Source organism: Microtus oregoni, unplaced genomic scaffold (assembly GCF_018167655.1).
Source record: "Microtus oregoni isolate MIOR12 unplaced genomic scaffold, Mior012 000069F_ref0000032, whole genome shotgun sequence".
NCBI classification, from domain to species: domain Eukaryota; kingdom Metazoa; phylum Chordata; class Mammalia; order Rodentia; family Cricetidae; genus Microtus; species Microtus oregoni.
Window position 1 is genome coordinate 4,474,874 of NW_024543976.1, and position 103,406 is coordinate 4,578,279.

Consider the following 103,406-nt stretch of genomic DNA (forward strand, 5'->3'; position numbering starts at 1 on the left):
TGGGAATTGAACTCAGGATCCTCTGGAAGAGCGTTCAGAGCTCCTAACCTCTGAGCCATCTCTCCAGCCCCTTAATATAGTTTTTAAAATTAAGTTGTTTTTTTTATTTGTTTGTTTTGTTTTGCCAGGCATGGTAGCACATGTCTTTATTCCCAGCACTTGGAAGGCAGAGTGAGGAGATGTCTTCTTTATTTCCTCCCGCCCCCCCCCTTTTTTTTTGTTTGTTCTTGAGACAGGATTTTTCTGTGTACCAGCCCTGGTTGTCCTGGCTACGCTCTTTGTAGACCAGGCTAGCTTCGAACTCACAGAGATCCACCTGCCTCTGCCTGTCGCGTGCTGGGATCAAAAGCACGCACCACCACTGCCCGGCTGGTGTTGTTTTTCTAGTTGGCTGCTGCATCAGTGCTGCGGAGATCTGAGCGCAAGCCTGCGACTGAAAGCCCTTCCGGTGTCAGCTTTGGAGGGGTCGCTGGGACAGGTAATTCTGTGCTTACGCTCTGAGGAACTGCCACGCTCCTTCCGTATCAACCACACGTGCCATGCATAAGCGTAAGGATTCCCTCTCTGCTGCAGTCTTATCAAAATTATTTTCCTTTGTGAGCTCCAGCTACCCTCATGGGATGAAATGGACTCTCATTGCAGTTCGGATTTGCATATCCCCACTAATCAATGCTCAAAATTCCATTCTTGTGTGCATGTGTGTACTCATTCAAGGATGCCATAGCCCCTTGTGAGGTCAGAGAAAACTCCTGGGAGTCGTCAGTTCTTCCACCCTTTGGGTCTCTGGGATTGAACTCAGATTGTTGGGTTTGGCTGCAAGTGCCCGGCTTTGCTGTTCTGATAATCTCATAGAGCATAACAAAGAGCATGCGTAGGAATAGCAGCTAGCTTGGCGAGGTGTTGACCCGGGTCAAGAATGGCATGGCCTCAGGCCCACCTGGAAAAGGAGGTTTTGATCTTGGAGGCAAGATTGGAATGTGCCACTCACTCCTGCCTGTACCTGCCCGGTAGGAGTCAAATGAAACTGGGAAGTCACTGGTCACAAGAGAGGGGGATGTCCACAGGCATGTCAGGGGAGTTTAGGTCTGGACTCTGCTGCTGTCTGTGATGTGGGCAGCAGGGAGGGCTCCTGACACACACAGGGCCAGAGAAAGGTTCCACTTGGACGATTCCTGGCCTGTTCACCGACCTCAGGGTACCTTCTCTGCAAAGCCTCCTGGGTGAGTTTTTGTTGTTGTTGATGCTATTTGATTTTACTGCTGAGGAGGGAATGCGGGACTTTCTGCTTCTGGGCAGACACTGCGTCTTTGAGCTCTACCCGGGCCCCTAGCTGCGCTGCTCTGAGTGCCCATGAACCCACCCTTGGGCTGCGCTGCTGAGGAGCTTCCAGCCTCCACCACTGAACTCAGAAGGCGGGGGTGGGGGGTGGGGAGGCTGTCCTGGATCCCTGACTACCTAATGAGTGTCCTGAGGGCTCCCAGCTAACATCAGGCTGCAAACATGGGATGGTGCCCAGTGGAGACTCAGACACAGGCGTGAATCCTCTACTCCACAAGCCACCCACAGATCAGAGGTTCCCAAATGCCCACTACGCCAGAAATCTCTTCTCAGAGGCCACCAGGCAATCGTTCCACAGTCAGAAGCTCAGAGGTGGCCTGGGCTCGAGCGTTCCAGGTTGCATGCAGTGAGCTGGGTTTGACCTCGCTCCCCAAGGGTTCTGTGGTGTAGACAGCATTAGGAGCTCCCAGGCAGGGCTGGTGAAGCTTGGTCATTTTAGTTCAGGGTGCTTGATGAACCTCCTGCAAACAGTGCTAGGAAACCTCTAGCCCTCAGCGCTCTCTGTTACCCGACACGAGGAGCTTTTGGAGGTTTCATCTGCTTCTGACTCATAGGTCTTGTATCTCCCTTCTTACAGGAACGCCCCCTGACTTGTCTCTACATACCTTCCTATCACATACCTGGAGAAAAAATAATAATAAGAGTAAGTCAGGGTGCGATGCTGCATGCCTGTAATTGCAGCACGCGGGAGGTAGAGATGGTGTCTCAAAAAATTTTTCAATTTATTATAGCTTATAATTCTCATATATACCTAGTATAGTATAGACAAAGAAATTGTGAGCAGATTCATGCCTAGGGCGTTGACTTAATGAATTATTTGCAGTGTACTAGAACTCATGGCTGTCTAGTCAATTGCGTCTTTGCTTCCCCATTTTACAGACAGATAAATTGTGACCCCAGTACATAGGTAATGTGGCTCAAATGAATGAGAAACTCTGGCCCCCATACCTCCTCTCTATTGGATGTGATTTCACCTAGGATAGCCCTCCCTGCAAGTCTGTATGACTCTTGGTAGTTCATGGTCCAAGGAGGAGGCAGAGGACTTTCCTCGTGACTAGCCAGTCCCCTCTGGTCCCAGTGTGAATGAAGGCCAGGGCCCATCTGCACAGCTGGAGTCACTTACCCAGATGTTTATGGGCCTCTGCCTGTGGTGTTTATAGTTCTGTCTTTGGATCTGCTTTGAGTCTCCAGTAATTGGAACAGTATCCCAGGAGGCCATGTGGGGTGGTGGGCGCCCACTGGATAGGAACAGTGGAGTGGGCCCAAGCCCTGGTTGTCTGGTTCCAACACGGACTTCAGATCTTTTATAAGGACTTGGGAAGGACAGCAAGATGGTGCAAATTGGAAGCAGGTGTGAACGTATGTGAGGGAGAACGTGGAGGCAAGGAGAAGCCTGGAGACGCAGTCTGCCGTAGCTGAGGCACTTTTAGCACAGGCGAGAACTTGAGCCAACTCTTTCCTTTAAGAATATACATGCTTGCATATGTACATGTTAATCCCCTAAGTTATAAATATCCATTGTGGAAAATGAAGAACACAGACAAATAAGACAGCGTTAATGTCCAGATCCTACTGTCCTGAGGTGACCACTTAACTCTCTGCCTTTTGTTCATGGGCACAGAGTAGTTTCTGTAAGAGAACATACACTATTTTTTTTTTTGTGTGTGTGTTTTTTTAAATAAAGCTTTTAAAAACATTGTTTATCATTATTTATTTCTATGTGTGTGCACGTACTCATATGTGTGCTGGTGCCCGAGGAGGCCAGAAAGGGGCATTGGATCCCCTGGAGCTGGAGTTACGGGTGGTTGTGAGCCACCTGACACGGTTGCTGGGAACCACACTTGGATCCTCGGCAAGAGCAGTATGTGCTCTTAACCATTGAGCCATCCCTCCAGCCTCTAAATAAAGCTTTTTAAGATGACACATTGGTTCGTTTCTTGGTGTTGCGTGTGTGAATGAGTGTGCTGTAGCGTGCAAGTGGAGGTTATCGGGCAGCTTGCAGGAGTTCGTTCTGCCTTCTGTCGCGTGGGTTCCTGGCACGGAACTTGGATTGTCAGGCATGGCAGCAAGTCCTTTTATTTACCTGCCGAGCCTTCTCCCTGGCCCCATCTACTGCGTTCTGCAAGCTTCTTTTCAATCAGAATACGTCTCAAAATCTTTACGGAGTATTAAACATTTTCTACCCCATCAGTGTTATTCCCATTTCATTGTAATCCAAGCTCGTAAAAGAACGATGTTGATTCTAAATCTGAAGCCTCAGAGGGCTGGAGAGATGTCTCAGTGGGCAAAGTGCTTGCTACACAGCATAAGGCCTGTTTGGATCCCCAGCACCCAAGGAAAAGCTAGGCCTGACTGTTTGCACCTGGAATCCCAGTGAAGACCGAGGGATTCCTGGGGCTTGCTGACCTGCCAGGGTAGCTGAACTGGTGAATCCCAGAACCCGTGAGAGACTAGTTTCCAAAAAATCACCACAAACAAAAGCAGAAGGTGGTGAGTGATTGAGGAGGACACCTGTTGTCCACCTGCAGTCTGCACACACACACGTTCCCATGCAGGCACACGTGCACATGAAGCCATACGCATTCATTGCAGATAATTCTGGAAGTACAAGCACACACACATAAGGAGATTAAAAGGACCGACCATGTGGGATCAGAGCTGCTCACATTGGTGTGCAAATTGGGTTCGTTCCTGCCTCCCATACTGCTCCTTGTGGCTGGTGTGCCCGCACCAACAGGCATTTGTACCCTTCCCATTTGCAGGTGGTCCCTTAACTTCTGTGTCTGGTAGATCTCCCAGAGTCCCTGGCCAAGAGGTAGTGTACCCCCAGCCACCCCCCCAACCCCTCTCTTCATCCTTTGCTTCCTTTACAGAATTGCCTGGAGTCAGCTTTCCCATGAACTTTCTTGCGTTCTACCCCCCTCACTTGGAGATGCATTGGGACCATCTCTGGGTGTCATGTAACACCCACTTTGTGGGATTAGGTTTTGTGAAGGCACCAGACTTTAACCATTGACCGTGTGGGTTACTTTAGAGTTTTCTGGATTGTAAACAAAGGCATGCTGAACATTCTTGTGGTCAAGCCCTCGAGTGTGTCCACAGTTATTTCCAGAGATGTTTTCTTTCCTGGCTTTCACTGGCCCATTGCATCAAGAGCCAGGCAAGTTGGGGGTGACTGGGGCCACTGAAGATCCGTATGTGCCCCATTATTACAGGGATACCGCAACTAGAGGGATATCCAAGTCATGCAAACATGACTAACATGTTTTATTCCTTTTTTTTTTTTTTGGTTTTTCGAAACAGGGTTTCTCAGTAGCTATAGAACCAGTCCTAGAACTTGCTCTGTAGACCAGGCTGGCCTCGAATTCACAGAGATCTGCCTGCTTCTGCCTCCTGAGTGCTGGGATTGATTAAAGGCATGGGCACCACCACTGCCTGGGTACAGTTTATTCTTTAAATGGTTTCTCGTTGAGCTTGGAGCCCCCTGAGAGCCTAAGACCTAGTTGACACCCAGGGGAGATGCTTGTCACCCACAGCTTGGCTGCTACTGGGTTAGAATAGAATAGATAGGAGATACCAGTCCATAAAGACGGCTTCTCACTGCTGGATAGAAGGATAGTTCCTGCTTCTGCAGAAATGAATTCTGGATTTGGGGAACTCCTAGGATCCTCAGGCTCTGCTAACAGAAAGAAACCTCTGGAACACAGAGGGACTTCACCCAGTCAGACCATTGTAGTTGGTTATTTTACTTTGTTCTTTTTTTAAAAAAAATATTTATTTATTCATTTATTTATTATGTATACAGTGTTCTGCCTGCATGTATGCCTTCAGGCCAGAAGAGGACACCAGAACTCATTACAGATGGCTGTGAGCCACCATGTGGCTGCTGGGAATTGAACTCAGGAACTCTGGAAGAGCAACCAGGCTCTAAACCCCTGAGCCATCTCTCCAGCCCTATTCTTTGTTCTTTACTCTTGGGGAGGGGGTGCACTACTCAGCTCTCAAATAACACATTGAGGCTTATTCTTACTTATGAATGCCTGGCCTTAGCTTGGCTTGTTTCTAGGTAGGTTTTCTTAAATTATCCCATCTGCCTTTTGCCTCTGTGCCTTTACCTATGTATGTATATCTTTTCTTTCCTTCTCATTCTGGCTTGTGTAGCTAGGTGTCTGGGCCCTGATGTCCTTTCTCCTTCTCTCGCTCTTGTTCCTCCATCACCCTTTTTCTCCTTCTATTTACTGTCTCTGCCGGCCAACCCCACTTACCCTTCCTCCTGCCTTGCTATTGGCCATTCAGCTCTTTATTAGACCAATCGGGTGTTTTAGACAGGCAAAGCAACACAGCTTCACAGAGTTAAACAAACACAACAAACAAGAATGCAACACATCTTTGTATCCTTAAAACAAATGTTCCACAGCATAAACAAGTATAACACATCTTCAACTAATATTCCACAACAATGACCGTCAGGTATCACATTGTATGAGGTGCCTGGCTGGGCCTCAAAGGACAGTTAGCCAGGGCGGGAGGGGGAGTTAGTGGAGCTCACTGAGCCAAGCTGGAGGTGTGAGCTAGGCCTCACAGCTTAGGCAGTACAGTGGTCACGATGGGAAGGCAGAGAGGGAAATGAGGAACTGGGGACTTGTGCAGCCTGTGGGGTATGAGAACCATGGAGCCTGTACTTTCCCTCCTCACTCTCCTACTCCCCTTTCAAATCCCCGGGACTCCCTTCTCTACCAGGCTGTGGGGTGCTCGGGTGAGGTGGGAATAGAGATACAAGTTTGTGGCCCTTGTCCTGGCCATGAGAAGTCTGTGCACAGAAAGACGGTTGGGCAGGGGTCTCTGTGAGTAAACAGCCTGCCCCTGGAGGGCCATAGAAAAGGCCTCCTCAGCTCTCTCAAGAACACTCCCCCGTGAGGGGAGGGGTGCAGACTTGATGCTCCCAGGCAGGTGGGTGGTGCTAAGGAGCTATCTTCCAGTTGCTTACCTGTTTCTGCTTTGTCATAGGAAAGAAGAATCAATGGTCAAAGATTTAAGATGATCCGAGTCAAGGGTAAAGCACAGGTCTTTGTTAGCTTTCCAGTGTGATAAAACGTCACGACCCAAATGCAACACAGGGAAGAAAGGGTTCGTTTCATGTAGATATGTAGATATCCCAGGTCACAGGCCACTGAAGGATGCCAAGAGGCAGGAACTCAGGGCAGGGACTTGGAAGCAGGAACTGAAGAAGAAGCCTCATAGGAAGATAAAGGAAAGATTACTCACTGGCTTGATCCCCATGGTTTGCTCGGTTTGCCTTCTTATATAACCTAGGACCACCTGCCTAGAGGTGGCACTGCCCATGGTGGGCTGGGCCCTTCCACATCAATCAGTAATCAAGAAAATGCCTCACGGGCCTGCCTACAACCCAATCTGATTAAAGCGTGCGCGGTCTCTCTCTCTCTCTCTCTCTCTCTCTCTCTCTCTCTCTCTCTCTCTCTCTCTCTGATTTATTTATTATGCATGTATTCTGCCTGCATGTATGCCTCCAGGCCAGAAGAGGGCGCCAGATCTCATTACAGATCACTGTGAGCCACCATGTGTTTGCTGGGAATTGAACTCAGGACTTCTAGAAGATTAGCCAGTGCTCTTAACCCCTGAGCCATCTCTCCAGCCCTGAAGTGCTTTCTTAATCAAAGCTTCTCTTCTCAGATAACTCCAGCTGTGTCAAGCTGACTAAAGGCTTAACCAGAGCAGCGTGAGTGAAGGTATTTGCAGATATTAGATCCGGTCATCTAAACTGGCTGCAGCAAAGGAGGAAGGTAGCTGGCCTGTCACTGACTGAGGTCTCTTCTCACTAGGCTTCCGAAGTGAGCAGGGAGCTTCAGGGGTGAGGGCCAACGGAACCATAGAAGTAACTGGAGCCCTTCTGCTCACAGATGCTGTTCTACCTCTAAGCGCCACTCCCCATAGAGAAGCAAGTTGGTGGGTCCCCTGCCCTGTCCCCCAGCAGGTTGGGCTGGACTCTGGGCACAAAGTGCTTGCTATGTGCCAAGTGTCATTTCTTGCGTTCTCACGGCTCTGCCAGGAGCTCTCTTCAGTCCTGTGTGCCAGGGTGGGGCTGACGTTCAGAGGTTTCCTGAGAAGCCTAGACACAGACTGTGGGTGGCAGGGCCAGAACTTCACCCCTCTGTCTGAACACAGGCTCTGGCTCGTAACTCTTGTTACCGTGACATTGCCTCAAACGCCACCCCCCTTCCTCAGCTGAGGTCTTTTTGCACTCCACCCTCTTTGAGGCTGCCTACCTGGCCTGCCCTGCCATGGAGGTGAGCCCTGTGGCGTGTGCACAAGGCACTATTCATTCAGGCGGGCTACTGATTAAAACCATGTGTGGTGTGGCTGGCCCTGCTGGCGGCAGTTCCGGAAACCAGGCCTGGCCTGGGGCCTGTGGCTATAAGGGCTGGGGGAAGGAGCTGGCGACCCACAGGTCTATCAGGCTGAGAGAGCACGGGGACGGGACTGGAACTCCTACCCCCTAACACATACCAATGGTACCCTGAGCTGGGCTCTTGGGGTCAGGCTGAGTTGTAGGAGACAGCGGTTCTCTCCAGGTGAAGGTGGAGACCCGGGCTTAGAATACCTCAGGACCTTGCAGGGGCCTCTCCAAAGCCGTCTGGAAAAGGCAGACTGTGGGCAGGCTTTGGTTCCCAGGGATGGGTGTGTATGTGTTTGTTGAGATCGCCACAAAGCACCCCTGGAGCCCTTGACCTTAAGATTTCTTCAGAACTTTAAAGGGGCATTTGGATGCAGCGTTTAATACCGGGAGCTCTGGGTGCACGCGGATCTGGCCTTGTTTCTGCTTGGGTTGCTCCCAGGTTGTTTGACAAGAGGCAAGCTGCTCATCTCCTCAGAGCCCTCTCTCATCGTTCACCACGATGACTGGGCCCTGTTCAAAGTGGTTGGACAAAGGAGGAACTATCCGGGTTGAGGGGAAGGATGGATGGATGGATGGATGGATGGATGGATGAGTTGGATGGATGCTTGCGTCCAGCTTTGCTGATATGCCCGCCCTCATCTCCAGATCCTGGACCCCTGTCCTGACCTCAATATTGTGTCAGGAAACTCAGAGGTTGTTTGGGGGCAGAAGCTGTGCTTTGTGGGGGTGAGTCGGGAGTGGTCTAAGGTGTAGCTGAATTAGCCAAGAACACAGTGAGACATTGTTCACGGGACTGCCTCTCCTGGTGCTGAGGCCCCCCACCGGAAGGGGTGGGTGGTTAAGTCAGATCACAGCCTGCCCTGACCACAGGCCTGGCTGCACTGAGATCCTTCCAGCTGAGTGCTTAGCCTCAGAAGCTGCCCTGGTTTCCCAGGAAGGCAAATCCTACTATGTGACCCACAGCCTGGTAGCCTAACACTAGGCTCACAAAGTGACTGTGGATCCTGACCAACAAGTATCAGCACCTCCCGTGGGTGGGACTAGCCCACCCTAGGAGTTCCCTGGGACAAGGGATCCTGCATGCTACCCTGTGTCTCCAAGCCAGGCCCTTCAGTGTGAAAGCCAGCAAAGAGTGCCCTTCCTTCCACAGGGCAAGGCTGAGGCTGGGTGGAAGGTTGTGCTGTGTCATCCGAGGGAGAGACCTTGGGTGGTGTTTTCCTGTGTGATGAGCTGCTGAGGTGAGGTAGAGGGCAGATGGCTCTGGGGAGGCAGGAAGAGGGGTGGACGGGACTCTTTCTCCCTGCTGAGTAACCGGTGCAGCCACCTACCCTCTATAAAGCCAGCAAAAGCATCCTGGCACCGAGGGTGGTATGATTAGAAAATGAGTCAGTGGCCCAGGGCCAGCTGTGATTTCATAGGTGGCCCTGGAGGACCCGGGTTCTTCTTCAGCTCTTTTCCACAATAGCAGTGTGACCATGGACAAGTCAGATTCTTGTAGAACAAAGAGCAGGATAAGCCTTCCTTGTGGGGTTGTTGGGAAAACAGAGCAGTTGCTATGGGCTCGGCACCGTGCTCACACGCACTGTGTGAGAGTATACGTCTGACTAGGTGGTAGACCCAGGTGTTGGGCCAGATGGTGATGCGGATGATGCTTTCGGGGTACACCGTGGATGTGACTCAAATCCAAATCTGGAAGGTGTTTGCGTGAGGTGAGAGAGATGGGTCCAGATGATAGGCGCAGGCCTGTCTTCATCTGTGTGCAAAGCTGAGGGTTCCTTCAAGAAGAACGTTTGCTTGTGTGTGCCAGCTTAGGCCTGCGTCGTACCCCAGCTTGTCCTTCCTCAAGGCCCGTCCCTCTGTTAGCCTTCTCCAGAGGCAGAGCCAGCAGGATTTGTAGGAGCGTTTCTGCCGACGTGTGAGTGTGTTCATGTGTGCTTGTGTATTTGTTTACATAGGAAAGGATTTGTTACAAGGGCCTGGTTCATGTGCTTATGGAGGCTAAACATTCCCCCAGATCAGCAAGCTGGAAACCTAGACAATGTTATAGCTCAAACCTGAAGGTATGAAAAAAGCAGATAACGTAGTTTAGTTCCAAGGCAGCTGGACAGAAAAAAACTTTCCCTTACTCCTGGGAGGGAGTCTTTTTCCTCTTTTTGTATCTATCTGGCTGGTTGGATGAAGAGTCCGTGTCCCCCCCCCCCCCCCCCCGCAATGGTGAGGCCATGTGCCTTAGCCATCCCATTGGTTCAAATGCAAATCCCATCCTCATGTAGAAGAGGACTGCTTAGCAAAGTATCTGGGCACTCCTTAGCCCACTCAAGTTGACCCATAAATTAGCTGTACAGTTTTCAGCCGATCTGTGCAGATCTGGACTGCTAGACCTGGGATCTGAGGAGCCGAAAGAACGGGGCAGGCTACAGTCTAATGCTGTTAGGCAGCCTTACTTTCTTCTCAATTACTTTAAATACACAAATGTAACAAAGAAGGCAATGACCCAAGGAAGGTTGCTTGAGTTCCGAAAAACATGATCAGAAAAATAAACATCAACAAACACATACTAAATACCAATGGAGCAGCCCTTTCTCAGGTCAGACCAATTTAAAAACACAATTGGGGGCTGGAGAGATGGCTCAGTGGTTAAGAGCATTGACTGCTCTTCCACAGGTCCTGAGTTCAGTTCCCAGCAACCATATGGTGGTGCACAAGCACTGGTAATAAGATCTGGTGCCAACTTCTGTCTGCAGGAACACATCCAGGCAGACCATCGTATACATAATAAATAAATCTTTTTTTTTTTTTTTAGTTTTTCGAGACAGGGTTTCTCTGTGATTTTGGAGCCTGTACTGGAACTAGCTCTTGTAGACCAGGCTGGTCTCGAACTCACAAAGATCCGCCTGCCTCTGCCTCCCAAGTGCTGGGATTAAAGGCGTGCGCCACCACCGCCCGGCAATAAATAAATCTTTAAAAAAATAATAAAAAGGGGGCTGGAGAGATGGCTCAGAGGTTAAGAGCATTGCCTGCTCTTCCAAAGGTCCTGAGTTCAATTCCCAGCAACCACATGGTGGCTCACAACCATCTGTAATGGGGTCTGGTGCCCTCTTCTGGCCTTCAGGCATACACACAGACAGAATATTGTATGCATAATAAATAAATAAATAAATAATATTAAAAAACCATTCTGTTAAAATAATAGTAATAAAAACAAACACACAATTGCCTGGCACGTATATACCTGGGAAAGCCTGAAAGCAAGGCAGAAGGCCATGCCCAGGTTCAGGGTACACTGACCAGATGAGGTTCTATAGCCTCTGACAACCAACAAGAATAAACGTCTTATACGTGGCGTGTAAATGTTCAACACAGAGGTACAAAATCATATTCAAGAGCAACCCAGGGAACAGAGTGCCCGGAGGTAAAAGGCCTCTGCCTTTTTTCCTGGAGCCTCTCTCACAGTTCCCTGAGGCACTGTTCACCATGCGTCATTCTTTTGACGAGGTGCCACAGTAACCATCACACTTGTGGATATCAGACTGGCCTAGTGTGATGGTTTTGTCGTAAACCTAGACATACCTGGGAAGAGGAAATCATAATTGGGAAAGTGCCTCTGTAAAACTGGCCTTAGGTAAGTTTGGAAGGCATTTTCTTGACTAATGACTGATGTAGATGAGCCCTACCCACTGTGGAGGGTGCCATCCCTGGGCGGGTGGTCCTGGGTGGTATAGGAAAGTAGTAAATAGCGTTTCTCCATGGCCGCCATGTTCCCATCCTTACCTCCTTCGGCGATGAGCTGTGATTTGGGAGTGTAAGCAAAATAAACCCTTTCCTCCCTGAGTTGTTTTTGGTCATGGCATTTTATCACAGCAATAGAGACCGGAAGATACCCAGCTCATCCCTACAACCAAGGCCAAGTCCTAGCATTAAGTATCCTAGAAGATGTCTCTTGCTGGTTGGGTTTCTCTGGCTGAGCTCTGATCTACACATAGTAAGCCACAGCAAGAATAACCATTAGTTAGACTGTTATGTTTGTGAGTTTCCAGCCCTGGGTCTGCACACAGCTCACCATTGGCGGACACCAAAGAGATCTGTCTTTTTTTTTTTTTTTTTGGTTTTTTTCGAGACAGGGTTTCTCTGTGGCTTTGGAGCCTGTCCTGGAACTAGCTCTGTAGACCAGGCTGGTCTCGAACTCACTGAGATCCGCCTGCCTCTGCCTCCCGAGAGCTAGGATTAAAGGCGTGAGCCACCACCGCCTGGCCAAAGAGATCTGTCTTATAAGGAACATAAGTCATGGCAAATTTTCCGCAACTCCATGGGGTCCAAGCAGCCATCCGCCTCCAAGATGCTACACAACCAGACTCACTACAGGCAGGTGGGCTTCTCTGGGTACCACATGTGCAGAGGAGGAAGCACTCACATAGCTCCATTGCATGCAAGCCTTCTACTAAGTATTTTACCAATGAACTAACTTGGTTTTCACAATATTTTCCCCCTTCTGAGGTTGCTACCGTGTTTCTTCATTTCACGGAAGGACAAAGTTACAGGGACAATGTTAAGCCCATAACTAGGAACTGCAGACTCCATCTGAACCAGGTTGCACAACTCTGGGTCTGTTGCTGGTAGACTCTGGAGAATTTTGAATGGCAATGATGGGCTCAGTATAGATTTTGCCTCTTTACAAAATGAAATATGGGCCACTGAAGGATGTAACTCAGTGGTAGAGCACTTAACCAGCGTGTGCAGGATCCTAGGTTCAAGCCTGATAGTGGGAATAAAAAAGAAAAGATTGTGGGTCTACCCAAGCTTTGATCTCAGTTTGAATTCCAGCTTTGACTCTTTTTAAGAGATTTGATTTTTATTTTTAAGTAAGTAAGTAAGTATGTATGTATGTGGATCTGTCTATGTTTGGACACACGCACATTAGTGTGAACAGCCAAGAAGACCAGGAACAATGAGATGGAGTCACCGACAGCTGTGAGCCACCTGATGTGGGCCTTGGGAACTGAACCGAACTGAACCTGGGTCCTGTGCAGGAACAGCATGTACTTTCAACTGCCGAGCCATCTCTCCAGCCCACAGCTTTGACTCGTTATATCTGGTTCATCTTTGTATTCTCATGGGAGCACATGGGAGTAGGTGAGTGGCAGATATCAGTCATCATGTTCTTCTTAGGCTTCCACTTTCTATGTTATGAGTATCTTAAAACTAATTCTTAATTAAAAAAATACCTTTTTGTTTTGTATGTATAAGTGTTTGCCTGCATGTATAGACATGTAGTATATGCATGCTTGATACTCCCAGGGGGCAGAGGAGGGCACCGGGCACTGGAATTACAGTTATGAACTACCATGTGGGTGCTGGGAACAGAAGCAGGTCCTCTTCAAGAGCAACCAGTGCAAGTATCTGACCGGTGGACTCTGAGGACCTTTCTGTCTCCATCTCCCATATTGCCATTGCTGGGACTACAAGCAGGTACCACTACACCTGACATTTCCATGGGTTCTGGGGATCAAACTCAGGGCTTCATAGTTACAAGGGCAACACTGACCAGACCACCTCACTAGTCCTGTTTGTTTGCTTGCTTGTTTGCTTGTTTGAAAGTCTTTCTATGTAGCTCTAGTTGGCTTGGAATTTCCTATGGAGATCTGGCTAGCTAGAAGCTTGTGGGAGTCCTTCTGCCTCTGTCTGCTAAGTGTTTGGATTATAGGCATGCATCATCATTCAGTGTTTCTTCTTTTCTTTATCACCCACTGTGCGATAGCACTCCTCTCTTCTAACACTTCCCACACCCGTCCTGGTGGGCAGGATCAGGGAAGAAAGACCCGAAGCTTAAGGAAGTGAGGGGGAAGATGTAGGGCAGGAAGAGAAGGGCAGAGACCAAGATGTGCATGCTCGACCCTTCCACCCATCATGTTCTAGAGGTGATTCTCCTCGGGGTGATTAAGCAAGGAGGGGGAAAAGCATTGAGATGGAGGGCCTCTACCTTTGTACAAAAGTATATGCCTTATCCTTTCCATGGAGTGTTGAGGATTGAACCCAAGATTTTGTTTTTCATCTTTGTTTGTTTGTTTGTTTTTGGTTTTTCAAGACAGGGTTTCTCTGTAGCTTTGGATCCTGTCCTGGAACTAGCTCTTGTAGACCATGCTGGCTTCAAACTCACAGAGATCTGCCTTCCTATTGGGGGATGGGAGCCATGACCCTTCTATGGTGGGATAGGAACCACAGCCCTCCTATGGCAGGACGGGAGACAGATACAGGACAATTGACCAAAGTGCACATACACTGTGTAATGCTGGAAGCTTTCAAAAAACTGCACCTCATAAACGAGGTGGAAGGCGAGAACCTACCCCTCAAAAGTTGTCTCCTGATCTCTGCACACATAATATGGCACCCATGCACCCACAGTCTGTCTGTCGTCTGTCCCTCTCATAAACAAATAAACCTTTAAAGGAATTAGTTTAAGATAAACAGTAGAGGGGCACACCTTTAGTTCCAGCATTTGGCAGGCAGAGGCAGAGGATCTCCAAGTTCAAGACCAGCGTGGTCTACAGAGCTAGTTCCAGGACAACCAGGGCTACACAGAAAAACCCTGACTCGACAAACCAAAAACAAACAAACAAAAAGAATATGTTTAATATGGTACAAGATAAACATAGAGAATATGAGTTGTATTTTCTGCATAGTCACAAAGAACAATCCAAGATTAAGAAAACAACTATAGTCACATTGAAATGAAAGAACAAAATACCGGGCGGTGGTGGCGCACGTCTTTAATCCCAGCACTCGGGAGGCAGAAGCAGGCAGATCTCTGTGAGTTAGAGACCATCCTGGTCTACAAGAGCTAGTTCCAGGACAGGTTCCAAAAAACCACAGAGAAACCCTGTCTCGAAAAACCAAAAAAAAAAAAGAAAGAAAGAAAGAAAGAACAAAATACATAGATATAACTTAACAGAAAAGGCACAATACTTATAAAGCTATAATATAAAGCTTTGGAAAGAAATACCTATATTTAGGTGGAAAATACCATCTGTCCATGGGCTGGAAGACACATTACCCCAGTTGAAATGACAGTACTTCCCAGACCAGTGACCTAGTGTCTCTGAGTGGAGTTTCTCATCTGTTAGCAGTCACAGGCAGTAAGAGGACATTCAGTTCATGAGCGGGGACATGCAAGATGCCTATGTAAACTGTTTAACAGAGCTGGCCCCTGGAGCAGGACTGTGGGTAGGGCAGGAGAGCATGGTCAGTATGTGCGAGTGAGCACTAGGGTCCGATGCTCTTCCTGGTCTCCCTGGGGAAGGCAGGCTTGATAGAGCTGGAGTCTGCAGACTGGGTTTGACGGAGCTCTGTGGGCTGGTAATAAATGAACAGGAAAGGAGAGTCCATTACATCGGAATGTCTAGGGAGGGGGTGGGAAAGGAGCTGGCTTCTCTTCCAGCACCAGCTAGCTCTGCAGCCTTTGATAGATGTGCCTTACACCACGGCAGCCTCCGGGCCTGGTGGAAGGAAGCCCCTTGCTCACCCCTCCTGGAGTAAGGCCAGCAGCCAGATGTTCCCAGCCTTTGGAGAACTAAGGTGGGGGTAGGGCAGGCCAACAGTGAGGCAAAGGGCAGCTGCCCAGATGTTGGGCTTCTCTGTGTTTTCTGCAACTGGGCTGAGGGAGCTTTGGTTCTGTGGCTGGTGTTGGTCTGTTGCTGTGTCACCCTGGGGCTGGCAGTCCTTACTTGCCCTGTCCTGGTCAAGGCACACTTCCTAGGAAAAAGCTCTCAGCACCAGAGGGAATCTGACTGCCCCAAACAGTGACCACTATCCAGAATGTTCCCCTCTTCTCCCATCCTATCCACGTCCTACTCACTTCTAGCCACTTGCCAAAATCCACCTCAAACAAGGCAGCACAGCCTAGAGGAAGAGTTTGGGTTTGGTAGCACACACTCAAGTCTCAGTGGCTGATGGTGAACCTTTTGTAGCTACAAAGTAGCAGAAGAGAATAATAGTATCGCAGCAGCTTATTGGGTTATTGGAGCAATAAGTGAGAGGATGCATAGAAAGTGCTGGAGGCTTCAGAACCTTGACCAATGTCAGAGCTGCTTTGAACTCAGCCTCCAGTATCTCTGCCTGGATCTAGAGGGCAGCAGATGCCACCTTGGGTCACTATTTCTCCTGCTGAGCTCCCAGATACAGCACTGACCCGGGCAGAGGGTGCTTTCACTGTTTTATCTGGCTCTGTCACTTGGTCTTTGTATGAGCTTGAGCAAACCCCTTTCTCCTGCACCTCCTACGACTGGATTGAGTTCCTGGGACCAGGAGACTGGGTTCCCATCCTTTCCACAGCCTAGTGCCAAGCCTAGTGCCAGGCACAGAGAAGACAAGTCTTCGAGGTTGGCTGAGAGGGCAAAGGAGGACAGGGGAGAGAGTCGGGAAGAGAAAGGATTCAGCAGCCTGTGGTGGTGGCCTCTGCCTCATTCCAGTTAAGTTCCGAGCTGGGAAATAAAATAATAAACAAGCAAACAAACAAACTGTGTCTACACAAGAAACTAAGGAGGTTTATAGCCTGGATTTACTGGGTCTCTAACTGCCTGCATGTGGACAAGTCAGGTCTGTTCAGTTGTGTACCAAGGGCTGGGTGAGGCATGAGGGGCGGTGTGTGGTAAGTACTCAGCCTGAACGGGATAGGAAGGGGCCAAGTAAGGAGACCAAGGGGGGTGGGAGTGTCTGAGTGGGCGAGAGGCCGCGTGTGTGTATAGGGTGGGGCGCCCTTGTTCCATACCTCTGTGACCTTAGCCAAGTGAGTTCACCCCCTTTGCGCGAAGGAGCCAACAATGGGAGGAGTAAACAAAGCCCAGGAAAGGTCGGCTCTCAGCAAGTGCACGATAAATCAAGGAATGTGCCACTCAAAGTGTTATTCTCATTGTGCTGTCTGAGTGCAGTGACGTGTGCGGTGAGGCAATGGAAATGCGTGTGTGCGCACGTGTGCGCGTATGTAGGGCAGAGAAGCTGCTGACAATGGTTGATTTGTGTGCAGATAAAGGAGAGTGTGTGCGGGCAAATGCCATCATGGAGGCACTGGCTCTGCACAGCTCTTAGGATTCTTGAGTTCCAAAGAGCTTCGAACCATCATCTCCCAGTCCAAGTCCTACCTCCAACTTCCTCTCAGTGGCAAAACTCATGCTGTTTTGTCTACATCCATCTCCCCAAAGAGGGACATCCCGTCTTCCTTGGTCCCTTTAACCTAGGCTAAGCTGGGTTGCTCTCACCTTGGCCAAATCTTCCTGGCTCTATGGCAGAAAGCTGGCCTCTCCTTGCATAAGCCTGTGCCTAGGGTGAGTGTTTGTGATATGAACATTTTTGCCTCGTGCCCACCACAGTCCTTAAATGTCCCTGAAGATCAGGCCAGTTTGTCAAGGAACCCCTGTCATTCAGGCTGTGTGAACAGAAGGGTACAACGACATCGGCTCCCCAGGTCCCCAAAAAGAAAGTGTAAACCAAAATGACTCATAGTGTCTTCAGTCCCCAGGAATCCTGTGGGTTCCTATAGAACAATGGGAGGTATTATTTCTGGGCCCCCAGGTAGGTTTTTGCCGCCTCAGCCACCAGCCACCCTCCTCCAGAGGTGGGGCTGGGACATGGTGGGTACTGAACTGAGAAGCAACAGAGCTGAGGATGGAGGGCTGCACCCATGAGCTTGGCTGGCTGAGTTGGGCAGTTTTGTTTCAGGGGATCTATCCTAAGGGAGCAAAGCAGGTATGTTCAAAGACGCATGCTCAGGGACGGTGTTGTCTATCTAGATCGGCACGGCTTGAAGGCACAGGCACACACACACACACACACACACACACACACACACACACACACACAAGGAAAGCCTTGAGCTGGTGTAGATTTGCATCTCTTACACCAGCAGACGTTCACAACATACTCTGAGTAGGCAGGAAGTTTACAAGGATAGGCAGCAATGATGAACCCATTTTTTACGCACACCTAACTTTTTACACGTGTAAACCTGAATATAAGAATTTGTACTGGGGGGCTGGAGAGATGGCTCAGTGGTTAAGAGCATTGCCTGCTTCCAAAGGCCATGAGTTCAATTCCCGGCAACCACATGGTGGCTCACAACCATCTGTAACAAGGTCTGCTGTCCTCTTCTGGTCTGCAAACACACACAGATTGAATATTGTATACAGAATAAATAAATAAATAAAAAAAGAATTTGTACTGGCCTGCTGGCAGTAAATTATGCCATACGGTCATTTCATTGCTGTTTTGGTTTTGTGGTTGTTGGTTTGTTTATTTGATTTATTTTGAGAAAGAGTCTCATAGAGCTCAGTTGACCTTGCACTTACTAGGTAGCCAGGGATGACCTTGAATGCCTGATTTTTCTGTCTCTCAAATGCTGGGGTTACGGAAGTGAGGTATTACATCTGGTTTATGTGGCGCTGAGCATTCTGAACATTCTAGACAATCACTTTACCTACTAAGCCACATCCGCAGTCCTGAATTTTGCTTTTAGTTGAGTTTCCTGGAAGTTGAATCTAAGTCTTCAAAATTGCTAGGCACGTTACTGCTGTGCTATATCCCCAGCTGTGTATGATAACTCTGGGTGATGCTTTGTTCTTTGGTTTCTCTGTCTCTCTCACTCTGTCTCTCTGTCTCTGTTTCTCTGCGTGTCTGCCTCTCTCTGTCTCTCTTTCTCTCTCTACATGTCTGTCTGTGTGTCTTTGTGTAGCAAGGCCAAAAAAAAAAATGCCTGGCGAATTCTGGTACCAACTAAGGGACAGGGCATCCCCATAGCCCTTCCTTCTCCAAAGAGGTTCCAGCAAGTCAGTCTGGTTCCATGTCCCCAGGTCTGGGAGCTCATTAGACTCTTGTCGGTGGCCCCAGAGGCTCTAAGCCGGGCAAAGGTCTCTTTGGCATCATAAACCAGCCCACGTGGAAGGAGGAGCCATGAGCGCCCCAGTGGCTATACCACCCTAGAGGTCCTCTGTGCGCATCAGCATCACCGCCCCTGGCATGTGCGATGGCTGCTGGCCAGTGCTGCAGGTCTGCTGAGGTGAGTTCAGGCAAGACTGCCCTTGGAAATGGTGGGCTGAGGGGATTGTGGGCTGGAAAATGATATGGGAGGCGGGAAACCCCATCATTACCAGGTGTCTTCTTCGTGGGGTGGAGCCTGAGAGTTCAGTACTGTGATGTGCTCACTTAAACCCCCAAAGCACAGAGGCCGCCCCCAGGAACCAGTAGATGATTACGGCAGAAGAATCCTGAACCTCTACCTTAAAGTGTCCAATCCATGACAGCCTGCTTTGACCAGCCTTCTGCCATGCATTCTCCTTCTGCAGAGACACAGGCCCTCTCCTCGACAGCCCTTCCACAGTTGGGCTTCCTATGCCTCAACTAGACTATACTCCGAGCTGGGGTATGCTTAGATTGATTTATGTCCCTTGTGGTTAAAAGTTCTGAGGAGGCAGATGTGCCTGTTGTGTTCCCCAGAGTATCCTCGGGCCTTGGAGAGTGATGAGAACCGAAGCAATACTTGATGAGCAAAGGGCCCGTTCAGCATAGATGCATGTGGGCAGATGGGTGAACAAACGAGGGGGAAGCGGAGTGAGCAGGAAGATGGTGGCTGGTTAAGTAAAGAGATGGACCTACGCAGTGGATGCTGGGAAGGTAACAGACAGTTGAGAGAGGAACCTCGAGGACATTAGACTAAGCATGTAGTTCTAAACTGTGAAAATCAGATTTTTTTTTCTGCCTTGCTGAAATACAGCATGGGTCAGCACTGTTATCAGGAAGGATGTTTGCAGACCTAAGCTCCCACATGCTCTGAGAAATGAAGTAGATTAGCCCAGGATCACACAGCAAATGACGTGATACTAATGCCTCCTCACCACCTGCAACAAGATCAAAGTTCTAGTGACAGCGGGTCTCTTCTGAGCATCTGGGTGACCTGGGACAAGATATTGGAATTACGCTTTTCAACCTTTGAAAGAAAAGGTTGGAGCTCCACCGGGACCCAAATCTAGCATCTCCTTTGACTCTTCAGAAGTCCTACCTTGTTGGGGGTGTTAGACCTGTTTCAGCTACCCTTTCCCACTCCGTCCACAAAGATCCCCGGATCTAACAAGGTGACTCCAAACCCGGGGGTGAAGTTTAGGGTAGGAGGACGAGCCTCAGTCTCTCTCTGGAGCCAGCCTGGCTACCTCCCATTATCACTATCTTAGGAGCCCCATAGATGCTGTGCTGTGAAAAGCCCCTTAGTGGATTTCTGACTCCTCATGCCAGGTTTATGACATGCTCAGAGTCCTAGACGACTCCTGCAGCCCTCCAGCTCCTGAGGCTGGGGGATGCCTCTCCTGGTCGGGGTAGGGGAAAGGCTTGAGTGTAAGGAAGGGATCTCTGTCATGGCTGTGGAACACAAGTAGGCCTTAAGATGTTTCTAAGTGGATTGTGGTGGCATATGTCTTTAATTGCAGCACTTGGGAGGCAGAGGCAGGCAGATCTCTGTGAGTTTGAGGCCAGCCTGGTCGACAAGAGTTAGTTCCAGGACAGCTAGGGCTGTGACACAGAGAAATTCTGTCTTGAAAAACTAAAAGGGGAAAAAAAAGATGTTTCTAACCCCACAAACAGAGGACTGTAGAGTCTGGATAGAAGGAGGGGGTTTTCTGCTGACCATGCTGGGGAGCCACATGACAGCTGTGCTGAACTGGGGTGCAGGCAGGGAAAGAAGGAGAGGTAGGGTGGGTCTCGCAAGGCTATAAAGCCAGGCTGACCTCTGGACTTTCTCCTCTATAAAGGAGAGAATGATGTTTCTATAAAAAGCTTTCATGTGCTTCTGACATTAACAAATTCATATTGCATAACCGCTGTCAGAGGAAAATAAACCCAAACGGCCCAACAGAGTGCATGAAGGCAACCCCGCTGGCACGGACTGCAGGTGCCGGGTGGAAATAATCGCTAAGAGCCCTCATTAGACAAAGTGGTGTGTATAATATGCTACCGCTTGTCAAATGGAGGGGTGGAGCTCAGTGGTTAGGGTGCTTGCCTTAGCATAAGCAAGGAACAAGTGAACTGATAATATTCTTGGTCTCATTCCTTCCGCAAATGGTCCTGCAATGGAAACCTGCTGGTGCAACTATCTCTGAGCATATGGTTCAGGCCATGTGCCAGATAACTTCCTCGAAGTGCTATTGCAGACCAGGGGGCCCCATGCATCGGCTTCAGTAGACATCAGCAGATTGTCGCTTGCATGGGCTAGTTCATTGCTGCTGCTACCTTTGGCAGGGAGCGTAAGTTATGAGCCGTAGAGTTTCAACAGGCTCAAGGATCTTCAGGTGGGTTTATTCTGAGTCCCCATTAACCCTTTTCCAAGTCCTGAGCTCTGTAATGCCTGCCGCAGCAACAAAAGAGGAGTCCGGCGCTAGGCGCTAGAGATCCTCTCCTGTGTGGCGAAGTCCCCGCCCCTGGGCAATGCAAGGACCCACAACCAGGGAGAGAGGACAGACTGCCAGCAGCTGCGAGGGGCTGAGTTCAGCCAAAGCCCACACGGAGGGCTGCCAGAAGTTCCTTCGTTTCATTTTTCCAAGTCTTGCGCTTTGGGCTGGGTCACAGTGTCATCCTCATGTTTCCTATTACTCTTCAAGGCTCCCTTCAAAGAGCCAGCCGCGCAGGCCCTTTGATGTCTGGGCCGAGCCTGCCTCCGCCTGGGGAGACACATCTTGCCGAGGATCAAGAGGGGTTTGCAGATCGAGATGGTCCCCAGGCCTTTCCCCCAATGTCTTCTCCAGGAGCCACCCCAGCTACAACTGTGGGTCTATGGCTGAGTTGGAAAGCCTACAATGGGAAGTGGAGTCCGGGAATGGCAAGGAGCTGTTCCGCGCCCCAGTTTGAATGGGAAGAGCACAAAACTGCCAGTATCATAGGAGTCGGGCAGCTTTTGTTACCGTCAACCTCTCAGTTCCCTTCTATCACTTCCTGAGACTCCAAGCATGAATACCCTGTAGCTGAGGGTAGTGGTCCTTTGTAGACCTCGATGGTCACCCTACCTAGGTCCAAACCCTCAGTTCTGTCCCTTGTATATAGCTAGATGGTATAGTGAAAATAATTAGCACAGTAAATCAGCCCCAAACTTTTTTTTAAATGGTAATCGCCACCTTGAGCATTTCTGTCATGGAGAAATAGGGAGATGGTGAGGTATACGGCACAAGTGTCTGGTGTGTGAAGAGACTCACAAAAGAACAGCTGGCGACCGAGGATGATGACCAAGGTGTGGCGAAGGGGTTTCTGAGAAAAAGCGGTCTAAGGGCTTCCTCACTGACATGGCCTGAGGATTACAGGGACCTTTGGTGTAAAGGAAAATTAACCCCTACTTTGGCTCTTCCCTACCTCCTGCCTCTAATTCCACAGCTCTCTGTTCAGAGTCCCAGGCTTAGAGGGGGTCGGGAGGATAAGGAGAAGGTGCCAGGCAGGGATGGGTGGGGGAGGCTCTGTCTGGGCCGGAAGGGGCCTGGTAGGTGGGGGCAGCATCTGGAAGCCTGCAGCCCCGACTTTTGGAGGCAGACAGAGTAGAAAGGGGGTGGGGTGGGGTGGTTTCCTGGCAAAACTGAAAAGGTTTGGATTTGACTTGGAAACAGTGTGCGAAGGGCCTGGCGGCTGCCTCCCCCCTCAAACAGTCTCTGAAGTCAAGCTGGCCAGGGAGGGCTGTTTTGTGTACAGGGGCGCCGGGGACTTGGTGATGGAGAGTAGGCTGTGACCTCGCCCCTGCAATCACAGAGTGCAGGCTCTGGTACTTCCTGCAGGCCTCCCAGACCTGAAGGCTGAGTGTTCACTGGAGCCAGAGGACCAGGGCTCCTGCCTCCCTGAGGAGCAAACAATAGAAGCACCTTTACAGACGAGCCCATGCCTTGATCTCTTGGGCTACATTGTTCTGCTTTGCTTTATCCTTGTTTAGCCTGTGAGGTTCCTTATGTAACATTTCCCTTTAGACTGAGTTATTTAAAACACCTTGAATACACTTATGTCAAAAGGAAAGTTACATTGCTGCTGTCAATGGAAGACTCTAGGCTCCCAGTACCTAGCAACAATATAGGTAGTTATAATAAAAACGAAACAGTGTTGTTAATTGTGACTTTTAGTGGCCGAGGTTCCTCCGATTTAAAACAGGGAGATCAACACATAGGAGGACTGTTATAGAACAAGACTCCTTTCCATTCCAGCTGGCAGGTATAATGTAAGATAGGTAGTTAAACGTAGATAGTAGAACATGATTATTTTTTATTAACCATGCAAGGAGAAACCCGCAGAGATGGTGAGCACCATTGCTGGAGACAAGACCCCATTCTTTATAGATATTGATTAACTTTCACTGTTGGTGGCGCTGGGGATCAAACTTCACCCAGGCCTCTTACCTTCTAGGCAAGTCATTCTACTACTGAGCTATACTCCAAGCCCAATAACAAATAATTATTGTATAAGTACATTTCAGATAATGCATAATCATACATACACTGATTTGTCTCAGTGCAGAGTTAGTGGGGCAGCCGCCTTTTTACTTGCTAAATCTGGCGACTCTACCCTCAGTGAACGCAATAAAGTTTTAAAAATTATTTTTTTTTAGATTTATTTGTTTTACGTGTATGAGTGTTCTGCCTGCATATGTGTATGTGCGCCATATGTGTGCCTGGTGCCTGCAGAAGTCAGCAGAGGGTGTTGGATCTCCTGGAACTGGAGTTAGAGATGGTTATGGACCACCATGTGGGAATCAAACCAGCGTGCTCTGGAAGAGCAGCGCACACTCTAAAGCACTGAACCATCTTTCCAGCCCTGATTTAATATAGCATTCGAAGGAGCAACTTTCCCACGGCTGAGAAGTTAGATGTTTCCTTGTGCTGTTTCTATGCTATCAAAAAGAATTTTGAGGAAGCTCGTTCTGAGTCAAGGTTGCGTTGGGCCACTGTGTGCAGCTGATGAGGAAATGCAGGAAAGAGCGTTCTAGCTGGGGAATTTCTGAAAGGCATGTGGGGGACAAGGCGACACTGGGGCTGGCTCCGGAGGTCAGCTGGCCTGTGGGTAGAGGACAGCCTCGGGGAAGATGGCTTGACCCAGCTTTTGGAGGACAGAGGGCTTATGTCTGAGTGTCCAGTTTGAAAGCATGTGTGTTAAACATTTGTCCCCCACACAGCCTCCCAAGACAGAAAAGACCTTTGAGATGGTCTCCTTGAACATCTTCACCCTCCCCTGTGTATCCCTTTGGGGTTGGGGTCTATCTCTAGCAATGGAGCTCACCGTCTCCTGAGGCTTCTGTTCGCATGGGGCACCTTTACTGTTTGAAAGGTCTTCTTGGACTGGGTAAAGTCACTTACTGCAGACTCGTCAGTCTACAGTAGAGCACTGTATGCCTTCAACCCCAGTACCAACTGTCCTTAGCTGCTGCCATCTGGCCTGGAGGCCTGCTGGGGTCTGAAGAGACTAAGTTCTTTGAGCTGTCCTTATAGTTTGGTCTTGGGTTGGGTGTCGGGGCATTACCTGGAGCAGCACCACAGTGTGCAATGTGGGGAGCGGGAAGAGGTGGGTGTGCTCCTAGAGGAGGCCATTGCCAGGGAGGGAGCCACTTTTCTTGTGATGCTCAGGCTGTGGCATTTGCAGGCAGAGCCGTGGCATCCTGGTCTCTGTTGTTGTTCAGTCCCTGGTTTCTCTTTGCTGCATCTTTTTACTGTTCTCCTAGTGTCCTGGCTGATCTCTCTGAATGGGTCAGTTCTAACTAGTTAGTGCTGTTTGGAATTCAGGGATTGGAAAGCATCCTAGGCTTTGTCTGAGTTCAGAGAGAAAGCAGGCAGGGTGACTAGGGAACGGTGACTTGGGGCTACATAGGCGGCAGGTGAGAAGGGCAGGGAGCTCCGGCATTGGCAGGATGGGGAGTTGTTCTCAAGTCAGAGGCAAGGCGGAATCTGCCTCTGCTGCTTCTGGCCTGGCCTTCCACCATCCTGCACACGGTCACACGTGTGCCACTCAGACAGCTGGAAGACAGGGGCGCTCTGTAGAGTCCTGTGCACAGGCTGAGATTTGTGGCCTGCAGCAGACGGTTGGCTGGCAGGGCTAGGGGAACGAGGACAGAAAGGTGTTTATCATGGCTCAGGGCAGGGCCTAGCTGCCACATAAAGGGGGCTTTCTCCTCACTCCTGTGTCTCAGGGCTAGGAGCCTAGCCTGGGTAGGGAGAGCCGAGACTCTAAATATCTCAAGAGGGTCATATTGAACCTCCAAATTGTGTGTGTGGAATTCCTAAATGTTAGCCAGCCCTTCCCCCACTTGTGGATAGGCTTTTCTGACAGACGGCTTGTGCCCTGACTCTGCTTCTGCTGTTGACCTTGGCCAAGCACTCCGCCCTCACCTCCAGCCCGAGTTTTCCTAATTGTGTGAGGAAGAATTTGACAGTTGGCCAGTAGAGACCCTCCTTGGTCCCATGTTTACAGTCTCCAAGCTCTCCGTAAACACCACCATGGCGCTCTTAAGATTGCGGAGTACTTTGTTATTTTCCCCCTTTAATTGACACAATAATTACACGTATTTATAAGGTAAAGGACAACATTTCAGTGGGTGGATAGGATCAGACAGGGTAATTAGCTTATCCATGTCTCAAACGTTTATCATTGCGTTGTATTAGGCGCCTTCCCAAGCCTCCCTTCCAGCTATGTGGAGTTTGAAGTTCATTGCTATCACAGCCCTACCCTCGAAGGATGTCCCTGGAGATTTTCCTACTGATTCCTCAGCAACTTGGGGCAGAGGGAGCCTGGCAAGCTTAGCCCTCGGGTGACGGCATCATAGCTCAGAGAAAAAGGTACCATCCTGTTTGTAGATGCCTTCTGGCCTCGTCTCTGTCCACTGCGCCTGAAGACTTCAAGAGACATCGGTGGGTCCCTGGAGGCTATAGAGAAGAGACAGGGGCCCAGAAGACAGAATGTACTGAGGAGGGGCTAGGCAGAGCAGGCACTGTGTTCCAGTTGCTTGCTTTCTGTATGGATTTTCATGGGAATCTTCAGAAAAACATACTTGTGCTTAAACAGTGTTGCTGGCCTTTTGCTGCCGCAGGAATTCTCACAGAAGCTCAGAAGGACCCTCTGGTGAGTCTCACCAGCTCAGGGCTTGACTGCAGCTTTAAAAAAGTGCTACAAGGGTCTCCTGGGAAAGATAGGACTTGAGAGTGTTAGATTGTAGACATTTAGTCCATCGGGATTAGGGTGGAGACTGGAAAACTTCAGAAACACACAGAATGACAAACTACAAAAATGTCAGAGCTGCAAAGTGTTAATGCTGGAAAGGTCTCTAGACACCAGCTGCTCCAGCCCTCCCTTCCTGACTTTTAATGAAGAAAAACTGAGACCCAGACAGAGGAAAGAATTTGGCCTGGGTCATATAGCGTCAAGGACAGTGGCAGGACGAGAAGGTGAGTCTCGGCTCTGCTGACAGTCTCTACACAGGCGGCTTGCTGGGGAGACATGATGTAGGGGCTGGGGGTGGGGCAGAGTGAGGGTGGGAGCCTTGGGACAGGCAGGCAGACAGAGGTATGTGGGGCCCAGCTGCCTGCTGATAAGAGACCCCCAGTGCCATTCCAACGGGATGTTTAATCAAGATGTATTTTTTCCCCTGCTGCAGACACTATTTTCTTTCTTGTGCAGGCTGTGCAGGCCTTCACGATAAGGCGCCTAGACATGTTCACACTAAGGCAGCCAAAACATGAGGCAGGAGGCAAAAAATTCCCTTCTCGATTCCCCCTTACCCACTCCCCCTTGTTTCCTTTCATTCTCTCCAAGTTCTCATGCTCCCCCCAAGCTGACTGGCTTCTTCCTGTCTTCCAGTAAGTCAGCCCAAAGGAGTCAGGAAGGTATGTGGCCCAGCGGAAGTCCAAGGAGAGACATGTAGAGAGTCCTCCCTGAAGAAAGAGGCCTAGGCCACAGGCTCTCCTTAACTAGCCAAGGCGGGATATAAAGAGAGAGGGCATGGCGCTTGCAGCCTTACTTACCCCTGCAGCCTGCTCCTTCATGCTATCCTCATAACCCCTGCAAACGGAATGCGGAACATTCTCTGGTTTGGAGGTTCAAGCTGGAGGTTATTAGAGCTCCCCTAACCACAGAGTCTCCACTTCCTGCCCCCCACTCCTGCCCTCCTAATCCAAGGCTCCTCAGGGACTTTGCAGGGAGGTGGAGGCTCCTCAGCCAGCTTCCATCTAAAATTCCCCAGACATAAGAGCTCCTGCCAGAGAGATCTGGGGTCATGACCCACCAAATCCACCAGTCACCTGGATCAGTTCCTCGCCTCTCTGGGCCCCAGTTTCCTCTGCCCACCAAGGTTAGACACAGAGAACCTGGCCTTGAAATTCCTCCTTTGGCTTTTGCAGAAAGCAGTGTGCTCCCTTGTGCTTCCTGGGTACTGGCGAGCTGGCTGTGTAGTCCCCACATATCAGCACACACCACCCCATTCTGCTCAGGAAGTCACCCCACCCTCCAAACATCTGGATGGAATTTACCCCCAATGCAACTCCATTGCTGTGATGCGATCAGGACAGCTCATGTGTCAGAGGGGCCCCGGAGCAGGCTGTTCTGCGGGGGTGAGGGTGCCTGACTGCTCTCACAGCTCTAGTGCTTTTTGGAGGTCTCTGGGGAGACGAGATGTGCAGAGCCATGTCCACTGGGCGAAGAACAAAGACCTGGTAAGGTCTACCCCATCCCCAAGCCGGGTAAGCGTGTAGAAGCTGGAGGGAAATGGAAGTTGGCTCGTGGATCGTGCCCACACACCAGTGCAAAGGGGATTCTCCTTGTCTCTATTCACACTCTGACCCCTGCTAGGGGACCTTGATGGTTAAGATGGTGTTTGCAAAGCTTTGACAGTTAGGATTTAAGGATGTTAGACTATGTCTTCTTTGAGAAATCAAGATAAGTCCTGCCATCTTCTGATGTCTTTTTTTTTTTTGCCAAGTTTAGTGGGGTCATTGGTCTCTGGAGCTTCTGTTGCTCAGACTCTCCGATGGGGACCCTTGTTAGGAGCCTATGGCTCAAGGCTACTTTCCTGGCCATCCTGCCCCTCCCACCCCCTTTCTCCATTTCTACCAACACATCCAACAAGATCTGCACTTAGGAGTTCTGGGCACAGTGTGCCATGCAAATCAGGTGCTCTATTGAGTTTGTCATCATGCCTGCAACCTCCTAGTGAGGGATCACCAGGTAGCCTAAGGAAAGATGAACAGGCTTGGATAAGAAACAGCAGGTGGATCTGGAGAGATGGCTTAGTCGTTAAGGAGCACTGGCTACTCTTCCAGAGGTCCTGAGTTCTATTTCCAGCAACCACATAGTGGCTCAACAACCATCTAATGGTGAGATCAGATGCCCTCTTCTGACATAAAGTTGTACATGCAAATAGAGTACTCATAAACATAAAATACATCTTTTTTTTTAAAGTTTTTGAAAAGACAGAAAGAAGCAGCAGGTAAGCTCACACATGCTCATCAGTAGCGGCATCATGCCTGTGAAGGTCACAGCCCTCTGGGTGAGCGAGGCCCCAAGCATATGCTCCATACAGGCCACACAGACTGAACTATGCGTTGCCTCTGAGGAGCTACTCAACACAAGTCGAGTGGAGAGCTAGGCATGTGCCCATGATGCCAGTTCAGATCAGAGTCCTGTGCTCACGTCTGCTGCCTAGGGAAAGACAAGTCTGAGGCCACACCTCCCTCCCCAGGGGTTTGCACGTCAGAGGAGCCAGAGGAAGCTGACCCTCAAGCCGGTGGTGTAACAGTGAAGAGAGCGGAAGCTGGTGGCCGTGCTTGTATGCTTGCCCTGAAAGGGACAAGCTGGGACCATGAGGCTTGCTTCAAACAATTGCCAGGAAAGGGACAGTCTTACAAAACGCTTCCCACAGTGGCAGCAGTCGGTGCTCTGCTCTTGGCAGGATTATTATTATGGTGTGAAATGACTATAATCAAGACAACCGCACCTCACCTAGAAAAGATCCTAATGCAGAATACAGCACAGGACACACAAGAAACCTCCTTCAAAACGGCCCTGACCTCCAACAGAGTTCTGTGCCTGTGTCCAGAGGTTGTGTACGCCTCTCACCAGAACGCTGTCAACGGAAGTGGAAGGGATAGTGGGATGGTTAGCATCCTGGAGACCAAAGGTGCAGTCAGCATGGGAAAGAAGGAGAAAACCGCGTGGAGTCTCACATGCGCCTACCCTCATGCATCCGTCCATCCTGGTGATGGGAGCTGCTGTCTGCTCACTGCTGGGGTGTAGAGGTGGACCCGCTCCTTCAGTAGACTGCCTCTGTGATAGCTGAAGGTTACAGTAGGACCTCCCAGGTGCAGAGAGACCAGTTAGGGCCTGTTGGAATCCAGACAGAACTTAATGCCAGGATCCAGGCTCAGCATGAAATTCCAGAGAGGGAAACCACCATGTAGGTGAGAGTCCTTCTCACCCTCTATCCTATCATCTTTGTCACTCAGTGAGGTGGCTCCATCTACTTTGTCCATGAGAAAAGGAACATGTCCTCAGAGGGACCCTTGCAGGGCACGGATGGCAGGATGAGGCTAAGAGGTCCTATCTTCTGCTCTGAGGCCAGTGCCATTTTTCCACAGACACCTTAGAGTGCTCCCTAACAACAGGTTAGGCAGGCAGGCCTGTAACAGACTTTATTAAATAAAGAGGTTCTCGTTAGTGTGGTGATGGTTCTGCAGTCCCAGGACTAGAGTTGGGGATAAATGATGAGCGAGTGACAGGGTCACAGAAGTCACATCTGGAGTCTAGAGACCCGGGCTTGCACTGACCACCTATGTGACCCAGGGAAGGAGCCCAATCCCTGAGCCTGAATACCAACAGAGATGGATAGTGGAGTCTACTGCAAAACTTGTCTTGGAGGGTCTTTGAGCAAATGGAGGCTGAGACCCCTCTCGTACTGAGTGTGTATGACTGCTGCAGAGGCGTGGCTGTGGTTAGAGCCCACTGAAGGATTGAGGCAACCTCATAGTTGTGTGTGTTCATTATGGGCTCTTAGTGTGGTGCCCTCTGCTAACTGAGTAGATGGCTGGTAAGAAGAGAATGGGCTTCAACAGGGAGAGAGGCAACTGACACTGGGGGCTCCCTGTGGCACCGTGCAAGGGTTTGCCGGAAGGGGGCTGAAGGCCTATTCAATCACGGTCGTGCAGCAAACACAGGCTCCAGAAGTCAAGCTTCTGTTTCCTGGCCACCATCTTGCTTTGCCTCCTTCAAGGCCTGCCCCTCTCTGGGCCCGTTTCTCTTTCTGGAGGACAGAAAGAAGGTCCGTGAGGAGTAAGAGTTGAGCTTCCACGGAGGGAAACTTTCTCGCACCTGAAGCCTCCAGGCCTGTTGGGATCTGCTGGCCTGAAGGGGATTTCCTGGGGCGGGCCCTGTTCCTAGCGTTGCTGACGGTGCCCTTGGATGGGTGCCCAGAATTGGGGGGCAGTGCTCAGAGCGGCGTTCCAGTGGGAAAAAGAGGCGGGCACACTCCCAGTACACACACTGCTGGCCCTGCCTCCGGGTCCTGGGGTCTCCCCACCTTTATCCCTGAGGTGAGGAAATAGGGCATCTCGCTTGTTGAAGGAAGCAACACTGCCCCTTGGCCCAGGATCCTGATGTCTTTGCTGTGTGACCCCAGGCAAGTCCCTGCCCATTTCTGGGCCTTGGTCCCGGTTTGTACAGTGAGGAAGGCAGAGATTTCCAAGTTCTTTTGGAACTCTGACACTTGAGATCTGGTTGGGGGCTGGGGGTCCTGGGAAAGGGGGTAGGATGGGGCTGGATTCCAGAGACTCGCCTCCCCCTATAGAATAGGAGGTATGGAGGCACAGGGTAGATGGTGCAGGGGAAAAGGTGCCCCAAGGCTTCAGGTGGCTCCAAGAGGGGGCCAGGCAAGCCCTAAGGCTTGGAAACATGTTTATTCTGAAGTGTCTGGTGTCACTAGGGCTGTTTCTTTGGGGTTTGAAATGCCCCAGAAGTCAGCACTCTGCATGTGTGTTTGTTGAGTAGAACATGGGCTGTATTTATTCATCCTTTCGCCTGAGCCCTTAAAAATATAGACGGCTAATGTCTTCAGTATGTATGAAATATCCCATATGCTCGGAAACAAAAGGGGCTCTGTTATTAAAGTTTCATTTCCACACGCCCCCTCCCCTCCCTCCCGCCCGCCCCCTGACACCCTGCCCTCCTCCCATCCCTTTCAGCCTGCTAGAGACAGCAGAGAGAGGAGGCAGGCGGGCAGGCGGTGGGCAGCGAGCTGCCGTGGACAGAGGTTGGGCACAGCCGGCTTCCTCTCCAGTGTGTGCAAAGTCCAGCTCCAGGTGAGGGGGTGATAGTGGGCAAGGGCCCGTCGAGTTTTCCTGAGGAGAAAGGGCCCTGGGATGTCCAGTGGGGAGTGGGAGCTGAGATGGCCCTTCTCGTGGGCTCTTATGGAGCTGGGGCCCTGGCAGGGTCCCACTGTCTGGGACGGAAATGCCCGCTCTGCAGCTAACTGAAACCACATGTGCCTCCCATGCAGCGGGACAAGGACGCTGCCTGGCCTGAGGCTTGGGACTAGGAGAGAAAAGATGTAGGCTGGTCTGCAGTGTGCTCCAGGGTAGGTGAAGGGCTAGGCAGGAAGGCGTGTGTGCGTGTGTGTGTACGTGCATGTGTGTGTGCGTGTGCGTGTGCATGTGTGTAAGTGCGTGTGCGCGTTGTGTGCGCATGGGTGTATATGTACGTGTATTGGGGCTATCAGAGTGCTAGAGATGTAAGGTTGTGTGTGTGTGTGTGTGTGTGTGTGTGTGTGATGTGCATGCATGAATGGGTGTGTGCCCATCTCCAAGCTGAGGTGTGTCGACTCACAGGGCTCACACAGCCTCCCTCCTGGCCCAGTGGGCTCTGGACTTTACCAGGCTCCATCCTGCCCACTGCTGTCTTTTATGCATTTCCTGCAGCTACATTTCATCTTCTCTTACTTGTGGAACTTCTTCTCATTTGCCAGATGAAATAGCAGAAGACAGGGAGGGAAATAGCAGCCCCCTTTCCCATCTGTTTCCTGTTCTTCATAGTGTTCCCTCACCTTTGGGAACTTGACATTGTCACCATAGCCCTGGAAGGTAAGGACACTAAGCTTGAGTCAGGGGGCAGCTTGTCCCTGGCCACTGGGAGGATTGGGGGAAGGGCTGCGTACACTCAGGCAGGCAGCATTGGTTGGCAGGGGTGAGGACTTAGGCTCCAGGAAAGACAGGTCCTTCCTTCTCCATTCTTTGGCCAGTGGGATCATTTCTGAGGGCCAGGTAACCCGAGTCCAAGGCCATTTCTTCCTGAAGAATGAGCCTTGCAGGGAACTAGCTTTCTATTCAGGTGGTGGCCCTGCCAGGCCTTGCTGCACAGGGCCCCGCCCATCACCTGGCTTCGTCTTCTTGCCTACATTGACATGGTTGGGTCAGGGCGGTGCTTCCAAAGCCCAGCATGCCTACCACTGGCAGCTCATGTCACAGTGCCCTGTGCACTGCCGGTTTTCATCTTATCAAGAAGTGTGTGTTTGTCTTACTTATACTGTGAAGAATAAACAAGCAGCATCTCAAAACTGTGAGGAGATTTACTCTTCTACAATGAATGGAAACTAGGACTCGGTAGAAAATCCTTTGAGTCCTGTCCTTTTGGGCAGTGCCTCCTTTTACGCTCATAGCACTGAAATTGCTCTCAGGAGTGTTGTTTCTTGGGCTGGGTATGTAACTCAGTTAATAGAGTGCTTGCCCACGTGTATAAAACCCTGGGTTTGAGTCTCATTACCGTAGAAACCAGGATTGGTGGTGTGTGCCTGTAATCCCAGTGGCTGGGACGTGGAGGTCATCCTCCAATATATATCATTTGAGGCCAGTATGGGATACATGAGACCCTGTCTTACACATACAAAAAGAATCTAATTCTAGCTGTTGAGAGCCAGATGTGATCTGCTGTGGAGACCATCCTTTGGTTCTGCAAATTAGCAGTACTAATTTCCGTGAGTTTAGAGGAGAAAGCCCAGTTGCTACCTTGTGTGCATGCATGCGTGTGTGTGTGTGTGTGTTTTTGTGTGTGTGATGGGTGCTGTTTGAGAAAGCAAGGGCCAGCATGGGTAGAGGGGAAAGATCAGTTTATTCTTAATGTGGATTTGGTGTCCAAGGTCAAAGGCAGGGTCTTGGGAAAAAGAATGTCCCCTGAGTGGCATTTCAAGTGCTTCCTCTGGTCACAGCCTCCTTTGAATTGCTGAGAGGGCCGGGTGGAGGCTGTCCTAAGGCCACTGTGGCTCACGCCTTTCCTGCCATTCACTACTAGCTCCCAGCTACTTGGCTGTGATTTAGATGCTGGGCCAGGACTTACCCCAGGTAGGGAGTGCTGGGGGGACTTGCAGGGGTTGGGGGGGGGCTTAGCAGCATCTTAGTTACTTCTTCAGGCTGAGTTGGTCTAAGATGGCACCCGTGAGGACATGCCCCTCTTGCATGAGTTCACTGTGGTTGCTGTTGTAGCTTGGTTGTAGCTTGTTGTAGCTCATACACAGAGCTTCACTGGGCGCTTTCTTATCATCAGCTCTTGGGAAAGACTTATTCTGCTGTTGTGGTACAGCATCTTCTCTGACCATTCTTTCTTGTCTCAGCCCATACCAAGCAGAGGGCACCGGTCTTTGGCACACAGTGGCAGAGAGCGTCCTTGGTTAGGGAGGAATTCATGACCTTTTCTTGCGAACGCAGCAGGTGGAGGAAGGAGCTGAAGGCTGGGTTCCTCATACATTTACCACTAATATGTTGCGTGACCACGAACTTGCCCCTTATATCCGCTTTCTCCTCTCTAACCCAAGGAATCCTTGTCTTTGGTTGGACTGAGCACTCCTGGAATGTTCTTGTTCCTCTAGAAGGATGCTTCCCCTGCAGAATGTGGATGGCTCCCTCAGGCAGGTTGGCCGACTGGAGCCATCCGTCTTCTGATTGTCCAGGTTTCTTTGGTGCTGGTGGTAGCTTTGTCAAACTCTGAGGAAGCAACTGGCTAGGTGCAGGGGCATAGTTTCTGCCTGTAGAACTCAGCACATCTGACAGGCCTGCGGTGGCCTTGTGAGGCCTGCTGAGTCCTCACAGGCACTCCACAGCCAAGGCCATGCAGACCTGCCCTGGGCCACGCCTGAGAGTCATGGGGTTCAGCTTGACCGAGGCTCTGCTCAGCGGGCAGGATGTGAGCTGCAAGACCAGCTTTTCCCCAAAGAAATGTCCTCATTTAGAGAACAGACCTGCTTCTGTTACGGCGATCAGTGACAGAGGCGTAGGATTAGCGCTCCACTGAGCTCCCTCGTCACAGCCATGCCTGGGCTCGCCACCTCCTCCGGTTTCCTTGAATCCTTTTTCTGGGATTGTTAGAAGCAGAGTGGAAGTAGTCAAAGCAGTTTATCTGTCGTGTTGCACCCGAGCTGTTAGTGACAATGTCCACTACAGGCAAGGGGAAACTGAGGGCTACAACTGGGCTAAGAAACAAAGGATCAAGCCAGGCTCTGTAGCTCCCGCTGGGGTCGCTAGATCCTTGTGAGCATCCGGGCTCTACTTTCCTGATCTGTAAGATGGGTCACCAGAAACTGACACAGTAACCAGGACAGACTGATACGTACACACTCAGTAGACATGAAGGCCATAATAGTTCCATAACTCTGCTGACCGAAGGGAGGGGTGTCACCATCCTGTGACAGAGAAGACAAGACAAGGGGCCCTGAGGTCTAGGACCAGCAGACCCCAGACTGGGCTCTAATCCTGACCTGTGTCTCTGTGACTTATAGCAGGCCATTGAACTCTGCTGGGTCTTATTCCCTCATATGAAGCAGATGCAGGAGCAGTGCCCCCTTCATGGTGTCTACTGGACTCCATCAGCTCAAGTTCCTGGCACACAGTAAGTACTCAGATGATGGAGGCCTGGCTTGTATCTCAGATGAAGCCCCTCCCACAGTCCTTTCCTGCTGCTTCAGGTCACGGTCCACATAGTCAGTTGGCTCACTAGCCAGCAGCTTCAGGTGCCTTGCCTCAGGGCTCATCTTAGACTTTGCCATGAACAATGCCAGACTAGGTCTTGGAAGGGCTCACTCCAGGATCATAGGATGGGTGCGGCCAGCGGTGGGGCAAAGACAGTGGGGTGGCTTCATACCTGAAGAATATTAAGTAGGACACACTTGGGGGAACGGAGACCTTGAGAGGGAAAGGACAGGAAAAAAGAAAGAACGGGGGGTGGGGGGGGGGGAACCTAGACCAAACGGCCCTTGAGCTCCCCTTAAAAACAGAAAAGGGTTAAGAGAACCAGAACACAGAGGAATACATATTCAGGAGGAAGCCTGGAGTGCTAAGATGGGGTTGTTTAGTCTGGCTGAGCAGCCTCCTGGATCACTCCCGGGGTCTGCAGGCTGCCCCTACCATGTGCACGAGCAAATGAACATACTGAGGTTTAAACATCAGTGGGCATGCACCTCACACACAGAAACAAGCCTACAGCCACATATCAGCATACAGACACACAGAGGCATATGGACACACACACACACACACACACACACACACACAGCAGTGAAGTTCCAAGCCGGAGGGAGGTGCTGGGCTCAACCTGCTGCCTCTCTTCAGCCTCACTCTGCAATGTTATTAACTCTTGCCATGTATGGAGCCAGGCTCTAAACCCTTGTATGACCTCACTCAGTCCTCACAGTACCCTGTGAGACAGGCACTGTCCTTAGCCCTGATTTGCATATGGAGAAATCCAGTCCCAGAGAGGCGAGCAGATTGCTGGAGGTTGTAGTTGGTTTAGTAGCTTTTCCGAAGCAGACCACCAGAGTGCAGAACTTTAGCTGGTGTGTCTGAGTCACTAAGGTCCTACCATGACCCGGACATGGGGGCTCATCTCTGCACCTCCACCACGGTCAGGTCCAGGGCAGCAGCGATAGGAGTTGGCCCCTTTTCAGGCCTAGGCAAGGAGAGCCATGCTCATGTCAGACTGGAAGAAGCAGGCTGGGTCTCTGTGTGTGTCTAGCTCAGGCTTTGATGAAGAGCAGAAGCAGTGACAGGGTGGACCTGCACCTGCCTGATCCTTGAGCATCTTCCATCACCCCCTTTTCCTTGGCTCACCCCATTCCTCTCTCCCCCACCCACCCAGCTACTACCTCAGCAAGCACGTTCCAAGCTTTGGGCTGCTAGTTGTATTTCCCTTCTATTATTCTGCGTCAGCTAGCATGTATGATGGCAGAGGAAGTCATTATCATCTTTTAACAGGCTTAAGTCTTGGCTCTACCCTGCTCCCAAGAGTTCATACATGTGTGGTGTGTGTGTGTGTGTGTGTGTGTGTGTAAAACTAAAACATTTATAATCTGTCTATTGGGCTTAGAATGACAACTGCGCAGGTATGGGACGTAGAACACGGGGTACAGACAGATGTACAGTGAGGTCTTTGTGGACAGTGGTCAAGCGGCTGTTGAAAGGAAACATCACCACACTGATCTAATGTTTCTCTTTGTTGATGTAGGTAGGATGTCTAGAATGGTGAGGTGTAGATTTTGCATGGGTCTGGGTCTGGTTTTCCACTTCTAAGAAATGATGGGACGGGCTCCCAGCAGGGAGGGTGGGCAGGATGAGAAAGAGGCCGTGTGTTCTTGTAGGTCTCAATGAAGGTTAGCTGCATAGGAGAGGTGAGCATGCCCAGAGAACAGAGATCAGTGGTGGCAGCGGCAATGGTTTGAGGTACCAGAAGAGAGGCCTCAGTCTGTAGGAAAGGGGTTCTGAAGCGCAAGAATGTTCTGGCAGCTGGGCGGTGGTGGCACATGCCTTTAATCCCAGCACTCGGGAGGCAGAGGCAGGTGGATCTCTGTGAGTTTGAGGCCAGCCTGGTCTACAAGAGCTAGGTCCAGGACAGGCTCCAAAGCTACAGATAAACCCTGTCTCTTAAAACAAAACAAAACAAACAAACAACAACAACAACAACAACAAAAAACCCTCTAGTTTTGGAGGAAACACATCCTGACACCTTGGAGGTACCAGCTGTTGCTGGGTGACTAGTGAAATGGATTTGGAAATCATAGAGATGGGCTGGAAAGATGGCTCAGAGGTTAAGAGCACTCACTGGCTGCTCTTCCAGATGACCCGGGTTCAATTCCCAGCACTCATATGGCTCACAATCATCTGTAATTTCAGTCCCGGTGGTCGGATGTCCTCTTCTGATCTCTATGGGTACCATGCATGAATTGTGGTTCACAGAAATACATGCGGGCTAAACACCCATACACATAAAAAGAAGTCAGTACAATTTAAAAATATATAAGGACTCCAGAAATCACAGAGGTTAGCCCCCTCGGGGTCAACATTTGACCACTCAAATTAGTGTCCCCGTGACACTGCTGTTTTTGTTCTAGGCGCTAAAGATGTGGGGCCCTCAGGGGAGAAATGGACATGTCCTACCTGCTCTGAGTACTGCATGTTGGTGCAGCCTCATCTTCAACCCTCTTCACTCCTTCCAGGACATGGTTTCTTAATTGGAGAGACACGTACTTACCAGAGTTGAGGGAACTATTGGCGAGCACCTGGAGCAACCTTCTCATTTGGTGGAGGGGTAAACTGAGGCAAACGAGGACAAGTTGTTTGAAGCCAATGGGTAGCCTACAATAATACCAGCCTGAATGCACCTCAGCTCTTCTGAAATCAGTGGACTCAGAGGAGGTGGTGGGTTATAGTTCTAGCTCAAACGTGTCTCCAGCCCTAGGCTCCTATGTCCCCAGCCTGCCAGGCCAGTGAGGGACTAAAAACATTCCTATCAGAGAAGGCTTTCTGGAGGAGCCTGCATGCCCTTCACCACAACTCAAGGCACTTCTGGCTTCAGATATGTTCGTGTGCACTTACTTACTTAGGCCCTATAGATGGCATCCATTTTTTTTGTTTTGTTTTGTTTTTGATTTTTCGAGACAGGGTTTCTCCGTAGCTTTTTGGTTCCTGTCCTGGAACTAGCTCTTGTACACCAGGCTGGCCTCGAACTCCCAGAGATCCGCCTGCCTCTGCCTCCTGAGTGCTGGGATTAAAGGCGTGCGCCACCACCGCCCGGCTGGCATCCGTTTTTGTAGGTCAAGGGATTTGATGGCCACTATAAAAGGAAGGAATGGAAGTCTCCTCCTGACTTGCCCCCAACAGAGCATTTTCTGTTTCCTGAAATTACTTGGCACTTTTTTTTTTTATTGTTTCCCTCTTTGCCCTCCTGACCTTGCTCTCAAACCCAGGAGAGTCCTTGCTTGACTCCTAGTCCTTAGAGCAAGCTTGATACACGGTGTGTGTTCAGGAGCTGCTTGTCAGAGCTGGGGATGGTGGCTGTCTTAGTTAGGGTTTCTATTACTGATAAGAGACTCCATGGCCACAGCAACTCTTATAAAGGAAAACATTTAATTGGGGGCTGGCTTACAGTTTCAGAGATTTAGTCCATTATTCTCATGGCGGGCAGCATGGCAGTGTGCAGACAGACATGGTGCTTGAGAGGTTGCTGAGAGTTCTGTACCCAGATCTGAAGGCAGCAGGAAGAGAGAGTGAAGAAAGTCACACTGGGCCTGGCTTGAGCATCTGAAACCTCAAAGTCCACCCCCAGTGACACACTTCCTCCAACAAGGCCACACCTCCTAATAGTGCCACACCCTATGAACCTATGGGGGCCATAGGTTCACTCAAATCACCATAGTGACATGTTCCTGCAGTCCCAGTACACTGGACACAGAGGCAGGAAGATCATTATAAGGCAGCCTGGTCTACAAAGTCAGTTCTTGACCAGCCAGGGCTGTATAAAGACTTCCAAAACAAAATGAGGGAAGGGGCGGGAGGGGGGACTAGGTGGTGGCTCATGCTTGTAATCATAGCATTTAAGAGTCTGAGGCAGCTAGATTAATGTTAGGTTAGCCTGGGCTACATAGTGATTTGAAGGCTAGCCATGGCAATTGGCTATGCAATGAGCCCTTGTGAGAGAGAGAAAGAGAGAGAGAGAGAGAGAGAGAGAGAGAGAGAGAGAACAATTTCAGTGAGAAAAGCTGACATGGCTCAGGGAGAGGACTACTAACCAAAACCCTTCCTGCCCAGGCCCTCCCTGTATCTGCCCCTCCTGTGTCACCTCATTTCAGCCCCACCACAGTGCCCACAAGGCCCTGTATTTGGCCCCATTTTACAGGTTGTCAAATTGAGGCTGAGAGGCTCAGCAGCTTTTCCTGTCCCGTGTCATCTCCCACCCTGTATGACGCTCAAGCTCCTGCCTCACTCTCTTGACTCCTGCTGTCTTCACTGTGTGCTCCCGCAGTGTCCAGGGCCCGTGTACGTCCAGCTGGGCTGACTGAAAACTGGGGAAGGGAAAGGATGCATGCACGCTGTCAGACCTTTTCCCAAGGACTCCCTCATCTGCCGTTCTTTATACCCCGTCTGGAGAGGCCTGCTAAGGAGCTTCCCAGACCCCTTGGCTCCCTACCACTGGGGGGAGTCGGCTTATTTACTGAGGCATATGATATCCAAAAAGCCACTTAGTCCAGAGCTCAACTTTCCCAGCTTGGCTACTCTTCGCTGGGAAATTTCTCTGTACAGGACTTGCTCCAACCCCCACCATGGCTTTGAGAAGCACATACTATTCCCTCACTCCCACCCCAGACAGAGTTTTTCTCTGCAGCTCAGACTATCCTGGAACTCACTCGGTAGCCCAGGCTGACCTTGAACTCCCAGAGATCCACCTGCCTCTGCCTCCTAAGTTCTGGGATTAAAGGTGTACACCCCACCTGGCTAAGTGTGTGCTATTCTTATCTCAGGCTGTCGTGTTTCTCTTATAGACAGGGTCTCCGTAGCACAAGCTTGTGTGGAATCCACTAGGTTGTCCAAGCAGGCCTCCAACGCTCAGTCCTCCTGCCCCTGCCTTTTAAGCGCTGAGATTCCAAGTACACACTATCAGGAAATTGGCTAATATTATCGTAGCTGGCAGATGAGGAAGTTGAGGGACAGATCCATAATTTGTCCAGTTTCTGAGCTGGCAAAATGGTGACACGCAGACTCTAGTCTCAAGTTCGGAATTGTGGTGGGGGAGGCCATGCCTTTCCAGACTCGGCTAGGGTTGATCAGAGAAGCACATGGCTAATTTTAAAATGTCTACCTGCGGTCATACCGAAAGGGGAGGGAGAAAACCAACACCAAACTTCACTGGTGGACGAAAGAGGCCAGTGCAATTAATTCTAATATCTTACTTACAAACCAGGTGGAGTTATTTTTTCTGAGACAAGTCTCAATTCTTTTTCCATTTCTTCTTTCCTTTCTTTGTTTTTTCTTTTGGTATCATCTTGGGAATGGTCTGTATTATTTGCCCAGGGTTGTGTCACTTGGAGGGCCACATTACAGCTACTCAGAAGCATATGTGGCTAGTGGTAGCCAACTTGGTTAGCACAACCTCACAAGGACTTACTGTGGGTCACAGGAAGAAACCCATAAACGTTAGACTTCAGAATGATCAGTTTTACCATTAGCTGTTATTTGTCCAGGAAAAGGCCGGGATGGGGCTTCAGGCCTGTGGCATAAACTGCACCCTGATGTCTTTATTTCCAGTCTCCTGAGCCTGATGCGTGATGTCTCCCAGGGGGAGCCTCCTTTGTGAACCTTTGGCCCTTAGGTTAGGCAGTGGCAGCTTGGAGAGGAGGAGGGGTTGGCTGAGAACCCTCCATCTCCCTGACTGGCCAGCTGGGTACCACATGAGGCGAGGCTTCCCGAGGGTTGATGAGCCTGGGGCCCATCTGCTCACGATGTTGTAAGTGGCTGGGCTGCAAACGAGAAGGCAAAGGAAATTCTGCCTCCCAGGTCCTGTGTCCTTTCAGCTGCGAGGGTTGTAGGCCAACAAATAAAACCCATTATCCTTCACACACACTTTTCATGAAACCCCATGAATTATTAAGTGCAACAGGGATAGGGGTCCGCACTGCTCCCTGTCCGCTATTGTCTGGGAACAGCGAAATGAGCGCCCGCGAAGGGTAGTCTTCCCGAACTCTCCGCACATAGGAATGACTGGGAAAGATAAAAACTTTCAGATGCTCCATTTCTACTCATTGGTGCGTATGTCATCCATCAGGGCTTCAGCCGGGGGTCTGGAATGTGTGAAGCGTTCTCAGGTGGTTCTAATGTATGGGCTAGCTTGGGAAGCAGGTATTTCCTCTTGGAGGCCTGTGCTCAAGGCATATGCCCAGGCAGCTCTCGCGGCGGTCATGGCGCAGGTGCGGTTTCAGGGAAAGCAGAGACTCACCACGACTGAGGAACTGTGGTGTAGCGGGATTCGCTGGCTGTGACTTTAACCAGTTCTGGGGAGGCCAGTGCTGAACAGGGGGCTCTGTATGGGGAAAGACCTTGGTTTGTGGCATCTTCTCATTTCCATGGTATGTATCACTGCTCCTGCCGCAGTTCATTTCAAGCTATCGATTCTTCTCTGGAGGGGTGCAGAGGGGGCAAGAGATATGCACGTATCTGGCTGGGGAGATGGGTTGGTGGGTAAGAGTGCTTGCTACATAAACATGAAGGTGTGTGGCTGTGCTAGTGACCCCAGTGCTGTGGGCACGGGGACAAGAGGATCACTGGGGTTTGTTGGCCATCAGCCAAGTGCCAGGTTTAATGAGAGACCCTGTCTCAAGGGAAGAAAATGGAGAGTGGTCAGGAGGACACCTGATGTCCTCCTCTGGCCTCTACTAGGGCACCCTCCCCATACTCCACATGCGCATGCTCACAGACACACTCAGATAAAACAAAAGAGAGGTGTGCATTTGGCTATCAAGTATATATGCCTGGATACCCCCATGCTGACAAAAACTCTGGGTGAAGAGGGGAGCCCGCGAGTGGGAGGGAAATGGATAGAAACGCTCTGGATTTTCAGATTCTTTTACAACCTGAAATCATAACACATCATTTTTGTTCAGGCTGGACTCGTCTTATTGAGTCCCTGTAGACAGAGGCTGCTCGTTCATTCTGGCCTCCCAGACCCGAAATAATCACCCAGAAACCCAGAGAATGTATTAATTAAAACACTACTTGGCCAATCACTTAGGCATATTGCTAGCTAGCTTTTTTTTTTTTTTTCTTTTCGAAACAGGGTTTCTCTGTGGCTTTGAAGCCTGTCCTGGAACTAGCTCTTGTAGACCATACTGGCCTCGAACTCACAGAGATCCATCTGCCTCTGCTCCCGAGTGCTGGGATTAAAGGTGGGTGCCACCACTGCCTGACTAGCTAGCTCTTAAATTAACCCATTTCTATTATTTTGAATTTTACCATGAGGATCGTGGCCTACCAGTAAGGTTCTGGCTGGTGGTTCACATCTTTCTCCTTTGCCAGCTACATGGCGTCTCCTTGAATCCATCTTCTTTCTCCCAGCATTCAGTTTAGTTTTCCCACCTAGCTCTATTCTGCCCTGTAATAGGCCCAAGCAGCTTTATTCATTAACCAATAAAAGTAACACACAGAGAAGGACTTCTCACATCAAGTCCCCAAAGCAGAGCGAGCATGGTCAGATAGAACAGCTTTAGGGCCAAGTGCCTGGAGCTCTGGCCTACTCTGGGCCCTCCATGACCAAACAAACTTGAGGAAGTTCCTTCCCTTCTCAGTCCTCATCTTTTCTTGTAGCCAGGAGGGGACTTGTGGCTTCCCAGGCTGGTCTGATCTGGCCAGCACTAACCCTATATTTATAGCCCTGACTTCAGTCTCTCCAGTTTCGTCAGAACTGGTTCCTTGGCCCATGAACTTGTCAACCCAGCATGGCAGAAATAGGTGTGACGTGCAGGGGGCTTAACTGATTTGGTGCAGCCTGGATTTGCAAGTCCATTTAGAACAGACTTGACATCCAGGGCCTTGAGTGCCTGGTGCCACAGGCAATCCAGAGCTGGAAACAGGCTTTGAGGCTCAAGCGTAGGGGTCACCGAGGACCAGAATGGAGGGCTGTGGTTAAGCCAGGACCAGAATAAAGACCTATTGTGCTGTATGGTACATTCCTCCCCTCTGGGAGTCCTCAGAGGACCCTGGGGACTTCTTCATGTCCCAGGGACCTATCAAGTCTCAGCGTGGTCATCCCCCTTCTCTTGGACCATGGACTTGGGCTTTCTTCATTTAACTGGGAAGAAAGATTAGCAGGTACCGGGATGAGTACTCAGTGCTGGCTCTGGTTCTTATTACACACTCAGGCATCCTCTCACAAACCAATAATTACAGTGGCCAGAGCTGCACCTTAGAGAGCTCGTTCACGGGTTACCTGATTTAATCCATCCAAGGACTATCCAGAATTGCTGCCATTATTGCCAGGCTCATTGCGCGGCATCTGTTTTTCCAGGAAGAGGAGGAGGAGGCATCCTATCAATTTCATAACCTTGAGACACTGTGTTCTCAAATGAAATAATATATGAAACCAAAGGTTTAGGTACAGGTTGCAAAAATCACGGTAGTCATAGTCATTGGGGGGGATGAATAGGTTCTAAAACTGTGAGTAGCTGAGTCATTCGAACAATAGCACCTCCCAGGGCTTCTGCCTTTTAGTGTTGATTTTTATGCTTTTTTAAAATAATTGCATATGAAAATCTAACACCATTGTGAACTTGAAATACACATGCCACCCAAAACCCAGAATAGCATCTGTGGAGGTTTCTCTCTGGTTGCTCTATCTCGACTTCTACACAGCACGCCCTGGCTCTCTTTCCTGCTTAACTATGTGTCCATCCCGTTTTGCACCATCTGATTGGCTCGTTTATTTATTTATTTATTATCTCTCCACCCCAACCAACAACATGTGAGCTCCACGTGGGTAGGGTTTCTCTCCCTCTTGTTCACCGTGTGCCACCAGAGCTTAAAATAGCAGGCGTTCGTGAATGCGTGTTGAGTGAAAGAACAGAGAAATGAATGAGCCTCTGCTCTGCCAAGAGGGCGTGGGGGTGGGGGGGGATTCAGGGGGGCAACGAGACACATCCGGGGTCATTTGCAATCTTGAGGCTTGGCTAGCACTCACCTCCCTGAGGACCCTCGGTTCTCACTGCCCTCTCATGCCTGGGATTTCCTGATGCTTCTGGGCTCTCCTAGCCTTGAGCCATGCCCGCTCAGCCCAGGCTCCTTCTCCCAGAGGGACAGGTAGGGTTGGAAGGAAAGGAATATCAAGGAAGAGGGAAAGGCCCTAGCAGGTTGGGTCTCTTGACACTGCTGATGGGCAGAGATGGAGGAGGCCAGAAGCCTTGACTTTTCTTCAGGGCCTAGGAGGAGGGCTTGGAAATGGGCAGTCATCTTCCAATGCCACAAAGACAATGGGACAGGAAAAGTTCAAGGAAGGGGTCCATGCGGTGTCACCCCACTGCTTCTGCTCCACCAACCACACTACCTAATACCTTTTTTTCAGCAGGAGAAATTGAGGCCCAGGGAAAGGAAAGTAATTTCTCCAAGAATGCAGAGCAATGTCAAGTGCCCCAGTCTGGAGGTTGCCAATGCATGGGATTCTTGCTTTATGTCCCTTCCTTGGTACCCATCCTTGCCCCAGGAGAGAGAGAGAGAGGTAGACAGGGCATTTTCTTAGCTCAGGTGTTTGGGGATAGCATGGGCCCTCTGCTTAGTGGTAGGAAGACCATAGCTCTAAACAGGCCAGACAATGCCCTTTTATCCAATCTGAATCTGAGGGTACTGCCAGAGAGAAGTGGGGTGGGCAGATTCTGAGTACCCCCTTTCCCAGGGATACCCTGTTTTTAGCATCAGCTACACCTATAGTTAATTCTTGGTTACCCCACATTCGTATGTTAAGGGACAGCGAGTGTGCTAGGTGATGTAGCAGGCACTGGAGGAAATCTCCCATCCTGTTGTCCTTTTCCCTCACCCATGAGTTCATTCAGGAGCTATTTACACTGCTAGGGAAGTGCAGCCTTGTGGATGAGCTGTGATGTCTCGAGTGAGACTCTGGGGATCAGAACCTGATTGAGTCACTTGCTGGCTGTGTGAACTTGGCACATCATGGAGGCTCAACTTCCTTATCTATGGAATGGGGTTAATAATAGCACCCCCTTCTCCTGAAGAGGGTCAGATGAGGGAGGTGTTTGGAAGAGAACCTGACATAGACACTACACAGTTGTCATCTCTATCACCCGTATTGGTTTTATGTACCTGGCACTGGGCCACGAGCTGGGAAACTGCTCCAAAACATTTCCGTTCCAGGGACCCCTGTGTGCCAGCCCTGGTCCAGTTTCTGGCCTTCCGCTCCAACCTTCCCGCCCTTGACCCTGTTCCACAGAACTGGCCAGGAGTGGTCCTACAGGGTTGTATCTACAGAAAGGTCCTGGCAACTAAAGCCTATTGTAATCTGGCCCTCTCTCTTCCAGCCTCCCCTGCCTATACCCTTCCCAATATGCTCAGCCTTGGCCTATCCAAACCCACATGGGTTTCCAGATCTCTCTCTCCAGTGGTTTTGCCTTGCCTTCATGGGGCCTTGATGGATCATCTCCCTTAGGAAGCCAAGAAAAATGGATCATATTCTACTCAGTATAGAGGTGGGAATAGACTGTAGGGGAGGATGGGGTCAGGTAGCGAGAAGGACCTTTTGGAGGATTAGGGTCTTATTTTCCTAGGCTACTAATTCCTTCTCAGCCTAATTTTGTCCTCTGCCTACAGGATCAGACCCTGTGGTCCAGGTATGCCTAGAATCTCAGCACTTGGGTAGGGATAAGGGAGAGGTAGGAGGCTATGAGTTGGAGTCTAACCAGGGCTACATAGTGAGACTCTGCCAAAAAGGAAAATAAGGGGTTGGGTCTGGCTGGAGAGATGGCTCAGTGGTTGAGATCGTTTGTTACCTTTGCAGAGGATCCGGGTTCAGTTCTCAGCACCCACATGATGGGTCACAGCCATCCATAACTCCTGTTGTGAGGACCTGACACCTTCTTCTGTCTTCTGTGCGCACCAGGCATGCACGTGGTGCACATATATACATCAGTAAAACACTCATACAGATAAAATAAGAAAAAATTAAAAAGATTTGTAAAAAAGAAAAAAGGGGCCAAAGATGTGGCTCAGTTGGTAGAGTGCTTGCTTACCATGTACAAGGCCTTTGGCGAAACCCTTAGCACCATATAACCTGGGCTTGGTGGCACACAGCTAGGAGGTAGAGACGGGAGAATCATGAGATCAAGGTTATCCTTGTCTGCATAACCAGCTTGAGGCCTGTGTGGGCTAGAGACTCTGTCAAAAGAAAGGGAGAAGAGAGAAGTGGGGATATAATTAGAAAAAGGCGGAAAGAGAAGCTTGGATCCTGTGATGACTCTGGGAGAACGACAAGGGCCCCATGTCTGGATGGACACTGTTGTTACCTCCTGCAGCCCTCGCTCCCTCAGCTCCTTCATAACCACATGGTAGCCTGTGAATGGCAGTCACTGGCCCTGAATGTCTGGGCTGCAAGCATGCACAGGGCCTGGAAAGCAAGAAGTTTGTGGCTGAAAGCAGTGAGCTTACACTCCGCCTGCAGATCCCTACAACCACCCTGGGAGGCACGGGGTGCTAGTTCAGGCTGGGCATTGCAGCGTGTGAGTGCGTGCCTGCTTGCGTGTGTGTGTGTGTGAGAGACAGATAGAAAGAGAGAGAGAGAGAGACAGACAGACACAGACACACAGAGAGAGACAGAGACAGAGAGACAGGATTTGAATCGAGACCTGACCCCCAGCCAGCACCCTTCCTTCCTCCACTATGCAGAGAACAGCACAAAGGACCACACACACACACACACACACACACACACACACACACACACACCCTGGGTCACAGATGCTGAACTCTACTTTCAGAAGCTGGCAGCAGGTGCTGGGACTACAGGGCATCTGATGCCCAACTGGACTGTGGTGCTGAGTCTGGAGTATCCAGGTGCCTGGGTTCAATTAGTACCTGCTCCTAACCTGGGCTCCAAGCTCCCTCTGGGGGGAAAGGGGTGTACTCTGTAGGTCTCTGCCAGAGCTCAGAGCTGGTAGCAAGATAGGGGCAGTGCGTGCATAAAGATGCAATCAAGCTCGGGAGGGACCCTTTCCATCTCTGCTAAGCAGGACTGGCCTTCTCCTGCCCACACGGATGGGCTGTCACATGGGCTCAGCATCTCCAGGGACTGTGTAGTCCCTGGAGCCATAGTTCGTAGCTGCTGAAAATGGTAGCTCAGAGAACTGACCCTGGCAATGCTGGTCCCCACTCTTTTACCCTTCTTGCCCAAAACTCTACATATGTATCAAGCTTCAGGGTCTTCATCCCCAGACCATACTCCCCCCACCCCTGCCACCTTCCTGAAGAATTATGGGTAAAGATCTCAGACCAGCACCTGGCAGACACGTAAGAGGCAATGCCCTCTATTGTGATTATGAGTAGTTCCTGTGACTCTGGCGCATCCGTGGGTACTTCAGAGCCGCCAGGCCTGCTTGGACCCCTGCTGAGTCCCCTGCCTGGGTTGGAAACCCTGCCTCCTTGGGAGGGAGCTCTGAATTGCAGTGCTCCTGCCAACCCCTCCCTCCTGGCTTGGCAGCCTGAAGACAAAGCTGGCCAAAAATATTTGTGTGGGTGGCGGAAAGTTAACTTTTCCGCCTCTCTCTTCTTTCCTGGAAACCGTGGCCACTGTCAACTACAGCAAAACAGAAGCAGGGAAGATGGAGCAGGCGAGGCCCCCACAGGGAGTCAGAGAGCTCTGCCCCCGCCCTTCACCCACTCCCGCTGCCTCCTGCCATCTGGTTCTGTGACAGGGTAGGGGTGGGTGGCTCTGAGTACTGAAACTCATGGATCTGTGATGCCAGAGTCCCGTGGTCCTTCTAGCGCTGGCTGCCTGATTTGCACTGTGCCCTTGGGGAAAACTGCCTCCAGAAGGTGGGAGGCGTCTGGTCAGGCTCACACAGAATCTAAGGTCCTCTTCCTGAGAGTCAAAGGCCTTTGACTTCAGTGGCAGGAGTCTGGCATCTGTTGGTAAGCAAGCAAGGTCTTGGGGAGGAGTGAAGATCTGAGGCCACCTTCACCAGGTTTGAGGTCCAGCCCCAGGATCAAGGTGTCAAAGCAAGGTGTGATTCCTAACTGGGTCACTTCATTTAGTGGATTCTCTCTTTCCCTCCCTCTAGGATGAGCTATGAAGCATCTATCTGGTGCTTGCCTAAGTGAACACCCAGGAGGGAGTGGATGCCCAGTCCTGGGGGCTCCCTTCTTCCCAGGCCCCGCTGACAGGTGCTTGGTTCTCTCTATGATCAGGACTCATGTTTGCCTTCCCCTGCTTGGCTCCGACCTACCAGAGGGTCTGGTAATACACTTATTCCCCAGACTGCCTACCAGTCTCTCCTGGCACAGCTCCAGTCAGAGGCCAGCAGCTCAACCCAGACTACTACAGACGAGATGACTGGCCTCCGCCCGGACTGGAGGCCTCAGGGCCATGGGTGGTAGGGCTCGGCCCCATTGTCATCAAGCCAGTAGCCTTCCATAAATCCTCACCAGCCAGGCATAGTCAGTACATGAGTATATGCACGCACGAGTCCTCTAGCTATCTCCTAATAGAGAGTTCACACGGCTAAGCCGTGGTAGACGGCGTCTTTCTACAACATCCACTCACTACAAGGGTGCCCGCAAGTGTAACTGGCAATGTGCCCTGCCTCAAGGGCTGTCCGCTCAACTGAAAATGGCTTCTTCATATCAGACTCTGTATCTCCTCAAATGATTTCCAAACTGTTATCCCCACCATGGGACTCTCTCCTGCTTTCTGGGACCCCACCTGGACCTGCCCACTGCACATCTTCCCTGGGAATCTAAGCATCAAACACCTCCCTGTTCCACCAAACACCTGCACCTTCCAGTTTGTTTTCATCCCCCACGAGCACAGTCACGTGTCCTCAGAGCCAGGGACCTGCGTGGCACCCCATATTCTTCCCCCTTTTCTACGCCCACTGTCCATCTGCCAAGCTCTTCCGCCCGAGTATCCACCATTCATCCCCTCCTCCTCCGCCCTTAGAGAAAGCTTCCGCCCTCTGCTAATTATCATTTGTAACACTTATAAAAAATTCTACTATTATCACTATTTTTCATTATTATTCACAGTGCTACCTAACATAGCGGTTCTCAACCTGTACCTCTGGGGTCGAAGGACCATTTCACAGGGGTTGTCTAAGATCATCAGAAAGCACAAATATTTATTTATATTATGATTCATAACAGTAGCAAAATTACAGTTATGAAGCAGCAATGAGGCAATTTTATGATTGGGGGTCACCACAACATGAAGAACTATATTAAAGGGCCCCAGCCTTAGGAGGATTGAGAATCACTGCTCTCACAAATATCAAAACTTCATGAGCTAGAACACCATACCTCCATCTACACTATGTGTCTCTTAACGATACCTGAAGTAGAACAGGGGCCTGCCTGATAAATGTTTGTGGGTTGAAAGAGCAACCCACATAAGTTAAGTGATGGCTCAGAAAGTGGGCTCAGTGCTCTGCATTCATTTTTTCATAGAACCCTTGGCACGATTAAATTAGAGTTGATCCCTCATCCAAAGTGCTTGGGACCAGAAGTGTTTCAAATTTTAGACTCTTTTAGGTTTTTGGAAAATTTGCATATGCATAATGAGATAGCTTTGGGGATGAGAAGCCAAGTCTAAAATTAAGTTTACTTTCTGTTTCATACATATCATATACCCAGCCTGAAGGCCATTTTACAAGAGGCTTTTTTCTGTTAACTGTACCTTATGTTTTCTGTGACTTAGTCCCCAAGTCCAGGATGGGATTGGGACTGGTGGCTACATGATGGTGCTCAGAAAGTTTTGGGTTTGGGGTCTTCAAATTCTGGGGTGTTCAAGCTAGATTACAATGTCCATCTTACAAGTGGGGAGTGGGAGACTCCGAGACCAACACATATGTGGTAGAGTTGGATCCTCGCTCAAAGTCTGGGCACACATAAGCAAGCCATTGTGTTGGTTCTTTTTTGTTTGTTTGTTTGTTTTTGTTTGTTTTGAGACAGGTTTTCTCTTTCTCTTTAGCTTTAGAGCCTGTCCCAGAACTAACTCTTGTAGACCAGACTAGCCTCAAACTCACAGAGATCTGCTTGCCTCTGCCTCCCAAGTGCTGGGATTAAAGGCATGTGCTACCACCGCCTGGCAAATTTTCTTTTGTGTGTGTTGACTCTTATAATCAGCTGTGTACCCTACTTGTGTCCCCCACCCCACTGTCCCTGTCATTCTTGTGGTGTGTGTACCTTTGGTGGGATGTGAAAGAATTCTTTTTACATGGTGCTCACAAGTGCTTTAAAATAATGAGATATTTATTTAATGTGCACAGGGAAGAAAATGAGTTGGCACTGTATGCTTGTGGTTTTCCTGCAATTATTGCTCAAGATAATTCTAAAGTAATAGAAATTATGTTATTTAAAGTGGATTGAAGAGAAACATTAAGTAAATAAATGTCAGGTAGCCTAAGGATAGGGCGTGAATGGCACACTACAAGGTCGGACATCCGGGAACACTTTCCTGTGGAGGAGTGGGAATTGTACCCCAGATCCCACCCAGCTCTCCAGGTACCAGGAGTAGACAGGTCTCAGGGATTCCATTCAGAACACTCAGTAGCTCTCTGATGTGTGGTATCGTCTCTTCCTATACAGATAGATCGCTCTGAAGGGCCCTACATAGCAGAGCTCAGGAGGGTAGGAAGTGTTGGAGGACTCCATCTTCCCCCAGCCCAGACAGGACTTGTCTCGTCCCTCATCTGGACCTCACTCCAGCCCTGTGCAGCAGCAGCAGAAAGTGACTCTGCAGAGAACCCAAGGAGGCCTCGAGAGGAGTGAGGAGCAGTACTCACACGGCCACCTACCCTGCTCCAGGGAGCTGCTGCTTTGTACTACCAAAGAGAGGGCCATAATGCTGGGCCCTCACTTCCCACCCCCAACCCTTGGACCCAGTGAGGGGAGGCCTGCCCCTTGCACCTTCCAGATCCCGGATGGGAGCTACAGGTGCCTGGCTCTGGAAGCTGAGGAGAGCAGCAGTGAAGATGGCCAGCAGGGAGAGGTGAGGCTTGCGGACCTGGAAGAAGATGTGGCTAGCAGACACAGAGCCAGCCATGGCACGCCACAGCTATCCAGAGCCTCAAACGTAATCCAGCCATCCAGCTGTTCCAGGGAGGCACGAGGTGGGTTCCAGCATGGTGACAGGACCAGCCATGACTGGGACGTGGTACAGGCCCGGAAAGTGATGACAGTCGGTGACAGCACCAGCCCTGGGTCCAGGGTGGCCCAGAAACCAGGTAAGCTTATATCCCTTCTCCCTAGGGTCATAGAGAACCCCACAGGCTCTTAATCAGGGACTTTTAAAGCATGTTTTCCTAGGCTGTTTGACAATGATCACAAGTCTTCCAGCTGTCCGGATCTCCAGCTGTGGGAGGGGGCACCTGGGCAGTTCCAGCTCTTTGTCAAGGAGAAGGCATCAATAGAAAGTCTGTCTTTCACTTGGTTGACAAAAATCTCACTCGCCCCTCTCACCTGCCCTTTAACCATCGTAGCAAGTGGCTGTGAAGTCCCAAGCAACTGGCCCTTGGGGAAAGACCCTTCATTAAACCTCCGAGCTCAGTGGCAGCTCTAGACAAACACCCTGACAGAGAGGCCATTGCCTCCCAGGTGCTGGCAGGGTAGAGACTGAAGCCTTCCATGTAAGATGACCTCAGTGGGGAAACTGAGCCTCAAGAGTAGGAGAGTGTGCCTCCGGGTCCCTCAGCATATTGCTGGCTGAGCTAGGCAAAGGGTCCTTTCTCAGACCTCAGTTCTCCATCTGTCAGAGATGAATGACAAAGGCAGAAGCCTTGTCACCTGGATTGTAACAAGCGTCAGTGACAGCTTGTGGAGGGAGGAGGATCATCTTCTCCCGGGCGGGGAGGGAGGCAGTGAGAGCTGGAGTGTGCAGAGGAGACAGGATAGGCAAGGGAATCTGCTTCGAATCGCCTCCACTGCTGGCCAGTGCCAATGGAAACGCCGTAGTGGGTTCACACTGCGGGTGGGGTTGGCCGTGAGCTGAGCCACCATCTGCCCAGGCAGGAGAGCTGCTGCCAGCAGGTCCCTAGGGTGCAGAGTGTGTGTGGGACAGTCCTGGGAGGGCTTGTGCGTCAAGAGAGTGAAGGAGCACTTCATTTCTCTGCAGGCGTTGCTGACGTCAGAGCTGGCACTTCACCAGCCTTCTCACCCACTCTGCTCTCGGCAATAATTCTCTCCAGGCTCTGATCATCTCATTTGGTCACAGTCTCTGCCCAGGCATGGGTTATACAGTGAGCTGGGCAGGAGCAGTGAGGGGCCAGCAGAGCCTCTAAACAGGGAGGAGGACCTCAGAGTCACCCTGAGTATGAATGAACCTGAGGACCATTGTCACTTGTTCCCTCCCCTTTCCTGGGCCACAGCTGGATCAGGAGGCAGGGGTGATGGTGACAGGTACCATCAGCCCGGTGCTCAGTAGTCAAGCCCTAGCAAGTCCCTTTGGTGAGCTCATTATTTTTTTTCCATCTGTGAAAATAGAATAAAAACAGGAGCTGTTGAAAGGGTGCCATGATTTTAGCTGTAGCTATGTTTTGGAAAATTTACAATGCTCTGGGTAGGTGTGTAAAGTGAAATGGAAGCGATCATTACTGGCTGAACAGCATAACTGCCGTTGGGCGAGCGCTGTGCAGAGGCTGCTGTGCTAACAGCTTCTGTGTATGGCTTCCTGCAGTCTCGCAGCAGAGCCCATTACGTGGATGAAAGATGGCGGCTCAGCTGTGTAAGTGACTTGCCCAGGATGTGACGAGCATGCTCAGCCATGGTTGTATGGCTAAGGGCCTTGGGCTATCAGCTATGATTCTGTTCTGAAATCGTGCTTTCTGCAGATGCCCTGGAATGGTACGGGTGGGATGGAGAGGAGAGAAGATCACTTTTAATGACCTTGTTGGCATCTCGCAGGCTATGGGTCATTTGGTGGGATCTCACTCTCTGTCTTACTGTAGCTTTCCAAAGAAGGGCAGGTGAGACAATGGAGACTCAGAGATCCAAGATGCACAGCCATTGTCAGCCCTGAGACTTGGTGCATCCTTTTCAGGAACAGCCCAATTCATTTGTCTCTTTATGGTCCATCCAGTTGTTCTGAGCATTCCAGGGACAAAGGGGGCAGGAGTGGCCTCAGGAGGAGAGAAAGGAGGGAGAGGTAAGACTTCTCAAAGGAAGCTGGGTCTTGCTAAGAAGTGGAAATCTGGGTGGTCTTGGATCAAGTCTCAGTGGTCTTCCTACTCCCTGGGGATGGGGAGTGGCAGGTCCCTTCCCTCTGCCTGGAGAGTCTGAGGGAAGAAGCCTGGGAAGCTGCCAGGTTATTAGCAGCTTAGGGCTTCCTCTCCAAGCTTCCTCTCATTACAGAGTGGATCATAAGCATCTTCAGACAATCACACCCATCCTTCCGCTATTAAACCTGACTTTCTGGAGTGCTGCCTGGCAGACTGAAGTCCAAGCCATTCATCTTCTGCCTGGGGCACCTTGCAGACCTTTATTTGGGATCAGTGGTACCAGCTGACCTGGGCAGAGCAAGGCCTTTGGCAAACAAGAAGGGGCTGCAGCCTCCCGTTCAGGTTCTGTGTCACCAGTGGCCGAGAGATGTCTGATATAGGGAAGCGACCAGGCTTCTGCCAAGTACTAGGTGGTCCACGAAAGAGCTCTCCTCTGTAGCCATCTCTCCATACGGTCTCAGTCGACTGTACCTGACAGGGGATCAAGTCTGCTGTGTCGATGGCTACAGTAGGAGAGAAAACAAAAACGACAAGTGTACAAAGTCACCCAGTAAATTGGTAGCAAAATCAAAGGGTGCAACCCCAGGCTTCTCTTTTCAGATGCTAGGCTCCGTGTTAAATGTTTTATATAGATTACTTCACTGCACCCCCGAATAGCCTTACGGAATTCAGATCTGCCACTGCTGTCTCCTCCTCTTCTTCTTCTTCCTCCTCCTCCTCTCCCTCTTCTTTCCTTTTATTTTGAAGCAGTCTTGCTAAGTAACCTTGCTGTCCTGAAATTTGCCAAGGAACTTGTGCTGACCTTGAACTGCTGCCTCTCCCCTGTCGGGACGGGACGACAAAGTGTGTCTTCCACACCCAGTTCTGTTCTTTTCTTATCTTTGTTTTACAGGTGAGGAAACTAGGCTCACAGAATTTAAGAGAATTGCCACATTGCAGTCCGACGGCCTGTAGGTGGAGAAGTTGAGATTTGAACCCTGTGAGGTCTTGGACCCATGCTTCTAAATCCTCTTTCTGCTGCTTTGTTTCCATGGAGACAAGGAAGCAGGCTGTGTTCTTCCACCCACCTGGGGCTGGAAAACGGTTGTTCAGGCTCTGAGAGTGGGTGGGCAACCCAGCCAAGACGCATTCCTCTTCTTCAGATGTAACAGGGAGACCCGGGAGCCACTGCCGACCCAGCTTCTCCTTTGCAAGTGGTCGTTTGCTGGGGAGGGCGACCTAGAGGATTCTGGGTCTTTGCCACTCTAATAGATACTACCTGGAGCCTCAGATGGGGAGGAGAATGGGGGTAAGGGTCTAGAAGGCAAAGTGAGTCTGCCCTGGCCACACCCATCTTGATCAAGCAGAGAAACATCTATTTTATTAGGCAGAGAGCTGACAGAGTCAGGTCAAGGTCAAGGAGCCGTGGTCAAAGCCCCTGTCCCTTAGGCTTCTGGGAAAGAGCAGATGACACAGGAGGCTGGGAAGGGAACCCCACACCCTGGTGACTTTAATAAGAAGAGGACATTGAAGAGTACTGCATACAGGTTCACTTAGTAGTATCTTGTCCCCCACCCAACACAACAGCTTCCTGTGCTGTTCGATCAAACTTACATACCACATACATCCATAAACACACGTGTACACCACAGTGTATACATACCACATTCTTGACAAACATTCGCCCTATGTATGTCCTTTTGAGTTTATACATGCGTGAATGCCATCAAACCCTGCACATATATGTGCAATGGGCAGACACTGGCATGCCCCCCCCCAACAACCCCTCATCCCTCATATCACACGGTACATGTGGACAAGTGTCTCAGGTTTGTTTGTATGACTCCCATCCCGCTGCAGGTCATGCAGACACAGATCTGTGTTGTCACACAAGAACAGTTTCCTGTAGACAAGGGTTAAACCATATCCCTTTCTCAGTCACAGCCTGTCCTCCAGGCACGGCCACTCTTGCACATCCACCATCAAACACCCACATGCAGGCAGAATCACTTTCTCTTCTCCTTTCTTTTTCCCATCTCTTTCTCTTTCGCAGCCACCCACACAGTAATCCTAGCCTCTCTCTCTTCCTCTCACCCACACACTCTGTTTCCTGGATTTCCACAGGCTGGGGTGTAGTCACCTCCCCAGTGCCTGCACTAGAAGAAAGCAATCTCTTGCCTGGTGCCCTCGCTAGGGTAGTATCTTGTCCCCCACCCAACACAACAGGCAAAAGTGACCACAAATCTGGGAATGCCCTGGAGCCCACAAAGCCAGACAGAGGGATGGAAGGGGCCAGAATGGATTTATCTCCTCAGTCACCCAACCTCCTGCACTCAGATCATACCCACTGGGGACACGGTCAATCTTAGACCTGAACATCTTTGGGTCTGTGTTTTAGAGGACCTTGGTTGGGATGGGTGTACATCAGTATATTTCTAAGTTCCTTTATCAGAAACCTAAACACTGTTCTTGGGGACAAGTGACACTGGAACCACTCTGGCTGCAAGAGTGTTCAACCAGTGTGGGCTTCCTTCAGACTTGCTGGGGATACAGAGGTGCTTGTTAACCAAGCCCACCAGCGGCTCCCCACGGGATCTGCACTGGAATGTGAGTCTCTGGACTTTCAACAGCTGTGTGTGTGCTGTTCCCAATGAAGCAGAGCGACAATTGCCATGGCCTCTGCTGAGCTCAGCCTAAACCGTGTTCTGCAAAAGTTAGGGAATCAAAGCCACACGGCATCTCTGCCCTTATTGCTGATAGCTAATTAAGTCGGGGGAGAACAAGGGGCTGGCGACAACCCGCCTCAGGAACAACCCTACTGAGGAAGAGAGTTACTCTAGTTTCTGGGTTGAGACAAGTCGGGTGGGGGTGTCATGGTTATCACTTGAGGGGACAGAATCTCAAAGACAGATTTTAAAGGAGGGTAGTAGGGGGAGGGAAAGAGAAAGTGGCAAAGAGATGGCGGCGCATGGAAAAACCGAGTGAGAAAAAAATGTAAGGGCAGAACGGCAGACCTAGAGATGCCAGTAAGATGAGGAAACAGAGCGGCAGGGGAAGCGGAAAGTGAGATGAATAGTGAGGTAGCGAGGAAAGAGCCGGAGCTCCTGGAGATGAGGTCGGCCACAGGGGATGGGGGTGTTGCACCCCGGGGGCTGGGCGGGGCTCGGGAGGGGCGGCGCTAGGGCCCAGGGGAGCGCACAGCAGGATAGCGGCGCCCGCCCAGCGCCCGCGGCTCCCGCTCCGGTCCCCTTCAGCCTCCAGCGGCCAGGACCTCGCTTCTGGCGCTGAGAGGGCGCCACCGCTGGGCGGGGTGCAGGGATCTCGGGGCGGGGCTCACGCTTGGACGTAGCCAGGTGAGCCAAGGCGGCGGCGCCCGGGAGCTCAGGGACCGTGTACTGCTGCTGGAGGTGAGTGGGGGGGCTTGGGGTTGGCGAGGCGCCCAGTGAGCCTCGCCCTTTGCCACCTGCGCAGCTACTCGTTCCTCCCCGGAGGAGGTGGCACATCTGGTCTCCAGTCCCTGCACTCAGGGGGAGCTTTGCCAAGTTGCTTCTACAGAGCCTCAGTTTCCCCATCTGTGCAGTGCAGGCTGGAGAGATCTCAGGGCTCTCCAGCAGCTCAGAAACCAGAGGACGCCCTGTCCCGGGGCGCTATCTTCTCCGGCTGTGTGAGTTTCAGCTGTGTGTCCCTTTCCGCAAGCCTGTCGATGTGGGGGGCATGCAGCCCCCAGGCTCAGCCATAGGCACCAGCCCTAGCTCTGAGACCCTGGCCGCTCTGGGAAATTCGGTTGCAAGACCCAGGGGCCTGTGGGTGAACCGACGTGGGCGCCTGCGGGGGCAGCAGAACCAACTGTGCCGGCGGACACCTCCATTTCCCGCGGGCCAGAGGGAGCTGCAGTAGTGCGGGTGCGCAGGGTAGCCACACCGCTACACAGCTGGGACCTCCAGGGCCCAATCCCACCAGGGGAAATCAAGACCTTTATAAAGTGCCCCTAGGGACTCCTGAGCCATCCTCACCGCACTGATTTACTACTCCCCCTTTCGCTTAATTATCGGAAAGGGCCGGCTCTTTTCTGACACTGCGCTGTGGAAAGAGGGGAGGGGGAAGCTCCCGCCTAGGGCCTTGGAAAGACCTCTGAGGAGGAATCTAGGGGAAAAGTCTCCACGTTCTCCCTCAACCCCAAGTTCTGGTCCTAAGTCTAGGTGAAGATAAGGACCCCTGTGTTCCATCCCATCTGGGTTTTTTAGAAGCTGAGTAACAGCTGAGTGAGAAGCCGCAGGTGGCATGTCCCCACTCCCACCGGTCCTAAGTGGCAGGTGGCCCTGCAGTGAACAGCCTTGTTGTAGGACCTTGGTGTATCCCTCCCTTCTCCAGATCTCAGAGAGGTAGGTGGGTGGGCCCTGAGGGGGCAACTGCGTTACCACGGTGGCCCTAGGCACAGTCAGGATGTCCCACCCTTGCTGCTTTGGCAAGAGGGGGATGAAATCTGATGCCCGTCATGAGGAAAGGCTACAGTGGGGTGCCTTGCCTGTAGCCACCCTGCCCTGTCACTGACCCAGACATGGCCCCCGGCCATGGGGGTAGGGAGACTGATGACTCCCCCCCCCTCGCGGGAAGCCAAAATCCCTGTCTGGAGTTGACCTGCTTTTGGATAGTTGTAGCATCATTAAGTTTGATGCTGGAAGAACTAACAGCAAATATTTGCTACTAAGCCACCAAGGCTTGCGGGCTCCAATTTTTAGCCTGTCCTCTCTTTGCAAGCCACACCCTACCTCTTGCACCCTTTAAACTAAGTTAGGACTGAATCAGTATTTGTACAGGGAAAAAAAAAATAAGGCTTTTAACTCTTTCCCTCCCTGGCCTGCTGTTGACCCTCTACACTCTCTGGCAGGTAAGGTAGATGGTTTTCTTTGGTTGTGCCTGGTTTCTGGCTAGCAAGCTTTGCCCCCCACCTCATCACAATGAAGTTAGCCTATGGGCTCCCTTTAATGGATGCCTTAGCTCATCTCCATCTTCTGAGTAGGGGAGACTGAGGCTGGGGAAGGGAAGAGTTTGTTCAGATACTTCTGCAGGAAGGCTGCAGAGCTGGGGGTGGGGGGGTGACACTTTAATAATAAATGGGAGGGGCACAGTGCCTTCGGGCATCTGGTGGAAGGGAAGAAACACAGGATGTCTTTCTCTGCCCCCTTCTCTACAGTCTTCAGGGCTGATTCCCAGAGGCCTGCTGGGTGGGAAGTTCATACTCCGCACGTGCCCTACTACTAAGGCTGCCTTCCCACACGGCTAAACACACCTCCAGCTCAGGGGCCTGGCCTGGGAGGCACCTTTTCCTTCAGGGCAGCTCCTAGGCTTTCAGACATGAGCTCATCGGAGTAGTTGATGCCAGGAAGGGAGGGACTGAGGGGAAGCAGTCAGGGCTGCCCAGATCAGGATGCCATGGGCTCGAAGAAGTAGAGTGGGCACTGTTGTCAAAGACTTTCCAGCTCTGCCCCATTGTGATGAGGAAGCAGGGTTAAAACAGGCCAGCAGAGGCCAGCAAGCTGGGAGAGGACAGAAGCCAGGCTGAGTGCCCCAGCTATAGTGTCAGGCTGACCTCTGCTACCTGCTGCCTTGCCAAGTAACCTTAGTTAAATCCCTTGCCTTCCTGAGACCTCAGTAGCCCTGGCTAGCAATGAGGCGGGGAAGGGCACATAGGAACTAGGCTGGAGTAGAAAACCGATTCTGCACTCAGGGAGCTTGCTATACATTTGTATCTGCACATACACATGTATTTGCACATACATATGTATATATACAGTGTACATATGTGCACGCACACATATGGTTGGGCCTTTTTTGTTTGTTTTTTGAGACAGAGTCTCACTATATAGCTCATGCTAGTTTGGAACTACTTGCTATATAGCTCAGACTGGCACTGTGCTGTCTTACCCGGCTAGAAGCTAGAAGCGTTGCCTAAATTTTAAAATTAAATTTATTTACTTATATGTGTGTGGGGGGACACATCATGTATGTGTGTGTGCAAATACACATGGTATGTGTTGGTACCATGTGGGTCCCAGGGACTGTACTCAGATCATCAGGCTTGGTGACAAGCACCTTTATCTGATGTACCATCTCAACACAGATGCTTTTATTTTAATTGAGAGAATAAGACAATAAAAAGGGAATGGGCAAATCAACAAGGTAATTTCACAAGGTGACGGAAGGGGGATTGTAGCGTGGAAAGAAGCCTTCGTTGAGATGGAGAGCAAGCAAGAGCTCCTTTTGGAGGTTACTGTGGCATGGGGGTCTGAATGGTATTTGAAGGGTGGTCAGGGCTTCTTGGAGGAAGCATGTCCAGAACGGGCCCCAGAGTCTTTGAAGGCACTGGTCTGGGTCTGGGAGGGTACTGCAGAGGATGGTGAGTATTCCCCCTCAGAGCTGGGTGCGGGTGGTGGGTGCTGGCTGCAGGTTGTACCTGCCCCCACCCCACTCCTGGCCTCCTGGGCTTTAAAATGCAGGCCATAGGAGTTGGTCTTGAGATCTGGCCAGAGGGAGGAGGGCTGATCTGCTTCTGGGGAGGCTCTTTGAGTTAGGCCAGTGTGTGTAGAGCGCCCTTTGTGAACTCTCCCCAGACACTGGGGCTCAGTTGTTACTCCTTGTGACTGGAGGAGGAGTCGACATGACACAGCTCCCAGGCCTTGTAATTCCAGAGGCTTACCCAAAGCCCTTTTTCTGGAATGAACTCTTCACCGACTGGCTGCTGCCGACATTCCATCCCCCTGGGTTCATCTTTTCCATTCAGTTAGGCAGCCCACTGTAGGTCTGTGCTGACCCTGCCCTGTCCTGCCCTGCCCTCCACCTCCCTGGGTGCCACCGTCTATCTCTGTGTCACCTGCTTCCCGAATGGCTGGCACCTGAATCTTGTGGTCAAACTTTGGGGTTTCATTCCTGCCTGCCTGAGAGTTTGTAAGCACATTATGTAACCCCTCTGGACTCCTGTTTCCTCATCTATAAAACAGAGACAATACTAGGCCTTGTCGTGTTATGAAAATGGAATCAGTAGATGGTGAATGCTGAAAAAATGAGCTACTACTTATTAATAGTACCTCCATGTTTTGATCGCCATTAAAATAGCAAGCCCTTGAGCAGGTGGCCTGTCGCCCAAGGCTCCTGAATCTCCATGTAAATTTCTTCTTGGTGTTTGGCCAGGGTGTTTTGGAGGTAGCAGGATGAACCAGCACAATGCATAGGACTGAGCGTCAGGGGTAGCTCACAGGCTAGTGGTCTTGAGCAGCCCTTTGCTTCCTTTAGGCTTCAGCTGTAAGGAATAAGCTGGAAGGATGGGAGGGAACTTAATTTGTAGAACCCCAAAGCATTGACTTGTAGTAAGAAAGAAACAGTTAGATGAAACCGTGGTTGGGACATGGTGGGCTGACATGAGACCCTTGTGTCTAGTCTAGAATAAGATCTCTTGGAATGAGCATGCTTCATAAATAAAAAAGCAGTTTGTGAAATTTTTTTTTGTTACTGTGTTTCAAGAGCTCTATGAGACCAGCCTCACTGTTTTATGAATGGAACCTGAGGCATAGAGTGGCCAGTTCAGTGAGCACCAAAGACAGACCCCAAAGACCTCCAGCTTTACTACTGCATGACATAGTCCAGAGAGGCCAACCCACCTTCTCCAGATCACACAGTGTGTCTCCTGATTTTCATTATCTCGGACCCTCAGGCCCTGGCAAGAGGAGTCTCCTGGGCTTTGGGGCCCAAGCCTCTGACATTGGCCTATGAGCCAGTTCCTTCTCCTTCCTTTCCTGCCCTTCTTCCTCGTGGGTAGGTAAAGGGTGATTAAACGTGCTCTGTGGGTACAATGGGGAGGGGTAGCCCTGCCAGAGTGAGTGTGGTTGATGCTGAAGAGCTTGCAAGGATGTCAGTGCCTGAGCTGTAACAACCCGTGCAGTCCGGCCTGCCCCAGCTCTGTACAGATAGGGAAACTGAGGTCACCACCCAGACAGTTGGAAACGCTTCATCCTTGACCTCCTGTATTGTCTTCTGGGCTACTTAGGGCTTTTGGGCACCATGGAGAGCTAGGACACAGGGCCCTTTGAGAGGGTGGGGTGGGGAGGGTACTGATGAAAAAATAGACTGTCATGTGCACAAGGGCCAGACGTGCCACCACCCAGCCTCTGGATGGTTGGCTTCCAGGGATCCAGCTGCTGGGCTCTTCTCAGGCCTCCCGCTGAGAGCCCCATCCACCTCCCCTGGCTCTGGGCCTGAATCCACATGTGCCCAGCCCCGGCTCTTTTCCTCTCTCTCTCCCTCCAGCACTCCTCTTAGCATCCAGTCAGATGGTGCTCTCATTGAGCCTGGGTGGGCCCGAGGCTCAGCTGTTGACTTCTAGCTGTGCCAAGGAAGTCTGGTGTCACCATGTACTGGTTGTGTGGCCTCACATGAGACCCTGTCCCTCTCTGGGCATTATGCAATGATAGAAGAATCGGATGAGTGAAAGTTCTTTCTTTGCAGCTTTGAAGACCCGGGTTCCTTCTCTCAGGAAAACCTGGAGGGGTGTCATGGCCTGTAAAAGCCACTACACCTCAGAATGCGCAGGGCTATAGGGCCGAGGTCTCACCCCCAGTCATCTTGACAATACTGTTTTTGTTTGTTTGTTTGTTTGTTTGTTTGTTTTAGCAGCTTCTCTAGTTGAATGAGATTGCACAGTGTCAGGGAGGTGAAGGCTTTGCTGTAAGGGTGTGAAGAGTTCACTCCTCTCTTCTTTTCTCCTGGTCAACAGATGTTTATCCGACCCCAGTGGTAGTGTAGGCATGGGAGGTCACAGCCAATGTCCCTGCCCTGTTAGGGTGGAGCAGACCGATATTAAAACAAACAGTAATGGAATCTGATGAGTTCGAAGAATAGTCTGAGGACGCTATGGTGAGAATGTCACTCCCAGGGGTAGAGCATCTCATCACCTGCAAGCACCCCCAAAGAAGGAAAAATATGGTCAGAAAGTCACATCTGATAGATAGACAAGGGCAGGAAGAGCGGAAGGCTCTGAAAATAGCGGGGCCAAGGCTCTGAGGTGAGAAAAGGTGCGGCACATCCGAGGAACCATTAAAGGCAGGCCAGTGAGGCTGGAGGGCTAGGAGGATGAGGCATCCCAAACAAAGGTACATCATGGAGCAGTGGAGATAGTCATCCAGCAATGGAGCCCCAAAAGGATTTGAGGGGGATGCTGGGAAAAAGTCTCCTGAAGCTATGCCAAAGACTGCCTGCGTCCTCTTTCTTGTGATTAGGTGCTGTCAGTGGGTCCCACACTCAGCTACCTCATAGCCCGTTGCTCACAGAGCATCTGGAGCCACCCCACCCCAACCCCTCTCTGCCTGGATCGCTGTGCTTGTATCTGAATGGACTGCCCTGAGCGGGGTGTGATGGTCCAGCAGCCCTAGATCAGAGCAGGTCCTTGGGCAGGCAGCTCAGAGTCTCCTGAAGCCAAAGCCCTGGGGTGGTGTTTCAGTTGTTGGTGCTCTCTGAAGCCCTTTTCTTGGGACTCAGTTTACCAATTGGTGCCCTAGAGATTAGGTTTATTTTTCCTCTGCTCTCAGAGCGGGGCACGAGGCTGCAGTGTCAGCATCGCTGGAAATGCGGGTTCTTGTGCCTTGCCCCTTGCAGCTCTCCCCCGTACCCCGGTTGCAGCATGCGGTCTAACAGGTGCCCTGCATCACTCCCCTGTGCTTCGGAGCATGAGGACTGCTCCAGACCTGCCATCTTCAAACTGGGAAAGAGTAGATGCTTCCCCTGTCTCCAAGATTCTACATATAATATTCCCAGGTCTCTTTTTTACTCCTTAAGAACTTGCTCACTGGCCTTTAAGCACCCTTAATTCCCTGGGGTTCCCTGTCTTAAGAGTCTGGAAATGCTAGCAGCGAGGGCAGTTAGCAGGCCACAGCCCTGTGACATTTTTCCTGCCTGTTCCCATTTGGTGTCCTGCCATCTTCTCTTTGGGATCCCTGAAAGGGTAGCTGGTACTATTCTTAGCAGGTCAGGGTGGAGAGGAGAGAACATACTGGTACATTATTCATGCCTCTTCGTCTACAGGATTACACTCTGGGCTCCCAGGACATGGCCTTTCCAACATGGCCTTCGTCACTGTTATAACAAGTACATCTACTATATAGCCCTGAGGTGAGAAGGTGCTTGGCTCCAGGTAGAGACAAAAGCAGTTTTTCAGGGCCTCAAACTTGGAAAACAGTTTTAGGGAGCCCACACCAAGGAGGGACATGATTGGTGAAGGTCACAGAGGCCCCAGGAAGCATCTGAGTAGAGAATTGACCACGACTGTCTAGAAGATCCTATTCCCAGGATTCAAACTCTAGTTGAGCGAGGTTGCATGCTGCTACAGAGGCAAAGGCTTGGTCAACTGGCCTGTCACCCTGCTTAGCCTGTGAACCTCATGCTGGTATGTGCAGTGTGGAATACAATGGTAACGAACCTGGCGTGTGGCTCAGTGGGTAGAGTGCTGGCCAAACATGCATGCCTGAAGCCCTGGGTTCAGTCCTCCCCCACCACATAAGCCTGGGCGTGGTGGTGCACATCTATAACCCTAGCACTTGGGAAGTAGATGTAGGAGGATCAGGAGTTCAAAGTTATCCTCTGCTACACAGCAAGTTTAAGGCCGATCTGAAATACAAAAGACACGTATGCAGTTATACGTATGCAGTGTGTATGTACTCTGACAAGGGAAGGAAGACTCTCTGCTTCTAAAAGTTAGTGTGTTAGTCAGAGACCACGCACACCACCATGACCGGGGCAAGAGCCACAAGCCTGTTGATGAGTACTTTGCATGTGTGTGACCAATTCTTGCAACCACCCAACAAGGTAGGAATTTGGAGACTGTTACAAGAGGCTCAGCAGATGGGAGGCTAATGGTCATCAGAGCTCATGATCGGGCTAGTTAGGACAAAATGTTTGTTCTAGATCAAATGCTGCCACGTAGTGCAAGGGCTTTGGGCTGTGCACGGCCCAGCGAGAGAGACACTACCATGCTAGAATATTAACTGGTTGAGGTTGTCTCATTGATGGGAAACATTGAGTTGCTGGGGTAGTCACATGTGTCAGAACTTTCATGAACCTGGAGTAAAGGCCAGTGACCCTATGGGTAAAACCAAGTTATAAGGGATTAGTGGATCAGGCCTGAGGTGCCAGAGCCTCTGACTGGAAGCCACAGGCTGCGTGCTGTGAAGTCCTAGGAGGTAGAATGGCCTTCTCTGGGTCCTCTCCCCACCTCTAACTTTTTAAAACTCTTTTTTTGAGACAGGGTCTTGCTATGTAGCTCTGGCTGGCTTTGCGTTTATGGCAGTCCTGACCTCTGCTTTCTAAATTCTGTGGGTACAAGCAGGTGCCACTACACCCCAGCCTCTGCTTCAGTTCCTAGTCTGTCGAATGACGTGACAGTCCCTGCTCTGCCTGTATTTCTGATCAATGAAAAGAGCTATGGAAACCACCAAAGTGCTGTGAGTAACTAAAGGATGGTTTATGTTCGCTATCCTATTTATTAAGTTTTCTATTTTGCATACAAAATACGTAGGTTTCATCATGGCATTTTCATGCCCAGCACTATGTACAGGTACGTGTCAATAAACAGTGCTCATACCCATCCCACATAATAATTCTTTTTACATGGTTAATGTTATCAAATGTGTTTCTGGTTAACATTAAGGAGTCGTGTTATAGGCCAGACCACAGTCTAGGCACTATCTGTGTTTGCTAGCTACAAACGTAACTTATGGGTTGATGTACTCTTATGGTCCAGCGAGTCTCTCACCTGGCTGTATACCAGAGTCCCTCAGGTGGACCCATAGGTCTAGACTGGAGCCCAGGAATTGGCATGTGGGCCACCTGCAGATTCTGACCTGGGCCCAAGAGAGAATGGAGCTTGCTGAGGCCTCAGGCTGGGGCTGGTCTTCTTTCCCTGCTCCTCAGCTGCCCTGCTCACTGCACAGGAAAGATGCTGGGGCATCTGGGGTGACAAATGAGGATACTGACGGTGGCTGCCGACACGCTCAGTGCCACGCAGGTACTTCACAGGGCTTAGTTGTTGTAGGGGCGGAAAGAGGGACATTCTCTGGAACAGTGTGGTCTCCTGGGACACTCCAGCACCGCGTGGTAGATTTTAATGCGTCCCTGAAGAGAGAGGCTGTGACTGAGGTGCAGAGTCATGGATTTCAAAGCATACCATTGCATGAGCACGGTGTACTTCCGTGTGTATGCCCGCAGGTGCTCGTGTGTCTGTCCTGCCCACTCTGTTTAGTGCGTGCATGCCTCTATCATGTGTCATGCAGATCTGAAGCGGGCAGAGCCTCTGCGTGGGAGCCCGTGTGCCAAGGCAGAGGTGTTGCCACCCGCTGGAGTCTGTCCAGCACTAAGGAAAGAGAAAGAGATCCCAGAGAGAAGAAAGTAGACACGATTCCCTGATCGTGTGGGGGGTAGCACAGGCTGTCCCTCTGCCAAGCCACTCGTTCTTCCCACACACCCATGTCTCACCCCCACCTCACGGCCTCACTCAGAAGCGCTTTCTCTAGGAAGATGACCTTGGTTGCCATAGTTAACTTTGTAAGTCGTTCTCCCCGGGCTCAGACTCACATGGATATTTATTATCTTGCCCCCTTATTAAAATTCACATATTTTTTGTGCTATTTCTCTTTATGGCCATGAACAGTGTCCGACCCTCAGTTTGTGCAATAAATATTGGTTGAATTCAGGAGTGTGTACTACCTCTTTTCTTTAAATTGTCCAGTTATCCTCTCCCTAAGATACACCGGAGGCCACTGGCTTGGAGTTTGTTTTCTGGGACACATTTGAAATTTACATAGCAATTAAGAAATTAAGGACCGAGTGCTGGGATTGGAGGCGTGCGCCACCCATTCTCAGCTGCTTATCCTTGGTTTATCGAGGAGGAAGTCGAGTGGAGACTCAAACTCAGCGATTTACTCAGGGTGGGTGATGGGCGACCTGTTGCACAGTCATACGTGGAGGGGGGCGGGCTAGCTGGGGGAGGCGCCAGCTGACAGGATGGGAGTGTAGGCAGGTGCTGGAGATCCAAGGTTGACTCTAGCCTAATGCTGTAGGGAATCCTCAAACCCTTCAGAGCCTCAGTTTCTTTGTCTTTAGAATGGAGGTGAGAATACTTACAGCTCACGAGGATAAAGCAAAATAGTGAAAGAATGATTCTACATAAAGGAGGAAGAAGACCCAGTACAGGATGTGGTGGGTGGGCGGCTACTTGAGGAACAAGGGCACTTAGCCCCTGACAGGTTTGCTGAGGTGACTACTGGTGGCTGCCACACCACAGGGACTCCACTATGTCCAGTAGCTATGAGCAATTCTGAGTTCAAGTTTGCCCTCGTACCCGTTGCGAGAGGCAGCAGCAGGCCGCATCCCAGGAAAGGCACGAGGCAGCACTGGGTTCCCATGCTGTCTACCCCGGCGAGCAGCCCGAGAGCCAGTGTGCCTGTGCCGTCATTATCATTCCTCCTGTGTTTTTTTCTCCAGGGTTATTTATTTTTCTGAGGGGAAGGAATGTGGGGGAATTTACCACAGGGCTGGCCTTCATTTTTTTTTTTTCGGCTGCACAGCAGCCTCTTCTATATGAAGGAAGCGGCAGAGAGACAGATGGCAGAGTGGAGGAGGCAGAGGGTCCTGGCTGACTGTGGGACTGTGCTGTGTGCGTTATATAACCACCCAGAGGTTCAAGGCCGAGCCCACAGTGCATGTAGCCCAGGGCAGAACCTCCAAGTTCCTGGGCTCCCGTGAAATGATACCTGGCTCACTGCATGCACACTGGACTCCAGGCAAGCCTGCTGTCATTTTGCTTCGTCAAAGTCTTCTTCTCTCCATTTTGCTTTGGGGCGTGGGGGTGGATGGGGCCAGACTGCCTTTAGTCTTCTAGTCTCTGAAAACTGTCCCTGTTGCTTGGAGCATCCCCTCATCGCTTCTTACAAAAACCGAAGGCAAATGCTGTCCTCTCCCAGGGAGCCTTTGGCTTGGTCTATCCCGATTGCTCGCTCTCCCAGGCTCTGTGTTCTCCTGGCACTCCATGGAATCTTCTTCTTGGGTTTGACACAGAGACTTGGGGTTTCATCTCCCATTCCACCCACAGGCTTGCTGTTCTTTTTTCAGGCTCCCCTCACCCACTAAGAATCACTCTCCAGTCTAGAATCCAGATGAATCTGGAATTTGACTCCAGGGCTGAGTGACAGAGCAGGAGTGAAGACACAGAAACCTTGGCTTGTGGGGATGCTGATTCTTGGGTCCACACTGGCCGAGTCCCGCTACCCATAGTTCTGCCGGGGCTGAGGCGTTTAGAGATGCTAAAGGGGAAAGGCCTCAGCTTTGTGTAGTGCCCAGAGTGCAGCAGGCCCTGACGAGCGCATGAGGGAAGTTCTCTTTCCCATGATGGCTCGCCGCCTTTGTGTCTCTGGACCTTTGTGTCTCCAGGGTTAAGCATCTGGTCTGTCTTGTGCTCCTGACTCTTCCAAGAGACCTCATAGCCTGCAGGCCAGCCTTGCTTCTCTTGTAGGTTCTTGTCACCCTAGGCCTGAACTTGCCTGTCTCTGCTTACCATTTTGGGTTTTGTATTTCTTTTTTCCCTGTCAGATAGGGTCTCAGCTGTGTCACCCTGGCTAGCCTGGGAGATGTGACTTTCTTAGCATCCATAGGGGTAGGATTAAAGGTGCATGCCACCATGCCTGCCCTGTTTTGTTTCTGTTTTAAAATGTATAAATTTGGATTTTATACATGTAGGTGCTTTGCCTGCATGTATGCTTGTGCACCATATCTGTACAGTGCCCAGGGAGGTTTGGACAGAGTTTTGGAGCTTCTGAAATTAGAGCTATTGATGATTGTGAGCCATGATCAGTAAGCTGTGGACCTCTGAGACACCTCTCCAGCCCCTGATTTCTGTTTGTTATTGATGTTGTGGCTTCCTAATAACTGGTCGATTTTTTAACACAAGGGCTTACTTTGTAGCCTTGACCAACCTGAAACTCATAGAGATCTGGCCGCCTCTGCCTCCTCAGTGCTGGGATCACAGGCTTGTGCCACCAGGCTGGCTGGGGTTTTGTTGTTGTTTGTTTTGTTTTAGACAGAGTCTTATGCAGCCCAGCAGGCCTCAGACTTGCTGTATAGCCAAACACTGAACATCTTATCCTCCTGCCTCCACCTCTGATGCTGAGATTAAGGCTTGTGACTCTTTCACATAGGGCTAGAGAATGACTACATGGCCTTTGTGCAAGCCGGACAAGTGCTCCATACTGATTGTGTCCCCAGCCCTCTGGCTACCATTTCTAAGATTCTGAATCCCACCCGTTATACATTAGTGATTTAGCCGATAGAACAGGCAAGAGGGATGCTATGGCAGCCAGGTCCTGCCAGGACCTCCCAGCAAGCCGGGGTCAGCCAGCAGTGTTTTTTATCTGCGGGGATAGCTGCCAGCTGAGCTGAGTCTGTCTTCCCTCTTCTATCTGTGCCTGTCTGATGCCCTTTTGACAGAGAGGGTGGGGGATGACCAGGAGTTCTGGAAGAGCCCACATCCGATGCCTGCTGCATCCTGTGAGTCCTGTGCCCCCCAGCTGTGAGACCACTGGGCCTGGTTGAGCAGAGAACGCTACTGAGCTTGGAAGTTAGGGAGGACTGAGTAGTGCTTCCTGGATGAAGCAGCAGCTGATTCCGGGGTGTATGTGAGTACTCTTTGCTGGTGGAGCTTGGCTGGGGGAAGCGGTGCAGGCTTGGGAATCAGCTTTGCTGCTCAGCATGTAGCCTGCTCTGTCCCTTGCCAACCCTGAGACCTGGGATGGGTTAGCTAGTCTTCAATACCCCTTCCTCCTCATTTCGAAACTGGCCACCAGAAGCCATCCTTTGTGAACTGCTGCGAGGACTGGAAGGAAGACTTGAGCCATTGTTTGCGGCATCTGGAGCTCAGTAGGCAAAAAGTGGCAGTTGTCACCCTCAGTGAGAATGTGGGCAGGGCGGGATGCAGGAGTGGAGCATGTGTGCCCTGCCCTCAGGCTCCTTCAGTCTGTGGGGGACAGAAGACCCAGACCCTGGATGCCGTGAAACAAGCACTGGGAGGGACACCCTGAGTGATCCGCTGCTCCTGCTAGCCATGTAACTTGTTCCAAGCACCTCTGCAAGGCCTGTCTTCTCTGAGGTAGAGGTGAGGCCACTGCTAGCCTCGGGGCTGCTGTGTCGAGAGTGAAGCAAGGCCCTGTCATAGTTCCGGGCAGACAGCTTTTGCTCTCCCTGAAGTGAGACTTCTCCACTAGTGATGACTAGTTTAAAACACGGACAGGCAGGGGAGGCTTTTGGAAGGGGCCAATCGCATTCAAATTGGGTGAGAGGCTGGGGATGTGGGGCACGTAGCAAAGGCAGAAAGTAGAAGGCTTCAAGTGGAGAGGTTTGTGACCCTGTTTCCAGGCAGGAACTCGAGGGCAGGGGTGGGAACTGGGAGCCACTGTGCCCTCAGCCATTGCCAAGGACACAGAAAAAAGAGAGTACTTGTTCTCTCAAGCAAGCTTTGCTGTCAAGGACCCCTGAATGACGGGATGAGAGGACCCTTCTGGCTCTGCCATGGCTTGGGGTTCTGAGCAGGAGAGAAGCATGGGGCTGGGAGGGAGGACAAGCGAATCTGGTGAAGCTGGCTGCGTGGGGTAGGTTGATTGGCGGGGGAGAGCCTGGGGGTGGAGAGGCCATTTAAAAGGCGGTTGCAGAATCGTTTTCCTGATAAAGAGCTGGGCTGAGTCATCTTCTGTGGAGGAGAGAAGTCATATCTAGCTCCTCCGGGTACTGTCAAGGTGGGATTTTTCTTCTCTGTATCAGCCAGAAGCTTGGCTGCCTGTCCTAGAGGCTTTGGGAGCAGAGGCCAGCGGCAGAGCATCCTGGGGAAGCTGGCTTGCAGGGAGGACCCAGTCAGAGTGAGTAAGCTGAGCACTCAGAGGGGCCTTTGGGGTTGGGACGTGACTCAGGGCATGTGGCATCCCCTGCCTGGCCTGTTTTTCCTCCCAGTGCCAGGAGGCAGATGGGGACTTCTGCCAGCCTGTTAGTAGCAAGGCTAGAGCTGGCCCTAGGGATCCCCACTCCTGTCCCCTTAGCTGGCAGCCCTCCTCTCCCAAGTGTGGGTCGTTCCAGAGGGAGATGTGTCGGTCTGGTCTGTATCCACTGTCAGAAGGCATTCCCCATGCTTCTGCCATGGATGCATCCTTCGGGGTCTGTGTCACTTCCCTCTGTGTGGGGAGGATGTGAGGCTGGGCTGGCAAAGGGGCTAGGTTATTACTCAGACCTCCTCATCTTCCTGCCCCAGTCAAGCCAGAGGTTGTATTGTGGCTGGGACATTGGGTCCTTCCTGACCCCACCAGGGGGGCAGTTTATCCAGCCTGTTTACCCGTCCTGTTGCCAAGGCTCCCAGGCTGCTACAATGGGCTGCCTCACGCCAACCTCTCTTCCCACCTCTGGCTCCCATCCTACCCACTGGCCTTGCCTGGACACTCCCATTGACGGCAGTCGTGTGGAGAAACATTTCCTTGAATTCTCAGTGCCCTGACCTTCTGCTCTGGCCTTTCTTCCCCTGCCCCAAATCCCTTCCTTTGGTTCAGACAGGCAAAGTGATAGGCAGATTTGGGGAGCTGCCTACAGGAGGGGATAAAGACCAGGGGCTGGGGAGAGGCTTGTTCCTGCTAGAGCAGAAGCCGAGCTAGGAGTTTACTGACTCTTAGCCTTATGACTTTCCTACTCCAGCGCGTTTCATAGCCTATCATTCGTTTCTATCTTAGTGAGAATAAGTTCATCGGCTTCTCCTGAAAGGGAGCAGTGATCGGAAGCAGCTGAGGGGCACTGAACGGCTGGGGAGACGGGGGTCTGCAGACTCCTCCAGGAACCCTGAAGCTTCCTTAATGCCCTTCCCACTGAAGCTCTGAGCTAGAGAGCCAGTCAGACTTCCTGATTCTGAATCTCAGCCCTTCCACTTAAAGTTGTTTGACACTGCTGGGTGGGCACCTCTGAGCCTGGCTGTCACCTACACAGCGGGAGTGGCAACAGTGTTATCGTTTGGGGTCTCTGCCTTATCGATGAACACAGCAATGAGCGTGGAGCACTGACATAGGTCATGCGAGGCCTATGTCATGGCATCCCCACCTCCCTAAGGCAATGCTCTGTCTTTGAGCCTTTCTCTGGCTCTACCCCATCTCACCTGACTCTTCCTTTACCCTCTTCCTTTACCCTCCAGCCTTCTTCTACTGAAGGCCTGGCTGTATTCAGGGCTGCTGTCCAGAGATCTATATAGGCCTTCAGAGACCTAGGCTAGAAGAAAGGGTATCATGGCCTGTGCCACAGCTACAGTAGGGGCTGCTTGTCTCTGTGCCTGGGGTTTACCTCTGATCTCTCTAAAAGCAAGAAGCAAAATCTTACACAAGTTTGCCATTGCCAGAGATGACATTGCTCTGGGTGACTTTAGTTGGTATGTAGCTTATAACAAGGGACTCCAGGGTTCCTTTGGTTGGTCAAATCCTGCCCTACCCCATCCCATGTTTGTGCAGGGTGACAAAAACTTTCCAGGCTTATTGGCTGGGTTGGCCCCAAACCTCCCATCAAATTCCTTTTTTGTGTCACTGTGGCTGGCCTTGGGGGCAGAGCTCCGCTAGGAGGTCATTCCCCTCTGGCCCCTTCTGTCATTCCTCTCAGAGCTTAGGGGCAGCTCCAAACTCACAGGAGGGGAGGGCCATTCAGGGCAGGCCGAGCTCTGATGAGCCTGGCTGGAAGTCAGCAGCCTCCTGAGTCACCCACTCTTTGTGATCCTTTCTTTTCCTCAGCCCCCCAAGCTAGCTTCTCTCCAAAGACCTTTCACACTGATGTTGGAAGACGGGGCTGGGGAGGGTTGTGGGGGACACAGGCCTGGTCCTGAAGCAGCAAAGGAAGAAGGGAGTGGCAATGTTCAGGGACACGGAGCGGCCTTGATGTTCAAACACCGGATCACTGTCTATCTGCCTTCCACCGTGGGATTCTGCAGCTAGGACGTGGTGCTCCATAGTGACAAGGGCCCATAAAGGTAGCTCTGTAATGTTGGACAGCTCGCCTCACTGGTCTGGTCTTTGGGTTTTCTCATCAACACAAAGCACACAATAGCAGTTTGTGTCTTATAGGGTTGCTGTGGGAATCCAGCCGTACATGTAGTGTGTAGTGTGTGCCTAATCAGTGTTCGCTGCAACTGCTGTAAGTGTGTCGTAAGCAACATTGGTGGGTTCTTTATCCTGAGTCCTATGGGATGTGTTCGCATCTGTGAATCTCTGCAGGGTATATCAGGCCGCAAAGTAAAGCTGTACACTGGTGTGGTGATGGTAATGGTGGTGGTGATGATGGTGGTATGGTGTGGTGATGGTGGTGGTAGTTGTGGTGGTGTGGTGTGGTTTGGTGTGGTAGTGTGGTGTGGTGGTGGTGCTGGTGGTAGTGGTGGTGCACAGAAACACGCCCAAACGTGGAAGCCATTGTAGGCATTTATGGTTGAGAGGCCTGTACCAGTGGGAGGCACACCACGGGAGTCATGAGCCCATTTCAACTGAGTATATAAACACGTTTTGCACACACAAGGGTATAGCTTTAGGGATACAAGGGTTGTGTGGAGAACTGTGCTGTGACAGCCACCTCTGAGTTGCTGAGACTCTGTGGTGCTTCTCCGTAACTCCAGAGTCTCCTGACATGTGTCCTTCAGGACCCTGGTCTATGCAACAAATGTGCTTTGCTGGAAAAAGATTAGATACTGTCTGTCCCCACGAGCCAAGTGGGGTCACAGTGGCCAGTCCTTCCTGGGGTAATATGAGCCGTCTTTGCCCTGGACTTGATGATGACAGACCCCTTGTTCTTGTGATCTCAGGGTGGTCCCCAAATGTTTCTCAGCTAAGGAGCCCCTGACTCTGGGAGGAGGTAAGAGCTTGCCAAGATCATAGGGATAGCCCAGCCAAAGGACTTGGCTTTGGGCCAGGGGACCTGTTTCCAAACAGAGCAGAGGAAGCAGACACTGGATGGTCCACACATCCCTTAAGATGTCCCCGTGTGTGGAAACCTCATCTTCGGTTGTCCCAGGGGAATGGTCTGGCTAAACCCTTCATGTTTTACAGAGTGGGTAGCTGGGGAGGAAGAGGAATACCACAGCGGGGGCAGGCTCTGTGCTGTCATTGTGGCGTGATGGCAGAGCTACAGGTGTGGTGAATGGACAGGAGGATGGAACCAGAAAGCCATGAAGCATGAATTGGACCTGGCCTCCTTGGACTTCTCTGCTAACTCCAGCATAGCAGGGAGGGGGTCTTTGCCCTGGGATACTCTCTGGGTCTCAGTTTCCCCATCTATAAAATGGGATAGTGGTGAATTACCTGTCTCCTCTATCTAGGCCCTTCCACCTCTCAAGAGTCCATGAACTCCAAGCCAGGATGGCAAGATGCCTAGAAAGACTGTCCCTGGAGACCCATCAGCCTGTCAGGGCCAGGGCTAATTAGGATGAGTTTGGAGGGAGGGCAGGGTCAGATTCCTCAAGAACTAATTAGCTTCCCACAGTCGGGAAGGAGTTTTCTCAGCCACCGGGTAAGCTATGACCCTGGTCCTAGGCTGATCCCTCTAGCTGCCTGTGACTCAGCTGTCCAGGCAGCTTGGTTTATTCATTGTTCAACAGTGTTGAGTACCGAGTGCATGCCAGCTGGGCACTGTGGACAGAAAGAGAAACGGTGACCTCGCTTAATAGGGGTCCGACCTGTGACCTCTGTCTTTGCCATTTCCCACTGCCTCTTCCCCCAGAAGGACCTTGAACACCATCTTTGCCACCTGTAGCTGTGTGGCCACGCATCTGTCAGGAATCTCTGAACTTTCTCAGAGAAGTTCTCTTCTGCAGTCCAGGCACACAGTGACTGTCACCCGGTACACTTGGGAGAGCAAGATAAATGAACACAGTGGGTCAGTGTGACCGCCACTGACATTTCACTTATGTTAGAATATATGGACTTTTAAATAATTTTCTTTATAAAAATGAGGGAAGCTTGTGGAAGGATATAGAAGAAACTGGCAGAATGGATTCTTGATTTGATGTGGTATAATCAGGGGTGGGGACACTGCCATGGTTACTTTTTTATTTGAATGTGTTAACCTTTCTCTGTCTAGAAACCTACACAGAGACAGGTTTCTCTGTGTAGCCCTGGCTGTCCTGGAACTCACTACATAGACCGGGCTAACCTAGGTCAGAAATCTACCTGCCTCAGCCTCCCAAGTGCTGGGATTAAAGGCGTGCGTCACCATGCCTAGCGTGTTAACCTATTTTTTAAAAAGAAGTCTTAGGGGCAGGTGAGATGCTTCAATAGGTTAGAGGCATTTTGCTGTGCAAGCCTGGAGTTTGGGCCTCAGAACCCACGTAAAAGTCGAAGAGACCCGACTCCACTTATTATCTTCTGCCTCCACACGTGCAAAGTGGTACAGGATTCCCCACAATGATAAAGTGCCTTAAAAAATAAATCTTTGTAGCATCTTCCTATAAACCATCAAGCAAATGGCCCTACTCTGAATTTGAGAGTGTAAAAGACCCCCAGAAAAGCATATGGAAAGTATTTTGGGGTTGTTTTGCACATTTGGGACTCTTTAGACCAAACACTGTTCTCGGGGTTGGAGTCAGAAAGGAAAACGTATCAAGTGAGGCCCTCAGAGCTGTGTTTGAGGGGAGAAGATGAATCAGGAGATGTGCAAACACTTGAATTTCAAAGAGCAGTTGAGTGCCAGGGAGGAAAAGCAGAGATAAGACCCGAGACAGCAAGGCCCCTCCAGGGAGGGCGCACTGTCAGGGAAAAGGATGTTCCCTGCACTTGAGGCATGTAAGGCGCCTTACTTGGCCCTGTCTTTCTTCCACTTCCCCTTCTCTAGTGTAGAAGGGAAGCAGAGATGATGAGAAACATTCTCAAGGGGTGAGAGTGGCTGGTGGTCAGGGGGACCATGGGAGATGTAGTTAGTGGGGTGACTCAGTTTGGAGAAGCACTGTCTTGGCAACCTTCCTGGGCCGCCCAGTGGAATGGGCAGGCCGTCCTGAACATCTGAGCAGCTTCATCCTTGACTCCTCATGACAGCTGATTCTGGGAAACCGGGCAAAGGTCATATTTCAAAGAAATGGTCGACTGTAGGAGGGCTTGGTGGTGACTGTACACCCATTTGCTAACTAGGCCTGTGTACTCTCTGCAGCCTTAGGCCGGAGCACTAGCTTCACTGAAAAGGATCTGAAGGAGGCCAAGGCGTGGAGCCAGCAGATCGCAGCCCAGCTGACCACCCCTCCCAGCTCCAACTCCCGAGGGGTCCAGCTCTTCAACAGGCGCCGGCAGAGGGTGAACGAGTTCACCTTGGAGAGCCGTGGCCAGAAGCCACCAAAGCATAGTCAAGAGGCTCTCCCAGCAGGGCATCCTTCGAACCCCACAGGCCATGCCCCAGGGCTCAGTCTGAGACCTCCATCTCCACCCAAGCCAGGCTCTCCAAAGCATCCCAGCCCCCGAAGCCCCAGCAGAGGGGTCCCTGGCCACATCATGGAAGGCTACTCAGAGGAAGCCAGCCTCCTGCGGCATCTGGAGAAGGTTGCCAGTGAGGAAGAAGAAGTACCACTGGTGGTTTATTTAAAGGAGAATGCAGCCCTGCTAACCGCTAATGGGCTCCACCTGTCCCAGAGCCGAGAGGCTGAACAGTCCTCACCAAACCCTCCAACAACAGAGGCACACAGTCCAGCTGCAGACATCAACCAGAACCTCTCCTCGCCCAATGCTACACTCACCACACCAGCGTCCAACAGCCACCACAACCAGCCCACCACCGATGTGAATCAGAATCCCCCAGCCGCTGTCACCCCTGTCCAACAGAATTCATCTGAGGCCCAGTATCCCACAAATGGCACGCCCGATTCCAAGCCCAGCACTCCATGTGCCGATGGGCAGCCCCAGGGGCCAGCAGGGGAGGTGAGATCCAGCATTCTGCTGATTGATAAGGTGTCAGCTCCATCCCCTGCCACCAGCACCTTCTCTAGAGAGGTCACTCCCCTCTCCAGCTTTGGGCCACCAGCAGCAGATCTCATGTCCAGCTCCCTGCTCAGTGACGTGCAGCCTAGCCACCTAGTGGGGTCAGCAGAGCAAGAGATGTCCGGACGTGCAGCGGTCACCACGCCCACCACGCCCACCAAGGTGTACAGTGAAGTGCATCTCACGCTAGCCAAGCCCGCATCGGTGGTCAACAGGACGGCCCGGCCTTTTGGGATCCAGTCACCAGGGAGTACCAGCCAGGTGGAACACAGCCCCATGATGGGAAGACGACATTTTGGAGAGAAGGCCTGGGCTCCCTCGACTACCTCCATGGTGGACAGGAGTCCCCAGCCTCAAAGGCACATGATGTCCCGCAGCCCAATGGTAGAAAGGAGGCTGGTTGGGCAGCGAAGCCCAGTCCTGGAGAGACGCCCCTTAGGAAGCTTCACCCCACCCCCCACCTATGCCGAGACTTTGTCAACAGCCCCAGTGGCTTCCCGGGTTAGGTCTCCTCCTTCTTATTCTACTCTGTACCCCAGCTCTGACCCCAAGCCACCTCATCTGAAGAGCCAGGTAGCCCCTGCCAACAAGACAGGCATTTTGGAAGAGTCTATGGCCCGCCGAGGCAGCCGGAAATCAATGTTCACTTTCGTGGAGAAGCCCAAGGTGACCCCGAATCCAGACTTGCTGGACCTAGTGCAGACAGCTGATGAGAAGCGGAGGCAGAGAGACCATGGGGAGGTGGGCATGGAAGATGAGCCCTTTGCCCTGGGAGCTGAGGCCTCCAATTTCCAGCAGGAACCAATAGCTCGGGACAGGGTCAGCCCTGCAGCCGCTGAGGAGACTGTCCCTGAGTGGGCCTCCTGCCTCAAGTCACCCCGTATTAAGGCTAAGCCGAAACCCACACCCAACCAGAACCTCTCAGAGGCCTCAGGGAAGGGAGCTGAGCTCTATGCCCGCCGCCAGTCGCGGATGGAGAAATACGTCATAGAGTCTGCAGGCCACACTGAATTGGCCCGCTGCCCTTCACCTACTATGTCCCTGCCGTCATCCTGGAAGTATTCTACTAATGCCCCTGGGGGCTTCCGAGTGGCATCCCTAAGCCCAGCGCGGACTCCGCCTGCCTCTCTCTACCACGGCTATCTGCCGGAGAATGGGGTCCTGCGCCCAGAACCTACCAAGCAGCAGCCATACCAGATGAGGCCTTCACTCTACGCTCTGTCTCCCGTCAAGGAACCTCCCAAGACCTCATCCCGCTCCACCTCACCACGCACTCCGTCCCGCACTGTCTCACCTCGTGCCACCTCTCCAGCCAAGCCTAGCTCCCTGGACCTGGTGCCCAACCTGCCTAGGGCAGGCCTGCCGCCATCTCCTGCTCTGCCTCGGGCTTCCCGCTCCTCCCCAGGCCTCTACACTGTCCCTGTCCAGGACAGCCTCCAGCCCACTGCCGTGAGCCCCACCTACAGCAGTGACATCTCGCCCGTGTCTCCCTCCAGGGCCTGGTCTCCCCGAGCCAAGCAGGCCCCCAGGCCTTCCTTCTCCACCCGGAATGCTGGAATCGAGGCCCAGGTGTGGAAGCCTTCTTTCTGCTTCAAGTAACGCATCCCAGTGCCTGTCTTGCCTCCTTCTCGGAGGGTCAGAGAGAAGATGTGGCAGGATGTGGTTCGGGGCTTAGCGAGAAGATAGGCACCCATGGATCAAGGTCTGGCTGTTGCCAACAGCTAGCTATGCAACCGTGGGTGGACCATCTCCTCTCTCCGAGCTGTAGACAAAGGGGTGTAGACTCCTTGTCTGGGTGGTGCGGAGGGTCATAGAGTAAGACTACCCTGAGAGGGTCCTGTTAAACAGTCTTTCCCTGGCCTTGCAAGCTTCAGGGATGGACCCTGATGGCAGTGTCTTGCTGGCTGAAGGCCCAGAGGGCTCCTCGTGGGGACTTCTGGAACAGAGAGTGGCTTCTGGCTGTGCCTTACTCATAGGGCTCAGGCTCCTGGCATCTGGCTTCCTGCTTCTGGATTCTCACCTCCACAGGGTGTTTCTTCTCCTCTGCCTTCTGGACATTTCCTCTCCACTGCCTCAGAGAACTTTGCCTGGCTATGCCTCCTCTCCTGAGTCCTCTGCTGCCTGTGGACTTTAGCGTATCACTGTTTTCTGATGCTTGTCTTCCTGCTCTCTGAGACTCTGCAGCCTCCATGCCCTCTCCAGGACCTGACTCTACACAGGGAGGGAAACTTTTGGGCTCAGACCTCAGACCTGTTTCCAACTGCCTTGCCCTCACTGTTCTAGGGTGAGGCGACATCCCAGGGTATCCCTGAGAAGAATGTCCTTTAGAGGGGGCTATGCAGACATTAGGAGAGTGACCCTTGCTTGAGTCATATAGTGACCTCAGCCAAGGTCTCCCTGATCAAAACAAGCCACCTCAGTGCAACAGCACAGGCCCAGGGAGATGCAATGGAAGAATGTTCTAGACTCATGTACCTTCCATTTGCTGGGTGACTTTGGCCAATTCACTTTTCCTTTCTGGACCTTAGTTTTCTCATGGACACAGGGTCTTCTAGTTGTGGTAATGGCTGAAGATTGAGAGACTAGGCTGGTGTAGTGGAATAAAGGTCTCAGAGGCAAGGGGACTGTCATGCAGAAAAAAAGTAGAAAGGATGGGCTGTTGCTGAGGGACACAGGAGTTAGCTTTTGATGAGAGTGACCTGGTGAGGTACAGTGGAATGAGCTACTGCAGCAAGCCACAGTCAGAAGCCTGGACAGGGCGAGCTTAAGCTTGGGATCAGCTGGTGACAGCTGGACCAGGGCACGGTAGCTCAGAAGAGAGGGACAGGGTAGACCCTAGAGCTTTGAGGAAAAGATTGGGCTCAGATGAGAGTTCTGACTGGATGTTCACTTTGGGCCTCAGTTTCCCCATTCATACAGAGGGTGTCGAGTCAGGTAGCCTGAGATCACCATTCCCTGCCCCTCTTTGGATATGGTACAGCCCCTCCCTCCACCGAACTAGTCTTCTTTGGGGGTGGAGAATACAGGCACAAGAAGACATATTTAGATGGAATCTTCCCAAGACTTGGGGCTAGGACCACCCACTTCCTCTTTCCCAGCCCTATTTCTGGGATCCCAGAGAGGCAGGGGTGGTGGAGGCGGTGACCGTGCTGGGCTGAGTGCGCTGGCTGAGTGCGCAGTTTTCCTGAGCTTTGGGCTTGTCTCCATGGGAACAGGGGTGCCTTGTCAGGGAGCTCATCCAAGCGGGAGAGGGGGAGGCATGTGGGAACTGCGAGTGAGCTTGGCTTCTTCAGGTCTCCCCAGAACAGAGTGAGCCCCTAGGAGACCCTGCTCTTTTGTACCTGGGGTGAGAGTGGGGGTGGCAGTGGAGGAGCCCGTCCTCCGTCCTGTAGCTCTTGCCGCTGGGCTGAGCTCTTTGCCACTTGGTTCTGTCTTCTGTTCTCAATACACTCTGTCTCAAATCTATCTGCCTTGCTTCTTTCTTCTGCGCTGTTGCTGCCACGGGCTGGGGCTCTCTGCTCTGATTGGGTCCTGGAAGTGAAGTGGAACCGCTCAGCTGTGTGTGTGTGTGTGTGTGTGTGTGTGCGCGCGTGCGTGGGAGTGAGGTTGTGTCCTTGGGTGCTGTGTGCTACTGTGCCTGCTGTGTGTCTGCATCTGTTGGTGTCAGCCATGGGCTGTCTAGGAAAGGAGGGCGTTTTCCTCCCTTCACTTCTTTCCCGAGGCTAGCCCAAACTGTGTTGAGGATAGAGGAAACACACTGCTCTACGGCCCAAATTGGTTTCTCCTTTTTTTTTTTTTTTTGATAGGGTCTGTAGCACTCATTAGATAATGGGACATGCCTGAGCCCCCTTGATTGGCTTTTGGCTCTGAGATTGGTCTCAGCCGCTAGTCCTTCCTGTCTCACCAGGGGCAGGAACCTCCCTTGAAGTTCTCCATAAACTTGTGGTATGTCTCCCATAGGTGACCTGGTTGCAAGCTGCGACGAGTCACACACAGAGAACAGTTCTCGGGGACTCTGGCTTTTTTATACACATAGAACCCTGACCCCGGGAATAAAGAGGGGAGGAGGCCTGGTGCTGAGCCTTGAGTTGCTCCCTCGATGAGATTGGCTATCCTGGAAAAGCCTCCACAGGTCACTGTAGCGTTATATCCCTCCAATCGGTCCTCTCTGGCTCTTCTTAACGGTGCTTTTTAGTGAAAGGACACAGAGGCTGGACTCTTCTAGCAACTGCTGCCGTGTGATTGGACAGTTTATACCGTCTGCCTCTCGTTTCCTTTTGATTGGGAGGGACTACATTCTCTACATTGGTTGAAAGGGTGACTGGCAGATGGCTGACTGGGTGAACGCATGGATCTTGTGGGTGATTGATTATAGGCTTTGATTGGGATGAAGTCACTGACTGGACCTGATAGCTTGGGACTGGGACGAACGGATGATTGCTAGTGAACGTGGACTCAACCAAAAGCCCAGGCGAGCTACTTATTTCTGGAATAGGGGTCAACAGCTGGATAGTTTAAGTTGTGTGTGTTTAGCCTGGATTCCCAAACCCTCCGCTTTCAATCCCCTTAACACTGTTTAAGCATGGTGTAGCCTTTGAAACACACACACACAGACCACTGGGCTTCATTTTCATCCCTAGCGAAATGAATGCAATAATGCCAGCGTCCTAACCGGTCTGACCTAACTGGAAGACGTGAGAGATGACAGACGAGGAAAAAACACGCAGACGGATAAGTACTCAGATAGGTGGGAAATGCATTTGCCACCATAGCGGCGCAGTGCTTTTCACTGCAGATGCCTTCACCACCTGCTTTGCGCAGAACCAGTCTCCCTGCCCACGTTGGCAAGAAGCGCAGACAGGGAAGAACGCTGTCCAGAGATGAGAGGCTTGGCTTCCTTTTGTGTCTCTGCCCGCCAGTAGGAATTTACTCCTGCTGGGCCCCCAAGAAAATAAAGTGAGGAGGTAACTTTGAAACATAAGGGCTGAAAGGATTCATGAGGTCCAATCTTAATAGCGGTAGTTATATTTTTTGAGTAGCTAAAACCATACGGTTGTATGGTTCAAAACTAAACATACATAGACTATAGTCATTTAAAAGGACTTGTCCTCACCCCCTGTGGCTGTGTGCATTGTGCCTACCAGCCCCATTCCTTAGCCTGCTGTGTCTTTTCCATCTCTACTTACGGTAGTTTCTGTTTAGTAATTCCCTCCGAGGAACGTGCTAATGCACGCAATGTCCCTTCATATGAGCTGGTCTTTCCTCGCGACTTCCTGGACACCCCATTATAGAGAGGAAGCTGAAGGCTAAAGGGCTAGACGATTGCTTGCCCATTCCCTTCCACCAAGTGAGGGAACCTGTGTCCAAAGCAAGGAGGGCTGACCCCAGATAGCAAAGGCTTTTAAAACTTCTGCATTGAGTTGAACCATCCGTGTTTTTACTTCAGGCACTACTACCTGACTTTGTTGGGTACCTTTCCGATCTCCGAATGATGGACAACCGTACTCGATCTTTTCGAAAACCCTGACTCGGAGGACCTGGCACTAAACCTTCCCCTCGCCCTCTCTGCTCTCTCCCCAGGACCGCCCCGAGAGCCTGCCCACGTCCCCGCCCTGGACGCCGGGCGCTTCCCGGCCCCCCAGCAGCCTGGACGGCTGGGTGAGCCCGGGACCGTGGGAGCCGGGTCACCGGAGCAGCATGAGCAGCCCCCCGCCGCTGCCGCCGCCGCCACCAATGTCCCCCTCGTGGAGCGAGCGCTCGGTCTCCCCGCTGCGACCGGAGGCCGAAGCGCGGCCCCCGAGCCGCCAGTTGCAGGCGCTTCTGGCGCGCAACATCATCAACGCGGCCCGGCGCAAGAGCGCCTCCCCGCGGCCAGCGGCCGCCGAGCCCCTGCGGCCCTTTTCCCCGCCGCGGGGGCCGCCGCCGCGCATGCGCTCTCCGCAGCCGGCTCGCCCCGCAGGCGCCTTCCGCGGAGCCGCCTTCGCCCCCATCCCGCGGAGCCCGCTACAGGTCGGGCCTCTGTCCTGCGCTAGTCCCCAGAGTCCTCAGGCCACGCCGTCCAGGCCTTTTCCCTACCGCCGCTCGCCCACAGACTCCGACGTGTCCCTCGACTCTGAGGACTCCGGGCTAAAGTCGCCTGGCATCCTCGGCTACAATATCTGTCCTCGAGGCTGGAATGGCAGCCTGAGGTTCAAGCGTGGTAGTCTCCCCACCGAGGCCTCCTGCACCACCTAAAGTTTCCCACCCTGGAAGGGCTGAGCCCAAAGAGGCACCAAGCTTGGGGAACTCCAGCACCGGGACCCCAAAGGGTCTGACCTCATTGGACAGCTCCAGAGAAGGATCAGAGAAGGAGAGCTCTGGGCCTGGGGGCCAGGTAGCTAGACACTCAAACTTGGGTTCTAGCCCTTGGTTCTGCCATTGCTTTGTGTGACCCTGAGTGAGAGCCTCCTGTCTCTGACCCTCAGCTCTGGCCGCTGCAATCTCCAGACATTTTCCCCTTCTATTCACACACTCGTGCCTTGGAGAAGGCAGCCATGCCCCCCACCCTTGGGCCTGCAGCGTGCTCCTTCTTCACTCCGTTCTCCAGCAGCCTGCCAAAGTATGGTGTTGAAAAGAACCTAGGCCGTGACCCATGCCCAGGCCCTGGCTTGACCACCGGCTCCTGGCACCAAGTTCTAGGCAGGAGCAACTGTTTTCCATCCCTTCTCAGACTAGCCCTATTTTTATCTGGTGACCTTTAGTGAGATCTCCCAGGCAAGCTCAAGGTGCCCTGCTGGGCCCCTCTGGGGAGAAGGAGCTGGAAGAGTTTCCCCAGGCTCTGCCCTGCTGCCTTTGTTGCCCCAGAGCAGGGTGTCCGGGGTCTCCCTATGGCCAGGGCAGAACAGTGTGTGAAGTGCTGGGTTCTCTGGGGCTATGGGTCTCAGGGGCCCCAGACCTCTGCCCTTCTGGTCCTGGTCATGGGAAATCTGGTGTTTTTCAAAGCTGAGGAGAGAAGAGAGCCTTACATGGCTGCCCCCCCACCTGGCCTTAAATTGGAAAGAGGTCCTCGTTGCAGAATATGTAAGCCATGGCCAGGATGCATAGAGGGGACTCCGGTATTGGGGAGGGTTCTCATCCTGAAATGCATCCCATAGTATTAGAAAGGGAGGTTGAGGGTGGAGGACCATGGAGTTTGAATTCAGAGACAATAAACCTGGGTGGGAAGTCAAGGGGCCATACCAGTATGGGCCTGTGTTTCTGGCCACCAAGTAAATGCCTCCTCCCTTCACTTTCAGGCCTCAGCCCAGAAGAGTGGGCACTGCTATATTCATTTTCTTCACATCTCACTCTGGCCTAACTTGTGCCTATACCCAGTGGCCTTGAGGAGCTGGTCCCCTAAACTTCAGTGGCTCTGATTCCAGTCCCCAAGAATGACACTGGGAAGGATGTGGCTGAGTTTTGCGGTTTTCATTGTTGGCTGATGGTACCCATTGAGGTTCAAAATATCAGCTTCAGAATTCAGAACCTGGGGGTTCAGGTGCTGTAGTTCAATGAGGTGAAACAAAACAGGAGGATGTTGTTAAAGGCAAGGGATGATGTGATTTGGAGTAATTAGTAGATTTACCCACACATCCGGATGATCTAGAACTCCCTAGAGGAAGCTAGGGATCAGGGTGGAATAAAGTCAAAGTTGGGATGGAGTATATTGGGATAAAGGAGAGGTTCGTAATGGCCATGGTTGGGAACCTGTCTCCACTGGAAAGATGAGAGTGTACTCAGCTTAGTCAATAAATGAATACATTTACCAAAGCTCCTACCTGCTGCAGCATCCTTTGTAGCTAAAAAGTCCCAGGCTAGGGATGCCTCCCAGAGAAGACACTATTAAACATCCAGCTGATGCTGTGGCATAGATCAGCTTCTACCTGCATTTCCTCAGACAACCAGCAGGAGGCAGCTTTGAGAAACTACAGTTCTGTTTCTGCTGTTCTGCCATGGTGACTGCCTTCTCCCTTATGGTCTCTAACACACTAGAGCTTGCCTGTATCCTGCCTCATGCCTCTTGTAGAATTCAGAACAATAAATGCTTTCTTCATTCTTCTGCCTCCTGTGTCATTTTTGCCTTTCAGGAAGCCTTTTTCTTCTTCCCAATCATACATCAGTCCACAGAATATCTGAGCCACATGGTCTTGGATTTTGGAAACCATAAGAACAGCTGGAAAAACCTGGGATCATAGGCATCCTTGAATTGAAACCTAGATTCTGTCATTGATTAGCTGGGTGGATCTGAGTACACCACCCCTTCCCCATGTCTCGGTTTCCCCATTTGAGTGAGGGGAGAGTTGATCTAAGTAGTGGCTCGGAGTGGTGGTGCTACAGAATGCTGTGGCTGGAGTGGGCAGAGCCAACCTCGGGCAGGGTCCAGCGCTCTGCTACTACTTCTTCATTGAACTCAGGATTCCAGGGTGGGGACAAGAGTCTCCAGGGGGAGGTTCCATGTGAGTTTAGGCAACTATAGTGAGACCAGGGTCATCAAGGACCCAGTTTCCATGGGTCAACCTTGGTTCAGAAAGAGTGATTGTGTTCCTACTTTTAGATGAGGCCATCCCTTAGCCCTACCCTGTAGATTCAGGCCCAGCAGAGACTGGACCCAGAAACCCAAGGGGCAGAAAGCTGCATTCAGAGCAGAGCCCAGGATGCTGCCCCACATGGGTGTCAGAAAGGCCACTGGGGCCATCTGCACTGATGGACTCAGGTGCTCGCCACCCTGTTGTGTGCCCACCCTTCCCTGGGATTGACTTGTGTGCCTTTCACAAGTCATAACTTCTGCTGGAACCTATCCTGAAAGCAGTCAGTATGTAACCGCCTGCTGTCCAGCACTCAGTACCTTAAGCTAATTCATCCTTGACGGAATGAGCTCACCATCCGACCTCACCCCCACCTGCTCCTTCCTTCCCACACCTCACATTTCCAGACCATCTCCAAGATGCGGGCGTTATTCAAGTGCCCTTCATTAACCTCTCCTCCTCCCCACTGCTTCTGTCTCCACCCTAAGTCAGTTACCCTCCATCTCTCTTTGGCTACCACACAATCTCCCTGCCTCTAGCCTGGCCCCTTTCAGCCCTGTATGTGTACAGCAGCTATCTCTGGGAAATGTCAATTTGACCACCACCTTCTGCCAGCTTAATCTCCTCATCAGCCCTTTGCAACACAAGTTCCCTTTGGAAATCTGGCCTCTTCCCACTTGTCTGGCCTCAACTCCCAGCACCACCCTCAGCTCCTATTTGCCAAACCCTCCACAGTCTTTGCAAGAGATCTGTCCTCCACCTGCAGGTCACCTCTGCCTGGTGGGCTCCCACAAATCCTGCATCCTCCAAGATCCAGTGCCAATGCGTCTTCCTCTGGGAGGACTTCCTAGGCTTCACGCCGAGCTGGCACCATGTTCCCTGCTCCTTGAGCTCTTTCCGAGCAATGTAGAGAGATGATAGCACAAAGGCTGCTTTACTGGTCAAGTCTGGGCTAGCTGAGCTCCTTGGAGATAGAGTCCGGGCATATTTATTTTTAGTCCACGGATAGAGACTCAGAGAATATGAGAAGATAGTAGGGAGGATGAGAAAGAGAAAGGGAGGGAAGGCAGGCCAGAGGGAGGAAAGGAGAGAAGGAAAGAGGGAGGGAGAGGAGGAAGGGAGGGAAGGAGAAAGGAAAAGCCAAGAAAAAATAGTGGGGAATTTGTTCACTTACTCCTCTGCCCATCCCTACTTCATTTATGCAGCGAACATTTGTTGAATTTCTATTAGGCATTACTCTAGATACTAGGGATACAGCTGTTACCAAGATCCAGTGAAGGCAGCCTATCCCCAGAGTTCGAATGTGACCGCGCCAGGGGGTGCAAGCCCTTCTGTTTGCAAGGGCCTGCTGCCGGGACACCTGTCTTCCCCAGAGCCCAGTGCTTTTCGCATCTGGCCCCGGCTCCTGTTGCAGCCCGAAATAAGGCTGACCCACGGAGAAGGCGAGAGTGATTCTTGTCAGCTGAAGCCAGCACTGGCTGTAGGACACACCCTGCTCACTGACCGCTGACCAGGGAGACTGCATTAGACACTGACCACACAACTCCAGCTCCCCGACGGAGGTGTTAATCTTAAGGGTCTGACATTCCTTCCCACCTACTGTGGCCCCACCAGGTACAGGCATCATCCTCTCATCTTCCAGGGAGCTCTTGGGACCTAGGGGGAGTGGGCAGAGGAGATGAGGTAATTTTCAGGGCCTTGTAGGTGATCTGGGGGGGGGGGCTCACAGAAGTCCAGGGTCTGCATTAGGAGGAAGGGAATTATAAGCTCCAGGATCCTAGACATCCAATGGGAAGGCTGGGGTTAAAGATGAGGGGAGGTAGTGGTTTTGCTTGGTCTTCAGGATCATAGGCACTGCCTGCAGAGAGACAACTCCCTGACTGTAAATGGGGGACCCTGCTCAGATCCTGTGGATGTTTTTCTGGGGACAGATCTGAGAACTATGGTGTTCTAACTCAGATAAGTCATAGTTGGCGCTTGTCAATTATCTCGTGACCCTCAACCGTGTGCAGACATACTCAGGTTTGCATTCAGTTTTAGAAGTCCATGGATAACCCTGAAACCCATTCTTGTGGTTTAGTCTAATCCGTGCTGTTAAATTACAAAGGAGAAACTGAGGCACAGAGCTAGTGGATTACTTGTTTATTACTTGGTCATACATGCAGAGAAAGTCAAGGGAGCCTACTGGACTTAGCTCAGTCAGTGTCCAGGGTCCTGTTGTGTATGGGGACACAGATGGAGCACAGAAAGATCTGGGAGCCAAGGAGAGGGGTACACAGGGTCAGGCGGGGATGAGGGACTCAAGGTTGGGTTTCTTTTCCTGACCCATGTTAGGGAAAGTGGGTTGGGAACTCACACAGGTTCTCTGGGGCTTGTATTTGTGAATTCGTTCCAAGATTCCTGGAAAGCAAGAGAGGGATGAAGGAAGAGTAAGAGACAAGATGCCAGGTAGGGACAGCTGAGGGCTGGGGCCTTGAGGTGGTGCTTGGAACTGAGTTAGGACAGGTGGGCAGGGGCCAGATTTCCGAAAGGGGAATGTGTAAAGGGGCTATAGAGGGGGAGCTGGTAATGAGGTGGTTATACTGGCATTTACCAAAGGTAACTCTGTTGCCATAGAAGTAGCTCAAAGGTGTAGAGACAGGGGAGGATGTGATGGTTTTGCCTATATTGTTGGGCTAGCCTCAGGACCAAGTACCAGTGTGTAGACCCCAGGGTAGCCCTGACTTGATTCATGATGCCCCAACCTCTTCCAGCCTCCAGTTAGAGCTCTTAGGTCATGATGACAACCGTGCCTGATGCCCTAATTTCCCCACCCCTGAAGCCCCAGGCCTGGGGACAGGGCCCTAGGGAGAAGCCCTTAAAGAGAGTGATTTCCTAGAACACTGGCCTCTGATTTGTGTGACCTTCTAAGCCCACAGTCTTCTCCTTCGTATACAGACCTCAAATGCCCTTCAACCCCTCTAGCCTTTGCTTGTAACTATGGTCAGCTCGGGGCTGGGACTGGGCGAAAAGGACTAAGAGGAGGTTTGGGGGGGCGGGCGGAAAGGAGGCTTCCTGAGCTATTTGTGGGAGTTTCTCCTCCACAGGATGATCCCCAAGGAACAGAAGGAGCCAGCGATGGCTGTCACAGGAGATCTTGCCGAGCCAGGTAAGGTAGACTCAGTCCTCTATGTTCCGAAGACTCCCCTTGACCTCAGGTTATGGCCATTCAGGCCTGCTGGTCTCAGGGCTGGCAAGCAAGTGACGGTTCCACAGTAATCTCTAGACGCCTCTCTGGAGTATGCCCTTGGGCTAGGATGCTTTCTGAGGCTTTTGTGGGAACTTACCCTTCTCCACAACAGCTGAGTAACCCCAACCACATCCTTGGTTCCAAGATCACCCTGTTCCCAGCTCTCTCTGAGGCCAAACTGAGCTCCAAGGACTCCCTTTGGTTCCAGATTCAGCCCAACTGTGGGTCTCACTGAAGCCTGGAGACAGGACAGGTAGCCCAGTTCCATTTTTTGTGTGTTGGGGCATGGGGAGACTGAAGGGAAGGTGGCTCAGCTGGCCTCAAACCATTTTACTAAGACATGGATCAACTTTATGAATAAGTCACCTAAGATCCATGCTTGGCGATTTTACAAGGCCACTTTGAGAAGTCCCATTATAAGCATGGAATTTATTAGAGCACTTCAAATAGTCTAAAAATTAGTTCAACTTAGTGGGGGGTTTCAAGCTTTTGTGTGACCTCAATGGCTCTGTGTTGCTGATTAAAATCCAGACCCACAGCATCACCTCCTGGGACTATGGTTTGGTGCAGCTGGCGCGGGGCCCACACTGTTGTCTTTTGGACTAATACCCAGATGACTGGCACGGACTTGGCAACAAAGACACTCTGATAAATGCTCCCGAGCTCCTTTGCTGCTCAGTCTTGGTCAGAGACTGACAGATTCAACACTTGTGTCGTGTGACTTACAATTTATTTTTAGAAATATATATTTTTTTGAGACAGGGTCCCATATATCTCAGGATGGTCTCAAACTTGCTATATTGCTGACAATGACCTTTGAGAGTGCAATGTGGTAGGGGTGGGCAGGAGCAGGTAGATGAGTGGGTATGTGTATGTGTATGCGTGTGTATATGTGTATGTATGTGTGTGTGTGTGTGTGTGTGTGTGTACGTGTGCACACACATATGCACAAAAAAAGCCAGGAGAAGACGTTGGTTGTCCTGGTTTATCGTTTTCAACCTTAATCTTTGACCCAGGGTCTCCCACTGAGCCTGGAACTAGACTGACTAGCTAGCAGGCCCACAGGACCCTTGGTCTCTGTCCTCTAGCGGTGCTGGGGTTTAAGGAGTGCAGCTTCTCATACGGGTACTGGGATTTGAACTCAGAGCCTCATGTTTATACATGCTCTTACTCAATGAGCCATCTTTCCAGCCTCCAGTCTGGCTTTATGTGGCACTGGGAATCAAACTTAGAGCCTAGTACATTTAAGCAAACACTAACAACTGAACTGTAACCTCTGCCTTGTATGGCTTTATATGTGAGTTAGTCTTTTAACCTACCTTGTGTGTTCTTGTCTCTTTTTGTTGTCATGGGATTCCCCCCCCCCTTTGGGTGCTGAAGATCAAACTTAGGGCTTCATGTATGCTAGACAAGCATGCAGTGTAACATTGACTCACACTGCCAGACACATCCTCCATGACTTTGCATGCTTGTATATGCAAACTGTGAAGTATTGATGCTTAAACTGGAGGAGCCATGCAGCTGAATTCTATGTCTCTTGTCCCTGACATTAATTACAGACCCCCCAACTATCAACAAACGTAATTTATACCAGACATGATTATTGCTATGACATGTATTAGCTATCTTTTGTTGCTATAATGAGAACCAGTGACAAAGGCAGCTTGTAGAAGGAAGAGTTTGTTGGGACTTACAGCTCCAGAGGGAGAATCCATAATGGATGGAAGGTACAGCAGCAGGCAGCAGGAGCAGGAAGCCCAGAGATCACACCTTCGACCACAAGCAGAAAGCAGAGAGAAAGCACTGGAAGTGGGGTGATGCTACGCGCTCTCACAGTCAGCCCTCAGGTGACACAGTCCTTCAGCAGACCCTGTTTCCTCAAGTTTTCATAGCCACCCTACACAGTGCCACCAGCTAGGGATCAGGGATTTAAATAGTGAACATGAAATCATCACAGACACTAATGCCATTTTCAAGTTAAAGCAGCCATTGAAAAGCAATAGCAATCACTGGGCAGTGGTGGCATACCTCGTTAATTCCAGCACTTGGGAGGCAGTGCAGGCAGAATTCTGAGTTCGAGGCCAGCCTGGTCTACAGAGCAAGTTCCAAGGCAGCCAGGGCTACACAAGGAAACCCTGTCTCAATCCTACCCCTCAAAAAAAGCAATAGCAATCAAAGCACTTATCATTATTTCTGGATGCTATGGGATAGACACTGTGCTAGAAGCTTTTATGTATTAAGCTACCTGAGCATCACAACAGCCTGAAGTTGCATATTATCATTCCGGCTCTACAAAACAGAAGCAGGGCTCACAGGGGCCAGGTGGTCCTGGTTGGTAGGTAGTAAAGCTGAGACTTGACTGTTGGTCTCTCTGTCCCAAGATCTGCTGCTTCTATTGTGCTTTTGTAAATAACACATCCAGTTAAAATATCCAGACAAGTGGCCAGAGAAATGCTCAGTTGGTTAAAAGCTCTGTCAGCTCTTCCAGAGGACTGGGGTTCAGTTCCCAGAATCCATTTGGGGGCTCACAACTGTTTATAACGCCAGTTCTAGGCCATCTGACACTCTCTTCCTACCTCTGTGGGTATTGTATGCATGTGGGGCAGACATACATTCAGGCAAAACACTCAAAAAATAATTGTTTTTTTTTTGTTTTTAACAATTCGAACAAAACAGCACATGAATGCGTTTGAAAGTTCTTCATAATGAAACGACTTGAATAGGCTAACCACTGTCCGCACCCTGGTGTGGATTCTTCTGTTCACCATTTTTATATGCACATGTACATGGACCATGTTCTCCAGGGTCTTTCTTTTTTCTTAGCAGCAGACCACAGGTTTCTTTCCATCCTCGCATGATTTCTCTTGCTGCATTCCTCCGCCAGCTTCCAAAGCACATCATTGTTTGCAATGTGTCCTATTTATCCAACCAGTTCATCATGGTGGTCCCAAAGTGTGCCTTAGGTGAGATCTTTGAAAGAAGAGTCGGGGTGCTCTTGTGCACCGGAAGGACTGACTGAGGATACAGCTTGGTATAGTCACTGTTGACAGTGACAATAGGGACAAGGGGGATGGTTCAGTGGGTGAAAAGTACTTCCATGCAAGAAGGGAGATCAGAGTCCCAATCCCTAGTATTCATGTAAAATTCATTGAGCATGGCTGCAGGTTCCTGTAACCCTAGCATCAGGAGGCAGAGACAGGAGGGGCCATGCAGCATCAGGAGCAGAGACAGGAGGAGGGGACACGCAGCATTAGGAGGCAAAAGTATGTGACACTTCCCTGAAGAGCATGACACCTCCTCTATCTCCAGTTCCTACAACCAGAGGAAGAAAAGTGACATTCCCTGTTTGTCACAAAAAATAATTAGCACATTGAATAGAATCAGCAGTAATGATTTAGTGCCATCTAAGAACTAGTCTGTATTTAGATTTCTTAAATTTAATACTTTTTAAAGTTTTAAAGCTGGACGGTGGTGGCACGCGCCTTTAATCCCAGCACTCGGGAGGCAGAGGCAGGCAAAACTCGGAGTTCTAGGCAAAGAGTGGTCTACAGATTGAGTTTCAGAACAGTCAAGGCTACACAGAAAAATGCTGTCTCAAAAAAAGGTTTTTAAAAAAGATTTATTTATTTGTATTTTATGTGCATTAGTGTTTTTTGCCTGCATGTATGAGTAGCACATTCATGCAGTTCTTGTATGGCCAGAAGAAGGTGTTAGATGCCCCCAACCACCACCCAGGAACTGGAATTACAGATGATTGAGAGCTACCTTTAGGGTGTCGGGAGTTGAACCTGGGTCCTCTGCAAGAGCAGTTAGTGTTCTTAAATGCTGGGCCATCTCTCCAGCCCCCATTTGTAGTTTTAATCAGGACCCAAGAGAAGGCGCGTGCTTCTTATTTGGTTGCCATGTCTCTTTAAAATGTAATCTAAAACAGCCCCTCTCCTTTTCTTTCTTTTTCCATCTCCTTCTCTTGTTTGAAGAAACCAGACAGCTGCACAGCTGCCCTCCCCGAACATCCTACGTCCTTTTTCTGGCTCATTGCCCCCTTGTTCCACTGTCAGTTTTCTCTTGGGTCCTCTCCAGTCACACTTTCACAGCCAAATGCTCTATGGTCACTGCTCCAGGGGAGATCATCAATGACCCCAACTTGTTAACTCTGATGGTCACTCTTCACCTCTCATCTGGTTTGATATCTTTCAGGATATGGTTGCCAGGTGCGTCCTCTCTGCAGTTCCTCCTTGCTGCCCCGCCCCCCCCCCCCAGGTTTCAAGGGCATTTTTCTACTCCACCAAAATTGGACGAAGTCGTTGGCTTTCTAGATCTGTTTTGCTTTCTCCCTGACCTCATCCAGTTTCCCCAGCTCAAAATGTCATTTATATTCACCTGACACAGGAGGCTCTATGTCTGATTTTATTCTGTGTGTAGGTGTGTAGTACGTGTGTGTGTGTGTGTGTGTGTGTGTGTGTGTGTGTGTGTTTCCTGTGCTGGAGGAGATTGGCCTCAGGGTTCTACATGCTGGGCAAGTGCTCTACCACTGAACGACACCCCCACCCTGTATCAGATGTTGAAGATTGGCTATGTTAGCTAAGCTGCCTGCATAGAATCCTTTCCCACTATCATCCTTAGCATGCCATCACCATGTCTTCCAAGAGGCTTCCTTTGTTGGTTAAATATATACTTATGTCTTTTGCTCTCAGGGAGGCACAGGCAATGGGGATGGGACCCAAACACTTAAGGATAGTCAGCGGCCCCGAAAATCCTCTAAGTGGGTTAGTGATTGATTCTAACCAACTCAGGGAGAGAAGGGTCTATTTGTTTATATGTCTTGATCCGAGTCTGTCATGGAGGAAAATCAGGGCAGGAATGTGAAGGCAAGAACAGGAAACTCATGGAGGAATGCCATTTACTGGCTTGCTCTTCATGGCTTGCGCAGACTGCTTTCTTACACCACTGCGTCCACCTGCTCAGGGTTGGGATCACCCACAGGGGGCTGGGTCCTCCAACCTCAACCAAGAAAATGTCCCACAGATTTTCCTACAGGCTAATCTAATGTAGGAATTTTCTCCATTGAGGTTCCCTCTTCCCTGATGACCCCCTTTGTGTCAGGTGGACAAAACGACCCAACAGCACAAATGTATTCACTTGGAAAAAGGGAACTCTTTGGTAAATCACATCACAAAGCACTTTTGCTATAGTGATTGAAAGGGTTTTACAGTGGGGCATACATTTCTGCGTGGGAGAGAGTGGCATTTTTCTTTTCTTATATCTATACTTTATAACTTTCTTGAAAACCTATGCTGTTTTTTTAAAATATTTATTTATTTATTATGTATACAATATTCTATCTGTGTGTATGTCTGCAGGCCAGAAGAGGGCACCAGACCTCATTACAGATGGTTGTGAGCCACCATGTGGTTGCTGGGAATTGAACTCAGGACCTTTGGAAGAGCAGGCAATGCTCTTAACCACTGAGCCATCTCTCCAGCCCCTATGCTGTTTTAATAATGTTGAAAGACAATTTTTAAAACTAAAACAACCAAGGTGGATTTGGTGGTATATATGTCTATAATGTCAGCACTCAAGAGATGGAGGTCAGTGAAGATCAGCATTCAAGGTCATCCTCACCTAAATAGCAAGTTTGAAGCCAGCCTGGGCTATGTGAGACCCTGTCTCCAAAACCCAAAATAAATATAATTAAATCAGCAAAATTTAAAGAATGTGTCTCAAGCCAAATTCTCATCTTCCCCACAACCATCTCCTCCTTCATCCCCCCATCTTGGTGAATGGCTGCTCCATCCTCCCAGTGGCTCTGGTCAAGTCTTCCCTTTCTTTTACTGTTTCTTATTGTGGTTCCCTTAAACAACAACAAAACATATCAAAACAAAAAACCTTAGAGTCTCATCCTTTCTCACTACCAATATAGACAAAGAGGTGCAAAGGAAATCAGTGGAGTAAGTATAAATGGCCAAGAACTTCTAAAACAGCATTGAGCATCATTAAGCCTGTGCCCATCTATCGCTGAGGCGCCTTCTAACCCGCAGATGGCAAACACCCAAAGAACAATGATGCCCAGTGCTGGCAAGTGTGAGGCTTGGTGCTGCCCAGGAGTAATGGCAGGGCTGCCTTGAGGTCAGACAGTAAGAGCCCCCTCTGACCTCTCCCACAGTCCCTTCACTGGACCTGGGGAAGAAGCTGAGTGTGCCTCAGGATCTGATGATAGAGGAGCTGTCTCTCCGCAACAACCCGGGATCCCTCCTCTTTCAGAAGAGGCAGCGCCGGGTGCAGAAGTTTACCTTTGAGCTTTCAGAAAGTTTGCAGAGTGTGAGTAAAGCTATCGTTTGTTCTTAGGTATGAAACGCAGAAGGAGAAGGCCGTAGAACTGGCTGACAAAGAGACAAAGTTAAGAATAAGGGGTATGGTTGGTTAAGTGCCTGCCTAGCGTGCAAGAAGCTCTGGGTTCCATCCATCCCCAGAAACACACAAAACCAGCGTGCTACACACCTGTAATCCTGGCATCTGGGAGGTGGAAGCAGGAGATCAGGGTTTCAAGGCTGTCCTTGGCTACAGAGCAAGTTCAAACCCAACCTGGGCTACATAAGTAATCCTACCTCAAAATACAACAAAAGAATGGTTTGCTGGTGGCGGGTAATTTTGGAAAATACTAAACAAGTCTGGGGCATTTCTCCCTTTATCACTCAATTTCTGGACCTTACTGGAGTGGGGAAGAGGGAGGAGGAGAGAGATGGCAAGATGGCCACCTTTGTCAGGTGCCTGAGATAGTGCTTGCTAAGAAAGGGCTCTACAGGTATAAGGAAAATAAGTCACCATTATCATACCATGAGTATACCATTACCACCCACCACCAACACCGGCACCATCACCACTACAACTGTGACCATCACCCCCCACCACCAACATCACCACCATCACTGCCCCCCCCCCCACTGCTACCACAGTCACCCCCACCACTACAGCCACCACCCTCAGGAGGGAACTGAGGCTCAAGAGTGTTTTATTCTGACTAGATTTACACTAGCAATGAGTGCTACCGATATTTCAGCATCACAGGCACTGGGTCATCCCTGTAAACCATTTACATTCCCAAGCTCCCCTCCCCACCCCACACCCTACGTTCTCCCTCCACATTCCTCAGGTGGTGGTAGTAAAATCCTGGTCTCTTGCTTAGCAGAGCGTCCCTACCTGTTTATTTCCCCCCAACAGATCCTGGCGGGAAGTGCCCGAGGGAAAGTGGCTGGCAGAGCAGCGCAGGTGAGGAGTGACCCCTTTCCCAAGGGACAGCTACGGGAAGGGACAGGCGACCAAAGAGCGGCTGGCCATGGCTTCTGAGTGCTCGCCCCTGTGCTCAGGTTCTCAATGGCCCGGAGCAGCAGAACCACGGCTCGGAGCAGAACCACGTTTCCCAGGGGTCACCGGGGGACCCCAGGACGGCCCACCCGGGAGTGACTGGTGTTGAGTCGGTCCGTAGTCCAAGTGCCCTGGCACCAGGTGAGCTGCTGCCCTGTGTCCTGGGGCACCGATGGCTCAAAGAATCGCAACAAATTCCCCAGGTTAGTTACACAGCGAATCCCTTTCTCAGGGCAGGCTGAATCCCACTGTTGCAGCCCTCCCGGCGTCCTGGGATGGGGAGGCTCACGTACCCCACCCCTACCTCCGCTCTCTTGACTCCTCTTCCCTGCCCTGGCTTTTCTCGCCCGCGGGGTAGGAGTGGGGGTGATGGTGGAGCCCTGGCAGTGCCTGTCACCAGCGCCACTCCACCCACAGGCTATGCAGAACCCCTGAAGGGCATCCCGCCTGAGAAGTTCAACCACACCGCCATCCCCAAAGGCTACAGTTGTCCATGGCAGGAGTTCGTCAGCTACCGAGACTACCCGAGTGGCAGCATCACCCCCATTGTTCGCGACTATCGCAACTTCAACAAGTAAAGCCAGGCTGCGTGGGATGTAAAGGGTGGGGAGGCCGAGTACTTTTTGCTTACTAGCTGTAACCCCAGCACGTTACAGATATTTACTGAGATCTTGCTAGAACACTGCTTCACCCCTATTAGGTGTTCAATAAGTGTACGTGTGTGTGTGTGTGTGTGTGTGTGTGTAAGGTGAACATGTCGCACCTCCGTTACATGTTGCTGCAAGTACCAGATTCCCCTCATTCTATAAAGACCACACTCGGGCATATGAACAGCCTGCTCAGCACAGAAGACCCCAGAGGAAGGGGCAGCCCTGGGTGTGCACATCAAGTCCTAGAAGTCTGGGTTGTCTTGCTCTCCACTCAGCTCTGAAATGGACATCCAAACTCAAACTCTGTCCTTCTCTGGGGACACCTCCAGATCTCACCGGTTCTGGGCTTATCCTGCTTTTCTTTTCCCCAGTAGTATGGAAAAGGCCTAGAAGGTGGCTTTGAGGCCGTGGAAAGTGGAAAATAGCATGAGTTGGGGGCCGCTGAGGAAGTGGCCCATACGGTTTAGTGCGTGACCTTAATGCATACTTAGATGCAGACTCCAGACCTGGCTTTGCGGCCTTGGACAAGTAACTTAACCTCTCTGCACCTCTGTTGTTCCACCCGTAAAATGCAGCATTCCCCAGTACACACGCTGCTGTGGGGATAACGTGAGAGGTCCTAGTACATAGGCTGCTGTGGGGATAACGTGAGAGGTCCTAGTACATAGGCTGCTGTGGAGATAACGTGAGAGGTCCTAGCCGAAGGTTCTGTGGGACGAGGAGCCAGCTGCTTTTAGGGCTGCGACTGCAATTGCTGCTTACAGGCAGAAATGATGGGGAAAGCGGATGGGAGAATGAGGCAGAAACGGGAGGAACTCCGCCCTGGGAGCCTGCAAGAAGAGCGGCAGATCGACAGTCCCAGATGGTGGCGGATCTGCAGAGGGGCACCAGCTGGTTGTCTTTTCTGTCTCGATGCTGCTTCTGAATGTGGTCCTCTGATCTGGGCAGCTCTAAATGAGAACAAGAAGGCTTCAGAGAGCCGGGCAGCCAGTCAGCAGTCTTGGTACCTGCTGAGACCACACAGGAAGATTGTCTGAGAGACAGGCACTGTGTGGGAGGGCCTAGGGAGAGAAAGGATGGAAAGATGGGGTCCTTGAGAATACACAGTAGAGAGGGACTTGGCCGCTCTAAACAGCTGACTAGGTAAGGAGGGCACTGGTTGGAGGACCGGGCAGATGAGTGTGAGAGCCTTAGCTCTCTACCAAGCAGAATTGCTGTCCCTCCGAGGTCCTCACTGTTACCGGACCACAGCAGGCTCAGTCTTGGCAGCTAGCTTCCCGACTGGCTGATTTGGATGTATGCCTCACTCCCGTGTCTCAGAATGGCAGCTGAGGTACATTCCTAGCAGCGGGAGCAACTGAGGTGGCAGGGGAGGAATAGCTCTCTAGTGGACAGGCAGGGCCCAGGCCAGGACTCTGGACTCCCAGTCATGGCCGTGAAGCCTGCTGGGCTCAGACATTGCCCAGCCTGCCCCAGAAAGGGTTTAGTTGTTGCTGGCGAAGCTTGGGTAGCCTAGCAGTAGGACTGCCCTGGCAGGATCCCCGACCCTAGCCAAGGTTTGCAATTCCACCCAGAGGCGAACCTAGTCCCCCTTGCCGGGGAACTACAAGAATACTGCTTTCTGTATTCTTTTGTTGTTGTTTGAGATAGGGTTTCTCTGTGTAGTCCTGGCTGTGCTGGAACTCACTCTGTAGACCATGCTGGCTTCAAACTCAGAAATCCACCTGTCTTTGCCTCCTGAATGCTGGGATTAAAGGCGTGCGTCACCCCTGCCTGGCATGTATTTCTTAAAATAAAAATGACCATGGGTGCAATTGAGGGATTGAGCACTTGCCTAGCATGCATGAGGCCCCATGAGCAATACCTAGGACTGCTCTCTCCAGCAAAAGGCTTAAAATACATACAGCATTAGGCAGCTGTGAATGAGAAAAGAGGAGAAGGAAACATGGTTTCCCCGGGTTTCTGCACCAGATAAATGAAAAAAATAGAATAAAAAAAGGACAGGAAAGGAGCATAGCTGCTCCTAGGTGCGGTGGGGAAAGTTTATTGCAGACATGAGGGAGAACATAGGGACAGACGCACGGACATCTGGGAGAGTTCCGGGTGAACATGACTCTCAAGTAAAGACAGGATCTCTTTGTTGGCCACTCTCCGACCCGATTCCTTTGCAGTGGTAACACTGGTGGTTGTCAGGATGCCCTGCTGTGTATATGAATACTTTCATTTTGTAGCGTGCCTTTTTTTCACTCACCACATTTCTCCCATACAGACGATTCCCTTTCCCTTGAGTTTCTGCGTGTCGCTGGCCCGTGCCCCTACATCAGAGGGTGCGGGGCTACTTCCCGCTTGTTCATGCCTTGCTGTCTGCTTCTTCACGCGAGCATGCAGGAGCCTCCCCCAGCCATATGCTTAGAAACAGAGTTGCTGGGTGACAGTTTACATATTTTCAGGTTAAAAACGATTATGCTAATTTGTCCTCGGAGGCAAAAGCACCGATTTACCCACAAGCCAAAGCAGCAGATGATGTGAGCTCGTCCCTGCCTCTTCCTTAGCTTTAGCATTCTCGCCCTCAGCAGCTTGTGTGGGGGAGAAGGGCTGAGCTCTGCTTGTCACTGGCATTTTGCTCCTTCTTGAAGTCAGCTGTCCTCTGGGTTGCGGGTATTTTGTAGTAATGGAAAGTGAGAAAGAGAAATCCACCTTCCAGTGTTGTTCCCTTCTGGCACTGACTGGAGGGGAGCCTAGAACTTTGCCCAGGCCACTTCTAGAAACTTCCCGCTTACTTCAACAAGGACCAGTTAATGATAGTATAGATCTTTGCTGCCTAGAAGGGGAAACCGAGGCCTCAAGAGAGGCTGGGTGTGAGCACATGTGTTACCCCTCTTTCACACAGCCCATCTTTCCTGTTTCTCTTTTCCAGGACCCCAGTGCCATTTGGAGGACCCCATGTTGGGGAGACTGTTTTCCAAGCAGGCCTCCCTTTTGCCCCGGAGCCATTCAGTGGCTTGGAACTCCTCCGCCTCAGACCGAGTTTCAACAGGGTTGCTCAGGGCTGGGTCCGGAAGCTCCCTGAGTCTGAGGAGCTGTAGCTTCATCCTGAAGCTCCAAATCCCTGGGCTCCCATCATGTTCATCTTAACTCCTGCTTGCTTTCTTATCTTTCTCCTTTCTTTCCTTCCCTTTTTCTTTTTTCTTAGTTTTCTCCCCGTCCTCTCTTTGAGACAGGATCACGCCCTGTAGCCTAGATTGGCCTGGAACTTAACGTGTAGCCCAGGCTGGTCTTGCCTCAGCTTCTAAGCACTAGGATTACAAAGTGAGCATGCCAGACTGACTTCATTCACACAGTGAACATCATTAAATATAGCACTTCAAAGGTCACTGGGTTCCTTAGTCCTCAAAGCAGATATGCATCAAACCATTGGATCTAATGTGGATTCAGGACCTGCTCTAGACTCACAGCCTCAGATCTGCCTGTGATAGGTGTTAGTATCAAGCCCTCCAGGTGGCCTGTGTAAGTTGCCTATGGAGTGTCTCCAGGAAGCTATACCCAAGCCTGTTCTGCCTGGTCCCAGCAGCTGTCACTCACCTGATGACAGAAGGCTCAGGAGTAGGCCATCTATATGTGGGCTGTTCCATTAGGAAGGAGCAACTTGGGAATGCAGCTGTTTGTAGGATGTTTGTTTAACACGCACAGAGTCCTGGGTTTGATCCCTAGCACCACATAAACCAGGCATAGTGGGTATGCCTGAAATCACTTGGGAGATAGAGGTAGGACTGAAAGTCTGGGTCATCCTTGAGTGAATTTTTAAGGCCAGTCTGGGCTACATAAGACTCTAGCTTTACAACAAACAAAAACAAAACAAAAACAAAAATGTTGTAACTAAGGCTGGCTATGAACTGTAGCCAAGGACAACCTTGAACTCCTGATACTTCTGCCTCCCTCTCCCAAGTGTTGGTTAGCCGATGTGCACCCCATGACTTTCCACTGACACAGCTGGCTCTCGTCTGCACATGTTCTCAGTATATCTGAAACATCTGTTCCGTGCTAGACAGTGGCAGGCCAAGGTCTTGAGAGGATATGATAGGGACGAGATCTGTAAGGCAGTTGGATCCTGACAGCTGAGAGCAAAGGGTCATGGAACAGAAGAACCCTGGGTGGGTAGGTGGGATTCCAGAAACTTCCCAGAGGACTTGAACCAGATCTCAGAGAAGGAATGGGAGCCCACCAAGGAAAGGAGTGATGAGAGGGTGCTTTTTGGCATGTGTTGAGGTGGGAATTGAAGAGGTAAGGTGTTCTGGAGATGGGAGAGGCTGTGATGGAGTGAGACAGCGGCTCTATTGTGTAAAGGAAGAAAAGGCTAGTAATGGCCTCACTGGTTGCTGTGTGGGGCCCTGGAGCGAGGCTGGAGAGCAGAAGTCTACAAGGGGCAAGGCTTAGAAGAGGAGGGAAGAAAAAAAGGGGCTCAGCCAGTGACACCCTTTACAGAACAGACACAAAGTGGAACTTACACCTTCCCATCCTCCCTGCTGAACAGATCCTAGTTCAAGCGATGAGGGTGCCACTCCTGATAGCAATGTGTGAAAGGGTCTTGGTGGTTCTCTCCATACTGTCCTACAGATGTGGATATCCAGTCTCTAAAGGGAAATGAGTTGTCTGGAGCAGAGTAGGGTGGAGGAATCAGGGCCCATCAAGGATTCCACCCATTTCTCTGGCCGAGTTGATGCCTACTCATTCTGGAACATTGTGGAACAGTGTCGCGTCTTGTGATTTAGAGTTTAAGTGATTGTGGGGATTGGGGGCACCCCATTAGATGGGCCTTGATTTACTCTGAGTGGCATGAACTTGGGGAAGCCATTTCCCACTGAGCCTCTGCTTCTTTATCTCTAAGGCAAAGACAAGTGTAGGTCTTCTGCAGGGCTTGGGAGCACAATACAGGACAGTCCCAGGGCCCGCTCCTATTGGATGCCATTTATAAAGCAGGCTGTGCGGATGCAGGGTTCTAGGTCAGTGTGAAGCTGAGTGTGTAAGGTCCCCTCCAGCAGGAACCCCTAGCCAGGCTGTACTTTTCTTTGCTCTGTGGAGTTTTCCTCCTTTTCCTGATTCCAGGGAACCAGTAGCCTGAATCTTGAAATTCCTTGTAGTTGGTGTTTTTCTTAGATTTGGGACTGTCACTCAAAGCCAAGTTTCTATAATCTATAGACCACCTGGAAAGGAGGAGGACTTTGCTTGTTTGTGAGGCTCCCTGGAAGGAAACCTGACAGTGCAGAAGAGACCCTAGGAGGGCAGGAGCTTGTACTCTAAAGCAGGTTCTTATCCCTTCTTCTGTCAATCTTGCTACTTAATATGACCACTGTCTGTTCAGTATGGCCCCTCCCATGCACACCCATGTACTTAATATGACCACTGTCTGTTCAGTATGGCCCCTCCCATGCACACCCATGTACTTAATATGACCACTGTCTGTTCAGTATGGCCCCTCTGATGGAGGAAGGTCATTGGCTAATAAAGGAACTGTCTTGGCCCATTTTATTGGTTAGGACGTAGGTAGGTGGAGTAAACAGAACAGAATGCTGGGAGGAAGAGGAAGTGAGCTCAGAGACTCCACAGCTCTCTCGGGAGCAGACGCCTCAGAGAGAGACGCCATGCCCCACTCCCGGGATGAAGCTCCGACCCAGGATGGACATAGGCTAGAATCTTCCCGGTAAGACCGGTTCTCACAGATTATTAGAGATGGGTTGATCGGGATGTGAGAATTAGCCTGTAAGTGCTAGAGCTAAAGGGCCAAGCAGTGTTTAAATGAATACAGTTTGTGTGTTGTTATTTCGGGGCATAAGCTAGCTGGGCAGGCGGCCTGGGTGTTGGGGACGCAGCCCCGCCGCCATCCTTATTACTTCATATGGCGCCCACGTGGACAACTGCTTCCACATAAAGCCTGAGACAGCTTGGGAAGTAATTCTAGAACAAAATGAAAGCATTGTGCCAGGTTTCTTGGTAGCAGCAATTTCTTGGTTCTACTCTGCTTGCTAGAGGCAAGCAAGCGCCTCATCTAAGAGAGGCTTCCTGACTCAGTTTTAGCTGCAAAGCCTGCAGCTCATTAAGAGGTCCTGCCACGAAACACTTAAACGGTGTTGACGAAAAGCTGAACGCATGCTTTTCGGTTTTCAGCCGTAGCAGGAAAAAAGCTGCGCCGTTTAAAAATGCCGGCTTTCTGGGCTGTCCTGCCAGGGCAAACTCTGATTCTTTTACGCAGGCGGTTCGTGCGGTTTGCAAGCACAGGCTGCTGAAGCTCGCTTGCTGGCAGGGACCTTGAAATGCCATACAGTTGTTGCAGTAAACATGGCTACAGCCTGTATATCCGCCATGAGGCTGGAAAGCTAAGGAATGGACTGGATCTAGCTGGCAAAGCCACGCCTTTAGTCCTACTGAGATTGCTTGGTAAATTAAAGATTCATGTGGTCAGAAAAAGAGAGATAAACAGTAAAGAGAGATTCAAAGACAGAAAAAAATTTCTGAATGGTTTAAAGTGTGTTAAAAATATATGCAGACTAAAAGTTGAAGTTCTTAAAGTAAAAAACGAAAAAAGGAAGAGAGTTGTTGTGTGTGGTAGCACACGCCTTTAATCCCAGTGCCTAGAAGGCAGAGGCAAACAGATCTCTGTGAGTTCAAGGTGTAGTAGCTTACACCTTTAATCCCATTGCCTGGGAGACAGAGACAGGCAGATCTCTGAGAGTTCAAGGACAGCCTGGTCTACAGAGTTACTTCAGGTCAAAGATACAGAGAACCTATCTCAAAAAGCAAAAAGTTAAAAGTAAAAATAAACAAAATAGAGGTTAAAATAAAACGAACAAAGATGGAAAATACACAGAGAATCTTGATACTGTATGCTATTATGCTCTCTTTGAATTGTTTGAATGCTGAGGAAGGAGCAACAACTGCTAAAAGATATTTATTTATAAATGCTGCTGAACTAATCCAACATAGATATTTTGATGCCTTGACTTTGAAATTTGGATCTAAGGACATGACGCTTTGGAAAGGAGTTTCTTATTTTGTTTTCACAGAGGATGAGACGCTGTTCATTTCTTCTATTCCGATTTGGTATGATAGACCATGTCCTCCTGAATGGTTCCTGTGCACGCCTTCAAAAAATTGCTTCGCTCAATTGCCAATTGAGATGAAACTAGCACACAGGTTATACCATGAAAGACCTAATTAACGACGCCCCCATTCAGCAGGAAGCAGTTTGGAGAGAAAAAACTGCGCCCATATTCCCAAATATGGTTTATAAACGTTCTTTTACATTTTAAGGGGGATATGATATAGATATGAATAATTTACATTAGTATAGATTTTGCTTTATTGATAGAGATTTAAGGTCAATTTTGTTATGTGTATAAGTGTTTCTGATTTTGATTGGGGTATTGTGATTGTGTAGTTCATTTAAATATGTACTGTATAATTAAGGAATATAGGTTGTTAATGGATAATCATCGATAATAGTAAAGCTTGTAGTCGTGTTAATTAGATTTTCTAGATATATAGAGATATATTTTAGATAGACATTCTTCATGTCTTTCAAAGATTACAGAATAGGACATTTA

General features: G+C 50.9%; 2 protein-coding genes and 1 long non-coding RNA gene across 6 annotated transcripts; all 3 read left to right on the forward strand.

The window, feature by feature from the left end:
• Positions 1–18,765: 18,765 nt before the first annotated feature.
• Positions 18,766–50,384, forward strand: LOC121440590. The gene is made up of 3 exons (XR_005973368.1): positions 18,766–18,794; positions 34,539–34,648; positions 50,374–50,384. It is a non-coding gene; the product is annotated as an uncharacterized LOC121440590 (long non-coding RNA).
• Positions 50,385–50,882: 498 nt separating this feature from the next.
• LOC121440663 (synaptopodin-like) lies at positions 50,883–82,311 on the forward strand. 4 transcript variants are annotated; one of them, XM_041641457.1, is made up of 3 exons: positions 50,883–51,011; positions 75,207–77,593; positions 81,605–82,311. In XM_041641457.1, exons 1-3 carry the CDS (start codon positions 50,960–50,962, stop codon positions 82,256–82,258), a joined length of 3,093 nt encoding a protein of 1,030 aa, XP_041497391.1. In that variant the 5' UTR covers positions 50,883–50,959; the 3' UTR covers positions 82,259–82,311. The 4 variants fall into 4 exon arrangements, 2 of the variants coding, with proteins under 2 accessions (XP_041497391.1, XP_041497392.1); XM_041641458.1 differs by lacking the exon at positions 50,883–51,011 and adding an exon at positions 69,754–69,802; XR_005973375.1 differs by lacking the exons at positions 50,883–51,011; positions 81,605–82,311 and adding an exon at positions 56,095–56,386 and having other exon boundaries at positions 75,207–75,338.
• Positions 82,312–87,654: 5,343 nt separating this feature from the next.
• On the forward strand, positions 87,655–98,894 carry LOC121440586 (myozenin-3-like). The gene is made up of 6 exons (XM_041641345.1): positions 87,655–87,715; positions 93,960–94,114; positions 95,015–95,062; positions 95,161–95,299; positions 95,576–95,732; positions 98,726–98,894. The coding sequence occupies exons 1-6, from the start codon at positions 87,655–87,657 to the stop codon at positions 98,892–98,894; spliced, it is 729 nt and encodes a 242-aa protein (XP_041497279.1).
• The last annotated feature ends 4,512 nt before the right edge of the window (positions 98,895–103,406 follow it).

Coding starts and splice junctions, on each gene's coding strand:
- LOC121440663 (XM_041641457.1), top strand. CDS start 50,960: ATGACAGTCGGTGACAGCACCAGCCCTGGGTCCAGGGTGGCCCAGAAA. Junction 51,012..75,206: donor CAGGGTGGCCCAGAAACCAG/GTAAGCTTATAT, acceptor TACTCTCTGCAG/CCTTAGGCCGGAGCACTAGC. Junction 77,594..81,604: donor ATGCTGGAATCGAGGCCCAG/GTGTGGAAGCCT, acceptor CTCTCTCCCCAG/GACCGCCCCGAGAGCCTGCC.
- LOC121440586 (XM_041641345.1), top strand. CDS start 87,655: ATGATCCCCAAGGAACAGAAGGAGCCAGCGATGGCTGTCACAGGAGAT. Junction 95,063..95,160: donor TGGCTGGCAGAGCAGCGCAG/GTGAGGAGTGAC, acceptor CCCTGTGCTCAG/GTTCTCAATGGCCCGGAGCA. Junction 95,300..95,575: donor TCCAAGTGCCCTGGCACCAG/GTGAGCTGCTGC, acceptor CTCCACCCACAG/GCTATGCAGAACCCCTGAAG.